Source organism: Haliotis cracherodii, unplaced genomic scaffold (assembly GCF_022045235.1).
Source record: "Haliotis cracherodii isolate W230 unplaced genomic scaffold, xgHalCrac1.p SCAF_5, whole genome shotgun sequence".
NCBI classification, from domain to species: domain Eukaryota; kingdom Metazoa; phylum Mollusca; class Gastropoda; order Lepetellida; family Haliotidae; genus Haliotis; species Haliotis cracherodii.
Window position 1 is genome coordinate 54,658,098 of NW_027266308.1, and position 144,179 is coordinate 54,802,276.

Here is a 144,179-nt window from a genome sequence, read left to right on the forward strand (position 1 = left end):
GATTAAGTAACAAAAAACGGGTTTATATACAAACTTGAACATCTGCACGGAGATGAAGATACAGGCAGATGAACACATCAGGTTGTAACACATGTCGCTAATCAATGCGTCTTCAATAATCCAGTTAGCTAATAAAATAAATAAATAATGAAACTAAATACTGACCGTACACACAAGGAGAGTGGAAAAAACAGCAGAAAACCAAAGGTTTATACAAAACATTTAAAGCGAAATAAGAACAAACAAGTCTATTAAGCTTATAAAACCGAAATTCAACCTTATGTTTTCATTTGAAAGCACACGGGCTAATACTGACAAATTCAGCATATCGTAAGTAGTGAAAACACGACCTTGATGCTGTTTGTTTCTTGAATTAACATTAATTGGTAAAAATATATATCCCAAATCCAATCTCCAATATATTTTCGAAGAAATCATGGCTTGTCACTGCAGTATCTTAATATTCCTCAGGAGCACTTTAAATCTTTTTAGAAATCATATATAAAATACAACAAATAGATGTATTGATGACCGGAATGAAAATATATCCTAATAAACATCATAATCATATATATTATTAGTACGTTGAATCACTGATCCATTATTTCACTCTGAAGCGGAATTCCTGACCACTTTAAACAGCTTCTTCATCTGGCTGCTAGGAGCTTCTGACCTATTGACAGAAAACAAATACAGTTTAAAACGAACAAGTCCCATGAAGATTCGGGGTAGAATAGGTCTTCAGCAACCCATGCTTGCCGTAAAAGGCGACTACGCTTGTCGTAAGAGGCGACTAACGGGATCGGGTGGTCAGGCTCGCTGACATGGTTGATGCATGTCATGATATCCCAATTGCGTGGATCGATGTTCATGATGTCAGTCACTGGATTGTCTGGTCCATACTCGCTTATTTACAGACCGCCGTCATGTAGCTGTGATATTGCTGAACAACAAACAAACTTTGTTCCCGAGTTTGTTCAGGTGAATACTAGTACTTGACAAACAAACAAACAAAATGAAACGTTTGTTGTGGCGTTTTTTTCCGAGGCAATTATTAGCATATATGGTTTGTAGTTATCATGATTTAGAGTCCACTTTCCATGCTGTTGATACGATTTCTTAAATTCCGAAAAAACAGAACCGGAAATCCCCAATAATCCAAACAAGAGCGTAACCAGTTCCTTCAATGCCGTAACGCAGACGTACTTGGGGTTTTTTGGTGGCTTTGTATGGTGTACACGCCCTTATAATGGAACATGGATTCTGAATACAGCTTTATGCTGAAAACACTAAATGTTTAAATTCACACGTAGAGCAGCTTTTGCCAACACACTCGTTAGACACTCCAACAAGAGTTACTTCACTTAGTTTGGGTTCAGTATTTGGGTGAATATTTTACGGGCGAGTGTACCAATACAAGCCCCACGTCAAATGTCTTTCTCACTCCTGTGGGCACAGTATTGGTCTCGTGTACAGTATCAAGCTGTACAATACAATACACTGTCCATTAGCGTTAATGCAGTGTCGCAGCTAGGCTAATTTTAAGTGTAAGCAAAACCAATTTTACGAGGGTCCGCTCGTGGGGTTTGGAGGCATACTAACAGACAATGTTTAGAAATTAGATGCTCTTAAACGCTGTTTCCTGCATTTTGGGACCGTGTATGTTAGATTTTATCACAAACCATCTACCACTAAAATCCTGAAGTGCGTAGTTAAGATTCCGATTTTCAAGTTAGACAATAAATATCACGTTCGACTGTGTAGAGTTTAAACTAAAAAAATTCTGCATAGATGGTAAATTGAGTTTTACTTGTAAAAGAAATTGTGCTTTTTTTGGTGTAAATAATGTGCTTTTTTAGGTGTAAGCATTGCTTTACTGCTACACTGGTAGTTTAGCCCCTGACCTACCTGTCATGACTTCCGGCTTGATGAAATCATTTATTGTTGTTGATAGGTAGTTGTTTCCTGCAAAAGAAGGCCACAGCAATGTAATTGAATGTGAGCTGAGATCCATGCAATTGAAACAGGTCATTGACATTAAAGCTTGTACATTCGGCTCGTATATGCATTCTAGGTTATCTCGGTTAGCATTTGGAGAACTCCATATTCGAACTAGTCCCGTGCACGAGACACAACGCGTGTTGGTGCCTGTCACCAACCTTTAAACAAATTTCAAAGTAATTTTTTTTGAAAATATCCTATTTCTGTTCTGCACTCAATAATATATTTTAAATGAGGACCGTAGTGTTAAACGAACTGTATGCGACGGGATCTTTCGGTTTGCAGTTTACGGTCAAATCGTATCTCTTCTCCATCAACTGCCCACATTCGTGACCAACTCGTGTTATTTCGTGACAATCCGAATAGCGACTCGTGTCCCATTCGTCACCAGACGCCCCTTTCCGTAACCTGCAAGATAGGGCGACGAGTCTTCTTGCAGGTTACGGAAAGGGGCGAGTGGCGACGAATGTACTGCCCCGAGGCATTATACGGGTAGCGGAATGCGCCGAGTTAATCCGAGTGATTATTCGAAGCAATAACATATGAATCATGAAACACTCACGCCCTGTATTGTCCGTATGAAAGAAGTGCGAGTCCTCGATCGTCTTCCTCGACAGTGTGTCGTATTTGTCCAACATCCGGTGCTGATGCGCGTTCATCCTGGAAATATATTGTAACAATTTAATGCTGCCACAAGCACAACATGTTCTTTTTACGAGAATGTAATGAAGATTGTGTTTAACGTTCTGCTGGGGAAAAAGAAAGTATAAACCCATATTTGATGGTGGCTAAAAATGAAACAAACAAGAAATGGTTATTCGATGGTGGTGTATTTAATCCGGATAACATAGTTATGTTTTGGACCTTATGTTTTCAGTGTTTTGTTTAGATAACGGTCAAATGAAATTTTCATGTTTATACTTTCTTTTGCCTAGCGGGGCGGTCGGGTAGCCTAGTGGTTAAAGCGTTCGCTCGTCACGCCGAAGACCCGGGTTCGATTCCCGACATGGGTACAATGTGTGAAGCCAATTTCTGGTGTCCCCCGCCGTGATATTGCTGGAATATTGCTAAAAGCGGCGTAAAACCATACTCACGCACTCAATTTTGCCCTGCAGTACATGTGGAAACTGTAATCGCCTTGTTTCAGTCATATAATCTACATTGCAATGATTCGGTGATTTCAAAGTAATTTCCTTAATATGAAAATGCATTAAACACATTCAGCGATAGCTGATGCTGAATGAAGTTCGAGACAAGTTAACTATTCGAGAGAACCGACTAGAGTTCACCTTCTTCTTCCAAGCGGAGTATAATCACTCTTCATCACAGAGGTATTAAAAGCAGCTTCCGTTTTGGCCGGCTCAAACAGGTTCCGGATGGTCAAAGCCTCTTTGCTGGAGGACACGTACGGGTCAGCAGCCTTCATGTCCTGGGTGTTCTCACTGGCGTTCAAGTGTCCGAACTTCGTGTCCGGAATAAATTCGGTCTTTCCAGCTGGATGTTTCTCTTGGTCTGTCTGAGGGCGGCCATCAAACTGGTTGTTTGTCTCTGTGATGAAGTCAGGACCGGAATATCCCAGTGTGAAGTGGGTTTCCTTGCGCATCTGATTTCGATCTCGACAGTGTTCCTCTTTCTGTCTTCTACGGTCCATGGCATGGATGCCACCCATGAAGGTACCGGCAAACGTATTCTGAAGTAGAACGATAAATATTGTTGTTTGTCTACCAACGCCAACGCCATTGGTACAATGTGCGATGCCCAGTTAGAATATAACGGCACACAACCATACTCACTCACTCAAGGTCGGCTTTGATAAACTGAATAAATGCCCTGCTATGACTTTCCAAAGTGCAAGTCAAGTGCACAAATAATACAGGTAAAGACTGGGAAAATTTGTGGAGGTCGAAGATTGTTGGGTCGTGTACAAAATTCATCCAGACGAAAGTCCTTATATTTCAAGCTCTCTAACCGCGTTTAGAGGATTTAGTGTCGAGAGAAACACATCGACGACCTGCCCCACTTAAGGCCCAGATGTAACTGAGTTAATGTTTAAAGCGGAGAAAACCCCATGTAACCCACTCACTCACAAACTGCATTCTTGTTGTAGAAGGAAAGTATAGAATCCGAAACCGAGTAGTCATAATAGAACCAGGGCGGTATTCGCACACATTCTTAGAATGCTGAAAGAGGTCTAACGTCTGAGAAAATTCTAAGAAATACCAAAAGTTAATCTTAAATCTGAATTGCGGCGTAACTTGCCCTTGATAATTGCCTTCCACTCATTGACAAGTTGGACCAATTTGGGTTGCGTTTCATGGTGATGCTTTGTGAAAATCCATCCCCCAAATCCATCAGACGCACGTCAACTTGACACCACGGGACAACCACGTGATACAAAACCATGCCCCTAAACCCAGAGAGTATAAATACTCAGAGTTCTAAATATAGAACAGGTGTCCCTGGTTACGACCAACGTCCAAACTAAGAGTTACTCTCCAAATTTAACTTTACTCTTAGCTTAAAGTTACTCTTAGAGTCATTATAATTACATTCCTGAGTGTAACTCTTAGCGAAGAATTTTCTTAGCGAGTTAAGAGAATTCTTAAGAAAATTCTGTACATACTGTATATCATATATACATTGTGTAGCAAAGCGACTGTAGACAGCACAGCATTCGTCTGGATACTCACCTTTGCCTCGCTGAGATTAGGCAAGCCCTCATAAGGTAGCGCGTCGTTGGTCCTCAAGTAGTCGAACTCTACAGTAGGTGCTTTCACAGGCTGCATGGGGGTGTACGCACTTGGGGGATTAAGGTAGTCTCCGTGGGACACTACAGACGTTTGAAGGAATTGTAAGGCGTTTCATATTTTACGACAAAGAAAACATATGTGAGAATAAATTAACATTTTATAGAAACTAAATCCTGATAAACAAATTAGTGTTAATAATTCCTTCTTTCAGAGGCATTTAGAAGTTGGAGTACTAAGTAAGATACGTATATGGATGAACAACTTCTTTATTACAATTAGGAGCGACGTTTCGGTGTAGGTTCTAACACCGTTATCACCGTTATGCTTGAAAACGGTGTTAGAACCTACACCGAAACGTCGCTCCTAATTGTAATAAAGAAGTTGTTCATCCATATATCTTATCCTTACTTAATAATTCCTACCTTGGCTAGCTTGTTCATAGTGAATATTACACTGCGTTGATACTTTAAACATTTGTAAATTACCAATATAATTTGGTACACTATTCCATCCACTGATTCTTAAAAGCGTATAAATTTCTGCATTCTAGATTAACCAGCGTATTTTATATCCTTTCTTTAATAATAAATGTATAAATGTATTGTATCTCGTTTCTAATGTTACAGATAATAGAATAGTGATATATTACACTGGATAATATTTCTACAAGATAATTTATTGGATTTTTCATATCACATTGTTCATGTATAAGTCGCAAATACAAAAGAACGATAACAGAAAGATTATGTTCGGTAACTTACGTGATTTCTGTCGGTCGTCAGCGTGACGTGAAGGGTCATATGACAGAATGACGTTATTACCATGACGACGGTCAATATTTCCCTCCATGATGGTCCTGCCATCCGCGCCCTTAAACAGCAACATTTAGTCAATACTAAGTAAATTTTGAAAAGCTTTCCCGACATATATAGATTATCACAACAATGAAAGTTAGGAAAATGATCAGAATCATCTCAAACGGCCTACACGACCACTGGTTTATTCCCAGGAAATTGTTGGACACCAATAGTTGGTGGGGGAACGGTGCCACTGCCCGGCGTTTTATGTTATTATGTCGCGCTATATTTTAACGTCAAACGGCCTACACGACCACTGGTTTATTCCCAGGAAATTGTTGGACACCAATAGTTGGTGGGGGAACGGTGCCACTGCCCGGCGTTTTATGTTATTATGTCGCGCTATATTTTAACGTCCCGGTCGGGGATCGAACCACCGATCATCTTTTTAAAGGGCAGAGGCTCCATCCACTACACCACGGAGGCGATCTCGCACCCTTCAGGACTGTGGGCAAAATAAGCGTAGAATACCCGCTCACTCACCTTGGCCATCGGCATGGTTGAGAAAGTGAAGTCCGTCTGGTTGCTGGTTGTGCCAAACTTGGAAAAATCAGGATCATTCTGCAGCAGCTGGAGAAGAGACATGAGAGACATGAGTGAGTGAGTGAGTTGGGTTTAACGCCGATTTTAACAGTATTCCAGTTATATCACGGCGTGTCAGCTTAATGTGGGAGGATAGACGTTTACCACTTCGGTGAAACCCACGAGCACGGGTATGGTGCTGACAAACCTAGAAACATAATCGGGGCGAACCTGGATTCGAACCCACCACAATCATAGGTTTCTGGCGTGCCCAAGGGACGCAACTCTGCACAGCGAATCGCGGCGCCTTAGACGACTGGGCCACCCGTGCCCCCAGAAAGACATGAATTACAAGAACTGTATATAACATAACAAGGAGAAACACGGTAATATGTGTCAACATGTGCTGTTCATCATCTCCCATGCAGAAGCGAATTCGATAGCATATCATCAATTTAGCACGAACGTTTCTGAAGATAGATTTCGCGGATTTATCTTTTAACTAACTTGAATGTGGTTTAGACGTAATTGCAAAGTATCAATACTGTTTACTATAATAACATCTGACATGTATCTGATTACATGTACATAATTCTAAGGTTAACAAAAGGGTCACATGTGGCGCAAGACTTGCGTCCCTTACTCCAGCCAGGATCTGCTGATCTCGGGTGCGAAAACCCAGATTCCCCCTGATCATAATCATTGGAGACCTTTTACAGTGGCCGTGGCATCACAATTCTCTGTGCCACGTTGTGTACCTTAGCAGTGACAGGACCGGCTGCTTATGAGTCCCGATCAGGAGTCTTTGTCAGCATAAAGCTCGTTGGTTTCACCACAGCGGAAACCTCTACTGTCCAACCGGCGTCACTTTCGTCTTTCCTCCCACTTCAAACTGACGCATCGTGATTTAAAGTACTGTTGTTAACGGCGTAAAACTCACTGACTTGTAAGATTGTAAGTTGTAAGATTAAGGAGACACTTACATTGCCAGCCGATGGCGGTTCATAGAACTTTGGCTGGCTTCTAGTCACCATCCCACCCGGAGCGAAGTCCTTGCCGTAGATGGAGGCGACTGTGTTGGCGTCAGAGCCGAGCTGTAGACAAATGCTTTGTTATTTACTTGTACACAAACAAACATGTAACAAGAGTTTGCCACTAACGTGGCTATATCCCCCGCCCTTGTTGCAGAATTTATGACATAATTAAATCTAAACAAACCCTAACCTTTTTTAACCGAGGTGAAACTTGTCATGGAAATTGTAAAAAAAAGAAGAGTTTGGAACCTAAGTCCATCTTGCTGCCATGGAAACGTAAAAAAATTAAAAATTTATAAAATTTATAAATAGCAAAAGGCACCAGTTCAGCATTTACCTGACAGACCTGCAAAGTATGATGAACAAATATTGAACGGTTTATGAGTTATGCTCCGGAAACGAACCCTACCCTCACAGAACCTAAGTCCATCTTGTTGCCATGGAAACGTAAAAAGGTAAGGATTTCTAAAATTTCTAAATAGCAAAAGGCACCAGTTCAGCATGTACCTGACAGACCTGCAAAGTTTGATGAAAAAATACTGAACAGTGTATGAGTTATGCTCCGGAAATGAAACGTGACGGACGGACGGAGCCCGTTTCTATATCCCCCGCCAACTTTGTTGGACGGGGGATAATGAATGAATACCAATACAGGGCAAGCCTAAGCAAGATGCAACTTGGTTCCTAGTTTGCGATATATGTCCTGTCCTCACACTTGCAGATTGACACATGACACATGGTTTGGAATTACCTAGGGAGCAAAGAGAAATGAAGGTCATACAGAGGAATTAACTTTACTGTGAACCTTAAAGAACAGTTGGCTGGGAAACAATGTTTGTTTGTTTGTTTGTTTGTTGTTTAACGCCGCACTCATCAATATCCCAGCTTTATGACGGCGGTCTTTAAGTAATCGAGTCTGGACCAGACAATCCAGTGATTGACAACATGAGCATCGATCCGCGCAATTGGGATACGATGACATGTATCAACCAAGTCAGCAAGCCTGACTACCTGATCCCGTTAGTCGCCTCTTACGGCAAGCATAGTCGCCTTTTGCGGCAAGCATAGGTTGCTGAAGACCTATCCTACTCCGCATCTTAACGGGCTGGGAAACAATGCATGCTGACCTTGAAATGAGCCGCTGTTTGATAATCCCTCCCATCCAGTGCATCTGAAACAAGAGGAAATCAGCTGATGACAACAGTTCGAAATTGATCCCCATGACGTCACGAAAGGTTGACCAATTGTGTATCACCATTGTGCCAGTCATCTTCAATAATTTCGTTTTTGAGCGGTAAGTAATTATTTTTACTTAATAGTATTTGATGAGAATGTTGTTTTTATACCCTTCTGTTTCGAAAACTTTTATCAGAAACATTGCAAGGCCTAAATCTTGGTGATTGAGTCGAATATCGTTATCTCGAAGCGTCCTTATCCACACCGTCGGGGTCCGATGACACGCAAGAAGACAGGTCACACATTATGGCCGCCCGATACGTGTTTTAACGACAGACACTGAAGTTTGGCGGGGACTTTAGCTGCAAGGAGCCCAGAGTACAAATATTCTGAAGGATGGGTTAAGCTAGTCTCCTACGTGGATCCATCTTCCCGAGGCAAGAGAGTTAACTGACTATAAAGTTTCCAGTTTCCACCCTTGCCGAACCAGGCTGGTATTACGGAGTTACAATTTGGCTGGACTAACGTGTCTATGCATAGTCCACGTTGTCAACAGATGTTTTCAAAATCTTTTCATGTTTTGGATCAAGGTGCTCACGTGATTTGATGCATTTCGCGATGTAAGACACGTTTTATCACAATATAGATCTTGATTATCTATCAGATCGTCCTGACTGGGCGCCACCTTTTTGTGTAAAGCAAACGCAAGTGATACGAGAGGTGGAATCTGATTGGTCCATAGAAGAGGCTTAGAAGGGACATAGCTGGTAATAGCCACTGGTGGCGCTACGATCGAGCCCAGTAATTCCAGCCTAGTTCGGCAAGGTTGGAACTGGACTTTTAAAGTCAGTTAACTCTCTTGCCTCGGGAAGATGACGTGGGTCCTACCTTTGAACACTGCCGGAACAGTGTGCTGTCTCGCATACGTGGTCAGTTCGTTCGGGACGTTCTCAGACGCTCTTCCACCCCGCCTGCAACAGTCATGTAGACGTTCATTTTCTTCGTTACAGATGGATGATAACATTAATTCTTGTGACAGGGGTTAGTCGTATTTTGCTTCCAGAGGAGTGAAGTGACGTGACAGGTGACTCGTTGACAAAAGTTTAAAAGGTTTAAATAATATATTATAATATTTATATCAAATACACTCGAGTGAGATTCTCTATTTAATACCCTTATGTTATCATGTTTGTTTGTTGTTAAACACTCAACAATAAATATTTCAAATATATGACGCCAGTCTGTAAATAATCTGGTCTGGACCAGACAATCCAGTGATTGATCATCATTAGCATCGATATACGCAATTGGGATACGTTGACATGCATCAACTAAGTCTGCCAGTCTGACCATCTGTTCCCGTTAGTCGCCTGTTACGACAAGCATGGGTTTCTGAGGATCAGTTTTAACCCGGATCTTCAAGGGTGCATTATGGGTATTATCCGAAATGTCACGTGACGAACAGTTTCTGTTTGATAAGGTATTAATAAGGTTTGAACTTCTCTGTTCTGTTGAACATTCACGACGTGTTTGCACGGTTTACTTACGGCTTGTCTTGGTTGAACTGGTGTGCAATGATCTCTGCTGGAGGTCTTGTTCGGGGACCATAGTCACCAAAGGTGGTTGTCTCGTAGTTGTGAGCAGCTGCAACATCATCATAATCATCATAATCATCATCATCATCATCGTCATCGTCATCGTCGTCGGTATCATGACAATGATAATACGAGCAGCAAAATACATTTAAGCAGTACGTTGAAACAACAGGAGCGTACGAGTAGGAAGACATTGTGTTGAGACTTGTAGCATTCAACTGGAATGAGCTTGATCTGAAACCCAGAAGTGGGTAAGTGGATTTACAAGGCGCTGCAAAGCGAATTGTGGCACCTTAGCTAACAGAGCCTTACGTGGCCACCAAAACGAGTGTCGGGGTTGTATATGCTGACCTTTCCAACCTATAAAAACAAGTATCCCCTTGAAACATCCATCACATCAAAAACCGTTCTCGTCGCCTCAAAGAGACACCCGACAACTCACCTACGCTGTTGTAGACGCTGCCTAGACCATGCCGTCAACTCAGCTACGCCGTTGAAGGCGCCGTCTAGACAAACCGGACAACTAAGCTACGCCGTTGAAGTCTCCGTCTAGACAAACCCGTCAACTCACCTACGCTGTTGTAGACGCTGCCTAGACCATGCCGTCAACTCAGCTACGCCGTTGAAGGCGCCGTCTAGACAAACCGGACAACTAAGCTACGCCGTTGAAGTCTCCGTCTAGACAAACCCGTCAACTCACCTACGCCGTTGTCGACGCTGCCTAGAAAAAGCCGTCAACTCAGCTACGCCGTTGAAGTCACCGTCTAGACAAACCCGTCAACTCACCTACGCCATTGTAGACGCCGTCTAGACAAACCCGTCAACTCACCTACGCCGTTGAAGTCGCCGCCCAGACAAACCCGTCAACTCACCTACGCCGTTGTAGATGCTGCCAAGACAAACCCGTCAACTCACCTACGCCGTTGAAGTCGTCGTCTAGACAAACCCGTCAACTCACCTACGCCATTGTAGTCGCCGCCTCGGAAGACGTTGGAGGTCAGCTCCATTTCCTTCATGTGACGTTTGATCTTCAGGGCGTCCCCCGTACTGGCCAGCTTGCTCGACAGGTCATCCTGCCTTGACCGCCCATATGTCCGCATATGCTCGCTAACGCCGCTGCAATGGCATTTTACTTTTACAGGTATGTAGAAGTACTTCGGATATTCTCTTATTTTTTTAAAGTGGACAACACAGATGTGATACTTTGTTCAGGATGGGTGTAAAACAACTGACCTGGACTCGTCGTGGCCGAAATCGAAATGACTGTCCCTCTGCAGGTGGAACTTGGCAGGGTCCAGTGGGAGTTTCATCTTGCAGGTGTTCACTTTGGGGAAGACTGGGGCAGTGGCCGCTCGGCCCTAGAAAATTCAGTGAGTGAGTTAAACGGGAAACGCTGAACGACTGGTTAAGTCAAAGGTTTCGCAAGTCGTAGAAAAAATGATAGTTTGATTAAGGTTTACGAATGTGCAAAAGGCTTTAGAGTGATGTAAAACCTTTGGCGCCAGAAATTCCTATTGTATTTTATAGAATCAACCCACCGAGACGACGCAACTTACCGCCAACATAAAGGTGTTTTTGTACTCGGACTGGCCGATGGCGCGGTGTGGGGCGTATCGGGGAGCCATGTCCTGCAAATGGAATCAGTTGGTTGTAGTCATAACGTCAAGCATATTGACCAACTATACATTTAACGGTTAACATGTGTACCGTCACGCTCATGCAAATGAAGGAATATGTCAACCATTTAAGAACCGGATGTTTCCTTTTAGCCTTGATTAGGATAATTAATTATCCTTATTCAGGTACTAGGTTAGCTCTGCGTTAAACTAGTATATACTTACGGGCCAGTTGATGGTCCGATCCGCCGCAAGAACCGCCGGCTGAGGACAGACGAGGATTAAACATTTAGATACCAAACAATAACCTCTGCGCATCCACCCAACATCTAACAACGTGCGTTTCCTAATGGTCACGCATATGGCGTGTGTGTTAAGCGCTATACTCGCCCCAGGTTCTAAGGCGTATGTGTTATGCGCTATACTTGCCACACACCTAATGCGTGTGTGTTCAGCGCTATACTCGCCCCAGGTTCTAAGGCGTATGTGTTATGCGCTATACTCGCCACACACCTTATACGTATGTGTTATGCACTATACTTGCCACACACCTAATGCGCGTCTGTTCAGCGCCATATGCACCTTAGGTTCTAAGGCGTATTTGTTATGCGCTATTCTCGCCACACACCTTACGCGTTTGTGTTATGCGCTATACTTGCCACATACCTTATGCGTGTGTGTTCAGCGCCATATGCACCTTAGGTTCTCAGGCGTATTTGTTATGCGCTATACTCTCAATAAACCTTATGCGTATGTGTTATGCGCTATACTTGCCACATACCTTATGCGTGTGTGTTCAGCGCCATATGCACCTTAGGTTCTCAGGCGTATTTGTTATGCGCTATACTCTCAATAAACCTTATGCGTATGTTTTAAGCGCCATACTCGCCACAAACCTTATGCGTATGTCATAGCTTTCTTCTAACACCAAATTCCTATTAGAAAATATATATCAATCAACCTATATCGGTAAACTAATCTGACTATTCTTAAAGTAAATTCAGTATAGCGAATGCACTAACTGACCGCCGCATATAAGATATTTTATGTTTCACATATGCGGCTAAACTCACGGTCACTCCAGCTGTGAGACAGTGGCTCATTATGCAAATCTGCCCAGCCAGGCCGACACAAAGGGTCACTCTCTCTCAGAACCAGTGATTAATGAGTTAACTTCACGTCACAGGGCCGGCACACATGGTCAGTCCGACAGTGATGTAAGGGTCAGTTAGGCAATACAACAACCTACTTGAATAAATCCGTAAATAATGACACACCCACCCATTGTACAGCCGATCAACCGCGGACACCTGGGATGTTGTGATCTTTAGTTATGTAACATAATGAAGGCCTGAGTTCTATATATACGGCGGTCGGTGGTAGCAAACTTCACTCTGCTTCCACCAATAAACGTCACCCACTCAACAGCCTTCTCTGTCATTCAAGGTAAGTCACTATTTACTTAACTGTTAACTTATTTTGTCAGCTACGATCTTAATACGTTAGAGGTAGGTTAGATCTATTTCGACTATATCGTAGCGTTGTGAAAATTATCATGGACTTAATATCCAGACAATACTTCCTCTCGCGAACATATATTAGTATTTTAGTATACTAGTTGCACGGCAACATCCCAATATGAGTATGTGTACCAATGTCAATAACTTGTACGTTCCTACATTCAGTGACACATACTCATAGCAATGATTTGCCTGCAACTTAGTAACATTGAAAACTGAGTCGGCCAACATGTATTTATATTGTCTATCCATGCGTTACTGTTTTTCTACTGTTTTCTACCAGACATATTTTCACGTAATTAATGCCTTTTAATAACCATCCGTTAAACAAATATATTGTACATCTTTACAGTCATGTTATTATCGGTTGTATGCCGATTGTATTATTATGATCGTACGTGTTGTACACGTATTGAATTGTTTTAATCATATGTATGCAATTAGATGAATATGACTCAACCTCTTATATATATTATCATGCCATTACAATTAAATGTACTTCTATGTAAATTCACTCTGCTTCCACCAATAAACGTCACCAACTCAACAGCCTTCTCTGTCATTCAAGGTGATAGCCAGTCGTGACCGCTGCTACCGACTAATTCCCCCAATTAAGTAGTACACCCAAAAGACAAGCTACGTCACCCCAAAAAGACCGCTACGTCAACTGGTGAGAGGATCCTTTCTTGGACCAGGTCAACGACTGGCAGAACACCGAAGAATCACAGAGAAGAGCTGCAAAAGTCAGGTGACAAACAAACCAATCGCCTCAAAACGAGTCAGGCACCAGTCAAACCAAACGCCTCAAAACAAGTCAGGCACCAGTCAAACCAAACGCCTCAAAACAAGTCAGGCACCAGTCAAACCAAACGCCTCAAAACAAGTCAGGCACCAGTCAAACCAAACGCCTCAAAACAAGTCAGGCACCAGTCAAACCAAACGCCTCAAAACACCAGGCATCTCAGTAGTTCCAACAATCGACTCCTGAGCAGGGCCGTGATCTTCTAACATCCATATCGGATGATGTTGCACAGATCCCAAAATGCTCTAATGTCACTAGGTCAACCTTCCCGCAAGGACCTCAGCCAACCGAACTGCCACGATCAAGCCAATCGTAACCTCATCACCCAGACAGGTAGAAAACGTAACCATAAAATTTTCGTAAATCATAAACTCCCATGTCCAGCCAATATATCTACGTGAGAATCATGTCAACATTGTGGTGAAATGAAGGGTTAACCAAAGTAACTCAATGATACTGATCCCATCATTGCTTCACTTTCTTACCCTAATTTTCTTTACAGCATTTGCCATCTCTATCGTAGGTATGCTTCGAATTTCGTAGGGCCACACAAGCCCTTGTTTCCAAACTTCCTCATCACCAAGTGCTCTTGCCCAACTATTCGGTCTTTATGTTTTCTCATATCTGTCTTGAACATCGCAACAACAAAAACTATTAATAATAACAAATAATAATGATGATAATCCATTTTGTACCAGAAATGATTATGACCATTATCGTTGATGAACATTAATCAAATGTAATGTTATCTATTGTTTTTTGCATTGTATTACCATGTCTGTAACACATCTATTGTTTTTTTGCATTGTATTACCATGTCTGTATCAACGTTTATCCTTACCTAATTATGTCAATTCTATTTTTGCTTTTGAGGACAAAAGCTTCCTGTCGCAGAGGGGTATTGTCATAGCTTTCTTCTAACACCAAATTCCTATTAGAAAATATATATCAATCAACCTATATCGGTAAACTAATCTGACTATTCTTAAAGTAAATTCAGTATAGCGAATGCACTAACTGACCGCCGCATATAAGATATTTTATGTTTCACATATGCGGCTAAACTCACGGTCACTCCAGCTGTGAGACAGTGGCTCATTATGCAAATCTGCCCAGCCAGGCCGACACAAAGGGTCACTCTCTATCAGAACCAGTGATTAATGAGTTAACTTCACGTCACAGGGCCGGCACACATGGTCAGTCCGACAGTGATGTAAGGGTCAGTTAGGCAATACAACAACCTACTTGAATAAATCCGTAAATAATGACACACCCACCCATTGTACAGCCGATCAACCGCGGACACCTAGGATGTTGTGATCTTTAGTTATGTAACGTAATGACGGCCTGAGTTGTATATATACGGCGGTCGGTGGTAGCAAACTTCACTCTGCTTGCACGGCAACATCCCAATATGAGTATGTGTACCAATGTCAATAACTTGTACGTTCCTACATTCAGTGACACATACTCATAGCAATGATTTGCCTGCAACTTAGTAACATTGAAAACTGAGTCGGCCAACATGTATTTATATTGTCTATCCATGCGTTACTGTTTTTCTACTGTTTTCTACCAGACATATTTTCACGTAATTAATGCCTTTTAATAACCATCCGTTAAACAAATATATTGTACATCTTTACAGTCATGTTATTATCGGTTGTATGCCGATTGTATTATTATGATCGTACGTGTTGTACACGTATTGAATTGTTTTAATCATATGTATGCAATTAGATGAATATGACTCAACCTCTTATATATATTATCATGCCATTACAATTAAATGTACTTCTATGTAAATTCACTCTGCTTCCACCAATAAACGTCACCAACTCAACAGCCTTCTCTGTCATTCAAGGTGATAGCCAGTCGTGACCGCTGCTACCGACTAATTCCCCCAATTAAGTAGTACACCCAAAAGACAAGCTACGTCACCCAAAAGACGCGCTACGTCACGTATGTGTTAAGCGCCATACTCGCCTATGGTTCTAAGGTGTATGTGTTTTGCGCTATACTCGTAACAAACCTTATGCGTATGTGTTAAGCGCCATACTCGCCTTAGGTTCTAAGGCGTACGTGTTATGCGCTGTACTCGCCACAAACCTTATGCGTATGTGCTAAGCGCCATACTCGCAACAAACCTTATGCGTATGTGTTAAGCGCCATACTCGCCTTAGGTTCTAAGGCGTATTTGCCATACGCTTTACTTGCCACACACCTAAGGCGTATGTGTGTTAAACGCCAAACTCGCCCCACACCGAATGCCTATATATTGTGCGAAATACTCGACACACACCTTATGCGTACGTGTTTTGCTAAACGCACTTCATGAATGAGCCCAGTCCTGCGCATCGCGCATCAGATGTAACCCAAGACGTATACAAGTGTGTGTACTGGGCATCTCGATTCACACATCACACATTTATAGTCGAGGATAACATGCTCATCGTTCACTGTAATAATATAAATTATTACTATACCTTCGAGAACGACTTGGTGTCGAAGTCGTCTTTGGTGGTGCTGCCTTGGTAGGTTTTTGTCGGGAGGTTCGATCCCGAGTCATTGCCAAGGTGGAAGTGATGATCGAGCTGCAACAGCATCACAACTTTGTCTCTCAAGTTTATACAACACTTGATGAAACGAAGACATTTGTACACAAGTTTATGTTTTTAAATTCAAAAAAATATAATTTAAAAAAAAAGAAAAATCTTTTAGGATGTTTATTAAATCATGATTCGACGTTTTCGTAACCCTGTACAATACCACATGGACAGACGTACAAGGACAAAATGGTTTATTGCATATAGTGACGCTCCGATGTAGATTCTTATACCATAATCAAGCAGGAGTCAATGTAGCAGTAATATTATTAGTGAGTGAGTATATACGGTAATACGCCGCTTTCAGTAATATTGCAACAATATCACGGGGGACATCAGAAGTTGGCTTTCCACACTGCACCCATTTGGGGAATCGAACCAGGTCTTCGGCGTGAAGAGCGAACACTTTAACCTCTAGGGTACACAACAGCCCCTAAAATCATTGGTAATAATTGCAGCAGTTTGGATTAGAGGCGAAACATGGCCACAGGTAGACCTGTATCCACTGCAGAAACGATAAGTGTTACTTCCCTTAGATGTCAGGATCCGTTGATCCTATATGTTCGAATCCCTATATCGCACCGTTTATTATCATTAATCTGAGATGACCGTACCGTTGTCATTGTAAAAGTCTATGACATTCGTTTCGGACTTTTCTACATTGATGAGCTGAGTCGTGGCATGACTGAAACAGTATTCATAGTGACGTTTGGCTAAACTCTTTCACTCCATACACTGTATAGAGATTATTAAACGAGCATGTGTGGCATGCTGATTTTACGAAACGAGTGTCAGAATTCTTGTATTTCCCAAGTGGGAGCGATGGTAATACGTGAATTCTTACACGAGTTTCGTAAAATCAGTATGACACACAGTCGAGTGTAATATTTCCTTTATTACCCATTATTTCTTAATCCTTTTGAGCTCCCCTTTAGAAAAAATGCATTGATCACTACCACTGTCCCAGAAAACCACAAATTGTCGAATGACGTCACAATCTTCAGCTATGACGTCTAGTGTGACGTCGGTCCGACTTACGTCACAATGAGATTCGAATGACGTCAACAATGCCTTTCGGATGACTGAAGCAACACACTGGTGCGTGAGAATTAATATTTTATTCTAGTGCACATGCAATTTTTATGAACTCGGTTATTTCTAACTCTATGGGTAATAAATAGAGGATAATTAATGTGTTTTCTCAAATACCACTTTTATCTCATCGAGTGAAGTGGGGAGAGTCTAATATTTTCACGAGTGACGCAGAGTGACACATTGAATTTTTTATTTATCATATACGTTTTATTTTTATTACTTGCAATTTTTATATGTTTTCCAAAACAGTGTCTGATAAATTACTAAGTTCTCCCTGTCGCCCCTTTACCACCGCCGTATACAGGGGGTTTGCGAAAAGAATATAGTTCGTGAATAAAACTATCCCTGTTAATATATGTTATGCGAAATATATTATTTCATATCGAGTATTAAGTTCCGTGGACATTTTTGTTTGTCATAATTAAACATACCTGTTTAAAATGAAAACAGAAATCATTTTCAAACAGCGATTATTTTAATGGCGTAGGAATACATGAACAGTTAGTGCTGTGACCATGTCGAACGATCAGCTGAGCGCTCTCCAGGCTTACAAAATCCTCCAAATTTGATCAAATTTTCTCACAGATAAGAATGAAAGTTGACATAAACACATTTATAGAACCCCGAACATTTTATCTGAAACATCGTTGCTTGCTGTCATGAATTAAATTAGGAAAGTTCAATTCTCGGAAAATTCAAGCGGGCGCTTCTCCGGCACCTTGTTTATATCAGTCACTAGTGACTGATAACTTGATCTATCGTCACTGATAAATTCCAGTATTTCATTCATATGTATATACTAAAGTGAATACCTTACCTGACCAACCCCGGCGGCAACATGATCGCGGTCTAGCTCAGTGCCCTGTAAAAACAAGAAATATATAATTATAACCAGGGGCGACTAACGCGATCGGTCGGTCTTGTTTGATGCATGTCATCGTATCCAAATTGCGTTGAGCGATGCTCATAATGTCAATCACTGAGTTGTCTGGACCAGACTCAATCATTTATAGATGGCCGTCACGTACTTTATACTCGTACTTCAGGGTTCAGTGTCTGCTAATCATAATGGGACAAGTCACGATGGAAGAGAACCATTTGAATCAACAAAATAACAGTTCGGAGAGACAATATAATAATTCTTGAAAAGTAAATAATAGTTCGGGTAACCGAAATAAAAACTCTAGCAATTAATGGGAACCCCAATGTATTAATTTGTCTGAGTGACAAAGCAATCGTTGGAACGAAATAGAATTTATATTATTTAAATATACCGTGTATTAAGTATACCGAGTTATAAAAAAGTGCAACCCGTTAAGGTCCGGGGTAAAATATGCCTTTAGCAACCCATGCTTGCCTTAAAAGGCGACTAACGGGATCAGGTGGTCAGGCTCTCTGACTTGGTTGATGCATGTCACCGTATCCCAATTGCGTGGAACGATGCTCATGATGTCAATCACTGGATTACTTACAGACCGCCGCCATATAGCTGTAATATTGCTGAGTGCGGCGTTAAACAACAAACAAACAAAAAAATATAAAAAAACAACCTATCGACCATGCGATATCATAGTTAATATTGACGTAAGGCCGCGGACTAGAGGAGAACACGTGCCGTGTGATGGCATGACTGACATGTAAAACACACGAAACAACTTGACGTCACTTCCGGCTGATATCGAGTGCACGTTTGGGACGCTGTGTCTTGAATTGGGAAAAGTAATGTGGTCCTGAGGTTACTGACGTCCTTTTGTTAAAGCAGGTACGTAATCTAACTCTCCGCCGACATTCAAACACAGCATGTATGTCACCGCTGTCTGAGTATGGTATGTACGTCCCTGTGCGACAGCTGGGGATATGTTGCTATAGCTGTAAGCTGCGTGACAAGTGTTATCATATCGATTGACGTTTGTTTGAATGTTAAGTTGTTTTTGTTTTTTGAATGTTTAGAAGCTCCATTTTTTTCCAAAATGAAAATAGTTGATCAATTGTTACTTTTGGTAAATAATAAGAAATAACAAGCTGTCTTCTTTTGACAATTGTAATATAATCTGCAAAGATATATATTTTCCTAAAAAGCGAGGCATATGTAATTTGAGCGGATCGTTTGACTGGGCGCCGCCATTTTGTTGGAGGCAAAGGCAAATTGTATGAAAAGTGGAATCTGATTGTTCAATAGGAGGGACATAGAAGGGACATTACTCGAAATAGCCACTGGTGGCGCCAGCTACGACCGAGTCACGAAATGCCAATGTCACAGGAAGATGCCGTGGACGATAAGCGGTGTCCATCTCAGTCGGGGTGTGATGACATCAGCCAAGTCACAGAGCCTGGGATGCCATGACATGCATCAACAAAGTTCGCGAGCCTGACCACCCGATCCCCAGAGTCGCCTCTTGAGACATGCATGCGTTGCTGAAGATCAATTATAACCCTGAATCTTGACAGGACTCAGATCTTAGGGGCCTAGTCTGATCAGGAATCCACACTGGATTTGTACTAAAAAATAGTGAACAATCTAACGCGGCCCATATTGTGACGAGACTAGTGCGCATAATGTGACGTATTGCCGACGTGACTATAATTTTACTCACTTACTGAAATGAAAATATGTGCTAAATATGCGTCCAGTAAACCAAATATTAGCATCTGGGTAAAATGTCATTTAAATCACGGATGAGGCAGACGTCTAGACATAGCAATAATCAGAGTACCGTATTTATAAAGGAAATACGGTATTCACACACCACTCAACTCGTGAGCGCGTCTACTTTTACGATCTTGTTCAATCAAGAACTAACTGGTTACCCTGATTGTATATGGACACAGGAGTTTGTTATCAGGTTGATAATAGGCATCCACAGAGATTACAAAGAGGTGTCCCCTTGTTGTGACACGTGAAAGGTAAGGTATATTGATCTTGATACAAAGACAACGTTAATTACGATTCCTATAACACCGTGATATAACTTGATTACCGCGATGTACAACCAACTCACTCACTCACTCACTCACTCACTCACTCACTAATTGTGCCTGTTGGATCGCCTTCGCGGCCTCGTGGATAGAGCGTCTGCCTGGAGAACAGACGGTCGGTGTTTCGCGTCATACCAAAAGGGGTTAGAATGTAGTACTTGTTGTTACCGTGCCTGGCACTCGGCATTAAGGGGCTGAAACAAGGACTTCTCGGCTCGGAATCAGTATACTGCGTCTGAGTGGGGTATTCAGGTTATAACTGAGACATTGTATCTCAGTGGGCTAGCACTGTAACATTATTCCGAATAAGTACAAACGCACGCACGCACGCACGCACGCACACACGCACGCACGCGCACATGTGCAGTAATCTTGAATGCGACGTAACACCTCGTTAACTCGAAGTCGTAAGGATCATCAATAACTATTCCTGAATTTCCTGTTCATATCACGACGGCCTGTAAATAATAGTGTCAGGACCAGATAATCCAGCGATTGATATTATGAGCAACGATCCACGCCGTCTGGGTACTAGGGCACCTGTCAACCAAGACAGTGAAGTCGCGATTAAGATCAGCACAGAAAGTTGCAGGGGACAAATTCTGGCCTTGTATGACAATGAGTATATGAGTATGGTTTTACGCCGCTTTCAGCATTATTATGCCTCAAAGTGAGATTGTCCAATCATCTACTACTAACTACTAACCCCATATGAGCCCGTATACCGTCAGTAAAAATCCAAGATGGTTGTTACTGACCTATTACAGCTAAAATGGATAGAATTATCCGAATTATCATTAAACCGCCCGCTTGTTATAAGAAATGAGCGGGCCACTGTAACTTGATAATGCCTTCATATTGCTTGACGACGGGCCATTATCACGTCATGTTAGCTGACGTCATAGGATAGGGATAGGTGACGTCACGTTCAATAGTGACGTCATCTGGTTTGTTATATGACGTTTCCATATTTGTAAACGTGGGTCAGTGACATTCGTATTGATTGCAGTAAATGTTTCAAAACCCATATTGTTTCTTTTTATTTGATAACAAATTCCATCCATTTTAGCTATAATAACGGTAACGCTATTTTTCAGGGCATTATCATTTGCAGAAGCCCTCCTTCGTCGGGCAGTAAATGGAAGACCTCGGGCTTCTGCAAATGATAATGCCCTGAAAAATAGCGTTACCCTTATAATATGAGACCGCATACCACAGTAACAGCCATTTTGGATTTTCTAACACCCACCTCACATATTTCACATGAAATTCTGGTACAGAAAATCGTTATTCGACACTGTTTTGTGTTTCAATATAATTAATTGTGATAAGCAAAGACATTAATGTTTAAAGAAACCACATTCGTGACTTTAATAATAACAATTATAGAGAAAAAAGTTTACAAAGGAGGTCACTGTGTTACAAATAGCATAGTCATAGAACATAATATAGGATGACGTCACAAATAAGAAACGTGATGGCAATGACTTCACATAGCAATAGAACAGACAGCAGTCCGTCGTTAGGGGAAAGCGGACTGCTTTCAAGTAACAGTGGCCCGCAGATTTCTGTAAACATGCGGGCATTTTTATGATAATTCTATCAATTTTAGCTATAATACTTTAACGTTCACATTTAGTGCATTTTATATTCCATTGTTAACGTTTATGGTTATATTAAAGCGTTGTATCGGAAACATATATACTGGTCCTGTCGTTAACGTTTATACCGTTGTAAGTCTCAAGTTTTCATTTTGAAAAGATACAAAGACAAAAATACCAAATAGTGTAAACTCTTCGTGATAATAAATTCGTTATGATGTCTGTAGTTGCCGTATACGGTGTCATATGACACCGTATACGGCAACAAAAGACACCATAACTAACACTATTCAGCAATATCACGGCGGGAGACACCGGAAAATGTGCTTCACACATTGTACCCATGTGGGGAATCGAACCCGGGTCTTCGGCTTGACGAGCCAACGCTTCAACCACTAGGCTACCCCAGTGCCCCTCGGAATTCCAGTGAGGGGCATATATTTATTATCAACACATGTAAATGGCATGTAAATGACTGTATTCGTATTATTGTTATCTTTAATGATCTATACTATACAATAAAAAATGGAAGAATTATAACAAGTCGAAATTATATTAAAATATTCCAAAAATGGGAATATGTCCCTGTATCAAAGAAATTAAAATACGTTGGGGGTTTTCATTTGATAAAAAACTTATTTGTTTAACGACAGGGATCAAAAGGTGTCAGAGAGATTTTTAAAATCCTCCTCATATCGAAACCGAATGGTAGTAAACAAGGGCAGGGACCGGCATGTCTCTCCACAATATAAATAAAAATAACCGAAAAATATTGTAAACTAAAGTAAAGATTTGACAGTTCTCACCGGAAAATCTCGTTTAGCGCTTGTTTGCCAGATCCCGTCCTTCAGTGTTTCGTTTGTGTAGTTATATTCTCCGTCTTGAAGAACGTGGCTTTTAGTGAGTGTTTGCACTATCTCTTGTCTAGCCAGGGACCGATCCAGTCCATAGAGTCGCCTTCTTCGGTCAGCCAGAGCTTCCATCTTAACGTTCTACCCGTCCCGGCTACCTCCCCTAGCATGAAACGCTGGGAAAATCTCCGCTACGTTACATTTTGCCATTGAATACAAACACGCGTGAAGTAATCAAACTCGAAGGGCTTAGCGACCCAACTAGAGCTAATCCACCATCTTTTTATTGTTCCTATTGTGACGTCACTTCGCAACGTCACGCTAATCCGCTCTCGAGATTATCCGCTGGCCGATCGTTAAAGATTCTCGTAATCTTGTTCATTATTATTATTATTATTATTATTATTATTATTATTATTATTATTATTATTATTATTATTATTATTATCATCATCATCATCACATAAATATAACCAAACAACTTTAAGTGTACCATCTTATTGTATATACATGATACACGCAAATAGACTGTTTCTATTGCGCAAATTAATAATCTCAATACTGTATAACATGAAAAAATGGATAAAAATAATAATGAATAAGATATTAATTAGGTTTATCTTGTGTAAACTGTGTTCGCTTTAACTGTTGACACGTTAATAAAGAACATGTATAACCTTTTTCGGGGGGTCAAACGATCACTTGATTAAAGAGCATCGTGCAGTTGATATGATTTTTTCATGAAGGTACATGGCATGGATAAAGGTCGTTTACAAACATGTATATTTATTTTACCGATTTAAATAATGGATGACACATGTAATTCTGTTTCAACAGACACTCACTTTTCCATTTACTGGTGATGAAAATTATCAATAAAGAAAAATGAATTATAATATTGAGATGAAATTTACTACGCAGTGCTTTGAAATAACCACCATTGAAAAAAACATTCGTTTTCAATAAGCACTACTGAAAGAAATGTGTATTGAATTAACAATCCTATATCGAGTTCAATCTGAACGCGTACAGGGCTTACAATCAGAACGGTCTTATCGCAAGTATTATCTATGACCGTTCCCGGGTCTCGTCACCGCGTTAGAGGTATATCATTACCTACATGGCTACAAGATAGGTAACATGTAACAACTACCAAGTACATAATCCAGGTTAATCAGCTGTACAATGAACGTACTAAATCACCCATTAAAGACCCTGTGTTGCCGCACGGCACAAATACATTGCCGTGTATTGAGTGGTGGGTGCGTACTGCCACCACCTGACTGGTTACTGGGGTAGTATGGCAGGTGCTCAGGTGTTAGCAAGGTACATGCACAGGATACATTACTGTGTTGTATGTAGACAGTTATGACAGGTTTCCTACGTTGAAATATTTCTCGAATAGCTAAGGGATGAATGATTATGCGCTATATCATATATACAGCCCATGAGACACACGCTGCATATGGGTACAGAATAAGTCCCCAACACTCACTTCCTGTGGAGAGCCGGTACAGAATAGGTCCCCAACACTCGCTCCCCGTGGAGAGCCGGTACAGAATAGGTCCCCAACACTCACTCCCTGTGGAGAGCCGGTATAGAATAGGTCCCCAACACTCGCTTCCTGTGGAGAGCCGGTACAGAATAGGTCCCCAGTACTCGCTACTTGTGGAGAGCCGGTACAGAATAGGCCCCCAACACTCACTTCCTGTGGAGAGCCGGTACAGAATAAGTCCCCAACACTCACTTCCTGTGGAGAGCCGGTACAGAATAGGTCCCCAGTACTCGCTACCTGTGGAGAGCCGGTACAGAATAGGCCCCCAACACTCACTTCCTGTGGAGAGCCGGTACAGAATAGGTCCCCAACACTCACTTCCTGTGGAGAGCCGGTACAGAATAGGTCCCCAACACTCACTCCCTGTGGAGAGCCGGTATAGAATAGGTCCCCAACACTCGCTTCCTGTGGAGAGCCGGTACAGAATAGGTCCCCAGTACTCGCTACTTGTGGAGAGCCGGTACAGAATAGGCCCCCAACACTCACTTCCTGTGGAGAGCCGGTACAGAATAAGTCCCCAACACTCACTTCCTGTGGAGAGCCGGTACAGAATAGGTCCCCAGTACTCGCTACCTGTGGAGAGCCGGTACAGAATAGGCCCCCAACACTCACTTCCTGTGGAGAGCCGGTACAGAATAGGTCCCCAACACTCACTTCCTGTGGAGAGCCGGTACAGAATAGGTCCCCAACACTCACTTCCTGTGGAGTGCCGGTTCAGAATAGGTCCCCAGTACTCGCTACCTGTGGAGAGCCGGTACAGAATAGGTCCCCAGTACTCGCTACCTGTGGAGAGCCGGTACAGAATAAGTCCCCAACACTCACTTCCTGTGGAGAGCCGGTACAGAATAGGTCCCCAACACTCACTTCCTGTGGAGAGCCGGTACAGAATAGGTCCCCAACACTCACTTCCTGTGGAGTGCCGGTACAGAATAGGCCCCCAACACTCACTTCCTGTGGAGAGCCGGTACAGAATAGGTCCCCAGTACTCGCTACCTGTGGAGAGCCGGTACAGAATAAGTCCCCAACACTCACTTCCTGTGGAGAGCCGGTACAGAATAGGTCCCCAACACTCACTTCCTGTGGAGAGCCGGTACAGAATAGGTCCCCAACACTCGCTCCCTGTGGAGAGCCGGTACAGAATAGGTCCCCAACACTCGCTCCCTGTGGAGAGCCGGTACAGAATAGGCCCCAACACTCACTTCCTGTGGAGAGCCGGTACAGAATAGGTCCCCAACACTCACTTCCTGTGGAGAGCCGGTACAGAATAGGTCCCCAACACTCACTTCCTGTGGAGAGCCGGTACAGAATAGGTCCCCAACACTCGCTCCCTGTGGAGAGCCGGTACAGAATAGGTCCCCAACACTCGCTCCCCGTGGAGAGCCGGTACAGAATAGGCCCCCAACACTCACTTCCTGTGGAGAGCCGGTACAGAATAAGTCCCCAACACTCGCTCCCCGTGGAGAGCCGGTACAGAATAGGCCCCCAACACTCACTTCCTGTGGAGAGCCGGTACAGAATAAGTCCCCAACACTCGCTCCCTGTGGAGAGCCGGTACAGAATAGGTCCCCAGTACTCGCTACTTGTGGAGAGCCGTCATAGAATAGGTCCCCAACACTCGCTTCCTGTGGAGAGCCGGTACAGAATAGGTCCCCAGTACTCGCTACTTGTGGAGAGCCGGTACAGAATAGGCCCCCAACACTCACTTCCTGTGGAGAGCCGGTACAGAATAAGTCCCCAACACTCACTTCCTGTGGAGAGCCGGTACAGAATAGGTCCCCAGTACTCGCTACCTGTGGAGAGCCGGTACAGAATAGGCCCCCAACACTCACTTCCTGTGGAGAGCCGGTACAGAATAGGTCCCCAACACTCACTTCCTGTGGAGAGCCGGTACAGAATAGGTCCCCAACACTCACTCCCTGTGGAGAGCCGGTATAGAATAGGTCCCCAACACTCGCTTCCTGTGGAGAGCCGGTACAGAATAGGTCCCCAGTACTCGCTACTTGTGGAGAGCCGGTACAGAATAGGCCCCCAACACTCACTTCCTGTGGAGAGCCGGTACAGAATAAGTCCCCAACACTCACTTCCTGTGGAGAGCCGGTACAGAATAGGTCCCCAGTACTCGCTACCTGTGGAGAGCCGGTACAGAATAGGCCCCCAACACTCACTTCCTGTGGAGAGCCGGTACAGAATAGGTCCCCAACACTCACTTCCTGTGGAGAGCCGGTACAGAATAGGTCCCCAACACTCACTTCCTGTGGAGTGCCGGTACAGAATAAGTCCCCAACACTCGCTCCCTGTGGAGAGCCGGTACAGAATAGGTTCGTAACACTCACTTTTAGTGGAGACACATCTTCCCGAGGCATGGGGGCTAACTGACCATAAAAGTCCAGTTTCCACCCTTGCCGAATCAAATCAAAATCGCGTAACGCAATCGACATCCGTTTCTTAAACTGCCGTACAGATTTCGGTCGATTGCAGGATTTGCAAAGCACCTTCACCGTCAACTTGACGTGGACAGATATGTCCAAATCTTTAATCTTTAATCAAGGTGCTCAAGTAATTTGATGCACTTCGCGAGGTCATTTTATTACAAGATAGACCTTGATAAATGATCAAATCGTTTTGATTGGGCGCCGCCATTTTGTTTGAGGCAAATGCAAGTTATATGAAAAGTGGAATCTGGAGGAAAAACACAGAAGGGACATAACTCGAAATAGCCACTGGTGGCACTACGATCGATTCCAATTCCAACGTCTCAGACCTGCATGACTTCGGGCTTTCCTCCCACATTAAGCTGACACGCCGCGATATAACTGGAATACTGTTAAAAGCGGCGTTAAACCCAACTCACTCACACCAAAGGAACATGCGCGTCCGTGAATGCGAGATGTTTGGAAGAAATTGAGGAATAATTGCGGTTGACAGTGCAACCGTTGATACTGTGAGATAAACTGAGGCTGAGGTTAAAGGTTGAAATAGTATGTTGTCTGACTAATGCAGGGTGATCCCGAGTTATAATCTATGGGCACTCAATAAGTAATAATCTGAGAAGATATCGGGAAGTGCTTATTTGTGTAAGCCGAGAGCTTCACCGTTTTTCAGTGGCAGATAGAGACAGTTTGAAACTTATTTACATATAAAACAATAGAGGAGAGCTCAGGCAACGTCAGATTTCCGCTCCATTGCTCAACGTACAGTCCAAGCAAGTTTAATTCACGTTCTTCAAGACACACTCTGTTCCTTTTGCAAACTATATTCAGAAGCTGTCAACAGGGAGCGTAGAATGACCAAGAAACGAGATTTTATTAAAGTTAGTAAAACCTACTACTAGCAATGTTAATATACCATTGCAGTTAGTAAATTACGAGAAGAAGATTTAATAAACATACAGCTTTATTACACATTGTGTAATACCAAAACGCGTGCTTATGTACTCTCGGAACCCGTTTCACGAACAAATATTGAAAGCTCTCAACATCCCTTGGCGTATTCAACGACATTGTGTGTGGAGATGATATATCACTGGGAGGAGCTTATGCACACTCGATGACCCCAGCAACCTTGTTGCTAGGCTGACGTCACATGGCATTGTTTCGCAAGGCGATCGTACTCTAGCGCAACGACAGTCGTTAGTCTAAGTTAAATTATATGAGTTGTGATAGCCTTAGCACTACGATAATTTTGTGGGACGAACGCCTGAATTCTAAAGGTGGACCATTGTAAGATATTAAATTCATACGTTTCAACTTTTGACGTGTTTTGATCGTCAGATACCAGAACTATTCACTCGTTTCATAAAATTGGTATTACACGGGAGCTCGTTTAGTATTCTATATATATATATATATATATATATCATCCCAAACTGGCTCCCACAGGTTTAGATCAAGCGATATCTACACTGTAGATATCGCTGCAATGAAATTACAGCACAATGCTTTGCAGACCATTGTGACATCACTGGTAACCATGACGTCACAATCAAATGACATCACTGATGGCTCTGCTACTGATGCTGTTAGCAGTACTTTTTACACTGAAGACACTGCTAATTACTGTCTACAAACTGAAGAAGTTGGAAGAATGATGTTGGATGATAAATAAAATCTCACCCTCGTGTCTTTTGATATGAAACATAGCAACACTCGTTGATAAAAGTGGCAAAAATCCTCGGCAAGCCTCGGAATTTTTCCACTTTAATCAACTCGTGTTAATATGTTTGATATCAAAAGACACTCGGGTGAGATTCTCTCTCTCTCTCTATATATATAATATATATATTATGTTTATTTTATTTCTTTTCCAGCTGCTTTTCAGTAGGGGCGACGGGCCCGTGAAACGAAAAAATAAATGTGTGTCCCTGTGAAGCAAGGGGTGGTGGAGTAGCCTTGTGGTTAAAGCGTTGGCTCGTCACGGCGAACTGTAAAGAATGGTGCATGAAAGGTTATTGAGTTGTGTTGTTTCTCAGTATTGTTTATTGATTTTAGGGATGTCCCAGTCCGACATCGACGGGGGCTGGGCGTGGGTGATCCTTGGCGTCTCCTTCTGCGGGATGCTTCTAACAGGCTTCCATGTGTATTCACTGGGAATAATAATGGCCGCCCTACTGGACGAGATTGATAGTGATCTCACGAGAGTCTCGTGGGTCGGCTCCATTTACACAGCAGCGTTGACTCTTTCTGGTTCGTTTATTGAGACTAAATACATAAGATTTCGTGAATACATCCACCCCTATTCGTGATATTGGGCGAATTTGCACGATGTTTTAGGCATATTAGCTCCAGTTTGCTCTGATGAACCCATTCATGTCTCTTTCCCCCAAAAAATATAAACAAATACATTGTTTATCCGAAATTTGGGCGGCCATCTTGGATTCCAATATGAACACCAATTTCTGTTGATTTTGATTATCTATTGCGCGTACATTTAGAATAGAAATTTCTTTCAAAAGTTTCATATTTAACGTAGATGGGGTTTGGCTTCGAATTGATTAATAAATTAATCTGAATGATTAAAAGATGGGTAGATCTTGTGAGTATGGTCCCTTCACGTACCAGTCTTAACGCCATTGTATGGGTTTACTGATCATCTTTCACACATAAATTGCCATCTGTGGTAATTATATCCTGTGCCAAGCAGAGTTGCGTCCCTTCGTCGTAGGTTCTGCTGGTCGTCGATCCTATTCTGATATTTGCTCCGATTTTGATTCCTTGTTACATGTTTACATTTTGTCTTTCCTCCAAAATATAGCCGACACGGCATGCTATGAATGAAACCCAAGCGGCGTTGAACCCAACTCAGTCTCTCATTATAGGGGGCACGGCTGGCCCAGTCGTCTAAGGCGCCGCGATTCGCTGTGCAGAGTTGCGTCCCTTGGGCACACCAGAAACCTATGATTGTGGTTTCGAATCCCGGTTCGCCCCGATTATGTTTCTTGGTTTGTCAGCACAATACCCGTGCTCGTGGGTTTCACCGAAGTGGTAAACGTCTGCGACCTGCATCACTTTGGGCTTTCCTTCTACATTGAGCTGACACGCCGTGATATAACTGGAATACTGTTAAAAGCGGCGTTAAACCCAACTCACTCACTCACACTCTCATTATATTTTGTAAGGACAAAAATGAACGTCGGACACAATTTACACCAGAGTCTTCTGTCCTATCATTCTTGCTAATATGTCATCATATGTAAAGCCCTTACATCCTATAGATATATTACTTTATTTGGCAGCAGAACAATATATGTAAACTGTCGTAGTTACACGAGATGTAGATTGTAGTAACAGGTTTCAAGAAAAATTATTTCTCTAAAATCTATTGTTCTCTTCTCAGGTCCATTGATTGGGTGGGTCATAAACAGATATGGCTGCCGAGTCGCAGCTTTCTGTGGTGGAATGTGTCATCTGTCTGGCATGATTTGTGCTTTTTTTGCAACAAATATATCTATCCTCATAGTAACATTTTCCTTTCTCGGAGGTAAGATTTCGCCTGTGTAGAATACATTGTCATTAATTGAGTCATTATCCTACTTTTCAGGGCTGATTTAAAACTAATCATCCACCCTTACCCCTTCAACCCTTTCCAGTACGTAGGTAGATGCACGTTCAATCCACGTAAACGCGCCTCTCAAGTTCAGTCAGCGAAAGCCTGCACATATGGTGTAATCCATCATTGGGGAAAAAGAGAGCGGGAGGTCCGGGGTTCGATACCAAAAGACGTTAACAGATGGTACTTGTTGTTACCCTGTCTGGCGCTCGACATTAAGGGGCTAAAACAAGGACTGGTCGGCTCAGAGTCAGTATACTGTGTCTGAGTGGGGTATTCATGTTAAACTGCGGCATGGTATCTCAGTGGGCTGGCACTATATATCGGCATCAGCCCGGACAACCACAATCACAATCACACATGTACATGCACGTCGCTATATAAGTGCAATAATCTTGGACGCGACGTTAAACCCAATTTCTGGGTTCGAATCCCGGTTCGCCCCGATTATGTTTCTAGGTTTGTCAGCACCATACCCGTGCTCGTGGGTTTCACCGAACTGGTAAACGTCTGAGACCTGCATCACTTCGGGCTTTCCTCCCACATTAAGCTGACACGCCGCGATGTAACTGGAATACTGTTAAAAGCGGCGTTAAACACAACTCACTCACTCACTAAACCCAATTTCACCTCACCTCACCTCATTTGGGAAAAACACATAGCATCGTAACATTGTTTCACGACCAATTTTATAAATTCATGTTAAATAATCAAAAAATGGCGCTTGTCTTGAGTTATGGTGAAACCTCGTAAATACGGTACTTAATCCTGACCATCCGAATACCTTTATCCGGGTATATGAAGATCCGGGTTAGAATAGGTCTACAGCAACCCATGCTCATCGTAAGAGGCGACTAACGGGATCGGTAGTCTGTCTCACTGTCCCTGAACCATATTATTTTCCCTTCCGCCTAGCCCTAAATGAAATAAGTCTAGATTTTCATCAGGTTCTGAATCTCCCATCCCACTTGGACTCCTTTTCAATCTATCAAAATTATATATTTTCAGATATTAAGCGTTAGTCTAGGGATCGGGTGGTTAGGCTCACTGACTAGGTTGATGCCCGTCATCGTATCCCAATCGCGTAGATCGATGCTGTTATCATTCACTGGATTGTCTGGTCCAACTCGATTATTAACATACCGCCGTCATAAAGCTGAAATATTGCTGAGTGCGGCGTTAAGCAACACACAAACCTATTATGTCCTGTATAAACAACAACAAGAAACTTACAACGTACAAATAATTCCTTAATCCGGATGTTTGTTAATCCTTCTTTTCTTTTTTTTCACTGGGTACGGTAGCGCCCGGATCTACGATGTATCACTGTATATTAGAATTCATCGGATCCATGTTGTCGCAAAACGTCTGCAAATACATGTTTTGAAAGACAGTGTCTCTATTGGCATCCTGACCCGTGAAGATCCGGGGTAGGATAGGTCTTCAGCAACCCATGCTTGCCGTAAAAGGCGACTATGCTTGTCGTAAGAGGCGACTAACGGGATCGGGTGGTCAGGCTCGCTGACTTGGTTGATGCATGTCATCGATCCCAATTGGGTGGATCGATGCTCATGATGTCAATCACTGCATTGTCTGGTCCAGACTCGATTATTTACAGACCTCCGTCATATAGCTGGAATATTGCTGAGTGCGGCGTTAAACAACAAACCAACCAACCATTGGTATCCTCTGTGTTTTCAGGAATCGGAATGGGATTTTGCTTGACTTCCTCTCTCGTCGTCAGTGGCTACTATTTCAAGAAGTACCGCCCCATGGCGTCGGGAATAACTGTATCTGGTGCAGCCTTTGGGATGTTCGTAGGTCCTCCGGTCATTCGACTCTTAATTGATAACTACATGTTGAGAGGGACGTTTCTGGTATTGGGAGCTTTGGGGGCTAACATGTTCGTCCTTGGGATGTTCATGAGGCCCTCACCAACTGAAAAGGACAACTTCAGAAAAGATGCCGGGATAGGTAGCTCTGCAAGACAATCCTCTAGCCAAGTTAGAAACCAATTATTAAGGATTACCTCTGCGTTCAAAGACGTCATGGGCATTGTTAAAAGTGGGCCATTTTTGTGTTATCTTTTCAGTACTTTTGCTTTCTCTTGTGGCGAGACCGCAGCCATATACCATTTACCAAATTACTCCCAAGAGCAAGGAACGTCCAAGATGGCGTCTGCAACACTGATGACAGCAATGGGCGTCACAAGTCTCTGTTCAAGACTCCTTACAGGGTTTGCAGCGTCGGATCCCAATATAGGCCCGGAGCTGCTCCTCACAGGGATGATGGGAATGATAGGGATACTCACCATTACGTTTCCCTTGTACTCTGCAACTTTCGGGACCCAGGTGCTGTATGCAGCAGGGTATGGGCTGTACAGTGGAGGGATCAATGCAGTGATGACACCACTGACGGCGGAACTGATTAGTCTGGAGAAACTGGCGATAGGCTTTGGGTTACTGTGCTTCACGTCAGGGATTGGTTGTCTTATTGGGGCGCCCATCGCAGGTAAAACATTACTTCAGTGTCCAGCCAATCTCATTAAAATCAGATCGTAGTTTTCGCTACCGCTAACCAAAGATCTGAGGACATCCCATTATGGGTCATGTCAGAACGACCTTTCGCGAACATTGACCGACCAATGAAATGACTGACAAGAAATTGACATTTGCCAAACAGAAGGCAGCTATCTCGAGCTTTACGGCACTAGTTTCAAACTGGCGACTCACTTCGAAACATATTTTTAAAACTGACCAAAACAACATTCTGGAATGGCTTATAGATGGCATAGATTGTATGGATATAATCATAAAACCCGTAACTGTCGTTCGGAATACCCTCTGTTAAATATTTCGAGGTTGCATGACTAGAAAACACATTCCGACTGTCACTTTCAGGATCTGGTAAGTGACGCTCTGATTGGCTGGATAAAAGGTCGTGCTGACGTGACCCGTAATGGGATGTCCTCAGATCTTTGTTTAGCGGTAGCGAGAACTAAGATCTGATTTTAATGAGATTGGTGTCCAGCGATCCATTCAAATCATTTTCATCACTCTTTTGCCATTTATGCCCAAAAGAACATGTTTCGTCGGATAATCAAGACTCTCAAGTTGGTGTGATCTTTCTGGGTCCCAAGGGATTCAATGATTTGAGTGAGTGAGTATGGTTTTACGCCGCTTTTAGCAATATTCCAGGAATATCAGGGCGGGGGACACCAGACATGGGCTTCACACATCGTACCCATGTCGGGAATCGAACCCGGGTCTTCCGCGTGACGAGCGAATGCTTTAACCACTAGGCTACCCGACCTCCCCCTTCAATGATTTAAAGTAAATGTAACTCTTACGTAAGTATAGCTAATAATTGTATAATAGAATTAACGTTCCCTGGGTCGAGACCTCGGCTGGTGCTCTGGATCACGATTCTAAAGGGGCAACGGGTGCCGGGTCATCTGATGTGCCTCAATTCGTTGTGCAGAGTTACGTCCCTTAGGCAGTTAAACAACGTAATAGTGTGATCGTTGGTTCCCTCTGGGTATGTTAACAGGTATAAACTTTCCTCCACCTAAAGCTGACACCCCGTTTTACAAGTGGAATATTGTTAACCCCCGGCTCTCGATTGTATTCAAAAACATTTTTTATGTAATGTTTTTTTTGTTTTTTGTTTTATGCAGGTGTAATTGTTGACAGTGGTGGAACCTATACCCACAGTTATATATATGCAGGTATGTTTTATACAAATGTATTTATTGATTACATTGTTATCTTATTATACTTACCAGTTCAGATGAAGATGAATACGCCTGATGTTGATAGTAAGTGATGTAACCCTTGAAGATCCGGGGTAGAATAGGTCTTCAGCAACTCATGCTTGTTGTAAGAGGCGACTAACGGGTGATCAGGTTCGCTGACTTGGTTGATGCATGTCATCGTTTCCATATTACGTGAATCGATGCTCATGATGTCAATCACTGGATTGTCTGGTCCAGACTCGATTATTTACAGACCGCGTCATGTAGCTGGAATATCGCTGAGTGCGGCGTTAAACAACAAACCAAACCAACCAACCAAGTAAGTGATGTTCTATGGCATCGCTTTTAGGAACATTCCAGGAATGGTCTCCATAACTTGTACCCCGATGATTTTGGAATTGAACCCGAGCCATTGATTTCCACGGTGCTTTAACCACTAGGTTGACTAGCAGTTGTTTTGGAGAATATCGATGTTATAATGGCAGAACGAAACTCCATACAACATATCGTTAATAATTAACGTCAAAACCAAATGTAACAAATAGGATAAGATGAAAGAGCGAAAGGGCCACATCACCCACGCCCAATGACAGTCCTGGCAAGTTTAAGTACATCGTCCCGAGGCAAGAGCATCCACCAGCCTTATTATCAAAGTCTTGTTTCCACCTTTGCCACTTCAAGCACACTTTCCTGTGCTAAATATGATTGGACTATCGCCCATATCGAGAGGCCAATCAGAGAACGTTTCACAAAATCAACATTCACAACTGGTACACCTATGTTTGAAGTGATTTACCGCTGCCTATTCTTGTTGACTCGAACATATATTTTTTTATCTTTTAAAGCCCCCAACGATTGCCTATGTTTTTTGTGTCAGGGATGAAAACGCGAATGTTTTCGTCACTGATCTACTAGATCGTCGCCTTTGGTAGTCGCCACCTTTGTGATAAGAACAACGATCTGATTGGATATCGCGTTTTCATTATATTACAAGGGGCACAACTCGTAATCTACGCGAAGTGGCGCCAGGGTCGAGCAAAGAAAAGTGGCTTTGATGTCGCAAGGGTAGAAAATAGGCTTTGACATAGGCTAGTGGACACGCTTGCCTCGGGAAGATGGTTTAAGTCATTTCCTTATGACATATTTGTTAGTTTGCTAATTTAAAACTACTGGCGATCAATGAACTCGCTGCTAAAAACCCTCTTCTCCTGACATCCCTCAGTTAACATGTACATCCTGCGCCAGGTACAGCGCTTCTTCTGGGTAGTGCCGTGTCGGTGCCGATCTCCCTCAGGGACAGAGACTCGGTAACATGGAAAGCCGTGGAAAGGATGGACGTTACCATCGACGTTGTCGCCGAGACGGAACAGCTGAAGACGCACGACATCACCATGGAAGACGATGGGATACCAATGTAACGCTACACTGGATAATTCTTTGGTTTACACTATTAAAAAAAATCAATCACAATCGAGCTTTGTCATATCATGTGAGATTTTACTCATGTTCTGAAATTAATAAAAATAAAAACATCACATAACTTTTCTTCAGGATTAATAGCAAGACAAATCTGAGGTAGACCTTTTTTTGCATTTATCCGACAACGAATGGCACCTCTGCTTCTCACTTTTCAAGTTGATCTGTTTTATGGCAACTATATTCAAACAATGCCGTTGAAAGTCATCGCAGTTCGGCTTGTCTGGGAATGACACAAGTGGTCGCGATGATCGACACTGTGATCAGACTCTTGTTCAAATGTTCATCCCACGGAAGCGAGAGATAGACGATAATTATGACGGAATCAGTCGTACGGGCCGTAACTGTCGTTCGGAATGCCCCGTGTTAACGTTTTTGAGGTTGCGTGATTAAAGAAAACACATTCCATCTGTGACTTTCATTATCTGGTAAGCGACGCTTTGATTGGTCGGATGAAAGGTCGTTCTAACGTGACCCGTAATGGGATCATCTTCCCAAGGCAAGAGAGTTAACTGACTTTAAAAGTCCAGTTTTCACCCTTGCCGAACTTGGCTGGAATTCCTGGGCTCGATCGTAGCGCCGCCAGTTGTTATTACGAGTTATGTCCCTTCATAGCCTCTCCTATGGACCAATCAGATTCCATCACTTGCATTTGTTTCAAACAAAACGGTGGCGCCCAGTCTAGACGATCTGATCGATAATCAAGATCTATGTTGTGATAAAACGGGTCTTACATCGGGAAGTGCATGAAATCACGCGGGCTCCTTTATTAAAAACATGAAAAGGTTTGGAAAATACCTGTTGACAATGAGTTGGCGGTGCACATTCTTTGCAAATACTGCAATCGACCGAAATCTGCGCGACAGTGTACGAACCGGATTTCGATTTAGATCTTTGTTTATCGATAGCGAGAACTAGGATCTGATTTTAATGAGATTGGGTTCTAGTTTGATATCGGTTTGGTAGAAACAAGTAAAACATAACAAGCGTCATCTGTAACCGAATATCTTAAAACAAGACTGACCCCCATCGATGATGGGGGAACAATATATATATATCTGTAATATTAATTTACTTGCTGGAAAGATGAGCCCGTTTGGTTACAATGTATGTCCCCGCAGGTGTGTTCGATCCTGTCATGGCGAAGCGATGCTTATTGTTTAAGCTTGTTTTCCTGAACCAGATCTCGACTCGTTTATCTACTTGCAGCTTGTGAAACGCTGAATGGCGTCAGTCAACATTCAGTCACTTATGTAACAATCTAACCACAGGTGATAATAAATGTATTTATTATACAGTATTATGCGGTATCATTTACAGCACTGTCGGTTGGGATAGTAACAGACATGATGACATGCTTGACATTTGCTGGGAATGTACAAGGCAGTCAAGTTACGCTTAAGCCACTTACGCCCACTTCTTGTGCCTCATCTTGCCCAGTAAGGTATTGTGCACATTCCCTCCACACCTGTACCCCAAAGCCAGCCGCATATCTTTCGGCGACACCTCGTGAATCAGGACTATCGAATTGTGTCGCAGATGACATAAATGGCCAGTCGTCTTGAATGACAAAAATCCGTGAATAGTTTGTATTCGTTGCTTTAGTTTCTGAATACACATCCCTATGTACACATCCTCAAGGTGAAAATAGGGAACATTTTTAGAAACTTCTAAAATATTTGCTGCGGTCTTAGGCGACAGCACATACCCCGGTCCTGCACAAAATGGCGGATAGTGATCTTCCGGGTAACTCCGGAACGACGCATACCATTTAGAATCTGGACTCCTTTCAGGTGCAGAGTTGTATGTACATTTGCCACCAAGAGCGAAAGGAATACGTTTATAGTGAAGTAGTCTCAGTAATGTTGGTATATTTAACCAAACATCGTCATCTACTTTAATGATTAACTTTACCTCTTTGCAGTAATCCACTGCCCATGTCATTCCCATCAGGGTTTTGTATGTAAGGTTGTGATAATCTTCCAAGAAGTCACCTTGGAGAATATCCCCATGTACTGAGTTTTCTTGCTGAATCAGAGCATCAGCTGCTATGTATTCACTCAAACCTAAAAGAAATAAATATCGCACATTGCTGGTGTTGTTTTGATATGGAGATAACCAGGTCTCGCGCACAGCGTTTCTTCTGTCGATGTTTCCCGGAGCAGAGGTTATCAGAACTAAAACATCTATGTGTTTGCTTGCCCAAGACAGTAAACATGACTTGCCTTGTATCACAGTCTTCACATTGTATTTAAAACAGTTGTCACATGACTGCGGTCTGGTTTCATCTCCCAAATAAGATTCAACTGGCATCAAGTCTTTCTCATCCGCTGAAAGTTCTTTAATATTTCCATTGCCGTTTGGAAATCCAAACCCTTGTCGATTTTGGTCTATGTTATAAAGTACAGAGTTGTCTCCCCATTGGTTGGCAAGCTTGTTCATGTTTCGTTGCCTTCGTAGAAAATCATTTTGATATGCCTTTCGTGAGATCTGAATGGCGTTGACGTGTTCAGTTGCGGAAGTGATGAAATACACATAAAATGTAACAGCCAGTACAGCGATAACGATGTAGGCTAAAAGCAAATCCGTTAGAGCCGCTCTCCTCGTTCTGGTTGGAGGGGATTTACCAGACATTTTAGACCTCTTCATTGCTTGTAAGGTGCATCTAATAACGATTCCAAATATTCGGGAAACTGTAAAAATGTAAAACAAAAATTACTTATATTCATACTTCACACAAGTACATGGGAGTGAGATAGTTTCCTTGCCAAAATATTACTTTTAACCAACAAAATCTTACTTTCAAGAAACAAAATCTAAAAGATAGATTTTATGAATATACCACAAGTTTTTATCATGACCTTGTTCGTGACTGTGTTAAGTAGACTTCATTTATACGATAACATACATTAACGTATCGCCCATGAGTAGGTTCCCTGCTTCGAATTCAGAGAATCGCATTTGAACACTGATCAGAATTAACAGATAGTCTTTCACTAAAACAATAACTGATTCCTGAACGGGACAGTACACGGCTGAGATTTCAAATATTTTAAAACGCCATTGCAGGGATGAAACTTTCACAACCCTTTAAGTCCCGAGTGGGTTTAGTGAATTAGGTGATTTTACTGCCGCTTTGAACAGTATCGTTGATATGTCAGCTTCGTTGTCAGGGGAAAGAATCGTTGAACCAGTTTATGGACGTTTACCACATCAGTAAAACGTATGCATGAACACACGGGTGTTTCGTTGACACAAAAGTACCCCAGCGGTTCTCAGTGAAGCAACTCTTTCGAACCCAGGACTTGTTGTTCTTAGGACACAATATGATTTTTTATCACTTGCTTGACGAATTGTTTACAGGAAAATACCTGTCGGTAGGTGAGGAAAAAAGCAATTAAATTTCTTTTTTCTTTTTTTCCCTCCATCACAGGTCGGCTGGTATATTTTAAAAAAAATCAATTAATGTGGGAGGAGAGACTGCAACACAGCTGTAATGCAAGCCTGGCGAATCAGACGGGAATACAGTTGTGCATCTATGCATCTATGCATCTTATCAATTTCAGGAACAACAATTAAAGCTTTAGTTTGACTCCCCTGTTTAATGTGTCAACTTCAGTAGTCCTTTTTTAGAAAATATTGATTTGGTGCAGTATGCTATCAGCTTATCGGCTGGATAAAAAAGAGCAATTTCCGTATATGTTTTTAATTTCAACAAAATTTACAGACGGCGGTTCTGTATAGCGAGTAAGCACAGTTCTGCACAGCGAATTGCGTTGCCTCAATCACTGCGCATCTTGGTGGTATATGACACACACACACACACACACACACACACACACAAACACACACACATGATTGGTGTTGCAGCGGCGAATTGATATAAAAACTCGTGCTCTGGCGCTGAATATATTTTGAATAGAAATTTCCAGACTTAATAAATCAAGTTCGAATTCTTACCCTTCATAGCAAATCCCCGGTTAATTGACTGTAGCCGCCATTATTTACCTTCAGGTGGGCACAATATGGCCGTCAGGCTCAAAGTCAGCAGTAAACTGCTACCGGTGGGTAGTGTATATTGATAACACATGTTATCTGATAGGACGCTACTGATATCGAAGTCACCTAGACGGGTCACAAGAGGGTCGTTAATAGTATTAGTGAGTGAGTTCGTTTTATTGCCGCCTGATCCCCGGTCGCGTCATATCAAAAGCAGTTTAAAAGATGGTACTTGTTGTTACCCTGCCTACCATTAAGGGTCTTAAATAAGGACTGGTCGCCTAGGGGTCAGTATACTGTGTCCGAGTGGGGTATTCATGTTAAACGGCGACATGGTATCTCGGTGGGCTAGCTCTATAAATCGGCATCAGTCTGGACTAGCACAAGCAGCCACACACACGTGCATGCACGTCCCTTATAAGTGCAATAATCTGGGACGCGACGTTAACCCCACTTCACCTCACCTGAACGATCAGAGTAGCGGATGTCGTATTCGAATGCGTTTGCTGCTTTGGTGAAACCCACGAGCGCGGACATGGCGCAGACCAGCGGGCCGATCCTGCCACGTACGGCGATTAGGGGCACAAATCTCTTTGGCGGCTTGCAGGGTCTCAGTTACCGACTATTTGAGCTTTAATATCCTGAAACGCGAAATATGATCATAATACGTACAACTATCTAATTTTTAAACTGCTATAATAGGTGTTATTGTAAAAAAACCAAAAAAACACTTTCTGATGCCTTTAATACATTTTCACAAATTAAGTCATGGCGTGTTTTAAATTTTCATTTTTTTCAACTAAAACAAGTTCAAGAATTGGAATATATGCAAACCATGTTTCATCTTCATCGATCCTGCGACTTTATAGGGCCAGACTTATGACTATATTAGATATTTACAATTCCTGAAACACAAAACAAGTAATTCAAGGTAGACACAATTTTATGGATAAAAACTTCTTCAATACTGTAAAAAGCGACGTTTCGGTACAGTGTCAGTCTTGCTTGACAAGATATAAGGATCTATACCGAAACGTCGCTTTTAGTTGCTGTCCATAAGATTGTGTCTACTTTGTCATCCGTCAACTTCTAAGTAATGCCTATCAAACAATTTAAAACAAGTAATTCGCTTGTGTACAATCGACCCGCAAAGTGCCTTGTAAATGGGGATCTTTCCAATGTGTTTCTGTGGGAAAAATAACCAAACGTGCAGGGATTAACAGGTTACCTCCCCTGTTGCGAGCTTGTTGTTTACAAGATGGCGACCTCATTGAATATGGCTAGCGAGAATTTTGATGGTTTACATGAAACATCATATGTCCTAGTGCGAGTGCTAGGTAGAGGTGCTTTTGGCGAAGCAGTTCTATACAGAAAGACAGAGGTGACATTGTCATGAATCAGTTCAAAGTGTATTTGGAAATTAGCTGTATTTGTGCTTTGACTAATAGTACCTCCGTTTTCGCGCACCCCAACCACGACCCCAACACACACACCCAAGAAAATTTAATTTTTGTGTAAATTACTAAATGTGCTTAGTACGTATGACATTACATGAAATTCAGAATCAGTGGTACATTTACCTTAATATGAAACTTTGTCAGTTACAATGTGACTGTAGGTGGGGTAAATGCTGTAATAATTGTCAGTCGCCAAATTAGCATAGAATATAAAATAATGTGAAAACAGTATCAAAACATTTTGCATTTTACCTTAATATATTTTACCCATCATGTACAACCCATCTCTCCAGTTATACAACATGGACAGCAGTATTGAACATGTCATGTTTCACCATTACCTATGACATTTCATGCGCAGCAAATGGGCAAAATGGTATAAATTAATAATTGTTTACCTAACATCAGCCATGGTGTCTCATATATTAGCCCTCTTACACATATTTATTATTCCATACACATTCAGGTGAACTACAAAACTTGACAGTGCTATTTTTATTGTTCTATTATCACTTTAACATCCATGTTTATTGTTAGTTAAATTTTTCTGAACATGCTAAATGGTTTCAGACGGCTACAGTATGGAATCAACATCTTCTAGTATTGATTAATGTTACATATGATTAAAGTATGCATAGTGACTATTTGAAAAGATGTCTTACCACAGTCATAGCTTGAAGTAGTTACTGTGCATTATTTTCCAAGTCTTTCATTTTTGATATGTAGAGTGCTTTGTTGTTTCAGGACAACAGTCTAGTAGTTTGGAAGGAAATCAACTTGGCAAAGCTGAATGAACGGGAGAAGAAAGACTCATATACAGAAATCGAGATTCTGTCACTTCTAAATCATTCCAACATTGTATCTTACTACAATCATTTTGTAGATGAAGATACGCTCTTCATAGAGATGGAATATGCCAATGGTAATTACACAAACACAGAATCTTGAAATTCCTGTGTCAATGTTTCTGTCACTGCTGCCATTGGTTGGCCATGGACCACTTAAAAAGATACCAGGCCCACAGTTTTCTAAAAGTAATGGGTTGGTCTCTTGCCCAAATCTGTAAATCTGAAAAGTTTGTGCCATGAAATTACTGCAAGTGGCTAACAACAGCCTCAACTGCACCTGGAAAGTTTTGTGACACCCTGTTGAGATTGCAAAAGATCAAAGCTTATGCTGGTGTTATATTTGATTGTAGGAAGTATGATGAAATGGTAACTCAGTGTCAGTCAGTGATTTTAAACTATAGATGCATGTGTTGTTGTAGTTGACAAAGGAGGTTCTGAGTAGCGTGTTTATCTAACAGAATAGACTGGCTGGCGTATTTCTGGATTACTCAGTATTAGGGTACTGGCTGGTTTGACAAAGTGTGGAAGTGAATTGACGAAATATTCCTCCATATATCTTTTCTTTGTGGGTGGTTTACAAACATAACTTCATTGTGAAACTATCGCAAGCATGTGTCGCTCCCAGTTTTCCAGTACTTTCCTGCTCATAAAACTTACAGTTTTGGAACTGAAGCTCAGAGACTTAGGATAGAGATTATTCAAGGCTTTTTTCCGCGCTAGATTATGTCTTGTTGTTTGTTAAGCCTTGGTAAAAAGTTTAAGATTGAGTGTAAAATATACTACTCAAGGTTTGTTATTAAAGGATAACGGTTTTGATGATATCAAAACTCATCCAACAAATAAAGATTAAAATATCCCAGTACACAATAATTGTGTATGCCTCATAGGACCTCATATTCATGATGAATGGATAGAGGCATGCAGTCATGGGCACAATGTGTATGAGATGCATGAAAACTTGTGTTTTGATGTAGCGTTACAGAATCACTGCACATCATTATCAGAGATTTGCAACAGCTGAATGCACTTATGCACCCAACAACATGCAGGTGGTGGACAGTGTTCCACCACACACAGGGAAGACAGGTTTCTTCTGATTGCAGCAAGATGTCAATTCTTTATGACTGCCACCATACTCAGAAATGACCTGTGGACTCCAGTGGCGATAACGCTTCTACTCAGACAGTGCGTAACTGTCTCCACGAGGCTGGACCCCTGTCATGGAGGGCATGCATCCGCATCCCACTGACCCGACATCACAGGCACGTTTGTTTGATTCGGCTGAAGATTGCTTCAAATGGACAGACCAGGACTGGGCTCCAGCACTTTTCACTGATGAACCGAGATACTGTCTAGACTTCACAGATTGTCGTGCTTGAGTGTGGTGTAGACAAGGAGAAAGATTTCAGGATTCCAACATAGCCATCTGCTATGGATGGGGTGCAATCATTATTGGGGTGGGATCAGTAGAGCTGGAAGAACCGATTTTCATGTCCTACCACGAGGCACGATGACAGGTGTGCACTACAGGGATGACTTTCTCCATGTGTATGTGTATGAGACCATATGCTGGTGCAATGGGACCAGACTCATCCTCATGGGCGATAAGGTACAATCTCATCGTGCCAGGGTCAAGGATGCCTACTTAGAGGAGGAGACCATTGTCCAGTCACCAGACCTCAACCCTATCGAACACATGTGGATCAAGCTGCAGATCATAGTGTCCTGCACTTCCAGCACCTCTACAGGAACTCTGCAATGCTCTTCCTGAAGAGTGGTACAATCTTCCCTTGGCATCCTTCCAGACACTTACCGGGAGCATGAGACGACCATGCCATGCTGTGATAGCATCACATGGATCACATATGCACAACTTAGACTTGTGGGTTTTTTTGGACAAAGAACTTGGTTTTATGATTATTTGATGTTTCAGTTTTGGTCAGAAACTCTTAATTTGATGGGTGATCTGACTGATTATTGGTCACATGTCACATTGGCACAAGACAACAGACTTCTGTTCAGTAAACATATCTTCACTCAATATTGTCTTTGGCTTTTTCAACAGATGCACACAATTTGACGTATTACCTTATAAGAGGGTGATCCCTAGCAATCTTGAGTAGTATAGATCAATTGCCAATTGATTGATTTTGACTCGATTTTAATGCATGAACATTCAACCATGAAAATAATCAGAATAGAACCTGAAAGTATGTTTTAGAATATGTGTTAGATTATGTAGTCATGTACAAAATCATACAAGTATGTAGCAGTATGTAGTATGTATGTAGCAGACTTGACCACTCTAAATCCTTCCACATTCTAATACTCTTTCTTTTTTTTTGAAGAAAAAGGCAATAATAAACAAATAAACAATGCGGTAATAATTTTTTACTAGTGATCTCATTTTTTTTAAATATGTTTTTACTTTTCTTCTTTTCTTCTACTGCCTTCAGATATGTTTTGATATGTAAGAAAAGTACTTTCTTAGTTGAAAGCTGTGAGAGTTCAAAGACATTTTTTTACTTTGGCCTCTGTTTCACATCAAATAAAATATTTCAATATGATTTAAATACTTGTTTGAAAGCATGATTCTGTAGATTATGGTCTAAAAACAATGTCTTACATTGACACCTTCATGCTGCAGGTGGGAGTCTGTTTGACAAAATATCACATCAAACGCATCTCTTTCCCGAGGAGGTAGGTAATATTCACTATATAGTGTTTTCATTCCATTGTTAAACCAAACGATCCTCTCTCAGTCAATTTTATTGCATCATTAGAAATTGGCACTAGTCCTGTAGTCCTTGCCAAACTGCCCAATGGTTAAGGTAACATAAGGACTAGTAGAAATTTGTCTTTTTTAAGGCGTTTGCTATAAGGACCAGTGGACTAAAACTGTTAGTTTCTACCGCTGTATTGCCTACAACATACTACATTAGTTTTTCAAAAGTGGGGTGGGGGATCCAAACCCCTTGGCCCCAACCCCCCCCACCCCCACTGGATCCGCCAGAACCAGCAGAATCCTTGTTGGCACTGTGGTGTAATATTGGTCCTCCGCTTGTCTGGAACCAAAGACAAAACATGTACAGGGTGGTGCTAAAATGCTCACAACTTTAAACAAAATTAAGAATTTTAATGAACTTATATGTTTCACTTCATCGTGCACTTTAAATTAATCGAGCAGTCTAAGAGTTTGCATGGTTTGACTGTTCTCTATGAGATGAAGTAATAATGAAGTGTTCCTGTGCAGGTTGTCCGATGGTACCTCTTCCAGCTCACCTCAGCTCTGGCCTATGTTCATGAGTTTGGTATCATCCACAGGTATGCAGAAACAAACATCTCCTGTATTCCTAAACATCAATTGTTGTTGTTCTGAAGTTTCCTTTTAGGAAAAAAAAGGACATTTTGTGATCCTCAAGTGATCATAGTAAAATTCATATTTATAAAAACGTTTTACCAATAATTTTATGTTCATGTGTGTGTACAGAAAACTCTTATTTTTTCAATGAATTGGAACAGCTATGTTTTGATTTAGAGGATTGGTACTGTCTGCTAGTTACCTTCAGGCTTAATAAAAGCCATTTCTTATTATGTTTCAGAAACATGGTTTATTTTGTGTAGATAAGTTTGTCAGTTGCTCACTTTGTAATAGGGTGCACGGGTGGCCCAGTTATCTAAGGCGCCGCTATTCGCTGTGCTGAGTTGCGTCCCTTGGGCATGCCAGAAACCTATGATTGTGGTTTCGAATCCCAGTTCGCCCCGATTATGTGTCTAGGTTTGTCAGCACCATACCCATGCTAGTGGGTTTCACCGAAGTGGTAAACGTCTGAGACCTGCATCACTATGGGCTTTCCTCCCACATTAAGCTGACACGCCGTGATATAACATGAGGCAACAGCATAAAACAATGACATGGCAGAACATGTCATCACTCTGATCTTGTGGAGAAGTGCTCATGTTATCAATCACTGGTTTGCCTGACACCGACTGAGTTTTTACATGTTGATACAGTGATACAGCTGGTGTACTGCTGGCATAATATACCCACTTGCCTTGAACTATAATTGTAATTTAGGAACTGGCTTAGATATGCTGACATATACTTCATGTCTGTAGAGATATCAAGACTATGAATATCTTTCTGACGAGAACGGATCTGGTGAAACTTGGTGACTTTGGAATATCTAAAGCTTTGGAGTCCAAGGGTGGAATGGCTGAGACGGTAAGTGTATTTCTATCAGAGCTGACTGCAGGACTAAAATATAGTGTATGCCAAACACAAACACTGAGAATACTCTCGATATTGTTTGTGGTGCGGGGTCCAGGTGGTGGAGAGTAGGTGGATGGGTGATCCCATTGGCAAGCTTGAGAAGTTTCAAGGGCTTCACCCTGCCCCACTATGAATCACAGGCTATACGCAAGTGACTTTACTAGAACTTTGCCTCAATTCAGTCAAGGTAACAACATCTTTTAATGTCTTTTGGCATGACATGTCAGGGGATCAAACCCCCGACCTTCCGCTCTCCGGGCGGATGCTCTACCAGTAGTCCACGAAGGCGGTTGCATTTCACCCAGCAACAAATGGGTACCCCTTAGGATGAGATTGAAATGTGAATGCAGAGCCTTGAAGCAGGCAGCTTGGGTTGTATACTCCCCAGGGAGCTGAGATTGCAATTTGAATGCACAGTGATCAGTAGATTGTGGTAATAATGTCATCTGCTTATGTGTAGTGGGAGTGCTACTGTATGAAAGTGGCTGTTTGTGATTATTGCTCTTGTTGTCTTTGCTTTCACATCCAGTGTTCATTTCCATCTTTCTCTTCAGCTTGTTGGAACACCATACTACATGTCTCCAGAACTCATGAAGGGAGAAAAGTAAGATATTTACAGAAACATAGAATTAAGTTCAAATGAAAACAAAATAACAGAATATAGTGTTCATATATCAAAATTGAAAAACAGGAAATGTTTTTTGAAGAAGCTTGAAAAGATAAGAAGCAGTGCAACCAAGTAATTTTGAGTCATGTCATCAAAGATATGAAGTTATTGAAAAAGTGACAATTCATTTAAATTTCATTCAATGTTTAGCTCATCTGACTGTTGAAACTTTATATATATTTTTGTCACGTTTATGTGGATGTGTGTTATCATTAGGGGTTTAGACTTATAAAAGGCTTTAACAATGAAAAGTTGTCGAGAATGAGTGTAAAGAGTTGGCAAAACTAAAGTTTGCTAAAAAAATCAAGAAAGGTGTTTTGAATGAGTAATTAGTGGGATTACCACTTATCGCCTTTTAAACTGCTCAGTCTTCTTCAGACCTCAATTCTGTGTGCAGAGTTGCTTCACTTTTCAACTGTCTGTTTTCAGGTACAACACCATGACTGACATCTGGGCCATGGGCTGCGTCCTGTACGAACTGCTGACACTCACCAGGACATTCCAGGCCACAGTAAGTAGGCCACAGTCAGTAGGCCACGGTCAGTAGGCCACAGGTGGCAGTCCATATCAGTAGGCCACTGTCAGCAGGCCACAGTCAGTAGGACACGGTCAGTAGGACACGGTCAGTAGGCGACAGGTGGCAGTCCATATCAGTAGGCCACTGTCTGCAGGCCACAGTCAGTAGGCCACAGGTGGTAGGCCACAGTCAGAAGTCCACTGTCAGTAGGCAACGGTCATTAGGCCACAGGTGGCAGTCCATATCAGTAGACCACTGTCTGCAGGCCACATGTGACAGTCCACAGTCAGTAGGCCACAGGTGATAGTTCACTGTCAGTAGGCCACATGTGACAGTCCACAGTCAGTAGGCCACAGGTGATAGTTCACAATCAGTAGGCCACAGCTGGCAGGCCACAGTCAGAAGAACACTGTCAGTAGGCCACAGGCAATCCAGTCAGTAGACCACAGGTAGTACTAGTACGCCATAAATAGTCAGAGGTTTACAGTGCAAAGTCAGGCTGGAGTATTGATAAGTGCAGTAGCAATAAAAGACATTACTCTCATATACATGTAGCATTTGTATTCATACATCAGTCATCACTGGTATTGCACAGTATAGTGATGCACAATGAGGTAACCATGGTAACAGACCTGCCTTGTCTCCAGAACCCCCTGAAACTGGCGTACGATATTGTCCTGAACGAGCATGGTGGGATCGACTCCTCATACTCCAAAGACATGGACTACCTCGTCAACAGCATGCTGCAGAAGGTACATCCTCTTCTTTTATCATAATAATTAAGAATTAAACAACGAGTGGGAGTTGTTTATTGTACAATAAAACAATGCAGGGAGAATAAACCATGAGGAAGCAGCCCCGAGTGGTTTATTCTCCCTGCAGTGTTTTATTGTATGATAAACAATGATTAGCAGTCGTTTATTTCTTATATGAGATACCAATATTTTGTACAGCCTCTTTATGAATGTTGAAAATGTTCAGTTATATTCCTCATCTGGGCCCACTTGCACAAAGCGATCTTATCGCTAAGACTATTGTAAGCCCATGTTAAAGTATGGGAGTTACAATCATCTTAGCACTAAGATTGCTTTGTGCAAGTGAGCCCTGGTATGTTGTTGTAGTCGGCATGTATTCCCACGCCGGAAGGTAATAGTGTATGCCGATAATTATTTCTTCCAATGGCTGTGAAGGAACTGCTTCTGTTTTTTTTCAAGTATTTGCAAACTCTTTGCTTGTTTGTTAAGGGATATGACCAATGAAGTACAAAATTATCTTTGAAATTATTCTTTGTTAATAAAATGGACAATGTTCATTGTGTCCTCATTTCAGAATCCTTCCAAGAGACCGACAGCATCAGTGATACTCACAAACAAGCTGTTTTCCAATGCAAAGTGAGTTCATTTCCACTTTTTCTATAAAAAAAAGCATAAAGGGCTTAAAGGGCTAAATCATTTGTCATAGAAATATTAAGCCCTCAGCAGGATCTGTCTGTGAAACCTGATAAATTCAAAATTGTTCCATGAATATCTCAAGGATATTGTGGCACATATGGTAGGAACTCTTCCAGGAGGGCTCAATCTATAGCATCCAACTCAAATACTGTGCCAATCTACCAATATCTGTCATGTGTAACCATGCTTGGCACTGTTTCAGAGATCTTGAGCAGAGAGTTTGGGAGTTGAACTCTTCATCTAGGAGGGCTCGGTCCATGGCATCCACCTCAACAGCTGTGCCAGTCATCAAGGCCAAGATGTGTGAGGTGAGTGAGTGAGTGAGTGAGTGAGTATGGTTTTACACCGCTTTTAGCAATATTCCAGCAATATCACGGCAGGGGACGCCAGAAATGGGCTTCACACATTGTACCCATGTCGGGAATCGAACCTGGGTATTCAGCGTGACGAGCGAACGCTTTAACCACTAGGCTACCCGACCGCCCCATGTGTGAGGTGAGGAGTCTATGAAGCCACATCAGCTTTAGGTTGGACGTTATGCTTTGAGGCAACACTGTACAAAATATGAAATTGTTTTACGTTAATAATTATTGACCATGATAAGTATTGTTCATGTTATGTAAAAAGAGAAAAGACAACAAGATTTTGTTTTAATTTCCAACAATATTGCTAATTTTTGTACTGGGGGTATGGGTGAACAGAACTTCTGTGATATATGCAGCACAAAGTAGCATTTGTGGATATGAATCTTTATAAGTAATATCTTTACAGTGAGGTACATCATCAGGCAATTTAAATATTTCTTTTCTAATGTGTTATAGTTGGAACATAGTATTTGACATGTATTATTCAAAAGAAGTTGAGGACCACTCGAATCTTCATATAACTACTGTAAATCTTGGAATTAACGCAAGCATAAATTAAATGGGAAAAAGGCTCGCATTAATTAAAACTTTCGATTTATTTCTCCAAAATGACTGTCAGCAATAAGACAGAGGGGGAGTTTGTTTGGCTCGGGGTCAGCTGCCACATAAGTTGGAGACACATTAAATTCAGGATTTGCAGTATCAGGTGGTCCTTAACTTTTTTTGAGTAGTATATATAACAACAGGGGCACAAAGTCTCTAAGGTACTACCTACCTATAACACTTTGTTTAAACAAGGTTTAGCTGCTGTATACTTAATTAATATAGAAAAACTAAAATAACAGACAGGAAAAACTCTGTATAGTAAGTTTGTTTTCAAATTGTTTGACACTAATTAAGTAAATATGTCTACAACGATGTGGCGAAAATGTTTGTGAAACACCAGGATTGTTTTCCAGGTGTATCAGTGGGGAGGAGGGAAGCGGACCCCACAGAAACTGGACCTGTTCAGTAGAGAGAAGAGCCCAGTTCAAGTAAGTAAGGGCTGATTGTTTTTCATGGTACCTTGATGAAATGTCTGGTTGTTGTTGCAATCGTTCAGTGGCGACTCCGTGTAAGGATAGGTCCCCAGCATCCTGTGCTCGATGTATGAGGTCACTTAATAAATAGGGTGGTCAGACTCAGTGACTTGTTTCATCTAATCATTCCCCAATGGCGTTGATCGTTGTGATTATATCAGTCACGGGTTTATGATTATTTCAGGCTGCCTTCATGATTGAACATTATTGATTGTTGCGTAACACACCATTCACTCGACCTGTGAAGATCCGGATTAGAATAGGTCTTCAGCAACCCATGCTTGCCGTAAAAAGCGACTATACTCTAAGAGGTGACTAACGGGATCGAGTGGTCAGGCTCGCTGGCATGGTTGATGCATGTCAGGGTAACTGTGGATTGATGCTCATGATATCAATCACTGGATTGTCTGTTCCAGAATCGATTATTTACAGACCGCTGTCATATAGCTTGAATATTGCTGAGTACGGCGCTGAACAACAAACAAACAAAACGTTTGCTCACACACACACTCTTAGGGCGTTTTCTAAAAGGCATTGTCTGTTCAAAACATCGGAGTGTATGCACAGAGCCTTTGACAATGGCAACTTGTCTTGGTCTCTGTTTGCTGGCACAAGATCGTATATATAGAAGTGAATATTACATGATGGTCTAGCCATGTATTCACTTGTGTCATGTTGGATGTCCCCCATCACGTTATTGCTGCAGTACTGTGAAACATTTCAGTGTTTGAAGGTAAGCATCAAAGTCCAGGTGTCCTTATCAAGTCCCAAATGTTAAACATGTTGTAAGATAAAGATTTATAGGGCCACGAGATTACAATACTACAGCCAACCTCTAGGCACCCAGGACCATCCTCCATGTTGGAAACACTTGTATTTGTGTATGGTGTTTGCAGGTTTCCGCAGGCCACTCCCACCTGGCCACGCTGACCGTGGAGAAGGAGCTGTACACATGGGCGGTGAGTCCACTGGCAGCTGGGTGCTGCTGATCTTATACATCATTCCTGACCCGTGAAGATGCGGGGTAGAATAGGTCTTCAGCGACACATTCTTGCTGTAAAATGTGACTATGCTTGTTGTAAGAGGCGACAAACAGGATCGGGTGGTCAGACTCAATGACTTGGTTGATGCATGTCATTGTATTTCAGTTGCATAGATCGATGCTCATGATGTCAATCACTGGATTGTCTGGTCCAGACTCAATTATTTACATACCTCCATCATATAGCTGGAACATTGCTGAGTGTGGCATTATTAAAACAACAAAGAAACATAATTGCTAAATACATACAAATCAGACCTGCTGACACTGTTTGTTCCTGTATGTTGTTTGAGATGTGTTTTTTAATTATCCTGTCATAGAATCCTATTTTATTTTAATATGTTGATATATTATTAATGCTAGTGACCATTTTGTAAAGGGAGGTAATTACCACATTCTGGCTACAATCAAAAGGTTTAATCTACAGTGGTCAAATAGACGGTGATCACAAGATATCAGTGATATCTTTAACCAATGATTGACAAACAGACAACCTATGTCTGCTGAGTTGATAATTTCATGGCTCAGGGTGGATCATCTATGTTATGGTTGGATAATTGTGTGCCTCAAAATTCTCCATTGGGCTAAACATTTCTCATTGTTATCTCATCTTGACACTCGGGTGTACACAAACACCCATGGATATACTTCACTATCACTTTGTATGTGTATTTGTTTGTTTACACTGCAGTCAGAAAACCTTCACTAAAGTTATTTTTCTCCACAATTTACTGACTATGATCATGGACTAGGATGCAATGCATGTGAATGTTTCTGTCAATATTTACAATATGGAGTATATCAGCTTCAAAAATACCTTGTGTTTTATATTCTGCAATAGAAAATCCATAGGTGTGAACACAAAATTCAAGACTAATTGAACATGTTTAATCATGATGTAAAACCAGTCTAAAGTCCCACTTTTCATGTAGAATTTGAGAGTACAGTAAACAAAGGTTATAACTAACTCAAAAGGACCACTAATTTTAGTTTGTAATACCCGTAGTTCTTTATAAGCATATATACAGCATTTTTCAACAAATGCCCGGGACTAAAACATAGGTTTGCTCATCGATCAGTTCGTTAAAAGCGTGTTCCTTATAAACGTAGTTTACTGTAACTGTTTCTGCATAGTATAGGAAGTCATTCTTCTTGTAGAACCTTCAAGGTGACACGACCATAGTGGGTCAGCTGGGTCACGGGGACGTCGCAGCGTACAAGGCCCCCAAGAGAGTGGACGCCCTTATTGGCATCCCCATCAAGCAGGTGGACTGTGGGGAGGACTTCACCTTCTGTGTCACAGGTAAGAACCACTGCAGGAGCTCTGTCATCACCTGTAGTTTGAATAAGATGGATGGGCTTTACAGTTGGGTAGACCTAAATATGATACCTTACACTTACGATTCAAATGATGATTCTCGGCATACAGATGTTCCAGTTTCCACCATTGCCGAAGTAGTTGGAATATCTGGGCTCAATCGTGGTGCCACCAGTGGCTATTATGAGTTATTTCCAATCTATGTCCCTCCTATTGACCAATCTGAATCCACATCTCATATCACTTGCATTTGCTTCAAATAATAAAAAAAAAAAAAAATGAAAGCGGCGTTAAACTCAACTCACTCACTCACTCAAATAAAATTGCATCGTCCAGTGAAGACGATCTGATCGATAATCAATATCTATTTTGTAATAAAACAAGCCTTGCTTCCCTGAAATGCATGAAATCACGTGAGCACCTTGATCAAATCCATGAAAAGATTTGGAAAATATCTGTAAACGCTAAGTTGCTTTGCAAATCCTGCAATCAACCGAAATCTGCATGGCTGTTTATGAACCGGATGTCAATTTCACTATGTGATTTTGATTGGACTAGGCATACACTCATTAGTCCAGTAAAAAAATAACTCCATGATTCAAGCCTAGTTCGGCAAGGGAGGAAACTGGACTTTTATAGTCAGTTAACTCCCTTGCCTAGGGTAGATGATGGATGTTTGAATTCTGAAAACTATAATGAAGGCTATAATCATCCAGGTGAGAAGTTGTACGTTTTCATGACATATTTATCCTCCTAGAGGGTTTTCCCAAGTGGACACATGTCTTAATAAATATTCATGAAAAGATGGGACACAACCAATTCATGTGAACTTATTATTCCTTAGATGAAGGAAAGTTGTACTCCTTTGGTTCCGACTACTTTGGCTGCCTTGGAACTGACAATGGAGATGATGTACTCGATCCAATTCCAGTGGACTACTTTAGTCAGATACCAGTGGAGCAAGTGTCATGCGGAGAGTCTCACTGTGTTGCCCTCAGTAAAGATGGGGATGTTTACACATGGGGCTGTGGCGAGTTTGGTGAGTGGATTATTTTAAGTCTTTCTTAGTAGGAGCATATTCCAGTGATAGAGTGTGCTGAAGTCTTAATAAACATAAACCTTGGTTTGTCCATCGTGTATCATAAACATCTTCTTCTCAGAAACCGCTGGACCAAAGGAGGTGAAACATCACATGCTTGTTCCCACCCATTATGATTACCCCATTTGTCCAGGAGGTATGAAAGTGATTTTCAATATGGCCACTATGGCATCCATGTTGAAAAAACTGTCTATTTTCATTACTCAATTCTTGTTTGAGGCACAGATAGTGAGGATTTCTTGTTTGAGGCACAGATAGTGAGGAATTCTTGTTTGAGGCACAGATAGTGAGGAATTCTTGTTTCAGGCACAGATAGTGAGGAATTCTTGTTTGAGGCATAGATAGTGAGGAATTCTTGTTTGAGGCATAGATAGTGAGGAATTCTTCTTTGATGCACAGATATAGTGAGGAATTCTTGTTTGAGGCACAGATAGTGAGGAATTCTTGTTTGAGGCACAGATATAGTGAGGAATTCTTGTTTGAGGCATAGATTGTGGGGAATTCTTGTTTGAGTGAGTGAGTGAGGAATTCTTGTTTGAGGCGCAGATAGTGAGGAATTCTTGTTTGAGGCACAGATATAGTGAGGAATTCTTGTTTGAAGCACAGATAGTGAGGAATTCTTGTTTGAGGCACAAATAGTGAGGAATTCTTGTTTGAAGCACAGACAGTGAGGAATTCTTGTTTGAGGCACAGATAGTGAGGATTTCTTGTTTGAGGCACAGATAGTGAGGAATTCTTGTTTGAGGCACAGATAGTGAGGAATTCTTGTTTGAGGCACAAATAGTGAGGAATTCTTGTTTGAGGCACAGATATAGTGAGGAATTCTTGTTTGAGGCGCAGATAGTGAGGAATTCTTGTTTGAGGCGCAGATAGTGAGGAATTCTTGTTTGAGGCACAAATAATGAGGAATTCTTGTTTGAGGCACAGATATAGTGAGGAATTCTTGTTTGAGGCGCAGATAGTCAGGAATTCTTGTTTGATGCACAGATAGTGAGGAATTCTTGTTTGATGCGCAGATAGTGAGGAATTCTTGTTTGATGCACAGATATAGTGAGGAATTCTTGTTTGAGGCACAGATAGTGAGGAATTCTTCTTTGATGCAAAGATAGTGAGGAATTCTTGTTTGAGGCACAGATAGTGAGGAATTCTTCTTTGATGCACAGATATAGTGAGGAATTCTTGTTTGAGGCACAGATAGTGAGGAATTCTTCTTTGATGCACAGATATAGTGAGGAATTCTTGTTTGAGGCACAGATAGTGAGGAATTCTTCTTTGATGCAAAGATATAGTGAGGAATTCTTGTTTGAGGCACAGATAGTGAGGAATTCTTCTTTGATGCAAAGATAGTGAGGAATTCTTGTTTGAGGCACAGATATAGTGAGGAATTCTTGTTTGATGCACAGATAGTGAGGAATTTTTGTTTATGCACAGATAGTGAGGAATTCTTGTTTGATGCACAGATAGTGAGGAATTCTTGTTTGATGCGCAGATAGTCAGGAATTCTTGTTTGATGCACAGATATAGTGAGGAATTCTTGTTTGAGGCGCAGATAGTGAGGAATTCTTGTTTGAGGCACAGATAGTGAGGAATTCTTGTTTGATGCACAGATATAGTGAGGAATTCTTGTTTGAGGCACAGATAGTGAGGAATTCTTGTTTGATGCACAGATATAGTGAGGAATTCTTGTTTGAGGCGCAGATAGTGAGGAATTCTTGTTTGAGGCACAGATAGTGAGGAATTCTTGTTTGATGCACAGATATAGTGAGGAATTCTTGTTTGAGGCACAGATAGTGAGGAATTCTTCTTTGATGCACAGATATAGTGAGGAATTCTTGTTTGAGGCGCAGATAGTGAGGAATTCTTGTTTGAGGCACAGATATAGTGAGGAATTCTTGTCTGAGGCGCAGATAGTGAGGACTTCTTGTTTGAGGCACAAATAGTGAGGAAATCTTGTTTGAGACACAGATAGTGGGGAATGAACATTCTTGTTTCAGGCATAATTGGTTTGGGAGGTGTTTTTTTTTTTTTAAAGCCAAAACAATGACACTATGCTTGGTTTATGGCATATGTAAACGAAGTGTGTGATATTTCAGGCCGTCTTGGACTTGGCTCAGAAGATGATTGCAGTCTACCACAGAAGGTAAGTATGAGTGCAGAGGACAGTAAGAAGAACACAACAAAAGTTTTGGTCTTGCAGTATTCAATGAGAATCTAGTCTTTGTTTTAAGTATATCACAAGTAGCAAACCCCTGACATTTTATGGTTCAGTTTTTTATTTCAGATGAAGCTTGTGCTACAGATAGTGAGGAATTCTTGTATACATATATAACATCTTTATAAAATCACTACCTTTTTATCGCATTTAGTCCTTAAGTAAAAAATATTGTTTCTCCAGTACAAAATGTTGTGCTTTAGAAATAGCCAGAAACTTATGACCATGGGTTCGAATCCCAGTTCGCCCCAATTATGTTCCAGGTTTGTCAGCACCATACTCGTGCTCGTGGGTTTCACAAAGTTGTAAACATCTAAGACTTGCATCACTTTGGGCTTTCCTCCCACCTCAAACTGACACACCATGAATTAACTGGAAAACTGTTCAAAGCAGCATTAGATTAAACTCACTCACTCTGACACTCTTAACAAATAGCATATTGAAGCAAATCTGAACCGATTTCAAATTCTTGATTTTTCATGTGGAATAACCTTATATCAGTAGTTTCAGTGTGTAACTCTTAGACAGTAAAAGCTCCTCCTGAGTTCTGCAGTATGCTGGTTCTGCAGGTGTCCACTCCGGGCAAGCACCTTATCAAGTCGGTGTGTGCGGGATCGGACGGAACGTTCCTCATCACCACCAATGGCCGCCTCCTGGCCTGTGGCAGCAACGAGTACAACAAACTAGGCTTCAATTCCGAAACATCGGGGCTGAGAAAACGAAAAGCAAAGGTTTGTTTAGATCATTCTTGGGCCTGTACTGTTTACAGTGGTGGAGAGCATGCGGGGTAGGTAGCCTCATGGCTAAAGCATTGGCTTATCATGCTGAAAACCTGGACCTACTTGCACTAAGCGATCTTAGCGCTAAGATGATCATAACCCCCATACTTTAACATAGGCTTACAATAGTCTTAGCACTAAGATCGCTTTGTGCAAGTGGGTCTGGCTTCCATTCTCGACATGGGTACATTATGTCAAGTCAATTTCTGGTGCCCCCCGTTATTTAGCTGGAATATTGCTAGAAGCAGTGTAAAACCCAACACACCCACTCCCTGTGTATGTCTGCTCATGCAGGGATTGACCTAGCTTGTGGAAACTGGTCATCAAGACTGGACATCATGAGTACTGAGCAAAATATATAAATTTCGAGGGTCAGGCACCTGTTAATTGATAACAACAAATAACATGATAATTCTGTTGATTGAAACATATTATAATGACAAGTCAACAATTTTTCTTTTGAAGGAGTGTTCTGGCTTTGGTAACTGGTGGTATATAGCTTGTATTTTAATAGAATAAAATGTAATGTTGATATATGTATGTTGGTTAGAAGTTTTAGTGTTTAGGTTTCCATCTGTGATATCATGCTAATGTTTTACTGTCCTTTGTGACAGGTATTTATCTTTTATATTTATCTTTGTTCTCGTCATATATGGCTGAGATACTGCCGATGTGACGTTAAATATTAACTCACTCACTCACTCTTTTGTAGGACCAAGTAATGACTGATAAACATATGTTGCAGTGAATGACTTGTCACAAACATGATTACAGGTATTTTGGATGTAAATCGCATCCTATCCACTGATGTCCTGTGTCATGGGAAACATTGATCATTCAGAATCAACCAGGGGGCACGGGTGGCCTAGTCGTCTAAGGCGTTGCGATTCGCTTTGCAGAGTTGTGTCCCTTGGGCACGCCAGAAACCTGTGATTGTGGGTTTAAATCCTGGTTCACCCCAATTATGTTTCTAGGTTTGTTAGCACCATACCCGTGCTCGTGGGTTTCACTGAAGTGGTAAATGTCTGAGACGTGCATCACTTCGGGCTTTCCTCCCACATTAAGCTGACATGCGGCGAGATGACTGGAATACTGTTAAGAGCGGTGTTAAACCCAACTCACTCACACACTCAGAATCAACCAGTTTGCATTGCCCAGACTTGATTATTTATGGACTGTGGCTGTGGTTAAGCTAGACTATTGATTTCTTTGGTTAAAACAACATTCACTCAGTCTCTCCCCACTGTCACAGTCTGTGCCAAAACCTGAGTCTATTCAGCCAAACATGTTGGCTCAAAGCATCATTATCAGTAGAGTATAGTGTTATCATTTGTGCTATTATTAGCTAGGCTTACAAGACCGAACAGAATTTTAATAGACTCAGGCTCCAGACTAGTAGCTAAACTTGCAAACTACTGTCTAATTATCATGAGATGTTGAAGCGAGACACAGTGAAACTCCTGTAGTCCAGTCACTGTTAGTCCAGACATTCCGCGTTCCAGGCAATTACTGTTGGAGACCTCTATGTGTGATTTATGTGACAATATTATGTTCCAACCACTGTGAATCTGTGAGTCTGGAAGATTTCACTTAGAGTGAGTGAGTATGGCTTTACGCCGCTTTAAGCAATATTCCAGCAATATCAGGGCAGGTGGACACCAGAAATGGGCTTCACACATTGTACCCATGTCGGGAATCGAACAAGGGACTTCGGCGTGACGAGCGAACGCTTTAACCAATAGTCTACCCGACCATCCTGATTTCGCTGAGAATGATAACATCATGATTAACACTATTTCACTGTATTGATTTAAAAATGGTGCAGAATTATCAGTTTGTGTATCATGTCTGTTTTCAGGTGTACGACATCCCCTGTAAATACACATTTACGACCGTGAAGCCTCTCAGCCGCTACAACATCGTCAGTGTGGCCACCGGCAAGACACACTCCGCAGTCATAGACTGTAAGTGGCACCGGATCCGTATTATCTTACGATGCCTGGAAAGTTGTTCCCAATATGGGATGTTGTCCAAGTTTAGTTTGGGAGATTACATGGAATTTTCACACATGATTTGTCTGTACCAGACCTGATGTGATCAATGGGAATGAAACTTGTCATCCGCTTAGTGGCATCAAGATGTCTTCCTTTGATCCTTGGTTGAATTTCTGTGGATAGACTGAAAATAAGTTACCATGGTTACAGTAAATTTGTATATCTCATATCTCTGTAGCAGTGTAAGTTCACATATCACTATAACAGAGTGAGGTATGATAATCCTGTAGGCAACCTGGAAGTGACTCATTTTGTTTTTGGAAGACTTGATATAATGTTATGAAAGTTATTGGACATGTTTTTCTTTTTATTGCCTGTTTGTACTGATGACATGGCCTAGTCCAGCAGTATGCCTTGAATGAAAGAAAGAATTTTTTCAGAAAATTAAACAGTGATCTTGACCAAAGTATATAGGTGTAATGCCTTTACATCTGAATCTCCTGAATCATCCTATTTGAAAGTTTTGGTGAGGATCAGTGTTTTTAAATGTTACTGATACTCTAAATTCTGCCCTTATTGACACATTAATTCCCATGTTTTAGACATGCCTCTGCACATGATGATCTCAGTAAAAGTTCAGAACACTCAAATGTTGAAAGTTAATTCTATCTCTCATTCATATGAGCACTTTGATAACTTTCATGAGGACTTCAAAAGCTTTCCTTAAACTTCGCAGCTGTAGGAGACTGAAGATCCTTTGGGAGACAGAGCTGACTTGTACACTGAGTGGATCAGTGCTTGTGTGCCTTGATTGCTTCCCCTGATGTCTTCTTGCATCTTCCTACAGTGTATGGCTACCTGTTTACGTTCAGTGATTGCTTCCCCTGATGTCTTCTTGCATCTTCCTACAGTGTATGACTACCTGTTTACATTCAGTGATTGCTTCCTCAGATGTCTTCTTGTCTTCTCCTACAGTGTATGGCTACCTGTTTACATTCCGTGATTGCTTCCCCTGATGTCTTCTTGTGTCTTCCTACCGTGTATGGCTACCTGTTTACATTCAGTGATTGCTTCCCCTGATGTCTTCTTGTATCTCCCTACCGTGTATGGCTACCTGTTTACATTCAGTGATTGCTTCCCCTGATGTCTTCTTGTATCTCCCTACAGTGTATGGCTACCTGTTTACATTCTGTGATTGCTTCCCCTGATGTCTTCTTGTGTCTACCTACAGTGTATGGCTACCTGTTTACATTCAATGATTGCTTCCCCTGATGTCTTCTTGTGTCTTCCTACCGTGTATGGCTACCTGTTTACATTCAGTGATTGCTTCCCCTGATGTCTTCTTGTGTCTTCCTACCGTGTATGGCTACCTGTTTACATTCAGTGATTGCTTCCCCTGATGTCTTCTTGTGTCTACCTACAGTGTATGGCTACCTGTTTACATTCAATGATTGCTTCCCCTGATGTCTTCTTGTGTCTTCCTACCGTGTATGGCTACCTGTTTACATTCAGTGATTGCTTCCCCTGATGTCTTCTTGTGTCTTCCTACCGTGTATGGCTACCTGTTTACATTCAGTGATTGCTTCCCCTGATGTCTTCTTCCATCTTCCTACAGTGTATGGCTACCTGTTTACATTCAGTGATTGCTTCCCCTGATGTCTTCTTGCATCTTCCTACAGTGTATGGCTACCTGTTTACATTCAGTGATTGCTTCCCCTGATGTCTTCTTGTCTCCCCCTACAGTGTATGGCTACCTGTTTACATTCAGTGATTGCTTCCCCTGATGTCTTCTTGTGTCTTCCTACAGTGTATGGCTACCTGTTTACATTCAGTGATTGCTTCCCCTGATGTCTTCTTGTGTCTTCCTACCGTGTATGGCTACCTGTTTACATTCAGTGATTGCTTCCCCTGATGTCTTCTTGTGTCTTCCTACCGTGTATGGCTACCTGTTTACATTCAGTGATTGCTTCCCCTGATGTCTTCTTGTGTCTTCCTACAGTGTATGGCTACCTGTTTACATTCAGTGATTGCTTCCCCTGATGTCTTCTTGTGTCTTCCTACAGTGTATGGCTACCTGTTTACATTCAGTGATTGCTTCCCCTGATGTCTTCTTGTGTCTTCCTACCGTGTATGGCTACCTGTTTACATTCAGTGATTGCTTCCCCTGATGTCTTCTTGTGTCTTCCTACCGTGTATGGCTACCTGTTTACATTCAGTGATTGCTTCCCCTGATGTCTTCTTGTGTCTCCCTACCGTGTATGGCTACCTGTTTACATTCAGTGATTGCTTCCCCTGATGTCTTCTTGTGTCTTCCTACAGTGTATGGCTACCTGTTTACATTCAGTGATTGCTTCCCCTGATGTCTTCTTGTATCTCCCTACCGTGTATGGCTACCTGTTTACATTCAGTGATTGCTTCCCCTGATGTCTTCTTGTGTCTTCCTACAGTGTATGGCTACCTGTTAACATTCAGTGATTGCTTCCCCTGATGTCTTCTTGTGTCTTCCTACAGTGTATGGCTACCTGTTTACATTCAGTGATTGCTTCCCCTGATGTCTTCTTGTGTCTTCCTACAGTGTATGGCTACCTGTTAACATTCAGTGATTGCTTCCCCTGATGTCTTCTTGCATCTTCCTACCGTGTATGGCTACCTGTTTACATTCCGTGATTGCTTCCCCTGATGTCTTCTTGTGTCTACCTACAGTGTATGGCTACCTGTTTACATTCAGTGATTGCTTCCCCTGATGTCTTCTTGTGTCTTCCTACAGTGTATGGCTACCTGTTTACATTCAATGATTGCTTCCCCTGATGTCTTCTTGTGTCTCCTACAGTGTATGGCTACCTGTTTACATTCAATGATTGCTTCCCCTGATGTCTTCTTGTGTCTCCTACAGTGTATGGCTACCTGTTTACATTCAGTGATTGCTTCCCCTGATGTCTTCTTGTGTCTCCTACAGTGTATGGCTACCTGTTTACATTCAATGATTGCTTCCCCTGATGTCTTCTTGTGTCTCCTACAGTGTATGGCTACCTGTTTACATTCAATGATTGCTTCCCCTGATGTCTTCTTGTCTTTTCCTACAGTGTATGGCTACCTGTTTACATTCGGCTCCAACAAGTATGGGCAACTTGGTCTGGGAGACTTCAAGAAGCGGGAGTGTGTGTGTCGTGTCGGCGGGATGCTGGCGGGGCAGAGAGTCGAGAGGGTTGCGTGTGGCGTTGGGTTCACAGTCATCTCTACTAATGGTAGGATCACATTGTCATTTTTGTTAATACATGTGTCAGTACTTAGTTTGTGCAACTTTGTCAAATAATCTTTTAATTACAAGCCAAACACTAAGGCTGGGACAGGTCATGAGTAGGACCTGGGTACCTACAGTACTACTCGCACCCATGGTTAGTCATGTAATATATTGTTTAATGGCAAAACTCACTGTAGCTCAGTGGTTACACTACAAGTCGCTAATGTTCACATTTCTTTCTGACGATGCACTCTGTCCTTTTGACTCATATATGTTTGAGTAAAGATAAAGTTCAGTCAACTTCAGTGTACACATGATCTGAATGTTTGATACATATGTATGGTTTCATGCCAATTTTAGCAATATTCCAGCCATTACACGGTGAGGGACACCAGAAATGGGCTTCACACATTGTACCCATGTCAGGAATCGAACCCGGGTCTTCAGCGTGACGAGCGAACGCTTTAGCCAATAGGCTACCCAACCGCCCCTGTAAATGTCCAGTACAGTAACTGTAGTTGTGGATAGAAAACACTGTGTATTTACATTCCACGAATTGTGCTGATTAATGTAGCAACCTTAACCTGCACAGTAGTGTTGGTAACCCAACCCAACCTAAGACATGAATATGCCTTATTTGGGATTTCCTGCCATTGATTTCTTGGCAGTTAGGTCACAAATCAAAAGGGAGATGTTAATTTTGAAAAGAAAGCAAACATTATTCAATCAAACTGCTATCACCCCATATATCATGTAATTCTACATGATTAGTTTTTGAAGTTGAAAGGCAAGGCTACACCCATTAATTTCCTGACACATTTTAGGCTTGGGGGCTGAACTCGCATTAATTTCATGATTTATGGTACATGTAACTAGTAATTTGTACAAAGTATATAATGAAACCCCTATAATCCTCTGGTACAATTTCCAGTGAAGTCACGCGGATTACAAACATTTCCAGCTGAATGAGTCATGGGTGTGGGTTAATGTTTGTATACATGTAGTCTTTATCCTGAATGATCAGGAGGGTTTCTTGACAAGGACTCTGGAGAAACATGTTTTCTCTGTTACCATGACTACCTATGTTTATGTTATTGTGTGTATTGTCTCCAGAGAACCAGATCTACTCGTGGGGTAACGGGGAGAGTGGTCGTCTAGGTGCCATCATCAGTGACCAGGGGAAAGGGCCCAACAGCCAGTGTACATCCCTGCCTCGGCCAATGTTCGGCTGCCTGCACATCGTTGCTGACATCTCCTCCACTCACTGGAATACACTTCTTATTGCAGGTAGCTTACAGTGTGGCCAGCTCACATTGATTCTCACATGACAAGGGTAGAGGCAGCTGTGCAGAGTTGCCTCCCTTAGCCATGCCAGGATGTGCTGGTTATAGGATTCAAGTTACACATGTGCCCTCATGATGAACCTTGACTTGTATATGTTTGAGTAAAGATAAAGTTCAGTCAACTTCAGTGTACTCATGATCTGAATGTTTGATACATATGTATCTAAATAGTTTTTGCCAGGGCTACAGTAAACACTTCCCAAAGCCTTCAACAACCAACTTCTTATTTTTTGCATGCTTGTTGTAAAAGATGACTTTGCTTGTTGCAACAAGCGACAAACAGGATCGGGTGGTCAGGCTCGCTGACTTATTTGATGCATGTCATCGTATCCCAATTTTGTGGATCGATGCTCATGATGTCAATCACTGGATTGTCTGGTCCAGACTCGATTATTTACAGACCGCTGTCTTCTAGCTGGAATATTGCTGAGTGCGGCTTTAAATAACAAACAAACAAACAAAATATTATTTACTGGGTTTTTTGTTGATGATATTGCTGTTTTCTTTTTCAGAGAAAGTCCTCAACCAGAAAACACTCAAGTCAAGAGTATCCTCACCAAAATGTATGTGATGTTCACTGTCAGTGTATGCCATTTAGTAGCTTCCACTTTGTTTTGTCTATGCAGTAGTGATCACCTGTCTCTTCTCAGTTCTACTGTAGCTCCTCCAAATCTGTAGGAAATACACAGGGCTGTATATCAGTGTGGCTCCTGAACTGATCTCACTCCAGCTCCTCCACATCTGTAGGAAATACACAGGGCTGTACATCAGTGTGGCTGTTGTACTGATCTCACTCTAGCTCCTCCACATCTGTAGGAAATACACAGGGCTGTACATCAGTGTGGCTCCTGTACTGATCTCACTCTAGCTCCTCCGCATCTGTAGGAAATACACAGGGCTGTACATCACTGTGGCTCCTGTACTGATCTCACTCCAGCTCCTCCACATCTGTAGGAAATACACAGGGCTGTACATCAGTGTGGCTATTGTACTGATCTCACTCTAGATCCTCCACATCTGTAGGAAATACACAGGGCTTTACATCAGTGTGGCTCCTGTACTGAGCTCACTCTAGGTCCTCCACATCTGTAGGAAATACACAGGGCTGTACATCAGTGTGGCTGTTGTACTGATCACACTCCAGCTCCTCCACATCTGTAGGAAATACACAGGGCTGTACATCAGTGTGGCTATTGTACTGATCACACTCTAGCTCCTCCACATCTGTAGGAAATACACAGGGCTGTACATCAGTGTGGCTCCTGTACTGATCTCACTCCAGCTCCTCCACATCTGTAGGAAATACACAGGGCTGTACATCAGTGTGGCTATTGTACTGATCTCACTCTAGATCCTCCACATCTGTAGGAAATACACAGGGCTTTACATCAGTGTGGCTCCTGTACTGAGCTCACTCTAGGTCCTCCACATCTGTAGGAAATACACAGGGCTGTACATCAGTGTGGCTGTTGTACTGATCACACTCCAGCTCCTCCACATCTGTAGGAAATACACAGGGCTGTACATCAGTGTGGCTATTGTACTGATCACACTCCAGCTCCTCCACATCTGTAGGAAATACACAGGGCTGTACATCAGTGTGGCTCCTGTACTGATCTCACTCCAGCTCCTCCACATCTGTAGGAAATACACAGGGCTGTACATCAGTGAGGCTATTGTACTGATCTCACTCTAGATCCTCCACATCTGTAGGAAATACACAGAGCTGTACATCAGTGTGGCTCCTGTACTGATCTCACTCTAGGTCCTCCACATCTGTAGGAAATACACAGGGCTGTACATCAGTGCGGCTGTTGTACTGATCTCACTCCAGCTCCTCCACATCTGTAGGAAATACACAGGGCTGTACATCAGTGAGGCTATTGTACTGATCTCACTCTAGCTCCTCCACATCTGTAGGAAATACACAGGGCTGTACATCAGTGTGGCTCCTGTACTGATCTCACTCTAGCTCCTCCACATCTGTAGGAAATACACAGGGCTGTACATCAGTGCGGCTGTTGTACTGATCTCACTCTAGATCCTCCACATCTGTAGGAAATACACAGAGCTGTACATCAGTGTGGCTCCTGTACTGATCTCACTCTAGGTCCTCCACATCTGTAGGAAATACACAGAGCTGTACATCAGTGTGGCTGTTGTACTGATCTCACTCTAGCTCCTCCACATCTGTAGGAAATACACAGGGCTGTACATCAGTGTGGCTGTTGTACTGATCTCACACACTGGATGCCAGTAGTGTTTGGTATATGTTTGTATACTACTATATCATGACTGATTAACTAAAGTAATATGAAAGAATCGGGTGGTCCTTAACTGTTGTTTGAGTAATATATTTTGAATTCTGATTCATAAAAATCTGTTACACATAGACAAGTGTAATTATCTCTTGATCATTCATACTCAGTGGAATTGAAGTGAGTGAGTGAGTTTATGCTTTACGTCACATCGGCAATATGTCAGCCATATCATGACAGTGGAATACAAAACATGTCATTTACAAATAAACAATCCAAAGAATACATTGTCAACATGATGCCAACAGTGACTGGCTGTGACACTGTGAGTGAGGAGTGGAACTGTGTGAAGATCTCCTGGGAGACTTGGTAGAGTCGGTCCCCAGCATCACATTGTGGGTCGTGAGAAACGACTTAGGTTGATGGGGAGACTAGGCTACATGACTTAACTGGTTGCGTGTCATTGTGGCCTGATGGCATGGGTCGCTGCTTATGCTTTCAATCACTGGTCGCTGCTCATGCTTTCAATCACTGGTTTGCCTTTGTCAGATGAGTATTTACAGGCACAATGATAGTGGGAATATTGACACTGGAGATCACACTGAAAATAAAAACTATCAAATAGAAAATATTGAAGTAAAAACATTTTCAAGCTTGAACAAGTCATTTGAAATGTTTAAAAACAAATCTACTAATTATCTACTAGTTAAAATGACTTGAATGGACAATATTCATATACATATTTATATATTGATTTTCATCATCAACAATTGATACCAATTTTGTGTGTGAATTCCTGTCAGTCTAAAAGTGTAATTTTGAAGGCAAATCTATGTAGATTTTACAAGATATTTTTGCAGTACCATGTTTGATGTATTAGTGCCAAGGGTGCATACAAGGTTTCTGATGCTTATTAAACTTCCCGTTTGGCATTATTTTCATTAAGTTGTATTTAATATAAATACAATATCAAAAAGTGAAATTGAAAGTCCCTGGTGTTGATTATTGAAGGGGAGCACTTAATCATTGGATACAGTATTTCATCAATCTCATTAAAATCAGATCTTATTTCTCGCTACAGCTAAACAAAGAACTGAGACCGACCTTGCGCCAACTTTGACCGACCAATGGAATGACCAATCAGAAGGCAGCTTTCTCATGCTTTACGGCACATATTTCAAATTGGCGACTACGCTTCAAAGCATATTTTGACAAATTCGCGATTACAAATTTGAAACCTGAACTAAAGAACATTCTGGAATGGCTAATAGAAGGTCTAGATTGTATGGATACAGTTGTTAAACCCGTAACTATCGTTCGGAGTTAAAGTTTTCGAGGTTGCATGATCAGAAATCACATTCCAACTGTCACTTTCATAATCTGGTAAGCGATGCTCTGATTGGTCGGGTGAAAGGTCGTTCTGACATGACCCATAATGGGATGTCCTCAGATCTTTGTTTAGTGGTAGCGAGAACTGAGGTCTCATTTTAATGAGATTGAGTATTTCATTGATATAAAATGTATGATCTGCCTATGATTTGCTTTAGACAAGGCCCCAGAATCAGGTAAGACATACTGCCATTGCTCTGTGCATGCCTTCCGAAGTGTGTGTTAATGGTGAGTTTAGGACTGCAAGCATTTGAAGTGAAAAATGTTCTGTTATGTTAACAATGTTAATTCTATGTCGAAATTTGCAGGTTCAATTTATGAACGACTTGTCTTCATCTCATTAAAAAAATATTAATTGCCATCTGTAATATAAAAATAAGCATAAAGTTTATATCCTTTTGATGAAGAGTTTGTTCATATGTAGAATTATTAGTCACTTTAGATTAACATGAAATGTATTGAGAAATGTGTATTCTGTGTGTGCTTGCAAGGTGACAATGCATGGTTTTAATGGGTGATTGGAGTTGTTTGCATGGCGTTACCCCTCACTGCCATGTCTGATTCAAATATCTAACATGTCCCTTCCCCACTGGAGTAACAAACAGCCCCTCCATGACAACAATCTCTACATATTAAGTTAATATTGTTTCATATACAAACAAATAATTCACTACAGTTTCTCGTCTCCTGTTCCTCTTCAGAGCTTTTCTCTTTCCCTGCTTTGAATTGATGACACACCAAATAAATGTTTGTTCTTCAGATTTTGTTCATGATGTTTTGAACAATTTATGTTTTTGAAATTTTCAATAAAAGTTTCAATTATTTAAATATTTGAATATCATGTCACCTTGGTCAGAAGTTACTAAACACCTATCACCTGACTGAATATCACTGTTTAGATATTATATATCTATTCCATGTTTTCTTTTTCTGATCATTAAAGAGTGTTCTTTCGTACCTACACGTTTGTAGACAAGGTTGATATAAAGCATATTTTTCTGATTAGAAAATGACTACCCCTGAAATAGTATATAGATGTTTTGAAAGTTTTTCTGATGAACATATTAATTTGTTGTGGTTTTACAATACAGTTGTCAAAGTCATTCTTGCCAGCTTATAAAGTTGACATGTGGTGATATGTATTTTTTTCAGCAGCATTCTACATTGACAAAATGATTCAGGAAACTCGTTATTTTTGTTTTCAAGTTTTGAATATAGTAACGTTATTGTAAATGATTGGAATATTTGCAAGATATGCTGATGTCAGCACGTACACAGTCCCCCTGCATGCTGGTCATATCTACAAAGGTTGCTCTGCCTTAGTTACGTTGTACAGGTAGCGCTCAGATCACATCTGGAATAATACAATCTCATTAAAATCAGACCTCAGTTCTCGCTACCACTAAACAAAGATCTGAGGACATCCCAGGACATCTGAGGACGTTACGGGTCACGTCAGAATGACAGTCGGAATGTGATTTCTGATCATGCAGCCTCAAAAACTTTAACTCAACGATAGTTACAGGTTTAAAGACTGTATCCATACAAAATAGACCATCTATTAGCCATTCCAGAATGTTCTTTTGTTCAGGTTTCAAATTTGTAATCGAGAATTTGTCAAAATATGTTTCAAAGCGTAGTCGCCAATTTGAAATTAGTGCCGTAAAGCACGAGAAAGCTGCCTTCTGATTGGTCATTACATTGGTCGGTCAATGTTTGAGCAAGGTCGGTCTGACGTGACCCATGTGTCCTCAGATCTTTGTTTAGCAGTAGCGAGAACTAAGATCTGATTTTAATGAGATTGGGAATAATATTACGAGTTGCAGAAGGATCACTCGGGGTACATGGGGTTTTATGCATCGCCATCAAGCTCGTGGTATAAAACCTAACACGGGACACATAATACCCCATGTACCCGGAGTGATCTTGCTACAAGAAAATTATTTTACTGACATGTTTTAATATGACTTAATTCAAACAAATTCAAAATTGATAGAAAACAGCTGTTCGATTGAGTTGAGGTTAAATTGCGCTATGTCACATGACTTCCATTGACTCGGAAAAATGTGTGCGTCTTTTTGCTTTGAAGCGGGGTATAAGGGATTTATTCTGTCTCTATGAAGTTCATGTTCAGCCTTATTTGCTCATGGTGGGATATAAGAGATTTATTCCCAGGCTGAGAACTGTATTCCTCTCAAAGACGGGGTACACAGTATTTTATCAAGATCACAAGGACCAGTCAGATCTCATTATTCTGACATGGTGGTATGATAAAGCCCCATGTATGAATATTGCTGAGCTGTTCAAAATTGAGGTGGGGTTGGGTGGGTAGCCTAGTGGTTAAAGCGGTCGCTCATCACGTCAAAGACCTGAGTTCGATTCCCGACATGGGTACAATGTCTGAAGCCCATTTCTGGTGTTCCCGGCCATAATATTGCTGGAATAATGCTAAAATCGGCGTTAAACCAAACTCACTCAATCACTAACTGTTCAGATTTGATATTAACAAATTCTTCAATCATACCAATGGGAAGTTTTCAACAGAGCTGAAACTGAATACTCTGTATGTATGTTTCATTATGCAAATGTATAGATACAGCTTGTTAGGATTCACAGCATTTTCATGTGATTTTAATATGTTTGGTGGATAGTTTGTTTATTGTGATGTGACACAAAATGTAGAAATTTGATGTTCTGAGGCCTAGTGGCTACACAAAGCAGTTCCCTATACAGAGTTGTGGCCCACAGCTGTGCCATGATCCACTGTTGAAAACACAGAATCTGGGAGTCGAATCCATGATCACTGAATCCTGACATTCCTATGGGACATAATTCCACACAGCCAATTGCAGTCTTTAAATGACTGTGTCACCAGAGCCCCACTCTCTCCTAACTGCAATACTTTTCAAGGTTGTTAATTCACAAAATCTCTCTCAAAATATAGTGTCAAGAACACCAGTTAACTCTTTGACATCGAAAGTAACAAAATTCTGCCGTCATTATTTTTTCAAAACTGTTTGCCAAGGAACAATTCTGTTTTCCATTTCAGCGTAATCTAAAATCACCTTCCTCGTTGGTACGTTGGTACACTGTGACCTAGGTAATGCCGCTTCTGATCACTGTGTCAGGAATATCAAACATCCAACATGGCCCAAGTTAGCATGATAGGAATTCAAGTTTTGCCTTAGGCATCGCATATAAATAACCACATTGAGAGTGTTGTGTATTCCATGTGTCTAGTAGCGTCATGTCAAGTGTGAATAGGTTACTGACAGTCCTCATGTAGTGTCTCCAGTATGTCCATAGTCTAATTGTACTGAGAGAATTCCAGGGTTCAATACTATTTAGCAAACCCTGTTAATCTGGGAACTGTATTTCACAGTAATTTGGTTCAGATTGGTAAATCATGGGTACATGGCAATGTTCCTGTAGTTACGTATTGATGGTCCCAACAACAATCATCTGGTAGGCAGGCCTCCTGACGAGGGTGGGTACAAGACTATGGGGTTTAACTATCAAAATGTCTGCGTAAAACATAAGGAGTGCTAGTTATTCATATGTACATATATGATTAATACATACATATATGCTTGGTTGAGAAACACATATGTATCATTGAGAAACATGTGTATCATTGAGAAACATATATGTATCATTGAGAAACATGTGTATCATTGAGAAACATATGTATCATTGAGAAACATATGTATCATTGAGAAACATGTGTATCATTGAGAAACATATATGTATCATTGAGAAACATGTGTATCATTGAGAAACACATGTATCATTGAGAAACGTGTATCATTGAGAAACATATATGTATCATTGAGAAACATGTGTATCATTGAGAAACATATGTATCATTGAGAAACATATATGTATCATTGAGAAACATATGTATCATTGAGAAACATGTGTATCATTGAGAAACACATATGTATCATTGAGAAACATGTGTATCATTGAGAAACATATGTATCATTGAGAAACATGTATCATTGAGAAACATGTGTATCATTGAGAATCATATATGTAGCATTGAGAAACATATGTATCATTGAGAAACATGTGTATCATTGAGAAACGTGTATCATTGAGAAACATATGTATCATTGAGAAACATATGTATCATTGAGAAACACATGTATCATTGAGAAACGTGTGTGGTTGAAAAACATGTATGATTGAGAAAGATATGCATGGTTGAGAAACATGTATTGTTGAGAGATGTATGTTTGGTTGAGAAACATGTATATAGTTGAGAAACATGTGTATGGTTGAGAAACACATATGTATGTTTGAGAAACGTGTTTGATTGAGAAACACATGTGTTTGGTAGAGAAACATGTACATGGTTGAGAAACGTGTGGTTGAGAAGCACATGTATGGTTGAAAAAACTGTGTATGGTTGAGAAACATGTGTTTAGTTGAGAAACATGTATTGTTGAGAGATGTATGTTTGGTTGAGAAACATGTATATAGTTGAGAAACATGTGTATGGTTGAGAAACACATATGTATGTTTGAGAAACGTGTTTGATTGAGAAACACATGTGTTTGGTAGAGAAACATGTACATGGTTGAGAAACGTGTGGTTGAGAAGCACATGTATGGTTGAAAAAACTGTGTATGGTTGAGAAACATGTGTTTAGTTGAGAAACACATATATATGGTTGAGAAATGTGTATGGTTGAGAAACACGTGTGTTTGATTGAGAAACACATATGCATGGTAAAGAAACACATATGTACACAATTGTATGGTTAACAAAGATATACGGGATTGAGAAACACAATTGTATGGTGAACAAAGATATGTAGGGTTGAGAAACAAATAATGCAAATATTCTCATTTCAGAGCCCATGTCATGTTTGTATTGCTATGATTTAAAAATTGATGCTTAATATTTTTGTTAGACTTGAACATTTGTATTTGTGTTCATGATATTTCCCACTCAGTAATTGAAGTGTTTGAATCACTTATAATATTTCATATTCATAAATGTTCCCCCTGATGATATCCCCCTGCTGTTTGTCCTCAGTCGAATGTATCCATGGGGAGACTGTCCCGGAGGACAGTGCCTTTGTGGATGATGACATTGCCAGTCCCGCGGTGATCCCCAGCAGCCCCTATGTCCCTGCGCTGTGTCTCGACTCGGGGAAACCCAGCACTCCTCCCGAGTCAGCTCAGCACACAGCGGCACTGACCAACAGCTCCGTGCCACCCTGGCTGGAAGCGGTGAGGGGATGTCATGTAGCCTTCCTTTAAGTCTTCACTTCTGTAATAAATAATGGCCGCTCATCTTTATTCAATTACAAATATATTCAATTTTTTCTAAGATTGTGTAATTGTTATAGATAATCAAAATGTCTAACTTTCCAAATGAAAAAAAGAACGGTGTTAGATTGGCTTCTATGGTGCATTACTATCATTATATACAGCGCCAAGTTCACACTTCACTATAGAAGCATATTGGGAAGACACTTACCGCGTGACCTGTGAAGATCCGGGGTAGATTAGGTCTTCAGCAACCCATGCTTGCCGTAAAAGGCGACTTTGCTTGTCGTAAGAGGCAACGAAAAGGATCGGGTGGTCAGACTCGCTGACTTGGTTGATGCATGTCATCATATCCTAATTGGGTGGATCGATGCTCATGATGTCAATCACTGGATTGGAATATTGCTGAGTGTGGTGTTAAACAACAAACAAACAAACAAACACTTACCATGTTAACAATATAATTAAAATTGAATAAGTAGCATTTAACTTTTAAGAATACTATGCGTGATGTTGAGTGCGTGTGTGACATTGAGTCCGTGTTTGTGTGACATTGAGTGCGTGCGTGTGTGTGTGCTTGCTTGCGTGCGTGCCTGTGACATTTACACGTTTGTGTCACATTGAGAGAGTGTATGTGTCACAGTTATACTCAAAATGTTCAAGTAGAAAATATTATAGAATATGTACAGTACCCCTTGCAAGGCGCTCAGCACTTCATCTCACCTCACCTCACCTCACCTCACCTCACCTCAGCCCACACATTTGTTCTGCAGGAGTTGAATGATGCTGAAGTGATACCTATCCCATCCTGCACCCCAAGTCCGGACATCGGAGGCTCCGGCCAGCTAGCCAGTGGATCAAGTGGTCATCCGTCCCTCCGACTACAGATGCCAGATGTACCCATGGTTTCACAGCAGATATCAGACACAACAGCTCAGACAAGTGTGAGTATCCACAATATTTCTAGTTTGAACAGTATTTCAGTTCTATCACTGAATGTCAGCCTTTCGTGGGTGGAAAACTCAAAGTGTTTCTGTTCAAAAACATTTACCACTTTCATGAAACCTGAGACAATTGGGCTGACAACTCATGAATCCTAACTAGGGCAAATCAGGTTAAATCTTCAAACCCACAGTTATCAGATTCTTGCATGACTTATGGCAAACAGTGCACGGCCAAGTGTGGCTGGGACTTGAAGACAGTGCTTGTCATAAGAGGCAAAAATGGATTGGGTGATCAGACTCGATGACTTGGTTGAATGCATATCATTGTACCATTACAATGTGGATTCAGAGCTCCAGATAAGCTTTTGGTGTTGTGGGTATTTTACCCATGCATTTGAAAATCATTGGGTAACAGTAATTCTATCTGCGTATTCAAATTTCTGTTACCCACTAGTTTTTACACATGTGGGTATTTAAGTTAAATATTTAAAAACACTATTCATCTAGTCCCTGCAAACTGGTGTCGTGTGGGTTCGAGAGCTTTATAGGACTCAAAAATACCACGATACTTCCACACGAAAGTGTGATGGCAAATGATCATGATGTGACTGTCATCGTGGAGTTTGGCAAGGTTGACCGTTTATAATTTCAAAATAAGTTTTGGTAATCGAATACGCAGGGTTACTTCACAATATTTTGATGATACGCACAAATTATATTTTTGTAGCGTATCTGTAATGTTCGTTGCGTATTTGATACGCTTGGATTATATTTTACTGCGTATTTCTGCATTTCTGATGCGTATTTCACACAGATACGCAGCTTATCTGGAGCTCTGGGATTATTGTCTCTGATGTACTGTGATTATTTATCATCCAGGAACATGAAACAAGTAGTCAGGATGTAGGTCATCTACAAGCAAGAATACAACATCTAGAAGCTGAAAATAAGAAGGTATGATATTATTTAACAAACATGCTATTAATGGTCATTTGTCGCAGAAATTTTAATTTTCCTTGGGCACCCAATCTCCTCACTGTGATACGGCAACCCTAGATCTCTCTATACTATCACAAACACAAGTCACATTTCCGGTGGGCACTGTGACTTCTAGACCTATGTATGGATCACTTTAACCCAACAAGTAGGACATTTTAACTGACCTTGACATTGTCGAAGTGACCTAAGCTCATGAACTGTCCATCTGTCCCATTATCACTGAAGTAAGATACTTTTCATCTTCAAGTCTACTGTACATATCAATATAACAAAATAGTATTCTTTTCATTTTTAAAAATTCAAAATGTCCATGGTCACTGCACATAACAGTGAAGAATATAGATTTCATGCTAGCCCCTTCTCCTGTAGACCTATTGGACATGTTGCTTTCAGACCTTTGGAGGATGGTCATTGCATTTACACTCTGAAATATGGTTTTAATTTGAAGAAATTAAAATGGCTGCAATGGTATGTGTCTGAAAAAGGAGGCTTTGTTGCATATGATAGGATGGCTTTGAAGGTCAAGTTCACTGAAATAATCATACAAACAGCTTATGGCCCCACTAAATGACTTGAGATTGTTTTAGAGGATAGTCATTTAACTAGGCATTCATGGCATTTTAGTCATGGTCTCAAATTGTATTGACTTTGGTTGAAGCTTTTGTAAAGATCAAGGTTGCAAGAATGCTTAAGTGAAATTATCAGGGATAAGTTTTGGAAAGTTTTTTTTACTAAATTATAAAAAAATATGTGTGTATTCATCATTTATGTGAACATGTACATGCAGAAATTTAATATCACTTTATGTCAGTTAGTAAAGGTGAGCTTCTGTACCTCTGGTTTATTTCATGCCTTTACTGACAGGTCGAGGAAGTCAGGTATAGCAGGAAATAGGAATAATCTGACCCGATATATCCACTGCATTCCATAATGAACTAGCTATAGTGTGGTGTCTGACATGTTCAATTGTTTATTTCAGTTGTGGAGACTAGTGAGTGATCAGCAAGAGCAGATAAAGACACTGATGCTGGACCCAGAGAAACCCAGAACATCTTGATAGCTGTATCCAGCCGTAGAATGTCATTGTGCAGCATGGTGTTCCTACATGCCATTGTGCAGCATGGTGTTCCTACATGTCATTGTCCACCATGGTGTTCCTACATGCCATTGTGCAGCATGGTGTTCCTACATGCCATTGTGCAGCATGGTGTTCCTACATGTCATTGTGCAGCATGGTGTTCCTACATGTCATTGTGTAGCATGGTGTTCCTACATGTCATTGTGCAGCATGGTGTTCCTGTATGCCATTGTGTAGCATGGTGTTCCTACATGTCACTGTGCAGCATGGTGTTCCTACATGTCATTGTGCAGCATGGTGTTCCTGTATGCCATTGTGTAGCATGGTGTTCCTGTATGCCATTGTGTAGCATGGTGTTCCTACATGCCATTGTGCAGCATGGTGTTCCTACATGTCACTGTGCAGCATGGTGTTCTACATGTCATTGTGTAGCATGGTGTTCCTGTATGTCATTGTGCAGCATGGTGTGCCTACGTATCCTTGTGTAGCATGGTGATCCTGTATTGTCCAGATTGGGGAACTCAGGAGGCCCATGGTAGCTTGTATGTAGCTGTGGACTGCCCTCTGGTAGCATGGTGTTCCTGTATTTCACCCTGTGGGGAACGCATACACAAATAAGATATGTCTTGAGTGCAGCACTATCTGTAGCTTAATACCTTAGATGATAGTAACCAGAGGTGATTTTCGTTTCAATAGCATGTAAATCCACTATTCTACACAATAGCCTTGCATTATTGGACATGCAATGGAGGTTTGATGACAAAGCCTAACACGTCCTAGTCCTAGTTTATGCAGATTACTTGATGTGTTGGTGGGACGTTAAGAGAGGAACCTCTATTGTCAGCATAGTTTTGGAAAGGAGGTAATTCTCTCTCCTTAACTCCTTTATTTAAACAGAATGTTTAAGGCAGGTTTAACAATGAAACACACAGCAAAATATTCATTTAACCTTTTGAAGGAAACAAATCAAGGTTTTTAAAATAAGTCCATAAATAAAGTCTGGCCTTAATTGTCTGTATGTGTTTCCTATAAATAGTATTTATTTACATGTGCATGTGTGATGTGCATATACCAAACAATGATGAAAATACTTGAACTTTCATACTGTCTTTTAGAGGTATTTATTCCTGTATGGAAGTTTGAGATGGCAAATCATGATGTATAGGTAATTGTGTGACTTGATGGTTGTGTGATATCTGTGATATGACATATGTGATAATGTGTGATTTTGTATTGTAATGCTTATTGTTATTGTAATTTAAAATGGCATAATTTGATAACTCAGAAAGTCTGTGATAGAGCATGTATCCTGCATACATAGGACCATGGGGAATCTGCTGATAGGTGTGACAGATGTTGTGTATATGTTCTACAGCCATGGATATACACTGTGTATATGTTCTATTGACATGTATATATACTGTGTATATGTTCTACTGACATGTATATATACTGTGTATATGTTCTACTACCATGTATATACACTGTGTATATGTTCTACTGACATGTATATATACTGTGTTTATGTTCTACTACCATATATATACACTGTGTATATGTTCTTCTACCATATATATACACTGTGTATATGTTCTACTGACATGTATATACACTGTGTATATGTTCTACTGACATGTATATATACTGTGTATATGTTCTACTACCATATATATACGCTGTGTATATGTTCTACTACCATGTATATACACTGTGTATATGTTCTACAGCCATGTATATACACTGTGTATATGTTCTACTGACATGTATATATACTGTGTATATGTTCTACTACCATATATATATACACAGTGTATATGTTCTACTGACATGTATATACACTGTGTATATGTTCTACTGACATGTATATATACTGTGTATATATTCTACTACCATATATATACACTGTGTATATGTTCTACTACCATGTATATACAGTGTGTATATGTTCTACTGACATGTATATACACTGTGTATATGTTCTACTGACATGTATATATACTGTGTATATATTCTACTACCATATATATACACTGTGTATATGTTCTCCGACATGTATATACACTGTGTATATGTTCTACAGACATATATATATACTGTGTATATGTTTTACAGACATGTATATACACTGTGTATATGTTCTACTGCCATTTGTATACACTGTGTATATGTTCTACAGCCATGTATATACACTGTGTATATGTTCTACAGCCATGTATATACACTGTGTATATGTTCTACAGCCATGTATATACACTGTGTATATGTTCTACAGCCATGTATATACACTGTGTATATGTTCTACAGCCATGTATATACACTGTGTATATGTTCTACAGCCATGTATATACACTGTGTATATGTTCTACAGCCATGTATATACACTGTGTATATGTTCTACAGCCATGTATATACACTGTGTATATGTTCTGCTGACATGTATATACACTGTGTATATGTTCTACTACCATGTACATACACTGTGTATATGTTCTACTACCATGTATATACACTGTGTATATGTTCTACAGCCATGTATATACACTGTGTATATGTTCTACTACCATGTATATACACTGTGTATATGTTCTACTACCATGTATATACACTGTGTATATGTTCTACTACCATGTATATACACTGTGTATATGTTCTACAGCCATGTATATACACTGTGTATATGTTCTACTACCATGTATATACACTGTGTATATGTTCTACTACCATGTATATACACTGTGTATATGTTCTACAGCCATGTATATACACTGTGTATATGTTCTACTACCATGTATATACACTGTGTATATGTTCTACAGCCATGTATATACACTGTGTATATGTTCTACAGCCATGTATATACACTGTGTATATGTTCTACAGACATGTATATATACTGTGTATATGTTCTACAGCCATGTATATACACTGTGTATATGTTCTACAGCCATGTATATACACTGTGTATATGTTCTACAGGCATGTATATATACTCTACTTGTATCTTACAAACTGATTCACTAGAGTATGATGGCTTTGATATGTAATATAGCCATGTATTTCTTGTACATAGGTTTATATTCATTCATTGTATATGAGAACATCATGGCCTTAATTCTGTAGGTGTAACCGCCTCCGTGGTCTAGTGGTAAAGCGTCCACCTGGAGAGCGGAAGGTCCGGGGTTCGATCCCCGGCCGTGTCATACCAAAAGATGTTAAAATATGGTACTTGTTGTTACCCTGTCTGGCGCTCGGCATTAAGGAGATAAACCAAGGACTGGTCGGCTCAGAGTCAGTATACTGTGTCTGTGTGGGGTATTCATGTTAAACTGTGGCATGGTATCTCAGTGAGCTAGCACTCTAAATCGGCATCAGTCCGGACTAGTACAAGCAGCCACACACACACACACACACACACGTGTATGCACGTCGCTATATACAGCTGCATCCCAAAAGTTTGTTCACCTCAGTAAGATATTGTAATCAACCAACTTTGGAGTGGAATACAGAGAAAACAACAAACATTTTTATCATTTGATCATTTTATTCTGACAGTACGTTCAATAATGAGTGTGTCCACCTTTAGCAGTGACGACTACATTCACTCTCTGAGTCATGGATCGGTATAACCGTTGGAACACCTCTTTTGGCAAGGAAAACCAATGTTTTTGGACGGACTTCCAGAGCTCCTCACTCGATGTTGGCATGTCCTTGGCAACACGTTTTCCGATCAAGTCCCAGATATTTTCAATAGGATTCATGTCTGGGGAGTTCCCAGGCCATGGTAATACTTGTACTCCCTTTCTTGCCAGGAAATGTTGGGTAGATCTTGAATTGTGTGCTGGAGCGTTGTCATGTTGAAATATGAAGCCCTTGTCTGGAAACATGAGACAGTTGCCATGTTCTACAATATCATTGATGATGTAGTTTTGATAGCGTTCACTATTCACTGTCCCGGGGACTTTCTTGAGGATTCCTGGACCATTTTGTGAAATAACCCCCCAAACATGAACCTGGGGTGGGTGTTTGACGGTGGACTGAACACATTGTTTACTGAATCTTTCATGAATAAATCTTCGAACCTTCATACGTCTGCGATTACTGAAACACCTGAAGATGGATTCATCCGAAAATAACACCTTCTTCCACTGTGGCAGACCAAAACGTCGAACCTGTTTTGCCCATACAAATCTCTTTTTACGTTGACGTTTATTCAAGAGGGGTTTACGGCAAGGCATATAGCATTTTAGACCGAAGAGCATAAGTCGTCTTGAGATTGTCATCCTACTGATTGTTCTACCCAGTGATTGCTTTAATTTTCCATGAAGAATGTTGAGCGTTGCATACCTATCTCTTAGACATGCTTTGCGGATTATTCTGTCTTCTCGTACAGAAGTACATTTCGGTCTGCCAGATCTTACACGGTCGTTAACGCTGCCTGTTGTCTTGTACTTTTGATAGAGTTTTATCATTCCTCTAATTGACACCCTACATTCGTATTCTCTTCTCATTCTTCTTTTCACAGTCTTCCATGGAAACCCCAAATCTCTCATGGTTACAATTTGCCTCCTCTCATATAAAGTCAGGTTACGTCTCTTTCTCGCTGCCATCCTGCATTACAAATTCAATCAAATCAATTATAACATAATTAACTAGAAGTTGAAATGATTTGCAGAGTCTTATCTCTAAAACATTGATTTTGGCAGATTTTATTTTCGCAAAAAGCACATTGTATCGAAAAACCAATTCAACTGCATTTAAAGTTCACTTTTTACTCATTATCATACTGTCAGACACATCATTAGAAGCCAACGGTTAGCTACATAGATTACTGGTTAGAATAGATGTTAACTTACCCTTTGATGCTTCATACAATCCTCTCCGTACTTCTGACGACTGATAGGTGACATATTGGAAAGTGAATACAAAACTAAATATAAATGTAAAGTTGGCAAATTTCGGTTCAGTTTGTCACATTTGCATATAAAGTTAGTATGCATATCTACAAAAACAATAGATTGGAAAATAAAATAATCTAAGGTATTCAAACACAGTACTTAAACTTTCAGAAAGTGAAGTGAACAAACTTTTGGGATGCAGCTGTAAGTGCAATAATCTTGGACGCGACGTTAAACCCTATTTCACCTCACCTCACCTGTAGGTGTAAGGCAGGTATTTACAGGACTGTAACCCTGTATCCTATATGCATAAACATAGGAAACAAATGCAATAACATAGTGCATCCACTGGGATGCAGAAAATGTTCAGGAATGAATGCTGCTGTTTCATAATTTGGTTCCACTTAAAACTGATCATTTAAAAAAATACCATACACACTTCACGAACTTACAGCTCTGACACTTTTAGATTTATTTGAGTTGGGAAACTCACTATCTGAGTATGCATGACCTTTCATCACAGTAGTAGAGTACTGTATTCAATATTTGTCTCTTCTCTGTGACTCCCATTTTTATACCTTGCTATTAAAGGCTTTCAGTCTCATATACCCCGTAAAATAACCCTTGTAAATCCCAAGTGAAGGAATATTCATGTTTAAATTTGTGACAATAGTTAAAACATTTGTTATAGTGTAAGCTTCTGTATAGATAGTTGCTATGCTGTACAGACGGAGAGTAAATCAGGATGTCAAATTACATCATATCTATCATTCCTTATTCAATTCAGATTCCATAAAATATTTTTGTATAAATTTATTCTTATTATTTGATTATGTATAAATATGTATTGGGATTTTATTGGCAGTGTATGAGGCGACCTTTGTGAATCCTACTTGCACTGTCACCCGAATGGATTTTCCTGCTGTTTAATGTCATTTTATAAACTTATTTTGTGTATACAGACCTCAATGTTAACTGTATTCAAGGCAGGTGAGCTACAGAGCTGTTAAGAATATTAATGCCGTCCATGCTATTTTTGAAAATATTCAATGAAGGCGACAAAGAGGTTTCCATAATCAAGTCCCTGCATTGCTGCTATTGCACTGTTCATGTTAAAAGTATCACTGAGATCATGGGGCGCTTTTCAAATTTGTATCTCTTTTGATATTTTAAAAACAACCTATTAGAAAACCATATTTATTTTATTTCTTCACAAATGCCCCATTTCCAAATGCTTTGAAAGACATTTTCTAACTATTTTTGTGTCGTAAATTATCCTACATTTGAACTATGGTATTCAGAATAGGTTTGGATATCTTTGACATACCAATCCCTTGCAGGAACTTGCCAGGAGGTACAGACTCTAAACTTTGAATATTCTAGGTGATAACAGTCATCTGCTACAGAATTTTGTCACTGTACCGACCGCCTCCGTGGTCTAATGGTAGAGCGTCCGCCCGGAGAGCGGAAGGTCCGGGGTTCGATCCGAGGCCGCGTCATACAAAAAGAGGTTAAAAGATGGTACTTGTTGTTACCCTGTCTGGCTCTCGGCTTTAAGGGGCTAAAACAAGGACTGGTCGGCTTGGAGTCGGTTTACTGTGTCTGAGTGGGATATTCATGTTTAACTGCGGCATGGTATCTCAGTGAGCTAGCACTATAAATCGGCATCAGTCCGGACTAGTACAAGCAGCCAGACAAACACACACACATACATGCACGTTGCTATATAAGTGCAATAATCTTGGATGCTACATTAAACCCCATCTCACCTCACCTGTCACAGTACCTAGACAGCACAAGGTCCTGTTCAAACTGTAACAAATGGTTTGCCCTGTCCAGATTAATTCTTCACAGAATATAGCCAGAATGTTACTGACTGAAACCTGATCACTCACTTGTCCGTTATTCATGGCTAGTATTAATATACAGAGTGAAGAAGACACTTATCTTAAGAAACCTGTCCACTTTGATGAGAACTACAATTTCATTAAACACCCTCCCTAAACATGCACCCATTTTGAAACCCTTTTGCATGAGAACTGTGTTACATTTGTTGTTATCCTAGAAAAAGACAATTTTATTTTTGTGCACTATTTGTACATATTTATTATTATGATTATTGATTATGGTTGATTTTTGGAATTCCTATGTGTTGCATTGCCTTGATGAAAAAATGCTCCTCCACTTTGTATAGTGAGTGAGTGAGTGAGTGAGTGAGTGAGAGTATGGTTTTACGCCACTTTTAGCAATATTCCAGCAATATCACAGCGGACACCAGAAATGGCTTCACATATAGTACCCATGTCGGGAATCGAAGCCGGGTCTTCGGCGTGACAAGTGAACGCTTTAACCACTGGGCTACCAAATCGCCCCCTTTGTATAATGAACAATGCTGAAGTCTCAATAGTTGTTTTGTAGTTGAGTTTCTGTTTACACTTCAAATTTCATCGCCATGCATTTAGTTAAATAATGTAAATGATCTCATTTTGTTGACGCTTGTGACAATCCACTGCTTGCTTATATATTGTTTTCTGTTTCTGTGATTTGTTTACAGGACAGTATTAGGTGTGTCTTTGCACTGGACCCGAGTTTATTTGACACTTGAAGTATTTGTTTAGAGAGGATACTTGAAGTATTTGTTTAGAGATGTGATGTTGCACAGATACTGAACTAGCAATAACATATTACTTGTAATATTTACAAACTTCTCAATGAGACAATTTTGTTAATAAAAGTGTATTCTTAACTTGGCATTGTCAGTTATTTTCTCTTGATGCATGACACTTGTATTGTGTATTGTTGAACTACATCAATATGGCTGAATCACTACTGATGGCTGAGTCATTGTATGTCATTGTTTAGAACGATGCTCACCATGTCGATCACTGGGTTGTCTGGTCCAGACGTGTATATTTACAAACAGCTGTCATACAGCTGGACTATTGCTAAATAATAGGTGGTCACTATTGTGGAGCATATCGTCTTTACCTATGGACATTGGAAAGTGGACAAAGTTGAGGCATGTGCAGTGATCAAGTACTTGCAGAATAAAAGGCTTAACACCAAAAGCCACCCGTGAAGATCCGTCATATAGCTGGAATATTACTGAGTGTTGCGTTCAACAATCAACCCATAAAAGGCAATTAACGGGATCGGATGGTCAAGCTCGCTGGTTTGTGCATGTCATTGCTCATGATGCTCATGACATCAATCACTGGATTGTCTGGCCCAGACTCGATTATTTACAGACTTCTGCATATAGCTGGAATATTGCTCAGTGCAGCGTTAAACAATGAACAAACAAACTAGATCGATGCTTGTCATGTCAATCACTGGGTTGTCTGGTCCAGACGCAATTATTTACAAACTGCTGTTAAACAGCTGGAATATTGCGAAACAATAGATGGTCACTATTGTGGAGCATATCGTCTTCACATTTGGAAGTGGACAAAGTTGAGGCATGTGCAGTGATCAAGTACTTGCAGAAAAAAAAGCTTAACACCAAAAGCCACCCGTGAAGATCTGTGTACAACACAAGGGAAAGACGACCCTTACTCGCAGTGTGTCCGCTCTTACAACAAGCACGTGAGAGGCGTCTAACGGGATCGGGTGGTCAGGCTCGCTGACTTTGTTGAAGCATGTCATCGTATCCCAATTGCGTGGATCGATGCTCATGGTGTCAATCATGGATTGTCTGGTCCAGACTCGATTATTTACAGACCGCCGTCATATAGCTGGAATATTGCTGAGTGCGGCGTAAAACAACAAACCAAAACCAAAGGCAGAAGCTGCTGGAATATTACTCGACAGTGTATTGTGGAGAGTGTTTTGTCACCCTGAATCTTAATGCGTGGATGTAAATATGATACAGATGAGGCGATTTCACTTGTCTCTTTATGTCTAGTCCAGGAGGGTTAATGAGTGGAGACCCATGAAGATCCGGGGTACAATAGGTCTTCAGCAACCCATGCCTGCCGTAAAAGGCGACTAACGGGATCGGGTGGTCAGACTCGCTGACTTGGTTGATGCATGTCATCGATCCCAATTGCGTGGATCGATGCTCATGATATCAATCACTGGATTGTCTGGTCCAGACTCGATTATTTACAGACCGTCGTCATATAGCTGGAATATTGCTGAGTGCGGTGTAAAACAACAAACCAACCAACTAATGAGTGGGAAGTGTGCTACCGTAGAAGCAAACCAATGTTACGGAATAATCAGCCGGTGCGCCTCAATTGGAATTATGTCTCTATTTGCTCGTTACCAACAATGTCAACGAAAAAGAGAAGTCATTGAAACCATGCACAATCGTTTATTTGCTTATCATCAACACAAGAAATAAACAAGCCCCGGATTAATTCTCTGAAACCAAGCATGTAGTTCACATATGGCCACATTCCTTCACATGTCGATCAGAGAAGGAAGTTTCATATTGCTACAACAGTTGATTCTATTTATTTGTGATCTTTTTTCTTAATTCAGGAATATTTTTAAAATTGAGATATTTTACACAGAACACAATAAGTCAAATGTGTTATATTCGTAGCTGTAATGTTCTTCTGTAAAGTACAACTAGGCATAAAATGCATTTTGAATTAACTTGTGTGTAAGCGCTGATGTCTCCCTCAGGTGTAGGTGATTGTAGGGTGTCTCTTCTCCACGGGTAGTAAGATATGACCTATGTATGACATTACTACTAAAACAAGCAAACTCTGAACATCAAAGTACGAGTTTGTATATAACTGTATCAGTGTGCTCAACTGTGTATGTCATGTATGGCCTAATTCTGTTTTGTCTGTTTCATCACGTAAAACTGTTTTTGCGACCATCAAGGTGGGTACGATTTCGAGGCGAAGCTGATAATTCAAAATATATTTCTTCGATTGATAAAAACATTAAAAGATACTACAAAAATCTTAACGAAAGTAATTTGCTTTTGGAAATTACTGTAAAGCCTATGCTAAGAGTACAAAGCCTTCTCTGACAGAAAAAATAAATAAAATATGTACGTTACTGTAAAAATAGCAAACGACCCGCACTTGAAACAATAAAGGAAGTTTTTATTACTACACCTACCAACCCAAACAACCTTGTAAGAAATAATATAGACGGGTAGTGAACTGAGTAAAGATATTTTAGTTTTTATTTGGATTTTAAAAGAGCGCTCTAAGTACGCTAAATCGAACACGTATCACTTCGATTTGTAATCGTTAACTGAAACAATATAGTCATTCGCATATCAATCATTCTCATACTCACAATCACACTCTTCATACATCAGTCGCTACATACATATGATGCCATCGGCCGTGTTTGATTAACTGAGTGTATATAGAACATTTATTGATATAATATTGGGAACTAATATAAACATAAGAAATACATATGAGTGTTTAAAATAGATGGAAATTCAGTTGTCACTTTATAAAAGTTTTGATTATTTAACCAAAATGATCTTTCGTAATAAAGGACAATACTCACGTATTCACGTAGTGATTTCAAGTTAAAGAGGACTATTCACAATGTTAGTCTGGCCGACACATTAAGTATCTTACGACTAAACGTCCCTGTGTAAGCTGTGAAACAATTAACTGATTGATTGATCACAATGGCATTGGAGTTAGAAGACAAACAAAGAAATGTTTAACGTTTTGATTCAAACTTGCTGGGACTGCCAATTTGTCTTAGTATAGTACTCCTTTAAGACTTCATTGATTGCATACACAGAGGTAACCAGAGATGATTCTGTTGCACACGCTGATGCCGCGAGGGCAGTCATCTCTGTCACACGACCAGCAGCAGAGTCCATAATTAAAGGTGAGTACAAAATATTAACATTTTTTCCCATGCTCAATGGGGGGTACACCTGTGTATCTAGTGACCTCCGCTATTGCAATACTCCAATACAAAATAAGTAGGATGCCAAAAGGTTTAATTCGTCCGAACCAAATTTGTAGTCTTTTTTCTTAATATATTATCAGTTGTGCCTTGACTCTTTAATTGGCGTATCAATATGGCTACTACACGGTGATGGCTTCTGGCGATTCACGATATGTAAACGTTAATACCATAGCGTAGTTCATACCGTTAGTACGGGGGGTAATGTCTTACGTTTGTTTTTCAATAAAGCATTGAGGATGGATGGAATTCTGCCCTCTGAAATTAGCGCTAGTCATTTACGTAATGCAATAGAGTTACCAAAAAACTATAAAAAATATATAAAATTCGAATCTTTGGAAGAACAATGGGGACAAATGATTAATTCTTTTCTCAAACATGTCCATTTGAGTGGACAAGGTACGAAAGGCTAAGTCTTGATTAAAGTTACCAGTTCGTTTAGGCTAAGGTGGCGAATAGTTATGGATCGGAGGAAGTAAACTCTACCGGTGTTTGGCGTATTGGAGTATAGCCTACTTTTAATTTTCATTTCATATGACTATCTAAAATATTGAGGTTTTACTTTATCAGTACATCAGATGTATTATATTTTACTATCAGGTTTACAATAGATGACCTCAATAATACATAGTTCATCTTCAGTAAAATTCGAAGAACGGATACCTCGAAATAGTTTCGATGGTCAACATGACTTCGAGTTATCGAGGTTTCGAACATACTTAGGGGCAAGATTCCATTGTTAAAAGTGGAGATCCCAGTTTAGGTTCTAGGTACAGAGAACCCAAAATAATGTCGAATTTCTCCATGACCTGAATTGTATACAGTGGAACCCCGCTAAACCGGACGTAACCGTTTCTAAAACATGTATGTTACAAACAGTTTCCGGATTAATAGGGTTCTGACTCCAGGGGCTCCACTGTAGTGTCAGGCTTGCTACTTCATAAAAACGACAAAACCATCTAGAAATAGTTATTCCGTTGTACGATTCGACTATACCATAAGTATGTATTTATGAATCACAATCAATTTGTGAAAATAACAGGTGTTAGCGACAACGTGCGCCCCACCGATGGCACCCGTCTCGAACTTATGCAAAGGCATTAGACATCATTTTGGTCACTGATGCATCACATTTGGAAATGGCCTCCTCTAATACGACCGACAAGCGCCAAAATGTCACACAAACTCTCACACAACATCCTGACAAACTCTTTCATAAAAAGGTACACGTATTGTTTTTCCTAGCGAGAGTTACTTTTCTTATATAATTATATCACTCAACATTTAGTGGGGACAAACTGATAAGATAAAATCCTATACCTCAATATCCCTAGCCAATGTTTAGTAGTATACATGTATATGATGCTGTGTAGAGATGCGCGTTAGATGTTCTTTCCTCGTTATTTGAAGAACCGTTCTATACTGTTTTGAATAGAATGGAAACATAAATAACATAACGGTAGAATTCAGTGTCAAGGTGAAATTCACTAACGCAAGATTCATCAACCCCAAGGCAGTTATTGAAGAAATTGATATAGCAAAATACACCTGTGAGTGCTCGTATTTCAAGAAAGCAGTAATAAAACTTTGAAATGCTAAACGATCAGTTTAATGACATATGATAACGGAATAAGATAAGAAGGTTCAGAAAGGCAGAATATAGAGATTAACTGGTGGGTTGGGGCTGTTTCCTGCCTGTGGGCTGTGTGCTGCTCTTGTATCCAACTCTGTTAGCACAGTCTTGAATAATAATTTTAAGTTACAATGTTGCTTTCAGTGCGGGTGCCATGATCTACAATACAGATACCGATTAAATGTGGCACAGGTTGACTCGGAGTGTAACGCGGCTTCGAACAGTATTTCAGTCTTACCACGGCATGCCTGTTTGATGTGGGAGAAAAGCTCCAAGTGGCGCAGATCGTAGACCTTCGTCTCTAACCTTGCACCGACGCATTCTGTTCTTAATAAGTGAGTGAGTGAGTTGGGTTTAACGCCGCTTTTAACAGTATTCCAGTTGTATCACGGCGTGTCAGCTTTATGTGAGAGGAAAGCCCGAAGTGACGCAGGTATCAGACGTTTACCACTTCGATGAAACCCACGAGCACGGGTATGGTGCTGACAAACCTAGAAACATAATCGGAGCGAACCGGGATTCGAACCCACGATCATAGGTTTCTGGCGTGTCCAAGGGACGCAACTCTGCACACCGAATCGCGGCGCTTTAGACGACTGTGCCAACCGTGGCCCCCTGTTCTGAATAAGAGCCACAGTGGAAACTAATGTTGTCCCAATGCACACACGCGAATACATTAACTTTTTTCTCAGATTGTACAAAATACGCGAAGTGTAACTTGTTAGCATACCACAACAATCAGTGCATGCGCACCAAGGAAGATAATAATAATAATAATAATAATAATAATAATAACCCCCACCCCACCTCATACCTTAACATTTGATAAATAAGAGTAAGACAGTGGGCACAGACATAGTTTGTGTGGTTTGTTCTGCTATTAAGGCTGCTGTTTAATGCTTTATTCTACAGCGTCGTCGTCATGTTTCCAGTCTCTGTCCACGGAGACGCTGAAGAGGATGCCGGACACGAGGTAGAGTCCCCCAGCCGCCAAAGTCAGCCAGAAGGCGAACAGGAAATTGATCGAGGCGTCGAGTATCTTAGCTTGAACTCCGTATAGGGTTAATCCTGCGATCAACAGAATAGCTGCAAAAATAAAGTGTAGTACTTTAGGTGTTGATATCATGACCAATCTTCGTTTAATCCACGCAACAATCTGAAACATTGAAATGATAAAAGCAATCGATGACGTACCCTTAGAAGCATTACAATCTTTGATATGCACACTAGTTTGTATGGGAGGTGAGCTACTTTAGTTTGCTAAGAACGGCCGGCGTACATGGCTACTCACTCACTAAAATGTTTGTGAATAAGAAGTTAGGATATATACAGTTAATAATTTTTGTACCGCGTAGGAGGACACTATTCATCGCGCAAATGAACACCTGTCCTACCAGAGGAGCGTGATTTGTGAGGATTTAAACCCTTCCAGACCAGAAGACGCGCATTGTGAGGATTTAACCCCTTACATACCAGAAGACGCGCATTGTGAAGATTTAACCCCCTACATACCAGAAGACGCGCATTATGAGGATTAAAACCCTTACATACCAGAAGACGCGCATTGTGAAGATTTAACCCCCTACATACCAGAAGACGCGCATTATGAGGATTAAAACCCTTACATACCAGAAGACGCGCATTGTGAAGATTTAACCCCTTACATACCAGAAGGGTGTCCTGTGCGAGGATTTAAACCCTTTCCGACCAGGAGGACGTACATATTGAGGATTGAACACATCAGCAGCCAGACGGGTCTGCATTGTGAGGATTTTACCCCTTTTCGCTAAGGATGACGTATATAGTAAGGGTTGAACACGTTAGCAGCAAGAATGACGCATATAGTGAGGGTTGAACACCTTAGCAGCAGGAAGGACGTATATAGTGAGGGCTGAACACTTCAGCAGCCAGCAGGACGTATATAGTGAGGGCTGAACACTTCAGCAGCCAGCAGGACGTATATAGTGAGGGCTGAACACTTCAGCAGCCAGCAGGACGTATATAGTGAGGATTGAACACCTTAGCAGCTAGAAGGACGTATATAGTGAGGATTGAACACCTTAGGAGCCAGCAGGACGTATATAGTGAGGATTGAACACCTTAGGAGCCAGCAGGAGGTATATAGTGAGGATTGAACACCTTAGCAGCTAGAAGGACGTATATAGTGAGGATTGAACACCTTAGGAGCCAGCAGGACGTATATAGTGAGGGTTGAACACCCTAGCAGCTAGAAGGACGTATATAGTGAGGATTGAACACCTTAGGAGCCAGCAGGACGTATATAGTGAGGATTGAACACCTTAGGAGCCAGCAGGACGTATATAGTGAGGGTTGAACACCCTAGCAGCCAACAGGACGTATATAGTGAGGGCTGAACACTTCAGCAGCCAGCAGGACGTATATAGTGAGGATTGAACACCTTAGCAGCCAGCAGGACATGCTCAGTTAGAATGACTGAATCCCTTACCTGCCAGAAGGGCATGTATAGTGAGAAGGATCCCGCAGGTGTTGAAGCAGTTGAACAGACAGGCAGAGCACATTATAGACAGTGCGATGATAACGCCGATGAAGGCCAAACCAAGACCGACTGTCTGCAGCACTTGGTTAGCAATGAACCAATCAGAACCTGTCAACAACACATAGGAAAAGGAAATATCAAATATGTTCTGAATGAATTAGGGTGCCGACATCTCTTATGTGAAAGGCTGCTAATACTATAATGCTATAATGTTTACCAAACTGTGATATTGGAAATCCTTACTCGACATAACTACCATATCAACCGACAAATATACGGATATATATATATAATACTAAAGCACATCTTATCATATAAGAAACTACAAAGGTTGTCAGATATGAATAAATCATCACTTTCATACATGTATATAGAAATGTCACTTTCAGACGTGTATAAGAACGTCACTTTTCAAACGTGTATAAGAACTTCACTTTCAGACATGTGTATAGGAACGTCACTTTCAGACTTGTATAGGAACGCCACTTTGAGACATGTTTTGAAACGTCACTTTCATACATATATAGGAACGTCACTATCAGACATGTGTATAGGAACGTCACTTTAAGGCATGTGTATAGGAACGTCACTTTCAGGCATGTATATAGGAACGTCACTTTCAGGCTTGTGTATAGGAACGTCACTTTCAGACATGTGTATAGGAACGACACTTTTAGACATGTGTATAGGAACGTCACTTTCAGACATGTGTATAAGAATGTCACTTTCAGACATGTGTATAGGAACGTCACTTTCAGACATGTGTATAGGAACGTCACTATCAGACATGTGTATAGCAACGTCACTTTCAGGCATGTGTATAGGAACGTCACTTTCAGACATGTGCATAGGAATGTCACTTTCAGGCATGTGTATAGGAACGTCACTTTCAGACATGTGTATAGGAACGTTACTTTCAGACATGTGCATAGGAATGTAACTTTCAGACTTGTGTATAGGAACATCACTTTCAGACATGTGTATAGGAACGTCATTTTCAGACTTGTGTATAGGAACGTCATTTTCAGACTAACGGGATCGGGTGGTCAGGCTCGCTATTTGGTTGATGCAAGTCATCGTATCCCAATGGCTTGGATCGATGCTCATGATGTCAATGACTGGATCGTGCGGCGTTAAATAACAAATAAACAAAACAAACATCCGTAAAATACGGACAAACGAGTACGTATCAACGTTAATGTCATATCTATACGTTATTGTTATGTATATATTACTGAACGTCAGACCCGTGAAGATCCGGGATAGAATAGGTCTTCGGGAACCCATGCTTGCCGTAAAAGGCGACTATGCTTATCGTAAAAGGCGACTAACGGGATCGGGTGGTCAACCTCGCTGACTTGGTGGATGCATGTCATCGATCCCAATTGCGTGGATCGATGTTCATGATATTAATCACTGGATTGTCTGGTCCAGACTCGATTATTTACAAACCGCCGTCATATAGCTGGAATATTGCTGAGTGCGGCGTAAAACAACAAACAAACCAAACCAAAAGGCACTGCCACAGACGTACACGTGTTTATCTGCACGTCACTACCATGCGTGCACGTCCTGACGTTAATGAAATGCGCGTATGCGTGCCGTGGTTGCTATGTTTCAATAGAAACAGATGTGCGTTGCCTATTTGCTAAACACGTGTATGTGTGGTGAATTATGCGGTGACATGTTTCATATTTCAACGTGATTTCATTCTTTGTTGCAAAACAGTAAGCAAACCCATATCCCACTGTGTGTACACACAAAACATTTGCGCATCTGTAAAGTACTCTAATACTAGGGTGTTTTTTAAATCATCAGACAAGATACGTGATGTTTATGACGACACGTGACTTGACTGCCACACATTTCTCGACGTGGCGGACTCTGGCATTGTATGGAGGTACCATATCATTATTGTTGGCTTAAAATGTTTTATATATAATTTACATTTCCTTCTTTGAGAGGCATTTAGAAGCCGCAGTACTAAGTGAGGATAAGATTTATGGATGAAAAACTTGTTTATAACAATTAGGAGCGACGTTTTGATGTAGGTACTAACACCGTTATCAAGCAAGTGATGTACAGAGTATGGTGCATCACTTGCTTGATAACGGTGTTAGAACCTACATCAAAACGACGTTCCTAATTCTAATAAAAAAAGTTGTTCATCCACAAATCTTGTCCTTACTTAATTTACATAGTTTGGGGATTATTATATTTGTTAACAATTTACGCTGTAAAGTCAATTCGTTTAAATTTATTGATTTTCAGTTATGATTGATGACCATATGTATATAACATAAATTCATAACACGTCCAAATTAAAGTAAGAAAACTACAGTGACGTACAATGTTAGTTTGATTTAAATTGGACGTGGTATATTCCAATGTAAGAAACATGTTATTTTTGTTTGTTGTTTAACGTCGTATTTAGCACGTGGCGGTGACGTTCAGTAATATATACGTAACAGTAACGTATAGATATGACAATAACTTTGATACGTACTCGTTTGACAGCTTGATGCACACATATGGCGGTGACATTCAGTAATATATACATAACAGTAACGTATAGATATGACAATAACTTTGATACGTACTCGTTTGACAGCTTGATGCACATAACATGGCGGTGACGTTCAGTAATATATACATAACAGTAACGTATAGATATGACAATAACTTTGATACGTACTCGTTTGACAGAATTTCACGGATGTTTGTTTTTGTATTTGTTGGTTTAACGCCGCACTCAGTAACATTCCAGCTATATGACGGCGGTCTGTAAATAGTCGAGTCTGGACCAGACAATCCAGTGATTGATATTATGGACAACGTCCCACGCCGTCGGGGTACGTTGACACATCAACCAGGCCACCAATTAGTTGCCTTTAATTACCAGCATTACCAATGCTAACCCGATTCCCCACGGGGCGACACAGATCAGGACGTTGACCACCGTGATGTACCCAAGAACACGGGTCTTGTCCTGAGAGACCAAGACACATATTCGGAACCATTTTGAGATTCGAACCCACGGCCAGCTATAAAGCTACCTAACTGATACTAACATGCCTCAATCGAGGTATTATCGAGATGAATAGGTCTATACAAAGTTTGTGTAGCCTAGCCTGTCTTCAATGGAAGTGTGGACTGGTGTCTCGGTTGTTACAATGCTAGTGCAAAGGGAAGAGAATTTTATGGATGTCAACTTCTTTATTATGTCTGTTTGTTTGTTTGTTTGTTGTTTAACGCCACACTCAGCAATATTACAGCTAAATGACGGCGGTCTGTAAATAATCGAGTCTGGACCAGAAAATCCAGTGATTGACGTTATGAACATCGATCCACGCAATTGGGTCTTGGGTCTTGGGACCCGATGAAGCAGTAAGCATATACTCCGAAACGTTGTGTTTCCTCATAATAAAGAAGTTGATAGCCTTAAAATTCTCTTCCTTATGTCTATCACTTCTAAATGCCATTCAAAAAGACTTGATATCAGGCAAAGGACGTGTGTAATTGTTTGCCGTGGCTTGGGTTTTAATAATTTAACGGTTAATAATTTATGGGCGAATCTGCACTTACTTGATAAAGGATTAAACACTGTTCCTTCACAGACTCCATTGCCGCAGATCTGCCACAAGCCTTCGATGTCCGGCGATCTGTTTGACCAAAATGGCGAAGCAAATCCAATCGCATTGACGATGAGGCCAAGGAACAGTATGAGAGAAGCTACCTTGAACAGCCTCGAGCATCCCACCAAGCATCCCATCTTTGCTGAACGTTCTGATAGTTTCTGGCTTCTAAAAGTATGATTTATGACCACTTTCTCATTACTAGAACTGGCGTGATGTGCTTGAAGGGTTGAGGTGTGGGTTAGTTTGCCCCAAAGGATAACTGTTGATTATTTATTAGGAATTGGACAACTTGCAGATCACATGACATGTACATTCGTTTTCATTGGTCCAATAAATGTCGTCTGTTTTTCCAAATACATGACTGTACTATCAAATAATTTGAACAGGCGTGGTATGAATAAACGACATTTGCGAATATGATTTATTCTTAACAGGTTGCTTCCAAACAGACCCGCCCAGCTTAAGTCCCACTTTTATTGGTATCTGTATCGAGGCTGGTCTATTAGGGAGATGGTTGTCATCCATAATATATCGGCCAAAATGTAATGAAAATCGTATGGATATTTTAGCCCAGTTTCTATCACACTTGGCAGAGCCCCACTCCTACATGAACCTCTCACTAGAAACGCTTTGATGATGTGGCCATACTCCTAATGCGTGGACTTAACCATAGTTACCGTCCTGAGAACGTGTAATTATGTCCAGTGACCATCACTGAAGCAGTATCCTGCAGGTAGACATCCAATCCACTGCCCCCCCCCCCCCCCCCCCCCTCATCCCCCAAACCACCTGGTATCATCATTGTTTCCACGAAATCGTGTTAGGAGAATGTGTAGCTTCCATTTCGTTTGGGGGCGGTCGGGTAGCTAAGTGGGTTAAAGCGTTCACTCGTCCCGCCAAGGTCCCAGGTTCGAATACCGACATGGGTACAATGTGTGAAGCCCATTTCCGTGAAATTGCTGGAATATTGACAAAAGCGTAAAACCATGCTCACTCACTGACTCCATTTTGCTTGGTTCTTGTTCTCTTTAAAACCAAAAAGCATTCTGATTCCAATACCAAGAGAATCTTTGTCGCCACTACTGACTAATAACCACACTCCTTTAGACTCGCAATAGGGTTTACTTAATATATATTTAAAGGTTTCAATAAGTTTGTATTAACGCGAATTCGCTGTAATCATTAATCAGTGTATGAATTGTTAAATTATTACTTATACAGCTTGATTCATTCCCAATCTATGAGAAGTCTGCCACGGGCAATGCATACACTTGATATCTTATTCCTGGTATTAAAAACACATGTAAAAATGGCAGCAGTTGTCTACAGCGCCGCCATTCGCTGTGTAGAGTTGCGTCCCAGAAACCCATGATCGTGGTTTGCCTTCATTATGTTTCTAGGTTTGTCAGCACCATACTCGTGCTCGTGGGTTTCACCAAAATGATAACTTTCTAAGACCTGCACTATTCAGGGCTTATTACACAAATTAACCTGACACGCCGTGATATAACAGGAATATTCATTTCAAAGTGGCGTTAAACCAAACTCTCCCCCTTACTCACATTTAAAATTCAAATGTTCTGGCCAGAATGATAAACAATATGTCGAAGGCGGTCCGGTTACTTACTTACTTACATATATTGGAGATTTAACGTGTGCTTTCCGACTGCTAGCGTTTGTCGCACACAGGCTCGGCCAGGCCATTTAATGTGTTTCCGAAAATGGGAAAAGAGAGTTTGCGCAATCCAGGAGGGGGGCTTTAGGGGTTGCTTATATAGTAATTTTGATTTGGAATAAATGCCAAGAGTGGGTGGAGGACGAACTAAGGGAGCTGTGTGTGATGGGTGGTTGTTAGATTAGGTAGTTTTGGTTTTAATATTTTATTTGGGGTTTAAATGCGACTAATTAGTCCTGGTTTGTAATAGGGATATGCCTAAGCCTTTGAATTTTCCTAATTTATTTTGTGGATTTAGGATTGAATCTAGTGTAAGTGTGTTTTTAAGATTTAGGGTGGTCTATAGTGTTGTTCGGTGTGTTTGGTAGTGTGTGCAGTGAATGAGTACGTGTTCGGGTGTTTCTTGTTGTTTGCAATGTGGGAAGTTTCCTGTTGTGTGTAGATGAGTTAATTTACGGTGCTTATTTTGTTTGGTGTAGCCTGTTTGTAGTTTAGTAATTATTCTGTCGATTTTCTTGGATGGGTGGAGTAATTTGAGTTGGTTCAGGTTTTAATTAAATAGTCTCCTCGCATTCAATATAACTGAATATAACTTGGTAAAACTTTTAGGCTTGGTCTTCACGATTAACTTGATAACTGTGTTCTCAGCAATATCAAATATGCATCAGCCAGTTGTACGTGACCTATTATAGACATATCCGAAATGAATATAAACTAATTATGTGTTTTGAAAACAAATAGTAGACACAGTCTGATCGCTGCCATGTAAATCAACTTACTTTGATGATCTCAGCAAATATTTTCGCCAAATAATATTCAATCAATTGTATTGCTTTGTACTATGTCATCATATAACGTCTAGACTTCAGCCGTCTTACCGATACAAAGATGGCATTCACTTAAATGCGCAAGACAACATTTTGATATATTCATTCAATAAGATATTCATGTAAAAAGATAAGATAATATAAGACTTTATTACCCTGAAGGATTTCGGGGGAATGATCACCTCAAGGTCCTAAGCTTATTGAAAAAAAAACTACAAAAAAAGAGCATCACAAACGTAATTAGCATTGAATGCGTCACTAGAGAATATATACTCTGGTTATGAAATACAAGTCTCGGTACGTTCCTAAAGGACCCAGACAGGCATTTTTATCAATCACCTGGGTATACTTGTGAGTGTGTGAGTTGGGTTTAATGCCGTTTTTAACAGTATTCCAGTTATATCGCGGCGTGTCAGCTTAATGTGGGAGGAAAGCCGAAGTGACGCAGGTCTCAGACGTTTGCCACTTTGGTGAAACCCACGAGCACGGGTATGGTGCTGACAAGCCTAGAAACATAATCGGGGCGAACCAGGATTCGAACCCACACTCATAGGTTTCTGCTGTGCCCAAGGGACGCAACTCTGCACAGCGAATCGCGGCGCCTTAGACAACTGGGCCCACTTGTTCAAAGCGATCTACCTTAGCACTACATGCTTCAACATTGACTTACAACTTACTTAATATTGGGCCTATTATCAGCAAACATAAGTTCTGGTCATTAAACGAGTACTTTATTACTATCGATTACTGTTTTCTTTCATAAAAAATAAACTTAACTATGAGTATTGAGTAGGGAATCTTATATAGAATATAGAATAGGAGTGTAACTATATACTGCAAACTGATTGGTTAAAAAACACGTTTTTAAAAAAGATTCGAAGCTCGAATAATACTAAAACAATTATATAACCATACGCTTTACGACCGGGACCGTATGCGTACACATGTACAGGTGTAATATCCTTTTAAGAAAAGGACCGCCTCCGTGGTCTAATGGTAGAGCCACCGCCCGGAGAGCGGAACGTCCGGGGTTCGATCCCCAGACGATAGACGATAAAAAATGGTACTTGTTGTTACCCTGTCTGGCGCTCGGCATTAAGGGGCTAAAAGAAGAACTGGTCGGCTCGGAGTCAGTATACTGTGTCTGAGTGGGGTATTCATGTTAAACTGCGGCATGGTATCTCAGTGTGCTAGCACTATAGATCGGCATCAGTCCGGACTAGTACAAGCAGCCACACACACACACATACACGTGCATGCATGTCGCTATATAAGTGCAATAATCTTGGACACGACGTTAAACCCCATTTCACCTCACCACCACCTTTCAAGAAAGTGAGTGAGTGAGTATGGTTTTACGCCGCTTTTAGCAATAATCCAGCAATATCACGGCGGGCCTTTGAAGAAAGAATGGCCACACTGGCTGCTGTGGTTTTGACGAACTGAATCCTTGCTATCTGGCTTTTTGGCAACCCATACAGAAGGACATTACAATAGTCTTGACGAGATATCACGAATGCCTATATGAGAGATGCAGCCACACGTGATATTGAGGCATTTCCTGATAGGCCAATATCTCAGATATTGAAATATGTCAGGATGTAGACGATACCGGTGTGATCGCCAAGGCTGAAAGTAGAGCCCTCTATAGCCAATATTGCACACAGTTGTGCTTGGCTCCATAACACTGTCGCCTAATTTGAATGACAATAGTGACAGACTGGCAATCTGGATTGAGGGCTTCTCGTCAAAGAGTTGACAGAAATAAAGTATTCTCTGATATCAGCAAAAGATATGCGCCACCGATGTTCTGCTGCACGGTGTGCATGTCATGTACAGTTGAGTGGCGTCTGCATCCATATGGAACTGCGAACCAGATCGTCTGATAATGTGTTCCAGAGGTGATATGTAGATAGTGAACAGACTCGGTCCTAGGAAGGATCCCTGCGGAACACCGAACAGTAATGTCTTCTTTCTTCGAACCAATTCCATCAATGTAAACAGATTGCTGTCGACCTGAGATGTAAGATGTAGTCCATACCGTAGGTTTTTTTCTGCTGATACCAATTCTCTTTTCGAGCAATGACAGGACAGACCTAACAACACGCGAATGAGAGCTTCCTCGGCACATTGCAGACTGGTAATTGGAACTAACACTAATACAGTTTCAGTACTATGATCCTGTTTCGACATAGCGAAAGGGATATCACGTTAATTAAGTTTTATCAGTTACGATTTAGTTGCATTTGCCTCATTCCTAACCAGATGGGTCCACCTATCACGTAAACATATTCCATTATCCATTATATCATGGCATGTTCGCATTCTCTCCACTGTGACTATGACAGTCGTCAAGTGTGAGTAAAACAGTCGTCAAGTGTGACAGTGTGAAAGTCAAGTTTGAGTAAAACAGTTGTCAAGTGTGACAGTAAAATATGTCAAGTGTGAGTAAAACAGTCGTCAAGTGTGAGTAAAAAAATCGTCAAGTGTGACAGTAAACAGTCTTCAAGTGTGGCAGTATGGCAGTCGTCAAGGGTAACAGTATGACAGTCGTAAAGGGTGACAGTATGACTGTCGTCAAGTGTGACAGTATGACAGTCGTAAAGTGTAACAGTATGACAGTCGTCAAAGCTGACAGTGTGACAGTCGTCAAGGCTGACAGTGTGACAGTCGTCAAGTGTGACAGTATGACAGTCGTCAAATGTGACAGTATGACAGTCGTCAAGTGTGACCGTAAAGCAGTCGTCAAGTGTGAGTAAAACAGTCGTCAAGTGTGACAGTAAACAGTCTTCAAGTGTGACAGTAAACAGTCTTCAAGTGTGACAGTATGACAGTCGTCAAGGGTGACAGTATGACAGTCGTCAAGGTTGAGAGTCTTTCAGAAAAGTTCTGGCAGTTGATGTAAGAGCTACAGTTGACATGTGTGTGGCAGTTGATGTGGGAGTTACAGTTGACGTATGTGTGGCAGTTGATGTGGGAGTTACAGTTGACGTGTGTGTGGCAGTTGATGTGGGAGTTACAGTTGACGTGTGTGTGGCAGTTGATGTAAGAGTTACAGTTGACATGTGTGTGGCAGTTGATGTGGGAGTTACAGTTGACATGTGTGTGGCAGTTGGTGTAAGAGTTACAGTTGACATGTGTGTGGCAGTTGATGCGGGAGTTACAGTTGACATGTGTGTGGCAGTTGATGTAAGAGTTACAGTTGACATGTGTGTGGCAGTTGATGTAAGAGTTACAGCTGACGTGTGTTGCAGTCAATGTAAGAGCAACAGTTGACGTGTGTGTGGCAGTTGATGTAAGAGTTACAGTTGACGTGTGTGTGGCAGTTGATGTAAGAGTTACAGTTGACATGTGTGTGGCAGTTGATGTAAGAGTTACAGTTGACATGTATAATGCAGTTGATGTAAGGGTTACAGTTGACGTGTGTTGCAGTTGATGTAAGAGTTACAGTTGACATGTGTGTTGCAGTTGATGTAAGAGTTACAGTTGACATGTGTATGGCAGTTGATGTAAGAGTTACAGTTGACATGTGTGTGGCAGTTGATGTAAGAGCTACAGTTGACGTGTGTGTTGCAGTTGATGTAAGAGTTACAGTTGACATGTGTGTGGCAGTTGATGTAAGAGCTACAGTTGACGTGTGTGTTGCAGTTGATGTAAGAGTTACAGTTGACATGTGTATGGCAGTTGATGTAAGAGTTACAGTTGACATGTGTGTGGCAGTTGATGTAAGAGCTACAGTTGACGTGTGTGTTGCAGTTGATGTAAGAGTTACAGTTGACATGTGTGTGGCAGTTGATGTAAGAGCTACAGTTGACGTGTGTGTTGCAGTTGATGTAAGAGTTACAGTTGATATGTGTTGCAGTTGATGTAAGAGTTACAGTTGACATGTGTGTGGCAGTTGATGTAAGAGTTACAGTTGACATATGTTGCAGTTGATGTAAGAGTTACAGTTGACATGTGTGTGGCAGTTGATGTAAGAGTTACAGTTGACATGTGTTGCAGTTGATGTAAGAGTTACAGTTGACATGTGTTGCAGTTGATGTAAGAGTTACAGTTGACATGTGTTGCAGTTGATGTAAGAGTTACAGTTGACATGTGTTGCAGTTGATGTAAGAGTTACAGTTGACATGTGTTGCAGTTGATGTGGGAGTTACAGTTGACATGTGTGTGGCAGTTGATGTAAGAGTTACAGTTGACATGTGTATGGCAGTTGATGTAAGAGTTACAGTTGACATGTGTTGCAGTTGATGTGGGAGTTACAGTTGACATGTGTGTGGCAGTTGATGTAAGAGTTACAGTTGACATGTGTATGGCAGTTGATGTAAGAGTTACAGTTGACATGTGTTGCAGTTGATGTAAGAGTTACAGTTGACATGTATGTTGCAGTCGATGTAAGAGCTACAGTTGACATGTGTGTGGCAGTTGGCTTATGTGTTACAGCTACCTGTGACGATCCGGGTTATAAATTGGTCTTCAGAAACCCATGTTGGTCGGGTGGTCAGGCTCATTGATATAATATTGTATCCCAAATGTGTAGATCGATTCTCATGATGTGAATCACTGGCGTATTTGGCCCAGACTCCATTATGCACAGATGGCCGCCATATAGCTGGCATAAGTGTGACAGTATGTCAGTCGCCAAGTGTGACAGTATGTCAGTCAAGTGTGACAGTCGTCAAGTGTGACAGTAAAACAGTCGTCAAGTGTGAGTAAAACAGTCGTCAAGTGTGAGTAAAACAGTCGTCAAGTGTGAGTAAAACTGTCAAGTTTGACAGTAAAGCAGTCGTCAAGTGTGATAGTAAAACAGTCGTGAAGTGTGACAGTAAAACAGTCGTCAAGTGTGAGTAAAACAGTCGTCAAGTATGAGTAAAACAGTCAAGTTTGACAATAAAACAGTCGTCAAGTGTGACAGGAAAACAGATGTCAAGTGCGACAGTGTGACAGTTGCTTTATTGCTGTTTTGGATTACAGAAATGAAGAGAGAGCTCAATATCGTTCTTGCAATTTATTGATCATCTTACAAGTTATGGTTTACAAATATGGAATGTGTTGCTTTCTCGAACAAACTAAACCTTTGTTCATACGTTTTCGGAAGCTGTAAACAGACATAAACACACAACTAGGTTACTTTCTCTTATGAAGATTCTCCATGGAGTGTCCTATTTCACGCAGCGATACATCCAAGTTCATGCACACAGGCCCTTAGAGGTCACAGGCAAATTTAAATAATGGATCCAGTTTGGTAATAAGCTAACGTTCAAGATCGTAGTAGTAGTATTTTACAGTTCAACAGAATGATGAACTACAAATGATTAATCTAAAAGTGCCCTGAGGGAAACAGGAATTTCATACAGCGTATGTAGACAAACTTAGATATAATCATAATAAATTCAAAGATGATATATTGGTTCGGATTGTACAGTAAGGATAGTCTGCTATACCCTTCATACAATTGTGGAGTGTGCCTGGCTTTCACATGGGCTGTGATACTAGGGCAAGAAGGTTGGTCATATGTCATTGTTGTGGGAGTGAGTTGGTTTGACTGCCGATTAAACATCGTTGTTCACGTTGTTAACGCTGCTCGCGTTGTTCGCGTTGTTCATGCTGCTCGCGTTGTTCGCGTTGTTTGCGTTGTTCATGCTGCTTCCATTGCCCGAGTTGTTCCCAGCGCTTGAGCTGCTCATCACGGAGTCCTCGGCCATGTTCCCCATATCTGATCTGGAAGCGGTTGTTTCTTCCTCAGCATTGTTGGCCACAGACTCATCGGCTTCAGCGTCAGCAGCTTCTCCGCTCTCGGCGTCTCCTTCGCCCTGGGAAATATAAACCGTTTGAGTGAGTAAGTAAGTATAGTTTTACACAGCGAATAGCAATGCTCCAGTCACATCCCGGCAGGGGGTGGGGTGGGGTGGGTTGTGGTGGAAATCAGAAATCGGTTTCACACTTGAACCTCTGTGTGGAATCGAATCCGACTCTTGGACGTGACGAGCCAACACTATAACCAATTAGTTTACCAAATCGCCCATTACCGCGTTACATGTACTTCTTCAGTTCGTCCCGAAGCCATGCCAGAAACGTGTGATTCGTGGGGTCGAATCCCGATTAGGCATGATTATGTTTTTATTCCTGTCTTTCCATATCCAACTGACACACAGTTGAAATACTGGTCAAATTCATTCACAAACAAACTCATTGTAAATTGTCGAATGACAAGAAATCTAAACTGAAGGGCAAAAGAAAGTATAGTGTCTTTTTTTGTAATAGAAAATTGAAAGAACAGAAATGTGATTATGTCTATTTGACCATCGCTTATTCCTGCAACAATTTGTAAAAAGTAATCTTTGGCTGGGTGTCTTTGTTTTAGATTATGGTTAAGATTGTATGATATGAGGTATCATGTGTCAATTTTTACATAACCACAATTTATGAAAATAAAGAAAATCTAGGTTTGGATTGATATAATTTCAATCCATAACCACATTATCATATTCACTCTCTATGTACTAATCTGATTAATCACCCTGGAATATTTTACGTCCTACATATTTACAACCAAGGAGAGAATACTGTTTAACGACGCAGTATATGACGAAGGCCTGTATGTTATTGGGGTTGGACCAGGCAATGAAATGACTGGCAACATGAGCAACGGTCATAAGACGGTGGCATGTCGCCAGGACGGTCAACCACTGAAACCTGACGATTTACATTAATCGGTTCTTTTGACAATCATGGGATACTGCGGATTCCTTGTAACTCCTACAGAGATTTCCTTCAAGGCTGTCATCTTCTTGGGGGCACGGGTGGCCCAGTCGTCTAGGGCGCCGCAATTTGCTGTGCAGAGTTGCGTCCCTTGGGCATGACAGAAACCTATGATTGTGGGTTCGAATCCCGGTTCACCCAGATTATGTTTCCCGGTTTGTCAGCACCATACCCGTGCTCGTGGGTTTCACCAAAGTGGTAAATGTCTAAGACCTGCATCACTTCGGTCTTTCCTCCCACACTAAGCTGACACGCCGCGATATAACTGGAATACTGTTAAAAGCGACGCTAAACCCAACTCACTCACTCACTGTTATCTTCTGACAAGATAATTTGAGTCTTTAAGTTTAGAAATTGGAACAATATGAATACATGACCCTTTATATAGATTCACCTGCTGAAGGGACAATAATTAGCCCTGAACCGTCTTACAAAGACTAAAGAAGTTGTATCATTTTAAAAGTGTCTTGTAGTCAAGATAATTTGGTTAGAATCCAAGATTTGCCTGGACTGTAATCCTTAGTGTGATTCTACACATCCAGGTTCGTGGTTTTACAATACGTAAGTAGCTGGATAGAATTGTTTGAGGGGTATTCTAAAAGTTGGTGAGTAAATAATAAAAATGGATAACAACTTCTGGTTTACTGCATGTAGCCACGTGTCAGTCAGTGGAGGTTCTTACACCGTTATCTTAATAGAGATAGAAGTAGCAAGCTCGGGTTACTGTATTCCCATATAAACTGAGTGGCAGCGTTGTGACTGAAACGACGTCATATAAAACACTCGTCTAGCGGGGATACACGTGGTCCTGTTGTCAAAGGCGCCACAAGTCGCCGTGCATATATGCCATGAATTTAATGATAAAATCCAATGATAGAATCCCATAATAGAATTCCATGATAGAATCCCATAATAGAATTCCATGATAGAATTTCATGATAGAATTCCATGATAGAATTTCATGTCAGAATTTCATGATAGAATTCCATGACAGAAGCCCATGATAGAATCCCATGATAGAAATCCGTGATAGAATCCCATGATAGAATTTTGTGATAGAATCCCATGATAGAAGCTTATTATAGAATCCCATGGTAGAATTCCATAATAGAATCCCATGATAGAATCCCATGACAGATTCCCATGATCGTGCATTCGAATAGCAGATTCGCCCTGATTCTGATTCTTAGTTTTCAAATACCATCCGCATTCTTGGGTTTCGCCTAATTGAAAACGTCACATCAGACCTTCCTTTCACAATGTACAATGTGTAAAGCCCATTTCTGATGTCCCTCACCGAGATATTGCTGTGATATTGCTAAAAGCGGCGTAAAAGTCCACTAACTCACTCACTAACTTCCGATGTAAATGACATGCCGATATATCACTGAACTACTGTTCAAAGAGGCGTTAAACCAAACTCACAACACATAATAATCTCTCAGAACGTACGAAGAGTTTACCTCGCCACTCTCTCTGTCCTTGGTCACTTTGTGGTCAATATCAACAGCCAGCATGAGAGCCACAAGGAAGTAGCCGAAGATGGAGATGACTGACAGGATGTAGGCGAAGCCGACTTCGAACTCTTGACCAAACAGATCTTCAAACAGCACACTGGCCTGAACTCCATACACCGCCACGCCGATCAGGATGAAGATACCTGTGAAGTACAGACATTGATAGTTTCTCAAGATCGATGATTTGATTGGTTTGTTGCTTAACGCCGCACTCAGCAATATTCCAGCTATATGAAGGCGGCCTGTAAATAATCGAGTCTGGACCAGACAATCCAGTGATTAATGTCATGAGCATCGATCCACGCAATTGGGATCGATGACATGCATCAACCAAGTCAGCGAGACTGACCACCCGATCCCGTTAATCGCCTTTTACGACAAGCATAGTCACCTTTTATGGCAAGCATGGGTTGCTGAAGACCTATTCTATACCCCGAAATCTTCACGGGTCAGATCGATGAAAGCTATTAAGCGTAAAACTACAAAGGTATGTTTTACTGCCAGTGGGTGCACCTGTACGTTGTTCGAGTGCTGCAAAAGAGACCTTTGTTGCAATCAAGATCCTGTCGAGACCATATATTGCTGAAACGCCATCTTGTCAATGAGTTCATTGAAACCATACACTGTTTAAACGGTATTTTGAGTTCAGAGATGTAAAGTTTACAAGCTTGCACTGCGTATGAACCTGTCGCCCAACATGAACAGATGCGCAAGGTTTGAAGACCGAAGCTGTATATAGACACTGTAGCGAATGTGTTGATGACGGTTCATGTTTTCAATGAAGCATGCTTCATCATCAAAATCGGCACCATGGCCGATGGTTTCACAAATTGGTGACTTGCACTACTTCGGGTTTTCCTCCCACGTGAGGACACACCGTGACATAACTAACCGCCTCGAAATAACAAAGAGGCGTTAAACTAATTTCACAAACTCACTCCATAGTGAGTGTATTACCTGTGCCTACGGCGAACGCTAGTGCGGCAATGATGAGAGGTACACATCGTGCCAGGGATGCAGCAAACAGTAACACCAGCGTCAGGATGACTGTGACTACAGCAGTGATGAAGGAGACGATCATCACCCCTTGCACTGCCTTGAACCATTCTTGAGCTGGAATACATCAATATGTGTCTGTTAATAAATACTTCTTGCATTGGATTCCATCCCGACTGTCCATTTTCCAACATTGTATTATTGTAAGGATTCGACATTCAGCATTCTGTGAAGCGACCGGGGACTGTTTGAGACAGGTTATTTTTCCGGTTACTGCTTCAAAACATATTATCATAGACTACAGGGCATCAGAAAGTAAACACCGTGTTTGTTTGAGGGTGGCTAAAATGAAATGAACAAGAAAAAGGCAATCGTACAACTCTATTTTTAACCTTTCCTATGATGCTTAAAAGAGTTTTTCGCCTATATTTGGTATCAATTACACTCATCGAAAAATGAATTTCTGACTTTAATCGACGCATGCTAATATATCTGCCATGAAAAAAAAAACAGGACAAAATCCTATAAAAACTTACTCTGCAGAAGAGGCGATGAGTCAGTGGACAGACATATTCCTGCTTGACAAGCTTCCCAAAGACCTTCATTTGAGTTGAATCTCTGACTCCAGAATGGTGAGGCAAATCCAATCAAATGAAGGATAAGCGCAATGAAGAGGACAAGTGCTGACACCTTCAGAAGCTTGGAAGTCTTTCCACAACATTTGTGCATGATTGCTGTGTTGTTTCGCCGACGCTAAAGCTGAACGTTCTTATTCTTCCAGGCTCCTGTGAGTTGCTTCTTCTGCTCAGTGATGATGGTAGGCGCTGGTCTGATCAATCATAACACTGGCGCAGGGAGTGACGTCTATGGCCTCTAAACGAAAAGCAGTATACCCAAAGCTTTATATCGATACAGTTCACATACATACATCGTGTCGCGACTACTCATTGCATACTGTCACTCAGGTCACATCATACTGCCTGAAACTTGACGTATAAGTTTACATACTAATCAGTATAGCTGCAATGATCCGGTTTAATGTTTGCTTCGCCAGCAATTTATGTGTTCCATTCCAAATTATGCATAGGGTGTGGTTAGGTTTTGGTTTAACGTTAAGGGCAAACTTAGAAATGTCAAATCCTGTCAGGCTGTGATCACACTGCGTACAGCGCAGTCAAATTATCTGGGGCTTTGTTTCTTTTATATGAAATAGTCACTGGAGGCAGTTCCATTAATAATGAAGTAAAAAGTTTATATGTTTTTACTGTTCAATGGTGTGTTCCGAATGCATAACATTCCCCTGAAAACAAGAGTTATGAATATTTTAGTTCTAAATAAAGAGTTAATCTCCAAGAAACTTCCACTCCGACCTTTTCGAGTTTTTTCTACCCTACCCGGGGATTCCGAGGCAAATTAGGTCCCTGTCATTCACGTTTGTGTCGTTTGTGTAAGTAAAATGGCGTGAATGTTCAAAATTGATTGTGTGGCATCGTGTGCTATGTTATAACCATTGTTTGACTAATGTCAAAACACAGTTTGAAACAATCATAATGTATTTTTGACCAAATTTCTGGTTGGAGTCTCCGATGAAACCAGTTATCAGCATGTTTAAGCCTAGCTGTAATGATAATAAAAGCGACTAAACCCTTTCCATGATCATTGGAAATCTCTGTTAAAGGCAGAGTCCATTGTACCATTCCGATTACATTAGAATTATGTGTTAATGAATCACTATCAAACAGTGATGATAACAAGTGTAGTCTGCAGTGTATCTGGTGGCACCCGTTACAAACACATACAAAGGCAAGTCAAGTATTCACCTGAACAAACTCGGGAACAAAGTTTGTTTGTTGTTTAACGCCGCACTCAGCAATATTACAGCTACATAACGGCGGTCTGTAAATAATCGAGTCTGGACCAGACAATCCAGTGATTGATAACATGAGCATCGATCTACGCAATTGGGATACAATGACATGCATCAACCAAATCGGCGAAACCATCCGATCCCGTTAGTCGCCTCTTACCACAAGCATCTTAGTCTTTAGTTATCTTTAAGTGTGTCGTGTGGGATAGTGGTGAACAGTGTTCAAAAGTCAATGTTTTGACAGAACTTAGTTCTTTTATGAGATTCCAAGCAAATCCTTTGATGTTTTGATAATCCACATGGTATTAATTCCACTTGCCTCAAATAAATACTTTACTGTTAATAAAAAGAAAATACTTCCTTGATTGTATAAGGATTATGGTTAATCTTTGAGACAGGGATTTGGTGGTACATTAGCTGGAACCAGCAATATATATCTATTTGTATGGATTTTCATGGCTCTTTGGTCAAGTTCAAAGTTGATAGAATTAATGGGTGGTTAGTGCGGATTCTTTCTTCTGTTAACATACTGGCTGTATATGTGGCGTTATTTGATATGTCACTTATATCAAATTCTTTTAACAAACAATTAATGTAGTGATGCTTACATATAATGTTTATTCTATTTGAGGCCTTGTCAGTGGGAACAACTACAAACTTGTCATGTAGGACAGGAAGATTTTGGATGAATTATGGTTGCGACAGAATAAGTTTATTCCAATTCTGTTTTGTCTTTTTCAGTTTGTGCATTCTACCAATGACAACATCACGCACTGACCTAACCAACCCTGAAACACATTCAAGGATTCATCTTCCCTTTTGACCCATTTTGGGGCATATATGCTTCGACTGCATCCGTAATGATTTTAAAGTTGTGATCCCAATTGGTAGGAGGGTGTTCATGATATTATGGTCCATATTTAAATAACGGACGAAGGTTGTTATTTATTATATACTTCAGTGTGAAAGACTGGGTTTTATGAAGTTGAGAAAAGTGATATTTTCCCTGCTGTGAACATAACACTTGATATTTCACCGCAGTGAACATGACACTTTGACGGAACTATTGTCATTCAAAAGTTACCTCCCCTTAAATTGTCTCCCTTCATCGTAAGTGTCTAGCCCGTACACAAACTGTTGACGTCCTTTTTACGTGATGGTGATGGTAATGACCGATGGTCATTTGTGGAGTTAATATCACTTCTTGCCGTTTGTTATTTTCTCGAAAATGTTTCGTTCTAAACTGCAAATTTCTCATTTAACTCATCAATCGAGACTGTTCCTTTCGCAAAGCGCCATATTTGTTACTTGACCAGCGTGTATTCTTTCTCTCCCTACAGCTATCTCGTAGGGTGGTAGAGCAGTCTCATCAGTCGTCGCAGCCGAAACAAGTGAAGCTTACATAAATAGCTATTCACGTTCTGCAAACTTTTCCTATAATTGACCATCAAGGGTAAAATTGTGTCGTATAGGAAAATGAAATTGTTGGTAGTTCAGGAAATTTCAAATAATGTGGGATCTTTAGGGACTCTGCGTCTTGTCTGAGAATGGTACTTATAAAACATCATATGCTGTATCACCTAATGGCGCTCGCATTTTGTTATGTATGGAAAGTCATCTTTGTTAACTGTTTTGTAAAAATGTGCGATTTGTTAGAGATTCAAATGTTGTTGGTTTTGTTTTACAGATTTTGACGAATCTCCAGCCAGGGGAAATACCGCCAATATCTTTCTGAGACCTTAGCTATGGCATATCAAGCTGTACTTGATGGAATGTCGGTGAGGAAGGCTGCACTATTCTTCTCAGTTCCGTTTGTCGCCTTGCTTGATCATCGCACCAGCGGAGAGTCGGAATAGGTCCCACGTAGGTAAAGGCCATGCCTGGTGTCTCCAGTGGTGATGTTGCTGGAATATTGCTTAAAGCGTGTAAGACCACTCACACACAGCCGACAAAGAAAAGGAAAGTCATCGGTGCACTCGCTGGAAGGAAGGAAGTTACGGAGGACTTGATTTTGGCGCCAGTCAATCAGGGAGAGGTCGGAATGAGTTGGATATATCAACAAACACGTCACTTAAACCTGACACAAAGCCTAACGTCTACGTGACGTCGTCGCAACATCGAATCTCAAGACCTAAACGATGGAGTCGATGGAGACGAACTGTTGCCACAACTTTCAGATTGTTGGCTATCACATGGTAGAACAGTCGTCATAGTTTTCTTAAATACATTAACAAAAATAAAGTTAACAGGTAAGATAAAACTATATTAATGCAATCGTCCTCAGTGCGGGGCAATATTTCTTGTGTGATCGAAAACCGATGCAGTATACTGATATGCCTCGGATCTTAATTGTGTGGATTGATGCTGATGGTGTCGATTATGAGGTTTAAAACCCGAATCCAAAGGATAGGTTTTATTCCGAGGATGAAGGTTTTAAATCTCACAAACACCCGATTGTAAGTGTTTCATCTGACTTATAAAGCGAAAGATGAAACTTTAAACAACATCTATCAACAATTTTATGTTTCTAACATACTTTCCAGGAACCTTAGAAAACGGACGTAAAATATATGTTGCTGTCGTACGGGTGCTTGATAAAGCATTCTTAAAAGCATTGGTTTATCAGCGCGTCTGTAGTCTAGTGGCACACTCACTGGGCAAGTGATAAGAAGGTGGCTTGTTCGATCCGCGTGAATATCAAACACATTTATCGTTTGATTTTACATTTCGTTACATTGTGTTCATATGCAAAATACATTTCTAGCGAGAGACATTCATATTCTTCTAGACCACACCAAACTCTAATAATCATCTAAAACAACACAACACAAATATACACTAGACGGGTGTGCGGTACACGGCAGTGTATTTACGAAACGCAACACACAACACACAGTGACATTACGTCACTCCATAGACCATTATTACATATGATATAGCATATGGAAACATACAGATGGTAACGGTGGCTGAAGCTCGACACGTAAAACCAGAGATAAAAACGTTTGTGAATACAAAAAGCTCTGGAACCGTGTTCTCCCTACGAATGCAGCCACAATACACATGTGATAGTAAACACAATTATACCAATGAGTACAGTAAACTACGGTTATAACGAACACGCTTATAACGAACTGACCGATATAACGAACTTACTTGTTAGCCCCGGCCATGTGTTGCATATATGCTTATAACTTACTACGGTTATTGCGAACTAAAACGGGTGGTCCTTTTGAGTTCGTTATAAACGTAGTTTACTGTATTATAACAGCTATCCAGTATCATCAACATACATGGCCTGTCAACAGAGACATATGGCCATAACAGAATGTGGCCTCACCGCCATACGTCCACATCTAAAAGGAAAAGTCTGAAACATATAAAAAGATATTAGAAACGGAATAATAAAAAAGAAAGAAGCAAACATCATAAATTTACATGTTGTTAATTGAACTGCCGTGAGAGCATGGGAGAGAGGCGACAACATAAAGCCCTACCCTTACATACCCCAAATATCAGCGCCATCTACTGGCATAATTACCTCGCTTTATTATAGAACGTACCTCTAGGAGAAAGTAGTTTCCCTCTAATTCAATACTTCAAACGAGGGAAACATCATTGTTACAATATACAGTAAACTATGGTTATAACGAACACGCTTATAACGAACTGACCGATATATCGAACTTACTTGTTAGCCCCGGCCATGTGTTGCATATATGATGTATATGTGCTTATAACTTACTACGGTTATAATGGTTGGTCCCTTTGAGTTCGTTATAACCGTAGTTTACTGTAAACGGAAGTTGTGTTAATATTAACATAACACGATGTGTGAGGTTGCAGGTTCGATTCACGTCATGGAATTTTCATGTTAAAAAAAATTGTGACTTTTTACCAATCATCAAACACAATTGTGTTCACATCAAGGGGCAACTTTATAAAACGTTAATTGTTAAATCTAGATGTTACAATTGAAATGTATTCAACAGGTCCTGGGCATGGTTGATATTGCCTGCCTTGGAAGTTAACCAATTTTTTAAAGCATCTTCTGTTACTTTAGAGTGACGTCACCGGAGGTTTATAAGTCGATCTATCAACTGTCTATCACGTCTGTCTTATCCAGACATGGACATCACCCTTAAAGCCTTGATCTCAATCGATCAGGCTCACTCTTTACAGAACAAGTGGCGTAAATGTCATCAGATAGTTCGCGTGCGTCTTTTTCAACAAGAAAAGAAAGAAAACACGTATTTCGTGAAAACAAATGATGAAATAGTTCACAGTGCACTTGTATAACTGTTTTAAGGTTCGCTTCAAATTAAAATATGACAACAAACTTATTTAGATATTTTTCAGATAAATAATCAGCAATTATTTTCAACGCCTTCTGTTATCACTATCAAAGCATGGAATAAATCCAGGACATATACACGAGTACATCAATATGTAGATGTTCTACTCCGTTAACCAACTCGTTAAAAGATGGTGCTTGTTGTTACCCTGTCTGGCGCTCGGCATAAAGGGGCTAAAACAAGGACTGGTTGGCTCGGAGTTACTGTGTCCGAGTGGGGTATTGATGTTAAACTGTGGCATGGTATCTCAGTGAGCTAGCACTATAAATCGGCATCAGTCCGGACTAGTACAAGCAGCCCCACACACACATACCCGTGCATGCACGTCGCTATATAAGTGCAATAATCTTGGACGCGACGTTAAACCCAATTTCACCTCACCGTTAACCAACTAGCATTAAAAAACAACTGAAAATAACCCACGTTGAAGGACGCCACCCCCAGGGACTCCAGGGTAGAATATGTTCCCAGTGTATTACGCTTGCCCTGAGAGCCGACTGATGACTTTGGGGTTGTGTGGCCTGGCAGTTCTCTGTCATAGTGAATCGTGTTGGGTGCGCAGTCAGCCGCTGATATTTTCAGGACGCCAACATGTAGCTGTAAAATTGCTGACTGGCATAAAATAACATTAACCCTTTAAAGGACAAATCGGGACAAGATACGTCAATGGCAGAAATATATCCAGTGTAGCCGTAAGGATTAATTGTGTAACGGAAAGTTTTTATTGTGTAACGGAAACTTATTTTTGTGTAACGAAAAGGATTTATTATGTAACGGGGATGATCTACTGGAAATGAGAACAACATATTGTATAATGAACAAGGTGAGGTGGGGTGAGGTGAGGTGAGGTGAAATTAGGTTTAACGTCACGTCCAAGATTATATAGTCCACTTATATAGCGACGTGCATGCACATGTGTGTGTGGTTGCTTGTACTAGTCCGGACTGATGCCGATTTATAGTGCTAGCTCACTGAGATACCATGCCGCAGTTCCCACTCCGAGCCAACCAGTCCTTGTTTTAGCCCCTTAATGCCGAGCGCAAGACAGGGTAACAACAAGCACCATCTTTTAACTTCTTTTGGTATGACGCAGGGACACGGGTGGCCCAGTCGTCTGAGGCGCCGCGATTCGTTGTGCAGAGTTGCGTCCCTTGGGCACGCCAGAAACCTATGACAGTGGGTTCGAACCCCGGTTCTCCCCGATTATGTTTCTAGGTTTGTCAGAAGCATACCCGTGCTCGTGTACTCTGTAACAGTGAGGATGTAGTCTGTAACAGAGAGGATTTACTCTGTAATGGGAAGGATTTACTCTGTAACAGAGAGGATTTACTCTGTAATGGGAAGGACGTACTCTGTAAAGGAGAAGATTTACTCTTTAACTAGAAAGATATACTTTGTAATGGGGAGGATTTATTTTGTAACCGGGAGGATTTACTCAGTAACGGGAAGAATTTACTCTGTAACGGAGATGGTTTACCATTTTTTGGGGAGGGTTTTCTCTGTAACAGATATGATTTACTCTGAAATGGTGAGAATTTACTTTGTAATGGGGAGGATTTACTCAGTAACGGAGTGGATTTGCTCTGCAACGGGGAGAATTTACTCTGTTACTAGGAGTGTTTACTCTTTAACGGAGAGGTTGTATTCTGTAACGGATATAATTTTCTCTATAAAGGATAGAATTTACTCTGTAACGAGGAGGATTTACTCTTTAACGGAGAGAATGTATTCTGTAACAGGAAGAATTTCCCCGTAACGAGGAGGATTTACTCTGTAACAGTGAGCTGTTCATAATATCCGAATATTGGTTTTCACATAAACTGGCAACATTGGTACACGTGGGTTAATGATACCCGATGGTGTGTTATGACAGCAGTTGGCATGTGAGTGAGTGTGTGTGTGTGTGGGGGGGGGGGGGGGGATAGTGCAATGGTTGTCTCCCTTCACCAAGTGTAGGCGTCACCAGACCTACACCCAATTAAGCTTAAACCTAACGCCAATCAACGACCAGTACAGACTGATTATTGTAGTGGCATTTTAGTAGCAGATGATACAAGACAAGGCAGATATAAAATTAGTTTAATAGACAGATATACATCAGCGTATGATACGCCTTCGTTTCATCGACGTGCTGGCTACAGCGTGCCCTTGACCCTGTTCTGGTCTAGGCATGTTCAGGTGTACTTGCTGCTTCAGAGTGCGCTTCTGGCATGTCGGCAGCTTCTTCATCGTGATCGTTGTGGATGCGGTCGAGGTCGACGGAGAGGAGGATCCCAGCGACCACGAAGACGATTGCGGCACTAAGAGTGATCCCCCAGGAGAACCCCAGATAGAAGACGGCGAAATAGATCTCGCCTCTGATCCAGTAGACAAACACACCGCACAACAGCAAGGCAGCTAAAATATTAATAAAAATATTCAGCACGTTTTCTTGAGAATGCCATTCATATTGGTAGTCTTATTGTATTCCTGTATAAGCTCACAAAAATGTTACCTTTGCTCGAAGGGCTATCTATCGACATTTTTCGGTTATGAAAAAATATTCAAAGTTCGTCAGATAGTGAGGTGTTTATAACTGGGACCGTTCATTAAAACAACATTTTATCAGGGTTTTTTATTGTTCTCGTTATGTCTATTTCGACAATAATTGCTACTACCTGGTGCAAAGGCGTGAACGATGGCTGCAATCCGGATTGCCTTTTTGTGTGCACATGCGACGTCAAACATGATGATGAACGATAGTATGACTCCGGCCAGACCAAGGATCAAGCCAATCGTTACAAGTGCTTGCACGGCCACAAACCAGACTTGATCTGTAACATATAGGGAATAATTATATAATCACATGGTGTGTGCCTTGTCCAATATAACTAAATGGACCAGACTTGATCTGTGATATACAGAGAATAGTTATGCAATCACACGGTGTGTGCCTTCCCCAATAGAACTAAATGGACCAGACTTGATCTGTGATATACAGAGAATAGTTATGCAATCACATGGTGTGTGCCTTCCCCAATAGAACTATATAAACAGGTTTAATCTGTAACATACTGGGAATAATTATAAAAAACACATGGTATGTGCCTTGTCCAATAGAACTATAAAAACAGGTTTAGTCTGTAACATACTAGGAATAATTTTTAAAAAAACACATGGTGTGTTCCTTCCCCAATAGAATCTTAATGTATGTAAACAAGCCTTTCTACGAGTGAGTGAGTGAGTTGGGTTTAACGCCGCTTTTAACAGTATTCCAGTTATATCGCGGCGTGTCAGCTTAATGTGGGAGGAAAACCCGAAGTGATGCAGGTCTCAGACGTTTACCACTTCGGTGAAGCCCACGAGCACGGGTATGGTGCTGACAAACCTAGAAACATAATCGGGGCAAACCAGGATTCGAACCCACAATCATAGGTTTCTGGTACAAGAATACTGTAACCCTGATCAAACAAGGGAATTGTATCGGACATCATTTTGGTCACTGATGCATCAAATCCAGAAATATCATCTACACGTCTTCCATTAGAGAGTGAGTGAGTATGGTTTCGAACCCCACAGCCCCGTCTTCCCATAAACCGTTTTGAAAGCTTTACACATGCCTTGTTGTAATCCTGATCAAACACGTCGTATGAACTTTGTAAGTTAATGGAGTTCGCGTTAACGAGGTTTCAGTATCAGGATTAAAAATACGGTTATTTCTGTCAACGCTGAGTTAACCGAATCCTTTCTACGTCCAAGTAAGTTGTCATCCATGAACCCTAGTTTTCATTATGTTACAAGGAGGTTAATGTTATCATATTCATACACGTGAATAAGAACATTGTTCACTTTTACTTTCGTTTATTTAAATCGTAATTTTGGAACATTCCAGGTTTTAGACATACCTCCAAGCGGATCATCGAGGGTTGAGACACATAGGCTCCCGGTGCACCTCTCCCAGAGTCCTTCGTTCTGACCTCCTCTAGTACTCCATAGTGGCGTCCCGAACCCCAGCAGGAGGAGGACAAAAGCAAAGAGAAACAAGAAAGCTGATACCTTGACGAAGACCGAAGTCTTACCACAACACCCTGCGTGTGTCATCTTGGACGTCTCCGGGGAGTAATTCTATATCCGATTCTTCAACAAATTCGGCATAGTTATATACCATTTCATAGAAGAATACTGCGGTTTCATTGGTCGCAAGATAATTAATATGCAAATAAACTGGTCACGTGATAAAATATGTTATGATGCTTGTGTTTTACACGTGCTTAGGGTAAGAATACTGTTTTAGTGTCTGTGCAGCATGTACACATATTTGTGGCACGCCCATAGTTCGACGGATGTAGGTGACTGTAGCGTCTGAATACTGATGTTGTCACGCTCAATGTAGTCACATTGTAAACGAAATAGTGTTAATTAGGAGCTTATTTATTTATCATGAATTCAATTTAAATCAAAACGTATGTGACATGAAGACTCGTGTAGGTTAATATATATATATGGTTTTGCTTTAACCATTCACAGGTGTATTAACAGTATTCATTGTGTAGAGGTAGCACGGGTGGCCCAGTCGTCTAAGGCGCCGCGATTCGCTGTGCACAGTTGCGTCCCTTGGGCATGCCAGAAACTATGATTGTGGGTTCGAATCCCGTTTGGCCCCGATTATGTTTCTAGGATTGTCAGCACCAAACCCGTGCTCGTGGGTTTCACCGAAGTGGTAAACGTCTGAGACCTGCATCACTTCGGGCTTTCCTCCCACATTAAGCTGACACGCCGTGATATAACTGGAGTACTGTTAAAAGCGGCGTTAAACCCAACTCACTCACTCACTGTGTAGAGGTAGCCCTAAACAGATGTACATAATTATTATAATCAACAACAACATCGATACTTTGACAATGAGTCAGAGTAAATGTTGTTTGACGACGCAGCCAGTAATTTTGCATCAGTCCATGCTCGACCCGGCAATACAGTGACCTGTTAGGGAGCATGGTGACATACTCGACCACGCTGTACAGACAGTGATTCTAACCACTCACTCCAAATTTTAGGTTCCAGTTAGAGCAGGTCTGATGTAAGCTATATAAGAGTGACGGGCGAGTAAACTGGATCTGGTGGTCAGGTTTGGTGACGAAGTTGATTACATGACTGTCAAACTGTTATCCATATTGAACATCGATATCGTTATCCGTGTTTTCAGAAGTCAAGAGCGCATCTTCCAGACGGCTTTCCTTCATATTTCCGACTGGACGCGAATGATACTATGTTCTTAGACATACATTCTGTTTAAAAATCAGAGGGCGCTTTATTAGTTTTCGAGCATGTATGTACAGAAAATGGGCAGTTTCATGTTGCTTTGTTGGTAAAAACGTAGATTCAGTATAGCGAGTTACAACCAGCCGTTATCGTGCGTGTACTAAACTGACTTCAAAAACAGAACATGCGTGATTTGGTTGCATGTGTGACTATGAGATGACCATATCATATCTTTTGTTTGCTGTTTTAACGTCGCACTCAGCAATATTCCAGCTATTTGACGGCGGTCTGTAAATAATCGAGTCTGGACCAGCCAATCCATGCATCGTGCAACTGTGGCGTGCATCCCTGTCCCGGCTCTCGCCCATGCATCGTGCAACTGTGGCGTGCATCCCTGTCCCGGCTCTCTCCCATGCATCGTGCATCTCTGGCGTGCATCCCTGTCCCGACTCTCTCCCATGCATCGTTCATCTGTGGCGTGCATCCCTGTCCCGACTCTCTCCCATGCATCGTGCATCTGTGGCGTGCATCCCTGTCCCGACTCTCTCCCATGCATCGTGCATCTGTGGCGTGCATCCCTGTCCCGGCTCTCTCCCATGCATCGTGCATCTGTGGCGTGCATCCCTGTCCTGGCTCTCTCCCATGCATCGTGCATCTGTGGCGTGCATCCCTGTCCCGACTCTCTCCCATGCATCGTGCATCTGTGGCGTGCATCCCTGTCCCGACTCTCTCTCATGCATCGTGCATCTGTGGCGTGCATCCCTGTCCCGACTCTCTCCCATGCATCGTGCATCTGTGGCGTGCATCCCTGTCCTGGCTCTCTCCCATGCATCGTGCATCTGTGGCGTGCATTCCTGACCCGACTCTCTCCCATGCATCGTGCATCTGTGGCGTGCATCACTGTCCTGGCTCCCTCCCATGCATCGTGCATCTCTGGCGTGCATCCCTGTCCCGACTCTCTCCCATGCATCTTGCATCTGTGGCGTGCATATACCTGTCCCGACTCTCTCCCATGCATCGTGCATCAGTGGTGCGCTCTTTGAAATCTGTGTGGAAAGAGCCTGCTCGATTGTGCCTCAAAAGTTTTTAAATGTAAACACATAGACTGGTGCTGCTGGGGTATTGTTCGACATAAAGGGACAGTTGACTATTATTGTTAATCTGTGCTCCGATCTAAATATATAAAAGATGAGACCTCATTGGTGTCCTATATTTCCTGTTCAGATGGGTAAATCAAGGGAAGGGAATTGTTTATGTGATGGTCATTGAACGAATTAAAAAAAAATCTTAAATAACTCTGAGGATGACCAATTCCTAAATTACACACAAGATAACAAATTACATAATCACCCAGAGGATTAAACTATCGCCAGTCACAACAGAGGACCACTAAAGCTTATGTTAAAAATAACAAGGATAACAGATTCCTAAATTATCCACATAACAATTTTTGTTTAAAATAACAAGCAACGTCGTCAACAAACGAGAGGTTTACAAATTCCATATTCACCCAGCAGAACACTTTGCTCAATCACCAAGAGAATAACAAACAAATGATTCAGTCACCAAGAGGAAAACAAACACATTCCTTAATCACTAAGAGGATAACAATTTCTTAAATTACCAAAAGGCTAACAAACATGCTCCTCATCAAACACCCAGAGGATAATAAACAAATTCTTATATCACCCAGAGGATAATAAATAAATTCTTCAATCACCCTGAGAATAACAAACACATTCTTCAATCACCCTGAGAATAACAAACACATTCTTCAGTCACCCAGAGAATAACAAACACATTCTTCAATCACCCAGAGGATAACAAACACATTCCCCAATCACCAAGAGGATAACAAACATATTCCCCAATCACCAAGAGGATAACAAACACATTTCTCAATCACCAAGAGGATAACAAACATATTCCTCAATCACAAGAAGGATAAAAACACATTCCTTAATCACCAATAGGATAAGCACTGCAATAGCCAGGGGTAAAACCATCTCCATCACCCATCTCTATGCAGAATTGCTTCCCTTGAGCATGACGGGAACATATGATTGTGGGTTCGAACCCCGGTGGCCCACTATTATGTTTCTAACAAGCACATACCCGTGTTCTTGGGTTTCTCCAATATGACAAACGTCCCTGACCTGAATCACTTCGGATTTCCCTTCCACATTCAGTTGACACCGTGCTATAACTGGAATGCTGTTCAAAGCGGCGTTAAACAGACCCCACTCACTCGTCAACCAAAATGCCCCAGAAGAGAATATAGAGTAACTATTCACCTCTTAGGGATATATATGCGTATAAAGTGTGTTAAGTGTAATTATAGCTCATATTAGGGAGCTATTAATTTAAGTCAGATAATTTAATTGGATTAAATCCTCGACAAACACCGACAAGTTTTAAATCATACGCGGAGATATTGATAGATGTGTTCCGGATATATAAACCTAAAGCAATAATGCTATATCGAGATATACAGTAAACTACGGTTATAACGAACTCAGGGGGACTACTAATTTTAGTTCGTTATAACCGTAGTTCGTTTTAAGCATATATACAGCATAACTACAGCAAATAGTCGGGACCAAAAAAGGAAGATCGTTATATCCGTCAGTTCGTTATAAGCATGTTCGTTATAACCGTAGTTTACTGTACATTAATCTAAACTAATATATAACGGGGCAGGATATTGTCACAACAATGAACAGCCATTAGCTTCGACGTAAAGTTTATGAATGAATAAAAAAAGTTAATTATTAAAATCAATTTGTTGCTTTAAATTTAAACATTAAAACGTATACGTCATAACAACAAGAACTGGAAGCATGTCATCTTATCATGAACGGTTCTATCGTAATGAACGAATGGGGCCATGCTAATGTTTTAGACCACTGACATGAAACATCTACCCGTCTAATATCAGGTAGCATTTGGCGGTGTTATTATTAGATCTTAACGAGGGGGGAATGAAGATCTAAATAATGCTGACTATTCCTCTTCATTGATTCAATTCGGCTTCGCCCTATCATTTCCCGTTCCCGAGAATACAAACCGAAAGTTGCTTCCCTTAGACTGTCGTGTCATGTCTAAATTTAGACCATTCATATAAGCGTTTCACATTCTCACGACAGTCAGATCAATTGGCCTGTTTGAAGGAGGTAGGTGGTTGTCTAGCCATGATCTTGAAACAAACTTAGCCTTCATAATGTGTAGTGTTGTCGCACAGTATGACGCTGATCTTGCAGGGTTACCTGCATATATATTTAAATAGAAGTACTCGGACGAAGCAGGAAGTTTGTCACATAATAAGTCACATATATTCAATAATTACACTGTACTTGGTGAGAATTATGTTATAGCATATGTAACAGGTCGATGTTTATGCTATGTCCAATGTGAACCATTTATGTGGTAACTGGTACGGATATCTGCATCGTTCCCTGTATTGTGGACATATGCTTGTCAGCTCATGATATACAGAGATACATGTTAAGGTGACGTCATTTGATCGCTGGTGCATTGTGTGCAGATATTCTTGTAGTGTTGTGTCATTGCGATCTATGATAACACGGTTAGGTAATCTTTGTTACACATTCTTGTATCACGTGACTAACTATGACCTATGACCCTCCACTACTGGTCACGACTATGTATATTGCTTTAATGGCTTCATCTGTTGCGCTATGGAAACCTCTTCCGGACATGAACGTATGTGACTAATATTTCACAAATTCATGTGTTCATGAATGTGTTTCATACACACCAAGACACATTAGGTTGAAATTGTACACAATGAGAGAGAGAGAAAGAGAGGAGTGGGCTGACAAAACGATAGTTGCTTATCTGTGACTATCTATCGTGTCACGTTTAAATTTAGAAAAAAAAGGTTATCGATCAAATTACGCGTTACCCAATCTTACGACAGTGAGTGTAATCGGCCTGTTTGAAGGATTCTGAATGCGAGAGTGTGGAAACTGACTGTCCATATTCTGAATGCAAGAGTAGGTACTGTACTGTGTGGCCGAGTGGTACGAACCTTGAACCTTATGGACGAAGTACTTTGTGTTACGGTTGCGGTTGCGGGTCGAGATCTTTTTGACAGTTCTCCTCTGTATCCTGATATTAATTATAAGCGTTTTGTTTGTTTGGGGGGGTCGAAAAGGTAGTATAAGGTAGTAAAATATATATGTTAAACCTCCTTGGTTAAACTTGCAATCGTGTTGTGGTATGGATTTGGAGTGAGTGAGTGAGTATGGTTTTACTCCGCTTTTAGCAATATTGCAGCAATATCACGGGGGGGGGGCACCAGAAATGGGCTTCACACATTGTACCCATGTCGGGAATCGAACCCGGGTCTTCGGCGTGACGAGCGAACGCTTTAACCACTAGGCTATCCGATGGATTTGGACAACAACTTTAATGATAATCGAGGAGAAGAAGAAGAAGGTGCCAAGTTGTCCGACTCCCCATTGTTCTCGGTCCCTTAGGTTTGGTACCTCCCAATCTGTTGACTGGGAGAGTACCCGGGTTTACTGCCAGGAATACAGCCCTTCTGACAATCTGGGTAATGCAGAAGGCAGTGTTGTCACATTCACCGAAAAGTTCTGGGTGGGTGTGACAAGAGAGCGCTTCATGGGAGAAGTCCCATTCTCTGTCTGGGCTGCGTGTAGAGGGGGCAAGGTCCCTGAGCTGGTGATGAGCCTAACCAGCCTGACTTTGTCAGGATCACCCAAACCCCCTTTTGCTGCCTTTTTTAATTTTTAATCTATAAATAATGATAATAAAGGTAATTGTAGTGTTAAAGTAATGATGATGATGATGATGGTGGTGTTGATGATGATGATGATGATGATTCTTTCATAAGGGGGGGGGGGGGGGGGGGGACCGATGATTGTGGGTTTCCAATCCCGGTTCGCCCCGATTATGTTTCTAGGTTTGTCAGCACCATACCCGTGCTCGTGGGTTTCACCGAAGTGGTAAACGTCAGAGACATGCATCACTTCGGGCTTTCCTCCCACATTAAGCTGACACGCCGTGATATGACTGGAATACTGTTAAAAGCGGCGTTAAACCCAACTCACTCACTCACTCACTCACTCTTTCACAAGGGTAACTGCGGTCAACATGGATATCGGAACACGGGTACTACGTGGCCCTGATTGGTCAGGAGGTGACAGTGACGGAGGTGAAGGTCACCTCGGGACTGTTGTCAGTGTAGGAGGCGAGCCAACCTGCGAAGTGCTATGGGACAATGGAAACAGTGGTACATATCGCTATGGAACACATGGGAAACACGACTTGCTTGTGTTCGACACTGGGCCCACAGGTGAGATAATGGTTGCACCACATGTGTCATCTAATATATCATTCCAAAGTATGTTTTAATTATTTTCCCTGTGAATTGAATCTAGTCTAATAGGGATACTGTGGCTATATATGTATGTGTATGCAAACGCGTGTAAGATTTAAAGCATATGTTTTGAATCAAGCATTTGAAAGGCATTTAGAAGTGATACACATGAGGAAGAGAAGTTATGGATGTCAACTTCTTTATAATGAGGAACACAACGTTTCGGAGTATTTGCTTACTCCTTCATCAGTTGAATGAATGATATGAGGCAGAAAGCATATATATGTACATGTAAGAACAACAAAAGCCTCATGGCATTCATTCACCTGATGAAGGAGTAAGCATATACTCCGAAGCGTTGTCTTCCTCATAGCAAAGAAGTTGACGTCCATAAATTATCTTCCTTACATGTTTTGAAGGTTGAAATATTTATTGTGGTCAACATGCTTTCCTTCATATATAGAACTGAATAAAAAGAAACTATCGTATTTGTCATCACATCTGCAAAAGATTAGTTTTCATATAAAAAAGCGAAAAATTGAAATACTCATTAGACCCAAAATTAAAAGAATGTAACAACTTCCTCTATCTTATTTTATGTGGTGTAAAGAGGAAATATATGTCCCATGGCTATATTGTCGGTTTTGCTTTTCACGTACTTTCCAGGACTTCAACATACTGGAATTCTTTGTAACGGATGTGACGTATTCGGAATAGCAGGAACACGCTGGGCGTGCAGCACGTGCAAAACGTGCAACCTGTGCAGTGTGTGCTATGGGAACGCTGAACATGATATCGCTCATGACTTCGTCAGATATGACACGCCGGGATGCGAAGGGTAATATTCTTTAACTAGTCGCACATTTTTGTTTTTACATATCCAACTTCCTAATGACCGCAATATATATTATGAAGATAATCTAGTTACAAGTACCTCGAACCTATCGTAGGTAATGAGTGAGTGAGTGAGTGAGTGAGTATGGTTTTACGCCGCTTTTAGCAATATTCAAGCAATATCACGGCGGGGGACACCAGAAATGGGCTTCACACATTGTACCCATGTCGGTCGTATGTAATGAGGTTGTTTACGATGTGGTGTAAAGTTAGGTCTGTTTGAAACGGCACGAAGATTTAAGAGACGAGGTTTAGGAGGTCATAGTGAGGCCTTTGTGAAACGTGGACCAGGACAAATTGGGACGATCTTCACAAAAGTGTTGTGATATGCTTCATAAGGCCACAACAATATTATTTCCTCTCACTTGGTTTTATGTTCTAGTGTCAGTGTCCCCCCACGGAGAAAAGGTGTTCGAATACAAGCCATGGGCTTATTCCCGAGAGCAAGGGTTGCGCGGGGAATTAACTGGTCATCGAAAGATGAAGATGGTAAACTGCATTTATAAATACTACTGAAAAAGTGAGTGAGTTAGTTGAGGTTAACGCCGCTTTGAACATTATTCCAGTTATATCACGGCGTGTCAGCTTAATGTGGGAGGAAAGCCCGAAATTCTGCAGGTCTCAGACGTTTACCACTTCGGTGAAACCCACGAGCACGGGTATGGTGCTGACAAACTTAGAAACAATCGGGGCGAACCGGGATTCGAACCCACAATCATGGGTATTGGTGTCCCGGATATGACACGCCGGGATGCGAAGGGTATATTCTTTAATTAGTTACCCTTTTTTTCTAAATATCCAACTTCCTAATGACCCACAATCATGGGTATTGGCGTGTCCAAGGGACGCAACTCTGCACAGCGAATCGCGTCGCCTTGGACGAATGGGCCACCTGTGCCCCTACAGAACACTCGCAAGGTTGTGTGTTGCACCAGACATGACAGATCAACTATAGTCATTTGAAAAAATCGGGTGTTCTTCAACTTCTTTTGAGTAGTACATATCAAAATGATAATTGCTGAAATTACGTGTATCCTTAGTTTGGCACACTTTAGAGTCTTACAATCGTGAGTGAGTTACTAGTATTTAAAAAAACCCATTCCTCTGTATACTTTGCGGGAGTTAATTCTTCTTTAAGGTCTTTTTCTGGTCTCTTGGAAACAATTCTTCATTTGCAGAGTATGTAGTTTTAAACGCCTTATATCTAAATATTCCGAAAATAAACGACTCAAAACTTGACGGTGGTTTGCTCATACAAATATCAAGAGTTGTGTCCCACGAGCCGTGCTTCAATGTATGACCGGATCATATGACCGACATGATACAATTTTGATGTCGCAGGCGGAAAAGACGCTGAAGGTGAAGTGAAGTGTGTTGAGGACCACCCGAGTGGAACCTCATTTAGGAGCATGGTGAAAGTGGAGTGGAACTGCGGCAACACTGGGTCGTACCGAGCTGGACATGAGAGCAAGGTGGAGGTCAAGGCTGTCACAGAGTTTCCAGGGACGTTTTACTACAGGGATCATTTACGATTATTCACCGGGTCCGAAAGTGCAGCAACACATGGCGCAAAGAATGGTATAGATATATATTGTTTTATTTGATATAAAAAAACGAGATATCAATACCTGAACTCTAACACATGAAACATATCTAACGCGGCTTTCAAATGTAGAGGGGGCGGTCGGGTAGCCTAGTGGTTAAAGCGTTCGCTCGTCACGCCGAAGATCAATGTACTGGCTACAATGTGTGAAGCCCATTTCTGGTGTCCCCCGCCGTGATATTGCTGGAATATTGCTAAAAGCGGCGTAAAACCAAACTCACTCACTCACTCAAATGTAGAGTTGTTATATCGGGTGGTATCAGCTTATTTTGTAGAAACGTCCACATCAATGCACGCACGGACAAAACCGAACCCACAACCAGCGGATCCTGGTACATTTGTAAAATGACGCGGTGATTGAGACCACTGGGCCACTCGTTCCCGTAGTCAGTGATAATATATCCAACAAAGAGGAAGGGAATTAATATATGTTTTCTGTACGTAGAAAAGTCGCCTCCGTAGTTCTTATCGCAGAAGGGACGGTGGGGTAGCCCAGTTGTTAGAGGGTTGGCGCGTCTCGCCGAAGTGTTCGATTCCAAAAATGAGACATATTTGATGTTGTTGGTATAATTCTAATGACGGTGTAAAACTTACTCAGTTTCATCACAGGAATCAGATATTCGTACATAGCCATGTTGTATGGTTTAATATTTCTACCGATCCATTCGTATTACAGTAAACTACGTTTATAACGAACACGCTTATAACGAACTGACCGATATAACGAACTTATTTTTTAGTCCCGACCATTTGTTGCATAGATGCTGTATATACGCTTATAACAAACTACGGTTATTACGAACTAGTGGCCCCTTTGAGTTCGTTATAACCGTAGTTTACTGTACTAGCACCAACACCTTTCTTCATTAAGAACAGCCACAGTCTGCCCAACGGTCCCAGCTGTCCCCGGGGGACCGGGTGTGTATCCGTGTGACCGTGGAGGAACTACAACAGCTTCAACAGAACATCAGCCATTGGGATCCCCATGTTCTCCAGGTGTTTCAACATCATCCTTATAACCATTTTTCTGTTAGACTAGGGTAACTGTAGCAGACATCCCATTGATAAACAGTACACCATGTCTATTCATATATTGGCGACCGCCTCCGTGCTCTTGTGGTAGAGCGTCCGCCCGGAGAGCGGAAGGTCCGGGGTTCGATCCCCGCCCGCGTCATACCAAGAGACTTTAAAAGATGGTACTTGTTGTTACCATGTCTGGCGCTCGGCATTAAGGGGCTAAAACAAGGACTGGTCGGCTCGGAGTCAGTATTCTGTGTCTGAGTGGGGTATTCATATAGCTAGTACTATAAATCGGCATCAGTCCGGACAAGTACAAGCAGCTACACACACACACACACACACACACACACACACACACACACACACGCTATATAAGTGCAATAATCTTGGACGCGACGTTAAACCCAATTTCACCTCACCTCACCTCATATATTGGCATCAATCTAATCTGTATAATTAATATGATCACATGAATAGACATAATGTTGGTCCCATACTTTAACAGATTTAGAATTGTTTTCGACGTATGTTTCTATAGGCTCTCATACTATTCGTGGCATTAACATTACTTGACGGGGCCGCGTGGATCCGCAAACTAAGTAATATCTTAAAGAAGGTCAAGCTGCAAGCTATCCAGTTAATCGTCACGAAGATAAAAACTACAGAAATACATTTTCAGTTACTTCATCATGCCACAAATTAGGATAAGGGCATTCTTGACCCACTGCAAATATCAAATTTGTAAGTTCCGAACACTTTTATTGTTCTATCTAAATACTATATCTAAATACATGACATCTAGCCTTTAATTTTCTTGGACTTGCTCGTTTCGGACTTTTTGGCATCGCCAAGTACATATGAATGGCTATGACTGAAACTATCAGATTTTTCAAAGGAATGAGGGAGACTTTTACCCCATGTTTGTGTTGTCTCCATCTACAACGCCTGAAAAAAGACTTTTTCGTGTTCAAGTATTATTTTAGAAAACCTCTAACATAAGTTGTTTTAAAACATTTTAGCGGCAACTGTGCATTTAGTGTTATAAGTCCAAGACACACACCTGTTGAATACACAAATTGCACAAGTTATATAATGATTTCTGATAGCGTAGCTCATTCCTCAGATGAGGCAGATACTGTAGGCCGAAGAAGGACCTTACTGTACCCTGTCCTCTCCTTTCTTCACAGAAACTTATCTAGCAATTTCAATTACGCCTTGACACACATCAAATTCAAATAGTTTCAAATGGTAGTATACTGACGCTAATGGCCATGTTCCCGGTGTACACAGTGTTTGCCGATGTTGGGAACTGTGAAAGGCTGCAAGAAGCCAGGCCAAGTGGAGGTGGCGTTCCAGTGGCCAATCAGAGGACTGTTGGAAATTGGAACGCATATCATTAATGAAAAGGCGTTGAAAAAGGTAGCGTATAAACTCGCTCCAGGAAATATGATAATCATCATGTAAAATGAAAACTCATTCACTCACTCTAGTCATTGTCTATTCGCTACTGAACCGCTTTCGTGGCCTAGTGGTAGAGCGTCCGCCCGGAGAGCGGAAGGTCCGGGGTTCGATCCAATTTCACCTCACCTCACCTATTCGCTACTGAGACACACTCCTTCTCCGGTATGGGGAAACAACAGTATCGCCTGCAGTACAACTTTAGGCGTCCTGGTGACAACACACCTATAGAGCTGGCGTGGACGACTGTCGTAGTAATTAATTGGATACGCGTTAGAACTGTTTGTTTGTTTAACGCTGCACTCGGCAATATCACAGCTATATGACGGCGGTCTGTACATAATCGAATCTGGACCTGACAATCCAGTGATTGACATCATGAACATCGATCTATGCAATTGGGATCAATGACATGCATCAACCTAGTCAGCGAGCCTGACCACCGATCCCGTTAGTCGCCTCCTACGACCAGCATTGTCGCCTTTGATGGCAAGCATCGGTTGCTGAAGACCTATTCTACCCCGGATCTTCACGGGTCGGATACGCGTCAGACAAACCAGTAGTTGATAATATGAGAACTGAACCGAGTCGTCCCCACATTACGCCGACAAGATGACATGATACTGTTTAAATTAGCTTTTTACCAAGCTCATCCTTTAATCTTTCGACACTTTGTATACAGATTGACACCATCAAGGAAGGCGATAGTGTGCGGATCATTGAAGATGTCAATGAAATGAGACGACTTCAATTGGGCCATGGTGGATACAGCCCCATTATGTCAATGGTGGGTCTACAACACCTACTTTCCTCAAAAGCACACCAATACCGTTTAAATATGTTAAATCTATCTCTGCATTTGGTAAGTACTGATGTTGACATATACCTTCAACCAGAGGTGTCGCATTGTACTTCCTTTTATCATAAAGCTGACGCCGTAAGTCTATGATAGCTTTTGTTTGCCATGTTGGCAACGTTCCAATAAGAAAAGATAACTCATCCTCAAATCCGGACATCCTGGCATTCATATCCGGATAATACCGGATTAAAACAGATACAAAATCAGACATTGGGCAAAAAAACACCTCTTCCTCACTTACGGGCCTGAAATCGTTCAAACGTAACAGGAGCGGTCGGGTAGCCTAGTGGTTAAAGCGTTCGCTCGTCACGTCGAAGACCCGGGTTCGATTCCCGACATGGGTACAATGTGTGAAGCTCATTTCTGGTGTCCCCGCCGTGATATTGCTGGAATATTGCTAAAAGCGGCGTAAAACCATACTCACTCACTCAAACGTAACATGTGTCATTACCTGCACAACGATTTGAAATATTTGTATGACCGTTTCGTGACTTCTATGATTGAATTCATTGAACCTAAACTCACTCACTTCACAATTTGCTAAACTGAATCTTACGGTCATTCAGACATTGAGCAAAAAGATCACCTCACCCCCACTTACGGGCTGAAATCGTTCACATGTTACATGTTTCATAACCTGCACAATGATGAGAAATATTTGCATGACCGTTTCGTGACTTCTATGATTGAATTCATTCAACCTAAACTCACACACTTCACAATTTGCTAAATTGAATCTTACGGTCATTCAGACACTTGGCAAGGTTGGAAAGGTCCGTGCGGTCAACCCACTCGGTGATGTAGTGGTCAGTTTCGGCAGAGTTGTGTGGCACTTCAGTCCTGCCTGCTGCAGTCGAGTCCAACCACAGCGAGAGGACAACCTGGAAGAGCTGGATGATGGACACAGCACATTGATAGGTTACCATAAGATAACCTCAAGACTTAAGATAGATTTTGTTTGTTTTTGTTGTTTAACGCCGCACTCAGCTATATTCCAGCTATACTACGGCGGTCTGTAACCAGACAATCCAGTGATTGATATCATGAGCATCGATCTACGAAATTGGGATACGATGGCATGCATCAGCCAAGTCAGCGAGCATTTGCAAGTTATAAAACAGCGTTAAAGGTTCAAAACATGTAGTCACCTTTTATAGTCCGGTTTATGTAATATTTATTACAAAGAAACTTGAAGTCTTGGGAAGCATTGACAGTATATCGAGTTATCCGCACTTTGAGACAACTAAACCTTAGTCCCTCAGGTGATTCTACTTGAAGTTACTCTGTCTCTATCGATTGAAGGAGTGCGAGTTAATGAAGCTTTACTGAAATTTTAACAAATTATGGTGAACAGGTGCGATATGATTTCAGGTGACTCCAGCCCTGATGTGTTCCTACCCACCATGGTGGACGGTAGCCCCACGACAGACGAAGGCCTGATTGCAAAGGCAAACGGCATGTTTGATGCTTTTTCCAAACAGAACTTCAGCCTCTTCATGATGATTTTTAAGTTGGATGAGAGACTGGTAAGTGCAGGCTCTAAAAAATTAATACCGTATTTCCTCTATTTGACGTCGAGGATCTAAAACACGCCAGCCTCTAATTGACGCCGGTGCACTAGGCTCAAACGACTCCCCCTAAATTTGAATCTTGACTCATATGGACCTAGGCCCCCACATGACTCCCCTAGCCAGGCTCAAAACACTCCCTCTAGTTCAGCTAACTCCCCCACTGGGTTCAAATGACTCCCCTTGTTTGGAATTAAAATGATTACAGAAAAGATGAAACATATCTTGTATTATAAAGGTTTCCAACCCCTCTTCCTCATTTTCTATTCTAAAATGTCAGGTTAAGAACAATCCCCAATATTGTGTGTCAGATGTTTAGTACCAGTTATTTTATTTTATTAAAGTTTTATTTTTAACTTTATTTGGGAAAAACTTAAATCACTAAAATAGAAGCCGGGCCTCCATCAGACGTCGGGGCCATCGTTTGATGAAATTAATTATCCCTATGACATTTAATTACGTGATGTAATGATAACTCCCTTCACACAATAATAACTGTTTCCTGCAAGTGTAACCTGTGTATGCCTGTAGAATGTGGGATTCAGTGAGGTAGTGAATTGCCATTGTGCCAGCATGAAACAGATTAGACGCCTCTCATAGACGTCGGGTCAACGGCTTGTACGTAATTAATAGACGCCCGGGCATCTAATAGAGGAAATACTATAGCTTCTTTACGAAGACTGTCAATTTTCATAAGGCTGCGCGGCTTCTTCCGCATGGAAATAATTGAGAGGTTGAACGACGTCGTGCATTTTCTGTCAGTTAGTATAATTTTACCACAATGAATGCTCTTATCGCGTCACAAAACGGTTCCTTCTGTCATCATGTAACGTGGTGGGCATCGATCTAATACAGACCGCATCTACATTGTAATGACAAATGAAATCAACATGTATCAAGTTTTTTAATGTAAACATAGTGTTTATTTGTCTCGAACAAGCAGGTGTCTTTCCTTTCAGGACCAAAAACAGAATTTTTATTTTGATCATTGTTGTTTTTTTCCTTCCAATTAGAAAAATATCATTCATCATGGAATAACGCCCCTGATTCTCGCCTGCTCCGCCGGCGTTGTCGATGTCGTGAAGCAATTGTTGGATGAAGGAGTGGACATCAACCAGAAGGATGTGGGACAACAGACGCCATTGTTACACGCCCTCTTCAGGTAAAAGCCCACTGCGCTACACCTTATGTATTGGTCTGTGGCGAATACCAGTGGTGAATTTTAGGGATAAACGTATTGCCTTTTCCGATATGCGTATTTGGAGTATTTGAAACCTGGGTATTTTATTTGAACCTACGGCAACATGTGTCTCAGGTCAGATCAGGTCCAGAATATTACATTAAACATTTACTCCTGCAGAGACGCAGATGATGTCCTCGAGATCTTGTTGGCGCGAGGCAGTGACGTGAACCTGGCGGGTCAGCAAGGCATCACTCCGTTACACATGACTGTCATAAATAAAGGGACGAAACACGTCAGTCTCCTGGTGGAGAGGAAAGCAGATGTCAACATTCGGGTAAACTGAAACACGCATCTCAGTTTGTTAGTAAGGACGCTGTGAAAGCCCTTTATCCATCCAATGCTGATGCACTACTAATTATTTCAGTCTCATTGATGATGCACTACACTTCAAATTTGACTTCACCTCGATCGCGATCCCGTCGCTTCAGAATAGCGTCCGTTCCCGTTACCATCTCTTCGACATATATTATACTGTGTTCCAACTTCATCGCGTTCCCGTCGCGTCAGAAAAGCGTCCGTTCCCGTAACCAATCTCCTCAAGATATATATTGTGTTCCAACCTCATCACGGTCCCGTCGCGTCAGAATAGCGTTCGTTTCCGTAACCAATCTCCTCGACGTATATATTGTGTTCCAACCTCATCGTGATCGGAACGCGATCGACTTCCATGACCTGATTGGGCCCGTGAAGATTCCGGGGTAGAATAGGTCTTCAGCAACCCATGCTTGCCGTAAAAGGTGACTATGCTTGTCGTAAAATGCGACCAGCGGGATCGGGTGGTCAGGCTCGCTGACTTGGTTGATGCGTGTCATCGATCCCAATTGCGTGGATCGATGCTCATGATATTAATCAATGGATTGCCTGGTCCAGACTCGATTATTTACAGACCGCCGTCATATAGCTTGAATATTCCTGAGTGCGGCGTTAAACAACAAACCAAACCAAACCATGACCTGATTGCGATCGATTATGTAGAAATCCTTAACACTGGCATTCGAGTCGTCCTTGTTTGAGGTTAGCAAGGATTAATATCAGTACCAAAGTCATCTTATGTTCATTGACCTTCATTGCTAGTGGTAAGAGGCGACTAACGGGATTGAGTGCGGCGTAAAACAACCAACCAACCAACCAAACTATGGAGTCAGTTTTGGGAATATCTGAGACTAATTATTATTCTTTTCAGTTCGTAGCTTGTCCTTCAAAATACGTTTTCGCGAGAGCTTGTCAATGAGCTAAACGCGGTTTAAAAAATATTGTGCCTATTTCCCAAGGTAAATAGATTACGGATGGTTTTGAAATTGGTTTACATAAAGGCTTATTTATTATTAGACCGCCGTCATACAGTTTGATATTGCTGACAACAAACCAACATTAACCATTGCCTTTTCTTTGGCTAACACAACACATAATGCGTGTCGTCGATGCCCCATAAGGTGAAATACTAACTCCTTAACAAAAATTACTCCCTACCTAGTGTAAAAAATAGACTGATAAAGGCTTGACAGTCTCAATCCTGAAGATGCGTATTACATAGGCGACCCCGGGAATATCTAGTTCCTTGAAGCATGATTTATATGTTCGTCTCATTAAAATGGATGCGGTAGGACCTATCATAAACGATTGACATATTCCGTTGGCATACATTCCAAAAAGGTGGATCAATATTATTATAACCAGATCGTTTACTCCGATACGATACCCGTGTCAAGCACGGCGACAAACAGAGAGGTATCATATTGGAGTAAACCATGGGTCTATAATGAGATTGATCCACCGTTGAGAATGTATGCCAACTGAATACTAGTATATACAAGGCTCGTGAAGATCCGGGGTAGAATACGTCTTCAGCAACCCATGCTGGCCGTAAGAGGCGACTAACGGGATCGGATAGTCAGGCTCGCTGACTTGGTTGATGCATGTCATCGATCCCAATTGCGTGGATCGATGCTCATGTTGTCAATCACTGGATTGTCTGGTCCAGACTCGATGTTTTTACAGGCCGCCGTCATATAGCTTGAATATTGCGGAGGGCGGCGTTAAAGGAAGATGTAGATAATAATCCATCAACTCCAGAGAATAATATGTCTCCAGCACTTGCCGAAGCAAATGCCATTGGAGGTAAAAGGCAAAATAGTGGTGAAAATTATTTGAACGGATCACTGAATCTCAATAATGACACCAGGTGTTCGCGAAAAGGGTAAGCATGTCCTGCTTTACCACTATAACACTTTCTCTTTTCTTTCTCTCCTAGGACAAGAATGGAAACACACCCATTCATGTCGCGATAGGAATGGGTAAAAAGGACCTGCTGTCTTTGCTGCTCAAAGCTGAAAATATTGATCACAGAATATGTAACCAAAGCAACTTCAACAACCTGCAGTTGGCATCACTGACAGGGAACTATGAGTAGGTTGATCCATTTGATAATTACTGCTTTGAATGGGCATATATACAAAACGCTTAAGGGTTACCCTTCTTCGTACAGGCAGCTTAGGCTGTATACTCCCTAGGGAGCTGAGAATGAAATCGAGTGCTCACTGATACTTTGGCCGAGGTCATAATGATGTAACGCTTGTGTGGTGTTTAAGTATTGTATAGTAGTAGTAGTAGTAGTAGTAGTAGTAGTAGTACTAGTACTAGTACTAGTACTAGTAGTAGTAGTAGTAGTATAAAAAAAATATTTTTATTATTCACAGGTTAAAATAAATAAATAAATGCAGCAAAGAGGGTTTGGATTATCCTAGAACAGTCAGACTGGTGAGAATGAAATCGACTGCTCACTGATACTTTGGCCGAGGTCATAATGATGTAACGCTTGTGTGTAGTTTAAGTATTGTATAGTAGTAGTAGTAGTAGTAGTAGTAGTAGTAGTAGTAGTAGTAGTAGTACTACTACTAGTAGTAGTAGTAGTAGTAGTAGTAGTAGTAGTAGTATAAAAAAAATATTTTTATTATTCACAGATTAAAATAAATAAATAAATGCAGCAAAGAGGGTTTGGAATATCCTAGAACAGTCAGGCTGGTTAGCTCAGGGCCCTTGCCCTCTCTAAACGCAGCCCAGACAACGAATGGGTCTCCCCCGAAGAAGCCAAACCTAAGACACCGAGAACAATGGGGAGTCGTACAACGTGGTACTTGGGATGCAAGCGTGACATTTCGAAAGCGAGCTCCGCATATTTGCCATGTTTTTCCTGAATTTTGTCGAACACATTAGTGTCAAAGGGGACAAAAAAATTCAATGATTAACATTATTTTATTGGATTTATCAAAAAGGACAAGATCAGGTTTATTGGCCTGGATACGTCTGAGGCTATATACGGGCCTATTCCAACGTATTTATCATTTTCCCTGACGCCCTCTACATATTCTGGGTTGTACCATGGATGGACCTCTGTGTTTAAACCACAAGCATGACGAAGACGGTAATAAAAGGATCGATCCACTCCATCATGTCGCTTAAGATACTATGTTTGTGCCAAAGCTGGGCATCCACTGACAATGTTTTGTCTCAGTAAATTCATTGCATAATCCACATTTTATATTTACATTTTCATGCAAAATCACACATAGACGGTTTCGAGTGGGAAGTGACTATTCCTGAGCATCAAACAGAAAGCCTTCTGTTTCACTTTTCAGGCCAGCCGAATTCAGCGAAGGACTCTGCAGGGTTGCTGATCACCCCACTGCGCATAAACTCGATGCAGTGGTCGTTCAGATAGCCACTCCTTCAAAAACTAGGCCGATTTGATTTGGCACTTCGTTTGGTTGACACTCATTTCTATATCGTCCAGCAGTACAGAACCATCAACAAAATCAACATTGATATTGAGATTATGTCCCACATTATTATTTTCTACGGGATATCGTTCAATTGATACTAGTTATCCTTTTGATTACCTGTTACGATAACAATGATCTTCACAATAAAAGTGATTATTGTGCCATAGGGACAGCTTCAAACAAAAATGTTTTCTGTCGAATACATGCTTCATCTTCTGGTGTGTTATTACAGAATTCTCCAACGGGTGATGGCCGTGACGCCACTCGATGTTGTCGACCTCGGGATGGTGGATACAAGGTTCACGGCGCTACATATTGCTGCTAACAATGGCCACACCGACTGTGCCACTATTCTCATCGAAAAGGTAAGACGATGATTAAATACAGAAATGACGGACTCTATTAAAGATGTATTATTCCATTGTTTTTCATTACATATAGTTTGGCTTGGTTACAAGCGTATTAGGGGCGGTCGGGTAGCCTAGTGGTTAGAGCGTTCGCTCGTCACGCCGAAGACCCGGGTTCGATTCCCGACATTGGTACAATGTGTGAAGCCCATTTCTGGTGTCCCCCGCCGTGATATTGCTGGAATGTTGCTAAAAGCGGTGTAAAACCGTACTCACTCACTACAAGCGTATTAATACGTGTCCTAGATTTCACACATCCTCGATTGTCCCTGCTATTTTGATTAATACCCCAGACCCACGTCACAATAGCTTCGTGTGGAGTCCGATAAAAATAGTTTTTCTCTTCAGCGAGATTGATGCAGTGATAAGCTGGAGATATATGATGACGTCACTTGCGAGATATCCCTGGACAATAGAGGATGTCTGACACAATCAGACACGTAAAACCCTATCTTGGTATCCTCCATCACGACCAAGATTCCTTCTCCCTAAGCCAATATCATCTTCCGTGCATCACAAAAAAACAGAATGAAGGGTAATACTCGCAACAGATATGTTTGTTTTTCAGGGTAAGGCGAATGTTAATGCACAAAACATTCATGGAGTGACACCTCTAATTCTGGCCTGCTCGGGGCTGTATGACACTACTGTGGCTCTACTATTAAGGAAAGGTATTTGAAACACATCATGCCGCTGGTTCTGTAATTAATAATACTTACATCGTATAAACTAATACTTAGTGGGGGCACGGGTGGCCCAGTCGTCTAAGGCGCCGCGAATCGCTGTGCAGAGTTGCGTCCCTTGGGCACGCCAGAAACCTATGATTGTGGGTTCGCCCCAATTATGTTTCTAGGTTTGTCAGCACCATACCCATGCTCGTGGGTTTCACCGAAGTGGTAAACGTCTGACACCTGCAATCACTTCGGGCTTTCCTCCCACATTAAGCTGACACGCCTCGATATAACTGGAATACTGTTAAAAGCGGCGTTAACCCGACTCACTTACTCACTCACTAATACTTAGTAGTTTGAACCACCAGCTACAGGGGTCTCACACTCTGTATGCATCTGTAGTGCTACTCCTAGTATGTCTCCCAGACCCAAGAGACGAAATTAAGAAATGAATTTAACTCAAGTCTAAAATGACATTCAGCATTGTTCTGGCTCCATTTTGATTTTATGTTCTATTTTGTAGATACGCTTTCAAATAAGATGACTTAACTTTGTTTCTGGGACTAGTAAAACACCTATTAATGAAGCATTAATCATAATCGAAATCACATGGGGAGTGATATATGTATGGTACATCATTTGGACACCACGTGCCACCGTCACACGTGCATGATTGTTGAAATGATAAAATACATTATCATGGGTGATGTTTAACTTGACAAATATGTGACATTTACTGTATGGATATACGTGACATGACTGCCATGTACAGACGGGGCTTATACTAGTTCCAGACAAATAATGTTTTGATAAGGGGCGACCATTTTATAGTATGAGGGAACGGGATGGGGGCAAAGGATTTGTTTTGAAAACAAATTTGTCCTAAGGTTTTCCCCCTCAGAAACAGGCTCCTTCTTTCAGAGATAAATATGCGTGTTTTAAAGCATAGAATAATCTGTCTCTTATATAAATCCCAGCCCAGAGTCATGCACGGTGTTGCACAGTCAGACCTAGGTAGAAGTGTTGCACAATCAGACCTAGGTAGAAGTGTTGCACAGTCAGACCTAGGTAGAAGTGTTGCACAGTCAGACCGAGGTAGAAGTGTTGCACAGTCAGACCTATGTAGAAGTGTTGCACAGTCAGATCAAGGTAGAAGTGTTGCACAGACAGACCTAGGTAGAAGTGTTGCACAGTCAGACCTAGGCAGAAGTGTTGCACAGCCAGACTCAGATAGAAGTGTTGCACACTCAGACCCAGATAGAAGTGTTGCACACCCAGACCGAGATAAAAGTGTTGCACACTCAGACCCAGACAGAAGTGTTGCACAGCCAGACCTAGGAAGAAGTGTTGCACACTCAGACCCAGATAGAAGTGTTGCACACTCAGACCCAGATACAAGTGTTGCACACTCAGACCCACACAGAAGTGTTGCACACTCAGACCCAGATAGAAGTGTTGCACACCCAGACCGAGATAGAAGTGTTGCACACTCAGACCGAGATAGAAGTGTTGCACACTCAGACCCAGAAAGACGTGTTGCACACTCAGACCCAGATAGAAGTGTTGCACACTCAGACCCAGATAGAAGTGTTGCACACTCAGACCCAGATAGAAGTGTTGCACAGCCAGACCCAGATAGAAGTGTTTCACACTCAGACCCAGACAGACGTGTTTCACACTCAGACCCAGACAGACGTGTTGCACAGCCAGACCCAGACAGACGTGTAGCACAGCCAGACCTACAGTATAGATCAAAGTATATCACAGTCGGACCTAGGGTCATCTCGGCATATCCAGACCAGGCGTGGCATAATGTACATTCATTCATTTGAAGACCAAAGATCAGATCGGTCGTTGGTAAAGATTGACGTCATTTGAACTAGGACTATACACCTCAGTGAATATTTCTGTCAACATTATCTTCTCATCGTTACTTTCTCTTAGGTGCTGATGTCAGTGTCGCCGACAACGCAGGGGACACGCCTCTGCACTTCACCATCCGTCCACAGAGGGACCCGGCTATTCGATTCCTTATGGTACGGCATGTTACCAAGATACAGCGCCTTTGGCGTATTCTTTGGCAGTTACACCTCATGTACCTACAAGAACATAAGGGGCGGTCGGGTAGCCTAGTGGTTTAAGCGTTCGCTCGTCACGCCGAAGACCCGGGTTCGATTCCCGACATGGCTACAATGTGTGAAGCCCATTTCTGGTGTCCCCCGCCGTGATATTGCTGGAATATTGCTAAAAGCGGCGTAAAACCATACTCACTACAAGAACATAAATCAAAGGCTACGTGTTCTGTTTCGGGCGTTTAGAATAAATAAGTAATAATAAGTTTGGATTAAAGAATTATGGGTATGGAGTTGTGTCTATGTAAAGCATACCAAATTAAATTGTCGGGTAGGCAGGCTTTTCCGCTGAGCGTTATTCATAATACTGCAGCTCACGATATTGCAACGAAACTACATGGTGCGTGTAATTTTTAAAAAACACATTACTTTTCGGAAATCCCAATTGATGTAAAAACTTTACCCATGGATACGCCATGTTTTTTACTCTCATTCCCGTTACTCCATATAAACAGATAACTGGTTTAGGCTGTGTATTTATCGTGAATGCAGTCTTTTAACACGTTCGTGGAGTCTCATAACCGTTACAATAGTCTTTTGAACGGGTGAAATAGTCTGGTGGATTAATTGGGACAGTGATGTGGAACTGGCCAGGTACACGAACTGTGGTACACAGCCATGGAATTGAGGTTCATACATGTTGTTTTAGGTTCCGAGACCTGACGAAAGCAAGGTGCGCATCAAAATAGCGTGCCTCCTCTTACAGAAAGGAGCGAACATATACAGAAGAAACGCCCAGGGGAGAACAGCCCTTGACTGTAACGACGACTCAACTATCAGGACAGCCGTGTTAACATTCACGGAACAGATGTACATCAATTTAGCACATTTAACATTATTGTACCGTATCATACACTTTAATTTGTGACTTGTGACTTGTGATGTGCGAAATATTCGTGATCTGATTACGTTTGTTTGTTTGATGCTTTACGTCGCACTCAGCAATATTCCAGCTATATGACGGCGGTCTGTAAATAATCGAGTCTGGACCAGACAATCCAGTGATTGACATCGTGAGCATCGATCCACGCAATTGGGATACGATGACATGTATCAACCACAGCGATCCCGACCTCCCGATCCCGTTAATCGCCTTTTGCGACAAGCTTGGCGTGCTGAAGATCTATTCTACCCCGGATCTTCACGGGTCCAATAATTTAGGGGAAAGGCTGTCGTATCTGGCCTGGTGTTTGTAAATCATAACGTTAGAGCCATGAGGTGCGGACAGGGTCTGTACAAACTACAGACAAGTCAAACAAACGTCAGCAATGGCCCCCCTTTTCAGTGCGTTATGTTACATCTCTGGATATGAGCGATGTGGATGTGTGGATCGAATGTTGTCATATCACCATGTGTTGTTGCAGAAACCGTACAGTGAGTCTCTGTTAGTCTGGAAAAACAGTTTTCCAGACGTTAGCTGTTTTGGAGGTCTTTATATAACATTCAGGATATTACACATTCGTGACATTCGTGTTATTCCGGGACAAGCCGAATAGCAACTCGTGCTCCTCTCGTGACCATTTTTGCGACTGGGTTCCGTCTAACTCTTTGCGTATTATTTCCCCCATATATCATATATATTTCAGATGTTATTTAAAACACATCGGGGCATACAGTATCATACAGTATCATTGAACACATTAAACTGCATCTTGGGTATATTTTTTAATGCAATACATATGTAAAATCAACATTTTGTCCGAAGTACTTGAAGTCATACGCGCATTGCATTCTGGTTGGTTTGTCGTATTTTCGCACATAACAATCATCGATAGGGGGACGAGTCTTCGGTTACGGAAAGGGTCGAGTGGTGACAAATAGATATTACATAGTTGTGAAGCCGGCGAGTTCACTGGGAATACGTCTGTCCGGATTGACGATGGTCTACTATACACAATTAACCATTTATTGTTTTACATGGCGGGGATAAATTTCATATGTAGTATATGTTTACATGGCGGCGATATATTTCATATGTAGTCTATTTTCCGTTCTTTCTAAACCCCAATATTCATTTTCAGATATGTATAAATATATGGGTAGACGTATTCCCGCCATGTACGAATGATATCTACACAGACATGTGTATGGTGATTGATGTGTCGGTAATGTGAAGTGTAGCTGACTGTGCATACTGGTTTCATACAACAGTGCATCTGTGCTGAAGTGGGAGTTTAGTTGATGTAGGTGGTGAGGTCGCCCGAGTTTCGGTCGGTTGCAGTTGGTTGGAGAATAATCAAAGTAAGCACACACAATGTCTACACAACCAGAGAGATTGCGTGAGTTGGACTTTACACGCTATTTTAGCAATATTCCAGCAATATCAAGGCAGGCCCACCAAAAATGAGTAAATATGGTACATTGTATTTTTTATTACTATCGAGTGGGTTTGGTCGCTTGTATTTACTCGCATTGTATCTAAGGGGGGAATCAAGCCCGCATCTCCAGTGTGACGTCGCTTGTATTTACTCGCATTGTATCTAAGGGGGGAATCAAGCCCGCATCTCCAGTGTGGCGATGTTTTAACCACAAGGCAACCCCACAGCCTGTTGCAAAGATTTAGATTTCTCTTAAAAGTTGTATCTGTAATAAGGTTGTTTTTTTAGGGGACAGTCATCTTCGTCAGCATCAGGTGCTTCAGCGTCCCCGTCAACGAGCACGTCTACTCAACACGAAGCATCAACGCCAGGTGGACCAACTCTATCCCTTCCTTGTTCCAACTGTTTGACCAGAATAGTGGACATCCAACTCAGGCCATGTGGCCACAGGTTCTTGTGCAGAGCGTGTGTGGCGACCGTTAAGCAGTGCCCCTCCTGTAAACAGGACATCAAGGATGTGGATGAGATTCAGGGTGAGTGTTAACAGTCTCAGGGTGAGTCTCAACAGTCTCAGTGTGAGTCTCAACAGTCTCAGGGAGAGTGTTAATAGTCTCAGGGTGAGTCTCAACAGTCTCAGGGTAAGTGTTAACAGTCTCAGGGTGAGTCTTAACAGTCCCTGGGTGAGTCTCAACAGTCTCAGGGTGAGTGTTAACAGTCTCAGGTTAAGTGTTAACAGTCTAAGGGTGAGTCTTAACAGTCCCTGGGTGAGTCGCAACAGTCTCAGGGTGAGTCTTAACAGTCTACGAGTAAACATACCCCCAAACAAACAAGCAACTTGTTGGAATACATATCTTTCGTTTTTTAATAACTGGTTATCATGTGAACTTCATGTCTATTTTGACCGCCTCCGTGGACTAGTGACAGATCGTCCGCCCGGAGAGCGGAAGGTCCAGGGTTCGAACCCCGCCCGCGTCATACCTAAAAACCTGAAAAGATGGTACTTGTTTTTGCCCTATCTGGCGTTCGGCATTAAGGGGCTAAAACAAGGAGTGGTCGGCTTGGAGTCAGTATACTGTGTCTGAGTGGGGTATTCATGTTAAACTGCGGCATGGTATCTCAGTGGGCTAGCACTATCACTCCAGACTACAACCAGCAGCCACACACACACACACACACACACACACACACACACACACACACACACACACACACACACACACACACACACACACACATACGTACATGCACGTCGCTATATAAGTGCAATAATCTCGGACGCGACGTTAAACCTCATTTCACCTCACCACCTCATGTCTATTTTGTTATCCAGGTTCACACACACACACACACACACACACACACACACACACACATACGTACATGCACGTCGCTATATAAGTGCAATAATCTCGGACGCGACGTTAAACCTCATTTCACCTCACCACCTCATGTCTATTTTGTTATCCAGGTTCAGGACTTAAAGATCAGTCGTGTAAAGTACAGTGAACTGTAGACGGTGCCACAGTAAAGAACCAGACAGATTCATCCATGGAAGAACAGAAATTTACAAAACAATATTTTTGCAAAACATGAAACTTAGCGTCCCGTCAAGTTGTTCATGATTAATAGTGAGTTACTTTTAACGTTGAATGTTTTCCTGCCGCACACATCGGCTTTTTCACCAAATATTAAACACATAATAAACAAGGCCGCACAAACCATCGGCTACGTGCCCAGATCAACGACAGCCATGAGCATTCTTCAGTTATCGTTTGTCCCACGTTCATACAGATTTGACCCTCAAAGCCGAAGTCAGCTCTTCAATGTTTGTTAGTGTCTTTGTACGTATGTACCGTATTTCACCACCGTTGTAATATTAACGTATTTCGATGTCATGGGAGACAATTTGTCATTACGATCAGACTAAGTCTGAAACAGCATAAATTATATCCAGACTAACACTTGTGGCTTTATTCACTCGGGTACATATGAAACGTCCATCGTGGGTGGTTGTTGTAGCATGCCATCAGTACTGTAATTATAACGATTAGCTTTTGTTTCATTTTGGCAGTGTCGTATTCTGAACAGCGTTCATACACATGTAGAATACTAAACGAGCTCCCGTGAATACCAAATGTATGAAAGGAGTGTGTAGTTCTGGTATCTGTCAGATACCAGAACCATTCACGAGTGTAACAGAATAATACTTCAAACAGCTCAAAAGTTTATACTTATTAATTTCATGCCATACCATGGCCCACCTTCAGGGGTCTGTTTCATAAAAGATATCTCAGCGATAAGCTCGGGGATGTTGAGAGTTTTCAATATTTTTTCGTAAAATTTTATTTTTCACATTACATAAGCACGCGCTTTGGTATTACACAATGTGTGATACAGCTGTATGTTTATTAAACGAGGGATTTCTTCACGGGCAAATAATAAACTTATTTCTTTGAAAATGCATGTACATATAACTACACGGTATAACCAATGATATGAGTGTACACAATAACTGTGTGAAACAAGGTTAAAGTCTGTGCTAACATATAGGTTGCTTACATATAGGTTATCTCCATATATCGGTTAAGACGACGCCATTGTATATGACCCAAGTCGAATTCCTGTTGGCACCATGGTCCAACATCGACAGTCTGCTTGTCTCGTACTCCGTTATCTCGATATGTCGTTTAAGACATGCCTCTCCAAGCAGAATTCCTGTCGGTATCATCGTCCAACATCGACAGTCTGCTTGTCTCGTACTCCGTTGTTATCTCGAGAAGTCGTTTAAGACGATGCCTCTCCAAGCAGAATTCCCGTCGGCATCATGGTCCAACATCGACAGTCTGCTTGTCTCGACCTACTCATCACTCTATGTAATACTTTGGTCACAACCACTTCGACTTTTTATGACATTGTATTTTGTACATTAGTTAGAGCTAATATCATCGTCATCATTGTTATTCTCATCTTCAAATCAATACAGCATAAGAAAATCTGCTTGTTTTGTTTTTATTACTAATGTTATTATCATAAAGATCTGCAACTCTTTGTGAAGGGAAAAAACACTTGACCATTACAAATAACATTCCGCAAAGTGAGATGAATGTTGCCGCAGACAGCAATCTCCGAGTTATTTCCTTTGGCGAATTGTATATGTCGTGAAATATTGTGGCACCAAAAAAAGGTAGTATTGTTTTACCTGTCTGTGTATAACGTCTGTATGGTTTCAGAGGACAGGATGATCTCATTGTGACAACCTTTAAACATTTATAAACAATATAGATTCTTTCAAAGTATCCATTTATTGGGTGAAGCAATTTCTTAGATGTATTTCGCATAATCGTTAACAATGACTAAGTTGCCTAAATAAAATTGTCAGACACAAAGTTTCAGTTGGGTCACTTTAATATTCTTTAAACAATACTTTACACTCTTCGCATTTCACAAGATGAACCTTCATTCTTAATCTAAGTAGCATAATCAGCAAGATAGGCTGTCAGAATAGCAGCTTTCTCGACCTGTTGGAAAATGTTTTAAAAATTCTAAAATATAACTTCGGTTCTGGGGAGCCCAAAAAATT

The 144,179-nt window shown here is 41.3% G+C and overlaps 8 protein-coding genes across 10 annotated transcripts; 3 read left to right on the forward strand and 5 right to left on the reverse strand.

The window, feature by feature from the left end:
• Positions 1-615: 615 nt before the first annotated feature.
• LOC139443337 (uncharacterized) lies at positions 616-23,134 on the reverse strand. The gene is made up of 18 exons (XM_071224316.1): positions 22,958-23,134; positions 18,392-18,436; positions 16,360-16,467; positions 11,777-11,815; positions 11,492-11,563; positions 11,169-11,293; positions 10,894-11,051; positions 9,888-9,984; positions 9,229-9,311; positions 8,292-8,335; positions 7,114-7,224; positions 6,092-6,178; positions 5,513-5,621; positions 4,692-4,831; positions 3,291-3,691; positions 2,564-2,661; positions 1,909-1,965; positions 616-673 (listed from the first exon to the last, which is right to left on the reverse strand). The coding sequence occupies exons 1-18, from the start codon at positions 23,132-23,134 to the stop codon at positions 648-650; spliced, it is 1,977 nt and encodes a 658-aa protein (XP_071080417.1). The 3' UTR covers positions 616-647.
• Positions 20,441-35,929, forward strand: LOC139443339 (monocarboxylate transporter 13-like). Of its 3 annotated transcripts, none has more exons than XM_071224317.1 (6): positions 20,441-20,478; positions 29,045-29,239; positions 30,390-30,533; positions 32,304-33,113; positions 34,279-34,329; positions 35,602-35,929. In XM_071224317.1, exons 2-6 carry the CDS (start codon positions 29,047-29,049, stop codon positions 35,772-35,774), a joined length of 1,371 nt encoding a protein of 456 aa, XP_071080418.1. In that variant the 5' UTR covers positions 20,441-20,478; positions 29,045-29,046; the 3' UTR covers positions 35,775-35,929. The 3 variants fall into 3 exon arrangements, with proteins under 3 accessions (XP_071080418.1, XP_071080419.1, XP_071080420.1); XM_071224318.1 differs by having other exon boundaries at positions 35,579-35,760; XM_071224319.1 differs by lacking the exons at positions 20,441-20,478; positions 29,045-29,239 and adding an exon at positions 28,848-29,000.
• Positions 35,930-37,133: 1,204 nt separating this feature from the next.
• LOC139443511 (beta-1,3-galactosyltransferase 5-like) lies at positions 37,134-39,851 on the reverse strand. Its single transcript, XM_071224500.1, has 2 exons — positions 39,793-39,851; positions 37,134-38,525 (listed from the first exon to the last, which is right to left on the reverse strand). The coding sequence occupies exons 1-2, from the start codon at positions 39,797-39,799 to the stop codon at positions 37,240-37,242; spliced, it is 1,293 nt and encodes a 430-aa protein (XP_071080601.1). The 5' UTR covers positions 39,800-39,851; the 3' UTR covers positions 37,134-37,239.
• A 1,238-nt stretch (positions 39,852-41,089) lies between these two features.
• LOC139442704 (serine/threonine-protein kinase Nek9-like) lies at positions 41,090-75,452 on the forward strand. Its single transcript, XM_071223585.1, has 25 exons — positions 41,090-41,212; positions 42,033-42,210; positions 44,784-44,836; positions 45,390-45,460; positions 46,256-46,361; positions 46,964-47,013; positions 47,506-47,587; positions 48,241-48,345; positions 48,923-48,984; positions 49,247-49,352; positions 50,369-50,443; positions 51,385-51,447; positions 52,689-52,833; positions 53,693-53,887; positions 56,041-56,087; positions 56,729-56,890; positions 58,797-58,902; positions 62,016-62,177; positions 63,287-63,460; positions 64,029-64,079; positions 67,322-67,339; positions 72,207-72,403; positions 73,216-73,386; positions 74,266-74,340; positions 75,365-75,452. Exons 1-25 carry the CDS (start codon positions 41,090-41,092, stop codon positions 75,440-75,442), a joined length of 2,655 nt encoding a protein of 884 aa, XP_071079686.1. The 3' UTR covers positions 75,443-75,452.
• Positions 75,453-88,793: 13,341 nt separating this feature from the next.
• On the reverse strand, positions 88,794-94,182 carry LOC139443242 (uncharacterized). Its single transcript, XM_071224214.1, has 3 exons — positions 93,996-94,182; positions 90,360-90,518; positions 88,794-88,978 (listed from the first exon to the last, which is right to left on the reverse strand). The coding sequence occupies exons 1-3, from the start codon at positions 94,180-94,182 to the stop codon at positions 88,794-88,796; spliced, it is 531 nt and encodes a 176-aa protein (XP_071080315.1).
• Positions 94,183-102,099: 7,917 nt separating this feature from the next.
• LOC139443772 (epithelial membrane protein 1-like) lies at positions 102,100-106,551 on the reverse strand. Its single transcript, XM_071224690.1, has 4 exons — positions 106,359-106,551; positions 105,784-105,939; positions 104,773-104,969; positions 102,100-102,360 (listed from the first exon to the last, which is right to left on the reverse strand). Exons 1-4 carry the CDS (start codon positions 106,549-106,551, stop codon positions 102,100-102,102), a joined length of 807 nt encoding a protein of 268 aa, XP_071080791.1.
• Positions 106,552-114,208: 7,657 nt separating this feature from the next.
• On the reverse strand, positions 114,209-116,124 carry LOC139441938 (uncharacterized). The gene is made up of 3 exons (XM_071222687.1): positions 115,929-116,124; positions 114,702-114,857; positions 114,209-114,441 (listed from the first exon to the last, which is right to left on the reverse strand). The coding sequence occupies exons 1-3, from the start codon at positions 116,122-116,124 to the stop codon at positions 114,209-114,211; spliced, it is 585 nt and encodes a 194-aa protein (XP_071078788.1).
• Positions 116,125-120,417: 4,293 nt separating this feature from the next.
• LOC139442518 (E3 ubiquitin-protein ligase MIB2-like) lies at positions 120,418-143,577 on the forward strand. Its single transcript, XM_071223334.1, has 19 exons — positions 120,418-120,455; positions 122,406-122,623; positions 123,314-123,485; positions 123,924-124,030; positions 124,883-125,119; positions 126,016-126,140; positions 127,455-127,583; positions 128,305-128,409; positions 129,234-129,399; positions 129,853-130,007; positions 131,063-131,211; positions 131,410-131,566; positions 133,544-133,698; positions 135,304-135,436; positions 136,047-136,149; positions 138,094-138,185; positions 138,931-139,091; positions 140,888-141,132; positions 142,068-143,577. Exons 2-19 carry the CDS (start codon positions 122,422-122,424, stop codon positions 142,103-142,105), a joined length of 2,631 nt encoding a protein of 876 aa, XP_071079435.1. The 5' UTR covers positions 120,418-120,455; positions 122,406-122,421; the 3' UTR covers positions 142,106-143,577.
• Positions 143,578-144,179: the final 602 nt, after the last annotated feature.

Excerpts from the sequence above, each read along its gene's own strand:
- LOC139443772 (XM_071224690.1), bottom strand. The coding sequence starts at position 106,551 with ATGCACAAATGTTGTGGAAAGACTTCCAAGCTTCTGAAGGTGTCAGCA. Across the intron at positions 105,940-106,358 it reads CTCATCGCCTCTTCTGCAGA|CTCAAGAATGGTTCAAGGCA; the intron begins GTAAGTTTTTAT and ends GATGTATTCCAG. Across the intron at positions 104,970-105,783 it reads AGCGTTCGCCGTAGGCACAG|GTATCTTCATCCTGATCGGC; the intron begins GTAATACACTCA and ends TGTACTTCACAG.
- LOC139443242 (XM_071224214.1), bottom strand. The coding sequence starts at position 94,182 with ATGGGATGCTTGGTGGGATGCTCGAGGCTGTTCAAGGTAGCTTCTCTC. Across the intron at positions 90,519-93,995 it reads AGTGTTTAATCCTTTATCAA|GTTCTGATTGGTTCATTGCT; the intron begins GTAAGTGCAGAT and ends TGTTGTTGACAG. Across the intron at positions 88,979-90,359 it reads TATACATGCCCTTCTGGCAG|CTATTCTGTTGATCGCAGGA; the intron begins GTAAGGGATTCA and ends TTATTTTTGCAG.
- LOC139443337 (XM_071224316.1), bottom strand. The coding sequence starts at position 23,134 with ATGGAAGCTCTGGCTGACCGAAGAAGGCGACTCTATGGACTGGATCGG. Across the intron at positions 16,468-18,391 it reads TTGCCGCCGGGGTTGGTCAG|CTCGATCATCACTTCCACCT; the intron begins GTAAGGTATTCA and ends ATGCTGTTGCAG. Across the intron at positions 5,622-6,091 it reads CAACCATGCCGATGGCCAAG|GGCGCGGATGGCAGGACCAT; the intron begins GTGAGTGAGCGG and ends TTGCTGTTTAAG.
- LOC139442704 (XM_071223585.1), top strand. The coding sequence starts at position 41,090 with ATGGCGACCTCATTGAATATGGCTAGCGAGAATTTTGATGGTTTACAT. Across the intron at positions 63,461-64,028 it reads GAATACACTTCTTATTGCAG|AGAAAGTCCTCAACCAGAAA; the intron begins GTAGCTTACAGT and ends TTTCTTTTTCAG. Across the intron at positions 72,404-73,215 it reads TGCCACCCTGGCTGGAAGCG|GAGTTGAATGATGCTGAAGT; the intron begins GTGAGGGGATGT and ends TTTGTTCTGCAG.
- LOC139442518 (XM_071223334.1), top strand. The coding sequence starts at position 122,422 with ATGGATATCGGAACACGGGTACTACGTGGCCCTGATTGGTCAGGAGGT. Across the intron at positions 129,400-129,852 it reads TGGACACAGCACATTGATAG|GTGACTCCAGCCCTGATGTG; the intron begins GTTACCATAAGA and ends ATATGATTTCAG. Across the intron at positions 136,150-138,093 it reads GGCTCTACTATTAAGGAAAG|GTGCTGATGTCAGTGTCGCC; the intron begins GTATTTGAAACA and ends ACTTTCTCTTAG.
- LOC139441938 (XM_071222687.1), bottom strand. The coding sequence starts at position 116,124 with ATGACACACGCAGGGTGTTGTGGTAAGACTTCGGTCTTCGTCAAGGTA. Across the intron at positions 114,858-115,928 it reads CCTCGATGATCCGCTTGGAG|ATCAAGTCTGGTTTGTGGCC; the intron begins GTATGTCTAAAA and ends TATATGTTACAG. Across the intron at positions 114,442-114,701 it reads CGTTCACGCCTTTGCACCAG|CTGCCTTGCTGTTGTGCGGT; the intron begins GTAGTAGCAATT and ends TTAATATTTTAG.
- LOC139443339 (XM_071224317.1), top strand. The coding sequence starts at position 29,047 with ATGTCCCAGTCCGACATCGACGGGGGCTGGGCGTGGGTGATCCTTGGC. Across the intron at positions 30,534-32,303 it reads AACATTTTCCTTTCTCGGAG|GAATCGGAATGGGATTTTGC; the intron begins GTAAGATTTCGC and ends CTGTGTTTTCAG. Across the intron at positions 34,330-35,601 it reads CCACAGTTATATATATGCAG|GTACAGCGCTTCTTCTGGGT; the intron begins GTATGTTTTATA and ends ATCCTGCGCCAG.